At 43.9% G+C, this 144,179-nt stretch overlaps 4 protein-coding genes and 3 long non-coding RNA genes across 11 annotated transcripts in view; all 7 read right to left on the bottom strand.

Annotated features, from left to right (window-relative positions):
- LOC131397494 (zinc finger protein 17-like) overlaps window positions 1–10,928 on the bottom strand; it is an 11,214-nt gene extending 286 nt beyond the window's left edge. Inside the window, exons 1-5 of one of the 3 annotated variants that reach the window (XM_058530456.1) lie at window positions 10,704–10,928; window positions 8,562–8,603; window positions 8,297–8,437; window positions 6,527–6,653; window positions 1–5,085 (exon numbers count right to left, since the gene is read on the bottom strand). The exon at window positions 1–5,085 is cut by the window's left edge and continues 286 nt beyond it. In XM_058530456.1, the coding sequence (XP_058386439.1) occupies window positions 2,465–5,085; window positions 6,527–6,560 (2,655 nt within the window). In that variant the 5' untranslated portion in view covers window positions 6,561–6,653; window positions 8,297–8,437; window positions 8,562–8,603; window positions 10,704–10,928 and the 3' untranslated portion in view covers window positions 1–2,464. The remainder of the gene's footprint in view (window positions 5,086–6,526; window positions 6,654–8,296; window positions 8,438–8,561; window positions 8,604–10,703) is intronic. The other 2 variants (XM_058530457.1, XM_058530455.1) reach the window with 2 other exon arrangements.
- A 25,002-nt stretch (window positions 10,929–35,930) lies between these two features.
- Window positions 35,931–44,162, bottom strand: ZNF304 (zinc finger protein 304). 2 transcript variants are annotated; one of them, XM_058530459.1, is made up of 4 exons: window positions 43,767–44,162; window positions 41,691–41,817; window positions 39,741–39,827; window positions 39,174–39,307 (listed from the first exon to the last, which is right to left on the bottom strand). In XM_058530459.1, exons 1-4 carry the CDS (start codon window positions 43,797–43,799, stop codon window positions 39,255–39,257), a joined length of 300 nt encoding a protein of 99 aa, XP_058386442.1. In that variant the 5' UTR covers window positions 43,800–44,162; the 3' UTR covers window positions 39,174–39,254. The 2 variants fall into 2 exon arrangements, with proteins under 2 accessions (XP_058386441.1, XP_058386442.1); XM_058530458.1 differs by having other exon boundaries at window positions 35,931–39,827; window positions 43,767–44,161.
- Window positions 44,163–54,139: 9,977 nt separating this feature from the next.
- Window positions 54,140–100,475, bottom strand: LOC131397500 (uncharacterized). Its single transcript, XR_009216775.1, has 2 exons — window positions 96,900–100,475; window positions 54,140–56,235 (listed from the first exon to the last, which is right to left on the bottom strand). It is a non-coding gene; the product is annotated as an uncharacterized LOC131397500 (long non-coding RNA).
- LOC131397499 (uncharacterized) lies at window positions 62,778–78,214 on the bottom strand. 2 transcript variants are annotated; one of them, XR_009216774.1, is made up of 5 exons: window positions 78,007–78,214; window positions 77,042–77,160; window positions 75,632–75,673; window positions 65,618–65,733; window positions 62,778–64,959 (listed from the first exon to the last, which is right to left on the bottom strand). It is a non-coding gene; the product is annotated as an uncharacterized LOC131397499 (long non-coding RNA). The 2 variants fall into 2 exon arrangements; XR_009216773.1 differs by lacking the exon at window positions 77,042–77,160 and having other exon boundaries at window positions 78,007–78,210.
- LOC131397496 (zinc finger protein 304-like) lies at window positions 78,233–91,053 on the bottom strand. The gene is made up of 3 exons (XM_058530460.1): window positions 90,635–91,053; window positions 88,586–88,712; window positions 78,233–86,707 (listed from the first exon to the last, which is right to left on the bottom strand). The coding sequence occupies exons 1-3, from the start codon at window positions 90,665–90,667 to the stop codon at window positions 84,960–84,962; spliced, it is 1,908 nt and encodes a 635-aa protein (XP_058386443.1). The 5' UTR covers window positions 90,668–91,053; the 3' UTR covers window positions 78,233–84,959.
- Window positions 100,476–103,470: 2,995 nt separating the features above from the next.
- LOC131397493 (uncharacterized) lies at window positions 103,471–108,639 on the bottom strand. The gene is made up of 4 exons (XR_009216772.1): window positions 108,177–108,639; window positions 107,204–107,330; window positions 106,103–106,218; window positions 103,471–105,440 (listed from the first exon to the last, which is right to left on the bottom strand). It is a non-coding gene; the product is annotated as an uncharacterized LOC131397493 (long non-coding RNA).
- Window positions 108,640–124,023: 15,384 nt separating this feature from the next.
- The window catches only part of LOC131397489 (zinc finger protein 543-like), a 20,848-nt gene continuing 692 nt past the window's right edge, over window positions 124,024–144,179 (bottom strand). The window contains exons 2-4 of the mRNA XM_058530443.1: window positions 141,763–141,889; window positions 130,715–130,810; window positions 124,024–125,955 (exon numbers count right to left, since the gene is read on the bottom strand). Of these exons, the coding sequence (XP_058386426.1) occupies window positions 124,115–125,955; window positions 130,715–130,810; window positions 141,763–141,889 (2,064 nt within the window). The 3' untranslated portion in view covers window positions 124,024–124,114. The remainder of the gene's footprint in view (window positions 125,956–130,714; window positions 130,811–141,762; window positions 141,890–144,179) is intronic.

Genomic DNA, 144,179 nt, shown 5'->3' with positions numbered 1-144,179 from the left:
TCTCTTGTTGAGGACATGCTCATACTTTAGTTCATTTGTGGGGACTTTGACAACATATTCTGAAATACAAATCTAAATCTTGTTTGTCTAATACTGAGCAGATGTAGATATTTTAAATGTCTTCTCTCAATCCTGCAACTCTAAATTTTGTCATGAGTTTTATAAAACAGAAAGCATTAAATTTAGATGTACAATCAATTCTTCATCTAATATACATTGCACTGTGGAATTAAAAAACTACTACCACAGGGGCTGGCCCAGTGGCATAGTGGTTAAGTTCGCACACCCCACTTCGGTGGCCCAGGGTTCATGGGTCTGGATCCCGAGCATGGACCTACGCACTGCTTATCAAGCCACGCTGTGGCAGGTGTCCCACATATAGAGAAAGATGGGCACAGATGTTAGCCCAGGACCAATCTTCCTCAGCAAGAAGAGGATTGCGGCCCGCCCAGTGGCATAGTGGTTAAGTTCGTGCGCGCTGCTTTGGCAGCCCAGGGTTCGCAGGTTCAGATCCCAGGCACAGACCTAGGCACTGCTTATCAAGCCACGCTGTGGCAGGTGTCCCACACATAAAATGGAGGAAGATGGGCACGGATGTTAGCTCAGGGCAAATCTTCCTCAGCAAAAAGAGGAGGATTGGCAGCAGATGTTTGCTCAGGGCTAGTCTACCTCACCAAAAAAAAAAAAGGGGAGGACTGGCAAGAGATGTTAGGTCAGGGCTAATCTTCCTCAACAACAACAACACAATACTACCAGATACTAAAAACTGAGATTGGTTCCCAGATCTCTAACACTATTCTCTTTCCATTTACTATATCATACTCCCTGTTGACTTTTCTCAAATAAGCCAATTGGTTTGCGGATTTCCTGAGATGGTGATTGTGAAAGCCCTGAACACAAGACACATAACAGGTAGTCAATAAAATCTTCTGAATTTTCTCCTCTATTCCTTCTGTATCATATTATCAGTCCCTACTTTATTTTCTTTCTTTTATCTCCTCATCTTTCAATTCCTACTGTTTTTTTCATTCTTCTTTTTATCTAAAGAAAAAACAAAAACTAAAGACCACATTCCCAATGCCAGTGATTTCTTGGATATGACACCGAAAGCACATACAACAAAAGTAAAAATAGATAAATTGAACTATATCAAAAGAAAAATCTTCTGTACATGAAAGGATACAATCAACAGAGTGAAAAGGCAACCCACAAAACAACAAAATAATTGCAAATCATGTATCTGATAAGGGGATAATATCAGAACATACAAGGACTCCCAAAGGTAAGCAACAAAACCATTCAACTTAAAAATAGGCAAAGGGGGGCCGGCCCTGTGGCTTAGCAGTTAAGTGTGCGCGCTCCACTGCTGGCAGCCCGGGGTTTGGATCCCGGGCGCCCACCGACGCACCGCTTCTCTGGCCATGCTGAGGCCGCGTCCCACATACAGCAACTAGGAGGATGTGCAGCTATGACACACAACTATCTACTGGGGCTTTGGGGGAAGAAAAATAAATAAAATTATAAAAAAAAAAAATAGGCAAAGGATCTGAACAGGCATTTCTCCAAAGATGATACACAAATGGCCAACAAGTACATAGAAAGATACTCAACACCAGCAAACATGAGGAAAACGCAAATCTAAACCACAATGAGACACCATCATACACACATTAAGATAGCTAATACCAAAAAAAGACTAAAAAATTTTGGCAAGGATTTGGAGAAACTGGATCCCTGTGCACTGTTGGTGGGAATATAAAATGGTACAGCCACTATGGAAAACAGTTCCTCAAAAAACCTAAAAATTGAAGTAGCATATGAACCAGCAGTTCTGAAAGCAGAGCCTCAAAGAGATATTGCTAACAACAACAAACAAACACATAGAGACAGAGACTGGACTGGTGGTTACCAGAGGGGAAGAGGAGAGGGAGGAGGGGGAAAAGGATCATTAGGCACATGTGTGTGGTGATGGACTGTAATTAGTATTTGGGTGGTGAACACGAGAACATGATGTAATCCATGCAGAAATAGAAGTATAACGATGTATACCTGAAATTTATACAATGTTATAAACCAATGTTACTGCAATAAACAAAAAATTAAAAAAAAAAAGCAGCATCCATTCAAGGAAAAAAAAAAAAAGAGAGAGAGAGATTGCTACACTCATGCTTGTAATATTATGCACAGTAGCCAAACAGTGGAAGCAAACTCATAAGTCTTTTTCCAGGGTGAAGTCTCCAATGCTTAGGAGTGTGGAGCTGCACCTCAAGAACTTTCCACAATGGCTAAACTCCTAAGGTGTTTCTCCAGTGAACTCTTGATGTATATGGAGGTTTGAGCTGTCCCTAAAAAAGTATCCACGTTTGCAGCACCCATAAGGCCTTTCTCCAGCAAAACTCCTATCTTTAATGAGATTGGCATTGCCTCAAAGGAATTTCCCACATTCACTGCGCTCATAAGGCTTTTATCTACTGTGGATTTTCTGGTGCTCAATAAGTTTATATTTGAGGATGAAAGCTTTCCCACATTCACCACACACGTAAGGCCTTTCTCCAGTGTGAATTTTCCGATGTTTATTGAGGCTGGAGTTACAGCTATAGGATTTCCCACATTCACTGCACTCATAAGGCCTTTCTCCAGTGTGCATTCTCTGGTGATAAACAAGTTGAAGCTTTCTAAGAAAAGCCTTTCCACATACAGTGCAGTGATAAGGCCTTTCTCCAGAGTGGATTTTCTGATGCTCAACAAGCATACATTTGAAGAAGAAGGCCTTCCCACATTCACTGCACTTATAAGGCTTTTCTCCACTGTGAACTCTCCGATGTTTAATGAGGTAGGAGTTGCACGTAAAGAATATCCCACATTCCCTACACTCATAAGACTTTTCTGCAGTGTGGGTTTTCTGATGCCCAACAAGTGTAATATTGCTGTGGAAAGCTTTACCACATTCACTGCACTCATAAGGCCGTTCTCCAGTGTGGAGTGTCTGATGCTGAAGGAGTTGGAACTTTCTAATGAAGGTCTTCCCACATTCACTGCACGCGTAAGGCATTTCTCCAGTGTGAATTCTCCGATGTGTAATGAGATTGGATTTGTATGTAAAGACTTTCCCACATTCACTGCACCCATAAGGCCTTTCTCCAGTGTGAATTCTCTGATGGTTAATAAGACTGCAGTTGTCTGTAAAGACTTTTCCACATTCACTGCACTCATAAGGCATTTCTCCAGTGTGAATTCTCTGATGTTTAATGAGATTGGAATTGTATGTAAAGACTTTCCCACATTCATTACACTCATAACGCCTATCTCGAGTGTGAATTCTCTGATGTTTAATGAGACTAGAGTTGTCTGTAAATACTTTCCTGCACTCACTGCACTCATAAGGCATTTCTCCAGTGTGACTTCTTCGATGTTTAATGAGATTGGAGTTGTATGTAAAGAGTTTCCCGCATTCACTGCACTTAAAAGGCCTTTCTCCATTGTGAATTCTCTGATGTTTATTGAGACTGGAGTTGCACATAAAGACTTTCCCGCAGTCTCTGCACTCAGAAGGCCTTTCTTGAGCGTGAATTCTCTGATGTTTAAGGAGACTGGAGTTGTATGGAAACATTTTCCCACATTCACTGCACTCATAAGGTCTTTCTCCAGAGTGACTTCTCTGATGTTTAATGAGACTGGAGTTGCATGTAAAGACTTTCCCGCACTCTCTGCACTTATAAGACCTTCCTCTAGTGTGAATTCTCTGATGTTTAATGAGACTGGAGTTCTCTGTAATGACTTTCCCACATTCACCAGAATCATAAGGCCTTTCTCCAGTGTGAAGTCTCCGATGTTTAATGAGATTGGAGTTGTATGTAAAGAGTTTCCCGCATTCTCTGCACTCATAAGGCCTTTCTCTAGTGTGAATTCTCCGATGTTTAATAAGATTGGAGTTGTCTGTAAAAACTTTTCCGCATTCCCTGCACTCATAAGGCCTTTCTCCAGTATGAATTATCTGATGTTTAATGAGACTGGAATTGTATAGAAAGACTTTACCACATTCACTGCACTCATAAGGCCTTTCTCCAGTGTGAATTATCTGATGTTTAAGGAGACTGGAGTTGTATATAAAGACTTTCCCGCAATCTCTGCACTCATAAGGCCTTTCTCTGTGAATTCTCTGATGTTTAATGAGGTTGGAGTTGTATGTAAAGGCTTTCCCGCATTCTCTGCACTCGTAAGGCCTTTCTCCAGTATGAATTATCTGATGTTTAATGAGACTGGAGTTGTATATAAAGATTTTTCCACATTCACTGCACTCATAAGGCCTTTCTCCAGCGTGAATCATCTGATGTTTAATAAGACTGGAGTTGTATATAAAGACTTTTCCGCATTCTCTGCACTCATAAGGCCTTTCTCTAGTGTGAATTCTCTGATGTTTAATAAGTTTGGAGTTGTACCTAAATAATTTCCCACACTGCCTACACTTAAAACTGTTTTCTTTAGTGTGCTTTGTCTGATGTTTACTGAGGTCAGAGTTGTGCCTAAACAATGTCCCACTTTCACTGCACTCATAAGGTCCATCTCCAGTGTGGACTTTCTGGTGCTCCACAAGTATCTGTTTATGGCTGAAGGCTTTTCTACGCTGACTGAACTTGTAATCATTTTTTCCACTTTCAAAGGCCTCCTCGCAATCGGTCTCCCTGTGTGGGTTCCCCTCACTGTGAGGGGCCGGGGGCTGGAGAAGGACTGGGCTGGTTGGCAAGCACTTCCTACCTTCAGTGCATGTCGAGATCCTCTCTGTCATGGGAACTCCATGGTCTGTGACAAATGAAGAGTTCTCACTGTCCTTTATGGAAAGTTTATCTCTAATCTGCTTCTTTGGATACTGGTGCAGCCTTGTCCCATAAGTGTACAGCCCTTGATCGGGGTGTGTCCCATCATGCTCAGCCAGGTGCAAAATGTCTTTCAAGAGTGAGGCACATCTATCACGTGGCTGGGCCTTTTGGGTGGATGAACCTGGCTCTGGAGTCCTGACATGTGACAATCCCACAGAAAAACCTTGCTCAAAAGGTGCCTCTTCATCCTGAGCTCCATGCCAACAACCTGTAAGCAGAGAGATGCTAGTGAAGTGTAGGTTGACTTTGGTGGCAGAAGGCAGCCGCACTAATGAGTGTCAGACAATCCATGAATAAGTCCATGGGACTGGTGAATGACAATGAGGACTAAAGCCAGCAAGAGGAAGGCTTTCTGTGCAGAGCTGGGCCTGGGAAGCTCACATGAAGGCAAGGACACAAGGAAGGGGTACAGTGTGGGAGGAGAGACAGGGTCCCTAACTCACTCTTCTGCAAAGGGCTTTGAACAAGGCCATGGCTGCTGGTGACTGGTAAGCAGTGAGCAGATGTGTCCAGATCCAGAAACGTCTGACTGCGACACAGCAGTTCGTGCTCAAGGACTATTCAAGAATATGTACAGACCTCTCAACACGTTCAGTGTAGGTCAAATGTTGGAAAGCCCTGCAAAGGCAGCAGTGGAAGAGAATGGGTGAGAGGCAGAGGTCAGATAGCTGTGTGTTTCTTGGGGAGAGACACGGACAGAAGTCAGAGTAGAAATGACAATGGGGAAGAAAAGGTGGAAGTAAGATGTGGCCACCGCCCCTGGCGTCATGCAATGGTGGGCTCAGGACAGGCTCCCAGCATAATGTGAACTCAGCTCTGACCTCACATCCTTTCCCAGCTCCCATGCACCAGCCCAGGACCTTGTGAGTCTCTCCTGCCATTGTTCTCCTGCAAGTGCACCACCCTGTGAGGCACCAGGGAGTGGCCACCAGGCACCCAGAGTGACCCACCCCATGACATCCCACATTCTAAAGTTACAAAAACTTCAAGAGGGTCTTTAAAAACACAACGCCAAGGGGCTGGCCCGGTGGCGTAGCAGGGTTGGCAGCCCAGGGTTCGCAGGTTCAGATCCCAGGCACAGACCTACTCACTGCTTATCAAGCCATGCTGTAGCAGCGCCCCATATAAAGTAGAGGAAGATGGGCACAGATGTTAGCCCAGGGTCAATCTTCCTCAGCAACAAGAGGAGGACTGGCAACGGATGTTAGCTCAGGGCTAATCTTCCTCACCAAAAAAAAAAAAAAAAAAAAAGCCATGCTCCCCACAAGTAGTGACCACAGTGGTGCCTGAAATTACTTGCACAAGCAGGCCCCAAGAAATGTCAACAAGAGGGAGGGCAAAGGCCTGGGACACAGAGCTTCCGAGCATCAAGACAGAGTCACTCAACCGGGGACAAACTGGTGGGATCTCTCAGACAAACTTCAAGGTTACTGAGTCCTGAGCCCTGTCTTGCAAGCTCTTCAAAGCAGCAGGATGGGCGTTTGGGGACAGCGGGTACAGTGCACACAGTCCAGCTCCAGCACCAACAATCCACATGCCAGGAAACCAGGAAAGGTAGTGGTACCCATGGTCTCATGGGAGAGCTGCCCGTGGAAAAGGGGAAGAACAGAGCCCAGCCCAGGACACTGGGGTGAGCGTGAGGGCCTTACCTACGGAGGACAAATGTGTAACAATCTCCAGCATCACATGACGGTACAGGCGTCTCTGAGCCTCATCAAGGAGGTCCCACTCCTCTTGGGAGAAATAAACGGCGACGTCCTCAAAGACCACACAGCCCTGTCAAAATTGGGACAGTTCAGTCCACAAGCAGCTTCTTGTTCTGTGCTTGCTTGAATATATATTTATCTAATTGCCATCCATTAACTACAGAGCCAAGTGCCAGTCCTGAGGGCCTTCCATTCACTCTCCTCCTCATCCTCACCTACACATCACTCTTTGGACTGCACCTCTCTGTCTCTGACCTTGGCATTGCAACGCTTTCTGGCCACCCGGGACCACACCACAGACATCTCCATGGCCTATGAACGTGCAACACCACATGTGGAATCTACGTAGTGCACAGCAAATGCAACCTGTGACCTATTCTGCCCAAGAACACTAAAGTCCCCTAACACCTGGGACAGCCTCTAGGTCTGATTTGAAGGTCTCCCCATCTGGTCCTGCTTCTTGCTTTAATGCAGTCACCCAAACCTATGTGAGGACCTCATGATTCTTGGCCCTCTCCCACTTCTGCATTGGACACATTGTCCCATAAGCAGTCAGGACCTTCCTCTCTCCACCTGAACATCATTCAAAGCTCAGTTGCACTGACTCCCAACCACCATCATTACCCCAGGCCTAGTAAACTACTGGTGATCGCATTTCCCCTTAAATTAATCTACCAGCCTGAAACAATCCAGGTCCCACCAAGAGTTACCACAAAACACTGCTGAGTCATTAGACAGATAATAAGAGCCACACTGACCTTACTGCCGTCTTTCCTCCCGCAATGAAATGCCTCAGCATCCATCTCATGACCCTTCTCCTCTTGGAAGCCTTTCTTACTCTTCCGTCCTTCCTCTCACATGCACACCACCTCACAACCACTACACTTCCTCACCTAACTTTGTGACACCCACCAACACCATCCTGGTGCCCAATTGAGAGACCTAGTCCTGGCCTCCTCCACCTTCTTTGCTACCTAATGGCATCACATCATAGCCCAAATAGGACCCCTCACAAATCTGACCCACAGCTTCATTCCCGTTCATAGTGGCTACTATGTCATGGCTGTCTCCAATCTGAAGGCCTTCCCTGAACTCTAGACCTGTGTGTCCAACTGCCAACTGGACACCTCCACATCAGAGCCTGTGGAACATCTGTGATATGTCCAAAACCTGACTCCTCATATTCCTCCTAAAAATGCGTCCCACTGCTGACTTCAACCATCTTATGGATGGAACAGCCATCCTTACAAACAAGACCAAAAATCTTGGGGCCTGAGTCCCACGTCCTCTTTCATGTCACCTCCCAGGCTCCCTCACTCACATCATAAAATGAGGTCAGTTCTAGTTTCAAAACAGATCCAAACGCCAAACTCTCCTCCCACCTCCACAGCCACCACCCTTGTCCAGCACCCACCAACACTCATCTGCACTGTGGTAGTAGCTTCCTTTCAGATCTCCCTTCCTCCACCCTCACCCCGACATTCTCTCCTCCACTTGAGCCAGAGACAGTCTATTCAAATCTGGATCAGATCACATCACTTCTCTGCTCCAAACCGTCCCCTCACTCCCATCGTGCTGCACATTAGAGGCATAGAAGCTGAAGTTGTCATTCCAGGCCCGACCCCTGTGCACTCCTACCACCCCATGCCAGCTCTGTATTCCCAGAAGATACAACATACTTGCAGTTTCCGGAACATTCCGGCTCAGTCTCACCTTCAAACATTTGAACTGTCTGGATCCTGTGCCCAGGACTCCCTGTCACACATTGTCCCAACAGTTGTCAGAAATGGGAACAGCTCCATATAACCTGGGACTGAGTTCAGGACCCTTGGCCTGGTGAAATCACACTGTCTTCTGACCCAACAGTAGCAGAGAGAGAGGTGAAGCGTCTCAGACACCACCCTTCTCTATATCGGGATGTCAAAAACATTGGGGTGAGAAGTGAGGTGAGTGAAGGCCTGGGACACCCTCTACTCACCTGTGCAGGGTCCATAAGCATTTCTGCCACCGACGTGGGACCCTGTGGGTAGAGGAAGGCCATGAGAAATGGGTAACCATAGCAGGACCCTACAGGCTGAGCTGACTACCTCCCCTGCACTGTCCTGGTACAAAGCGATCTCAGGCTGATGGTCTAAGCTCAGCTCCTCAGACCTCAGTGCTGCTTCTTTTTTTTTTTTTTTGTGAGGAAGATCGGGCCTGAGCTAACATCTGCCAGTCCTCCTCTTTTTCCTGAGGAAGACTGGCCCTGGGCTAACATCCATGCCCATCTTCCTCTACTTTACATGGGACGCCGCCACAGCATGGCTTGACAAGCGGTGCATTGGTGCGCACCCAGAGTCCAAACCGGCGAACCCTGGCAGCCACAGTGAGTGCGCGCACTTAACGGCTTGCGCCACTGGGCTGGCCCCCTCAGTGCTGCTTCTTACCAGCTGTGCAACTCTGAACAAGGACTGAACCTCCCTGAGACTCAGTGCCCTCATCTAAAATGAAGATAAGAATGGTTTCCACCTCACAGGGCTGATATGGTATCAAACCTGCATGGCAGACACTACATATCACGGATTACTGTCCATAGGATTAACAGTTTTATATACGTTTTCAGTGCAAATGAAGTGGTAGGATTTTGAACTTTTGGATATTTTTCCCACCTTTTAAGATTTAAGAGCATATAATATATATATAAAACTTTCCACTGTTCGGAAGTACCTAGAAGTAAATTAAGTTCCTACCAATCATTAAGTGTTTGCTTAAGTTTAACTTAATAAATATGTTCATTTCTAATTACCTACCAATTATACATATTTAGAGAAATACTGCTTAGCTGGTACTTAAATCAATAACTGTTTCATACATTTTTAAGTTAATGAGCTGTAAGGAGGAGCTGAGCAGGCAGGTCAACCTACTATTCCTTTCAGCAACCGGCCTGCCTGCACCATAATCCTGAGGGGAGCCTGCAGAGAGGCCTTGACTGGACAGTGCGTCACTCTCCTGCTCTCAAGGCTGGAGGTGGTGAGGCTGCAGTGCCCTCATCTGGGACCCAAGCACTCCACCAGCCGGACTAACCTTTCCCTTTGTCCACAGGGAGTGGCCTCAGGGTTTGCTCAGCCTACAGGGTGGAGAATCTAAACCACCTCACACCTCAGTCTCCATCTCAGGCCAATTCCTTACCCGTCCAGAACTTCCTAGAGACACAGGACAGAACCCTCACAGGGAAGGTTGCCTCGTTTCTGGAGGACGCAGCAGGGATACCCATCTCCCAGTCCCTTGTCCTCCAAGTCTCAGCCCTCCTCTGCCTCAACACAGGGCCCATCAGAAATAACAGCCTTAAGACTCTCCCTTCTCAATCTGATCCCCAAGCCACGCCCTGGTCCAGTCCACACCCTCCTCCCTTTCACATCTCCAGCGCAGCCCTCTGCCCTGGTCTCCAAACCTCTATGTCCACCTACCCAAGTGATGTCTCCACCTTCTGACACCTCCCTCTTGAGACCTCTCAAAATCACCATGTCCAAAATAGAACTCCTAATCTCCTCTGTGAAGCCCGCTCCCCGTACTGACTTCCCCATGTCCGTTCTTTCAAATGCTCAGGCACAAATGAACTGGAGATGGTCCTCACTCCCTGCTTTTGCTCACTGCCGCACTGCATGCAGCAGGAAATCCCGTCGACCCTATCTTCGAGATCTCTCCAAACCCTCCTCACATCCCTCCTCCACTGCCACGGCGCGGGGCCAGCCCCTCCCATCCTTTCCTGCAGTCTGCTGCCCCGTCCTCCTCGCCGGGTCCTCCACCCTGGGTTTTCCCCTTTAAGCGCCTAACTCTGGGCACGTGCTCCCATTTTCCCCTCCCTCACAACCTTCCTCTGCAGGGGAGACTCCTCCTCACTCTCTGTTCCCTGGGGACAAGAAACCCCCAGGCGACCCCGAGGCTGCGACTCAGGAGCACCTGCAGGCCTCGGCCCAGGCCGCCCTGAGGGAATTCCCTCCAGCCCTCAGCACACCGGCTCAAACGGGAACCGCACACCCGCCGCCCCCTGTTCCGGACACAGAGGACGCGCCCCTCAATCCGGACTTGAGCGCTCGGAAGCGGGAGTGGGACCGGGGGAAGCCGGGGGCGCAGCACCCACCTCAGGAGAGTTCATCGGCGCGGCCTCCGCCACCGACCTGTGGGAAAGGTGGGGCCGGGAGCAAGGCCGCCGCGTCCCCACCCGGCTCTGTCGAGGCTCACAGCCACCTCTATGCAGCGGGGAGAACGTCTCTTCTGGTCTTTCCATTCACTTCGGCCCCTAATGGGAACTCAGGACGCCCTCAACCAGGGAACTGAGCTAGGACCACTAACATGGCCGACACCACTAGGAACCGCCGGAAGTCCCGCCTCCACGCGATGCGGGCACACGAAAACGTCCCTTTGCAAAGCTGTCATTGCCTCTCACAGTCGCCCCCGCACGCCGCACAGCTCTCTGGGTAATGTAGTTTCCATTCCGTTACCCGCGCTGCCTCTGAGTGTAGGTGGTTCCTGATTTCAGGGATAAAGGGCAAGCGACAAAGTGAGGGGCCCTGGAAATGGAGTTCTGAGGCTCCAACTTGGGAGGGACTGCGCGTGGTCTTAAAAGAGTCGTTCCAGCTTTCCTTGGCGTGCAGTCTAGGACTTCACAGAAATGTTTACAGGGCTGTTTGTTTTTTTGAGAGAGATAAAGTGAGTTTTACTTGAGCCAAAGTAAGGATTATAATCTGGGAAGGCCTTTTCCAGAAAGGATTAAAGCCTCCCAGAGAAGTATAGTTTTCAGTACAGTCGTACCTTTTGAGAACAAAGAACCTACTTTAAACACACTCAGGATACATATTAATCAAAGTTTCAAACGGGTATTTCTTTGCAAATTAGCAGATTGACATGACCCTGATGTCGAGAAACGGACTAATGTGGGCATTAGGGATCGGGCACAGGAGTGGAAGTATGCATCCTTATCTTAAGAGAGTGCATTCTTTAACGGTTAAAGCAGATGTACGATTGATAGGCCATAACTCAGGCTTCTTTGTTTAAGCCGAATAAGTTTTGAAACCACAGTTACCCCATATACCTCAATATGTGAAAATCTCTTGTCATTTTCCCCTTTGATCAATAATCTTTTGATAGAAAGCATTGATGATCAAAATATTGTCCCTTAGTGCCAGGGTGGTAGGGTGGTTGCTACCTGCCCTGGGTCGATCATGTCCCTCAGCACTAGGCTTTTATTTCATCCCAGTTATCCACATTGGGGGAAAATAGTCGGATCTAGTAGACAAGCATAGAGGTATATATTAACAGGGGAAGCATCTCATAGGTTATGTAAATTGTGAACTATTTTTAGATTATTGCACAAACATTGTATGTGTGCTTTAGCAAAGATGACACATTGTAAAATTCATCAGCATTCAGTTTGAATGACTGTACATGCACCACCTTGGGATGCAGTTAAAATATCTAAGACCATTCTGTTTTGAAAGACAGCCTTGCTCATTAAAGACATTTTGGTATTTAATAAGGCTATACTTGCTTGACTATCGTTAAGTGCCTGTTGAGTAAATTTAGTCAGGGCTTCTATAAGTGATGACATCATCTAGGCCCAAGGAAGGAACAAATACAGCCACTAGGTGGTCATACCAGTGGAACACTGAATGAGCCTATCTGGCCTTGAGGAGAGGAAGATTGGCAACAGATGTTAGCTCAGGGCAAATCCTTCCCTGCATCCAAGGGAAGCCCAGGGTGCTGTGTCCTAGTCATTTGGGTGGTAGTCAAGGCCAGAGGTTTGTTCCACATAACCACTGAGTTCCATTAGGAGCCACCCAATAAATGCCTGGCCTTCAAGACCAGTCTGTTCCAAACCAATCACTTTCTTTAAGTATGACAGTATTCTGAAAACCTTAAATGTAACAATTATAAAATGGGTATATGGTTTAAGCATTACAAGGGACAGACCTGTTATTTTAGACTGCATGAATTGCAGCACATTCCCAAAGGCTGCTCATAGAAAGGGACACAGCATATCGTAATGTTACTTGGCATCCCCTCGTAGCTGTCAGCTATCTTGTTGCTTGTCAAAGACGTGGACACTGACGTTTTGGAGTAGTTTTTTTTTTGCTTGAGGCAGATTCGCCCTGAGCTAACATCTGTTGCCAATCTTCTTGTTTTTTTTTTTTTTTTTGCTTGAGGAAGATTAGCCCTGAGCTAACATCTGTGCCAGTCTTCCTCTATTTTGTATCTGGGTCACTGCCACAGCATGGCTGATGAATGGTGTAGGTCCATGCCCAGGATCCAAACCCGTGAACCTGGGCCACTGAAGCAGAGCATGCCGAACTTAACTACTATGCCACGGAGCCAGCCACAGGAGTAGTTTTTATGAGCTTCAGTAGGTTCGGTCAGGGACAATAAGAAAAGCTCCCAGACAGGGCTATGATGGGGACCTTGAAGAAGGAATGTCAGGAGGCACTGAAGTCATTAGAAAGAGTGATGCTGTGCCTGTGGTCCCCCCAGAAAACAGCTTTCCCACCTGTATAGTTTGTGATGGTGTTCCAAGCAAGAAAATAACATTTGTATTCAGATAATACTTATTACTCCATATCTGAGATATATTCCATTTCTTTTAGGAATCTGAAACCTCTCTAAAAGAAGAGGGACTTATCACATGCCATCTTCTGCTGAGACAGTGGATGCCTTTCTGACAATTTGACCACGTGTGCAAAAGGGCATCTTATCCATGAGATAAAGGCTTGGGTATTCATGATCTCATCTGCTTGCTGGGAGGTGGGTTATCACTTCACCTGTAACTGCAGCAGCACTATCTGCACAGCAAGTTGAGATTGTCTCTGGAAAAAACATTTGTGAAATGGACATTACTGAATGTTATTAATAGTGATTTTATAGTTTTTCAAGGAAAGTGGCAGAAATGGTTCTAGAGAAACATATCTGTGACAAATGGGGAAAAAAGTTCAGATCTCAGTGCAGTTTGAACAAGAGGCACTGAGTCTGAGAAGTCAGAGATGAAGCTGAGGCTGTGGCTTGCTGAAACCTTGGCCGCACTCAGGGTTTGGTCTCAAAATGTGATTATTTTTAATATTTGAAGACATTGTTCGTTAACAGCTTGGAGGGAGAGGTAAAGACAATATTTAAAAAGAGTTGTCTCCCGGGCCGGCCCCGTGGCTTAGCGGTTAAGTGCACCGCTTCTCCGGCCATGCTGAGGCCGTGTCCCACATTCAGCAACTAGAAGGATGTGCAGCTATGACATACAACTATCTACTGGGGCTTTGGGGGAACGAAATAAAATTTAAAAAAAAATAAAAAGAGTTGTCAAAAAGGTAAAAATGAATAGGGAAGTTGTGCTGTTGTGTATTTACTGATCTACAAATGTTCAATGAGCACTTACAGGGTTTCAGATACAATAGTAGGGGCATGGCACACATCGGGAATAGGATTGCCAGCTGTTCTCTGTATACAGCACATGTCCTGTGTCCTGTATTGACATTTTCAGGACATCCTAAATATCCTGTATTTAGCTTTTTACAATACATTACACAAAGTCAGCAGTTACAGCTATTTTTCTCTCACTGTAATTGGCAATTAAATCACTTGGTGGCAACTTTAGCTTAAAAACATATCTCCATAAATAACCTTCCGGACAATGCCATGATCTCTCCTGCAGGTTTGGCTAAAGAAAAACAAGAGAAGAGTGGGAATTAATAAAGGGAAAACTTCATTTAAATTGGAGTCGGGGAGGCCAGAAGGGGGAGCCCTGGTGCACTACCACTGGAAGTCAATTACAGGAAGAATTGTCAATTACAGACCGCAACAGGAAGAAATGTACATTGCATCCCAGACAGAAATTGACTACCCCAGCAACTCAGCCAATGAAAAACCATCACCACAGTGAACTCCTGTTTTTCTCCAATGGACTTTTGTTCAAAACAACCTGTCCCAATTTCCTCCTTTTTCCCTATAAAATAACACTTCTCTGCTTTCATTGTTGGACTTGCCAATGGCTTTTGCTATAACTTGCTTGTCCCAATTGCAATTCTTTGCTGTTCATGAATAAACTCACTTTTCAAAATAACTGGCTGTTTTATTTTTTTAGGTTAATGGAGGACTAAGAATTAGGCGCTCATTTTTCATATTCAGCAAAGGAAAAGACTGTTCTGTGGCCAAATTCCAGTCATGAACAGAAACCAAGGTTTATTGGAGATAACTTCAGATGACCTCTGATAGTCAACCAGCCAACAACAGCCTCACCCCAGTAACAGCTTCTGATAAGTAGCAAATTACTGATAGTCACAAACTTCTAAAATTCAGCCAGTGTTCAGGCCCCAGTCCTGAAAGACAGCCAATCAGTGACAGCCCAGGCTCCTAGACAACAGCCCATCAGTAAGTGCCTCACTTCAGTAACCCTGCTTCTGAAAGTCAACTAGTCAACACTAGCAACCACAGTAACACACCTCGAAGTCCATCAATCCTTAAAACATGTCCGTTTCTGAAAGCCCACTAATTCTGGAATGCCAGACTTCCCAAAAGCTTAAATGAGAGCAACTCTGGCTTTTTTTTAGGAGATTGCCTGACAACTAGAACTCTCCCTTGCAGACAAATAGGAAGTTCACTTTTTTCTTTTTTGTAGCAGATACCAAGTTCAATTCACTGTTACTTCACAAGTTTGCAAAACTTTCAATGGGTCAACCTCTGTTTACATTTAGTTGAGTTTGGACTTGTGAGTGAGAGATGAACTGACACAGCCATGAGATTGAAAAGGCAACTTTTCTGTTCTTGCTGAAGTTGCTATTATCAATTTTTTGTATATACTGAATACAAAAATACCAAAATGCAAGTGTAAATTTTGCAATGAATTTCCTTAAGAGTGGATATTTATTAAATGTGGTAAAAATCCTCTTCAAGGTCTTCATGTGGTATGCAATTGTTCATTCAATATTGAAAATGATAGACAGATATAAATCAACATCACTAAACAGTTAAACATGAGAGATGTATGATTTCCTCAACTAGAATCAAAGCAAGTGAAAAAATAATTGTTTAAGATAAATTCAGTGTAAGAAGGTAAAATAATAATAGAAGTTGTAAGGAACTTCCACCCTGTATATCATCATCAGTCTTCTAGCTCAGACTACTGTTGAGCCTGTGTCTCATTCATCAATGTTCAATGGACAAAAGAACAAGATAAATGGGATGTGCCCACTGTAGAAGCTATGTTACATCTATTATAGTTATCACGGAAGTCCCACTGACATACGGAAGGCAGACCCCAGCCTTCCACCAGGTGTGGAACCCACAGATGTCCCTTGTGCCTTGCTGCTCAGGGCAAGTCAAGTCCATGAAGCCATGGCCAGATGGGAGGATCCTCTACAGGATTACAGCCTTCCTTATAATGAGGCTTTTGAAAATGCGAATAAAATTACCGCCAATTTAATAGAAACTATACCTCAAATGTTTCCCCCTCAGATAAATTGAAAAGCAATTCAAAGATGCACACACAAAAAAGATGAATCAGTCCTTGAATTTTACGATCGCTTTGAGAAAATATTCTCCCGCAATTCAGAAATACAAAAATTGTTGGCAGAAACTAGTAAATCATTTAATTCTATGTTTCTGGATGGACTAGCCAATCCAGTTTTCCATCCTGTTCAAGCAGCATTACCCTGATTGGGCTGCCGGGAGTTCCAATGCTCTGGCAGCTACAGCAAATCACCTAGCCAAGACTTTAGAGAAGGACAAAGAAAATCGAGCCACCAGGATCTTGGCATGCCAGGAAGAAACGGACAAATTGATCACCTTGCAATTGTCTCAGCTGAGCTACGCCCCTAGGCTCCCTTCAGATAAGACTTGTTTTTGCAAAAAGTCAAGACACTTCAAAAAGGATTGTTTAAAATACAAAAAATGGCTTCAGAATAATCCATGGTGGCAGAGGCCACCCACCCAAAGACCCATTGCCTCAACCTAGAATAGGGCCGCTCCAGGGAACAAAAACGGGTCTATCTCCCCCTGACAGCTGACCAATCTGGTGAAATCAATTTGACTGTAGAAAGGCAACGACTGATGGCTCTAATTGACACTGAGACACTTATTCTGTCCTCAACCCAAACCGATTTTCTAGACCCCTTCCCCAGAGTATGCAGATATTTAGCATGGTTGGGGAATCAAATCAGGTGCTTATAGCGCCTATGTCTCAACCCCTTTGTTTCCAGTTAGGCCCTTTCCAAGGGTGCCACCCTGTCTTGACAAGAGTACAGCCATGTTTGGCCATTCCATTAACCTACATCCACTAGCACACAAAGAAATATAAAGCTGCTTTCTGTGTGGTAGGAACTGGCCTTTCTTCCACAGAGATAGTTGCAATTTGTAAAAATTTCAAGGTCCTTTGTGCGTCGCAGCCCAGGACAGACTGGCCATCTGTGCTGGGCTGGGACGATAACCAGGGAAAACAATGCATGTACACAACTGCCAGGCTGGGATGATAGCCAGGAGGTTCAGTGCACGTATGCCACTGATAACCATATGTGCATGGGAACATTGAATGCTTGCTGTGTAAACTCTGTAACTGCTTATATAAACTGCTGGAAACTGAGGCCTGGTGAGAGTCTCACCTGTGGAAGGGACGCCTTGCCCAGGACATGTGGTTCCTGCCCAGCTGTGTCAATTGAAGGGACTCTCCCGGCAGTGGGGTGTGGATGTTGTGAGTAACCGCTCTGATGTGTTCTCTTTTCCGTCAACCTGCTGTTTCTCTTTCTGGTTGACTTGTGTCATTTCCCTTCAGTCGATCTGGTGTTTCCCTTTCCGATCTATCTGATGTTTTTCCCTCTTATTATATGACCTATTTAAATCTGCCGCTGTCTCAGCCCATCTGGTGTTTCCCTTTTCAATCGAGCTGGTGTGTTTCCCTCTTATTATTTGACCTATTCGGATCTGTTTGTGGACTATCGCCTTTACTATCCTCTATATAATAAAATATACCTTCGGTCCATTTGTTTAGAGTGGAAAGTTTCTTTTACATTTCTGATCGAATCCCCGAACCTCTCATAACACATCCTTTCTTATTAGTCCCTTCTTCCCTGGCTCATCTCCTAGGGCACAACTTCCTTCAGACCACTCAAGCCCATATCTCTTTTAACTGTAAAGGACGTCCCATCCTCCCCACTCTTAGATGAAACTTCTATGTCTTTGCTGCTTATACCCATTTGTCCCCTGACTGTACCTTCGACAAATAGTCTCCCAGCCTTCTCAGTCAACTTTGGGCTTCCTCTTCCACTTGATGTAGGCCATATAATCTCTGCTGCTCCTCTAACCATAAATCTAGATCCCTCCAAGCCTTTCCCAAACATCAAGCAATACCCTTTAAGTCCTGCTGCCAACCAAGGAATTAGACCTATTGTTCAGGATTTTATAGAAAGAGGGCTCATTGTACCCACCACCAGTCCCTGCAACACACCAATCCTACCTGTTAAAAAACAAAATGGTAGAGGATGGCATTTCGTTGAAGACCTACATGCTATTAATAACATTGTAATACCACAACAAACTGAAGGGGAGGAAGGCTATCCTCCACCCACTCTAGGTCCTTTCTGGCTGGGCTACACATTAAATTGATTCATGAGACTGAATAGCAGGAGAAAAATCAAACAAAGCTTTATAACATGTATACATGGGAGAAACTCAGAAAATAGAAACTGAGCAACTCATCATTCTGACAAAGTTGCTCGCTTAAGTCTTTTTCAGCTCAAGATAAGGAGGCTGTTGGGGTAGTGGTTTGGGATTTCAGAAGGGAAGAAGACAATTCACATGGAGATGGAAATGCAAATGTTTGTCAGGTGACTCTTTACAGGGCCACCTATAGAGAATGTGGCTGGAGAGACAGAATTTTTTGTAAGATGGGCTTGTTGGTGTCTTTCTTATTGCACCTCTTTTACATTACACTACAGCTATCATACGGTAGCAGCTCCTTCCTGGAACAGGCCTTCTATGTTAAATTCTTTAGGCAGTTTGGGAGGGAAAGGTCAAATGGCCTTCAGAGAAAATAATCAAGGTAAACATACATATTTTGAGGTGGCCAATTTTGAGTCCCTGATCCCCATACCTTGCTGTCTCATACTCCCTCCGATACTCTGTTCTGTTTGGCTATTGATCTCTGCAATGCATTTTTCAGTGTTCCTGTAGCTAAAGAAAGCCAATATCTGTTTGCCTTTACATGGGACAATCGCCAGTATATCTGGATTGTCCTTCCTCAGGAGTATACAGAGAGCCCCACCTACTTTTCTCAGGTCTTACATTTGGATCTCCAATCTCTTGTCTTCCCTGGGAGCTCTACTATCCTTCAATATATCGATGATCTTTTACTTCGCTCTAACTCGTAGTGATTTTTTACTTTGCTCTAACTCGTAGTCTTCCTCAGTCTCTGACACCCTGTACCTCTTACAGCAGCCAGCAGAAAAGGAGCATAAAGACTCCAAAGACAGGGCCAGCCTTGTGGCTTAGCGGTTAAGTGCACGCGCTCTGCTACTGGCGGCCTGGGTTCGGATCCTGGGCGTGCACCGACGCACCGCTTGTCCAGCCATGCTGAGGCCGCATCCCACATATGGCAACTAGCAGGATGTGCAACTATGACATACAACTATCTACTGGGGCTTTGGGTGAAAAAAAGGGGGAGGATTGACAATAGATGTCAGCTCAGAGCCGGTCTTCCTCAGCAAAAAGAGGAGGATTAGCATGGATGTTAGCTCAGGGCTGATCTTCCTCACACACACACACAAAAAGTGAAGTTCAAAACAAAATTAAAAAAAAAAAAAGACTCCAAAGACAAACTACAACTCTGTTACCCCACAGTCATATTCTTGGGACACAAGCTAGCCCCTGATGGACTTCAGATAGACCAGGCTCGTACCCAAAGGATATCTCATTTTCCTGTCCCCACAACCAAATGCCAGCTACATGGCTTTTGAAGTCTAATAGGCTACTGCAATACTTGGATCCCTAATTTCTCACTGATTGCTCAACCCCTCTATGGGCTCTTAATAAAGGAAACTCCTGAACCTTTGCCTTGGACCCCAGAGGCACAACAAGCCTTCGATAGTCTCAAACAACAGCTGATCTCACCCCCAACTCTTGGCCATCCCAGTTATCATTCTCCTCTTTCCCTCTTTGTCCATGAGACACAAGGAAATGCCTTGGGGGTGCTAGACCAACAACATGGAGGCCAGAATAGACCTGTTATTATAGCTCTCAGCTTGACTCAGTCGCAAGACAGCTATTACCCTGTCTTCGATCACTAGCTGCCTCTTCAGCCCTTATCTCTGCAACAGAAAAACTGGTTCTTGACTGCTCCTTGACTGTCTTTGTCCCACATGGGGTCAAAACACTCTGGGACTCTGACCATACGCAACATCTCTTGGTTAGCCAACTGGCCAACTTTGCACTGCAGTTCCTTTCTTCCCCTCACATTTCAGTAGCCCGATGTGGCCCTCTGAATCCGGCTACTTTTATGTCCCTGCCAGAGAGGGAGACAGAGGACCATGACTGCATTATTGTTACTGACTTATTCCTAACCCTCCGACCAGACCTACAGGAGAACACTCTCAAAAACCCTGATGACATCTGGTTCATGGATGGCTCTTACTTCCGAGGACCAAATGGAACAATCCAATGGACTGTGGTCTCCCTGGAGGAAGCTGTCGAATCTAGATCAATACCCCAAGTCTGCACAGTTCAACAGGCAGAACTGCACACTCTCATTTGGGCTTGCACTCTGGCCTCTGGTAAAACCCTAACTGTATTTACAGATAGTAATGCGGCATCCTCACAGTCCTCCCCAGTTCTTTGTGCTCACCTAACAAAAAAAGGAAAACTTAGTTCTTTAGACACTTTACCTGTAGCATAGCAGGCATGTCATCTAAGGAAAGGGGGAAATGGATCAAGCAAGGCTGCCAGATGGACCGTAGGGATAAATCTATTTTGCTGGGCCCCAACTCTAAACCAATCTCCCAGAAAGCATGCAGAGACCACTACTGGACTATGGGCACAATCTAACACACTAGAATACCGATAAAATTGTCTCTTGGGCCAGACTATTTTTAGAAACTTTCCCCTAAAATAGCACATAACATATATTAGAGGTGCACTAATGTATCTTCTATATCCCAGTACAATCCAGGAAAATCACACACAGCAGCAGGACACTTCCCCTTACTTCAAGGCCCTTTTGAAATCTGGCAGCTGGACTTGATCCAGCTCCACCCTTCTATGGGGTACAAATCCGTACTAGTTATGATTTGTATGTTCTCACATTGGACCGAGGCATTTCCCTGCTGCCAGGCAACAGCATGGGCAGTAGCAAAAATTCTATTGGAAAAAATTATTCCCAGCTGGGGGCTCCCCAAAGAATTGCATAGCAATCAGGGAACCCATTTCATGAGATTCATTGTTAGAGAAATATGTAAGATCTGGCCAATCTGCCAATATTTCCATTGCACCTATTACTCCTAGTCTTCTGGGTTAGTTGAAATGACCAACAGTATTATCAAAGCCCAATTGGCTAAACTCGCAACTGCCTTTGATCCAGCCTGGCTTTGGACCTTCCCCTGGTTCTTCTTAATCTCGGATCTACTCCCACAGGGAAATATCATTTGTCTCATTTTGAAATTATCATGGGATGACCTATGAGACTGATTGAGGGCTTATATTCACCCTCCCTCCTGAAAGGGGAGATGATAATACTATTGAAAGAACCTAATACAAAATATTACTGAAAGAGCTAAAGTAGTCAAAGATTCTTTTTACAAGATTCTGCGAGATGAAGATCTACAAAACTTGACCCAGGAGACTACTCTACTGGAAAAGGCATCAGCTTAAGGACTTATTATGGCTCTGGTGGAAAGGACCCTACCAGGTACTGTTGACTAATCCTTATGCTGTCAAAGTAGAAGGTGTTGACTCATGAATCCATGTTTCTCGTTTAAAAAGGGCACCAGTGAAACTGGGGGCCAACTTGCTTCAACTATACTCAGTTAGTTGTCTGTTTGCAAAAGTAATTAGATAATACATTACTAAAGCCCACCTCATACATAATATCTCTGACGCTTGGGTCACCATGGCAACAGATAGGGTGCTTAAGTTTTTCAGGAACTGAGAGTCCACTCCTTGTCCAGTTAAGGCTACTTGAGACCACCAACTCATCAACTGGGCCTGCACAGATGACCTATAAGTGACCCTTTGATGTCAAGGAGATGAAAACTCCACCCTCAGATCATGGTAATGCCACCATTTTGTGAACATGCATCCTATGAAGAGCCATGAAGCTTGACTACACTTGCACAGATCACCAATTACCTCACATCTCCCTGCCTCCAATCATCTATTTCTAATTCAGACCACCTCGCCCCCTTATCCCATAAATATCCCTAATCTCCATTTCTCAGGGAGGCAGATTTGAGATTGGTTCTCCCGCCTCTTCACTTGGCTGATTTGTGATTAAATCCTTTCTCTTCACAAACTCATCATCTTGGTGATTGGCATAATCGTGCAGTGGGCAAAATGAACCTGGTTTGGGAATAATTTGGCAAGCCAGCCAGGAGGAAAGTCCAGATGGACCCTTTTGCCTGCAGTTCATTGGCCCCTTACTGGTGTGGAGAGCTTGTGGATCTGTCCAGCAGCTGCCTGGGACTGCTTGTCCTAGGGACCATTCTGTGGTTTTTCCCTGGCTTGGTGCCACTGTGTCTGGCGTATAATTTCACCTTGCAATAGAGAAACAGTTTTTGGGTTTGGAAGACATCTTTTCAGTGAGTAACTTTGGTACAAATGATCAGATTCTTATTTCTTCTTCCTCTGGTTCAACTTCTGAAAAGGAAGCCTTGGTTTGGCTTTCATTGTGAGGGTCTTGGTTTCAGGGATGCCGATATTAAGGATGAATTAGGGGATCCGCTCACAGAAATTCTCTTGGCTTGGTTTGGTTTCAAGATCTGGTTCTAGCTGCAGCATATATATTTATGCTTTTGACTGGCCATGCATAAATTCTGAAACAATGGGAAACACTAATTCAATCCCAACCTGTAGCCCTCTAGGCTACATTCTCCAAAATTGGGTGACTTTTAGCTATGAGCCCACGAAAAAGGAAAAGATGATATTCTTTTATAATACTGCATGGCCACAATATTCTTTAGACTCCAGAGAAAATGGCCAGATGATGGATCATTCAGTGACTCTGGAAAATTTGGCTTGAGTACTCATTGGTTTATTGATCCTTCTCCTCCCAGAGATGGTCACTATTTTTCCTTGTCTCTATCTTTTGTGTCATTTGTCATAAAAAAGAAAAGCGATAGGGCAAGACACAGGCATCTCTATAAGCCTGTTGTCTGGGCCAGTCCCATAGAAATCTTTGCTGTGGGTTAATATGTGTATGAGGTGAAAGCTGTTGCTAATGGGCATCTTGGAAGCCAAAATGGCCACAATATTGGTGGGCATGGGTCGAGCAGTTAAGAGCCATTAGGGTGCTCACCACCTCAAGAAGACTCCCATGATAGGATAAGTTGGTCACGGAACAGGGTAAAATGACACAGGGCCCCCACCAACCTCAAGAAAATTTCTGTGCAAGAAGGTAATCTGTAAAACACACATAATCCCCAACCCCATGGCACCTCCTTCCCAGGTATTAGTTTGGCTCCGAGAGACTCAAGGCTTCACTAAAGCTGTTAATGTGCATATGAGGTTTTTTTTCTTTTGTCTTGTGGGTTTGGCTTTGTGACCTCTTTGGTCTCCATCATCCAGAGGATGCATGTACCAACGTGCATCATGATGGCCAGTCGAATAGACTGGGGTTCTGAAATATACTCTCTCTGTCCGGCTACGTCAGCTCTCAGGGGAGTTTGTCATAAGGGGTCGCAGTCCCTCAGGAGCCTTTGTCGTCTCAACCTTCTTTGTTTGTTAGTGCACTACTGCCTCTGCAACAAAGGCCTTGGCTTTCTTAAGACTATTTTGGGGAGTGAACTTTCTGGATCTTGTGAAGGCTGCTTCTTTTGCACTCTCTTTTGAGAATGATTCTTGTGTCCACGGTTAAGCCATAAAAGATTTATTGGTTTGAGTCACTATTAAGATGCTACTCATCAATGGCCAGACAATGGATCCTTAAATTGGAAAAATTTCTAAATTGTAAAAAATTTTTAGAGAGCTCTCATAATGACTAGTCTTAAGAACCTAATCAGATTTTGGGTCTCAGCTTCCTCTCATGGTCTTACAGATGCTAATGAAAGCTCCACCTCCCCCAGGGTAAATTGGTCTAGAGTTGAAAGATGCACTTGGAAACAGGGCCTTTATTAAACACTTTGTGCAGACTTTTTAAAGGTGTGATACATTGTCCTGAAGTTTTAGAATGTAAAAGTCTTTTGATTTACCTCTTAAGTTAAAAATATCCCTGAAATAAAGAAGCAATTGGAAAAATGTAGCTGAAAGGCTGGGTCAATCTCTTTTATCATTTAGACTGTAATCCAGTTCTTTGGGGAACTGGAAACAACCATCTTTGTCTTGCAAATCTCTACAGGGCCAGAGGTATGTCTCTAGAAAGCAGTTCAAAGTTCACTTGTCCATTTGCCAATCCCAAAGCCTCCTCTATTCTTCTCAAAATGCTCATAGATACTGGGACATTAGAAACTGATCAGGCAAATATGCTCCAGAAACTCTATGTTGGAGAAAACTTGAATGCTTTCTCTGTGCCTTTGCGATGTAGATGTTCTGCTCCCATCTTCTGTAGCACCTGAGAGCCATTCTTTGAAATGCAAATTTCAAAGAAAGAGAGAGAGAAAAAAAAACCTTAGCCATTTAAGCAGGTAAACTTAACCTGTCCAGCTGCCAAAACAGAATTTGGCTCTAACTCTTTTATAAACTAGTGAGTTTTGCATTGCTCCTCATTCATAGCAAAAATTTAACAGAAGCTATAAGGTATCTGTCTGTGTCTACCTGTGTGCTCATGTGTGTCTATGTGTATATGTTGCAAATGAGAGACATTTTTCTACCTCCAGATAGTATGGCCAAAATTAAGAGCTCTATTTAATTGGCTTAAAGTAAGCACTTATATAAATTATTCCTAAATGTAATAGAAACTAACCCAAATGTTTTTCAAGCTAACATGATATAAATTGATCTTTGGTAAATGAAAGCTTATTTAAATTTGTTGGTTTGATTGAAATAAGCATATCATCAGAGTCATAAACATCAGATATGATGTAGACATGCAGGCTTTATTAGTCAAATAAGCTCATGTTATCTCTGTTCCAAAATTTTTCAGCAAAAGTAATTACTTAAAATGATAAGCTAATTTTGTTTAATGTCTCATGAAGTTTTCGTGGGAGCAAATGATTTAGATGTGAGATAAGAGTTTATAGATAAACTTTTAGCAATAATTATATTTTATGGCGTGTGTATTTAAAATAACTTCCAAAATCTCCTTGGTAACTTGAAACCTTGAAATTTTGCTAGATTTGATTAAGTGAGGGAAAATTCATTTAATACCTAGATCACGTCTAAATAAGATAAAATATAAGACATCAATACTAAATATAGGTTTATCTACTTTTGACTTATTACAGAGAAACTAAAAGATGTTTGGAACTATTAGTAAATTATGTCATGTATTTTATTAAAAGATTGTACTATGAAGTAGCATGTTTCTAAAATTATAAAAAGTATTTGTAAATTTGCCATGTCACAGAATGCTAATGTAAAAGACAGTTTATAATTGCTTACTTCTTGGTTTTCACTAAAAATTAAGGTCTGTAAGGGTTAAGAATTCTAGTTAATATATGTGATTAAAGCTACTAAAAATTAATAAGGACAACATCTTTGTATTCAAGGAAAGTAAGACGTATGTCTTCAGTAAAAGAGGTATAAAGAATGGAAATTTTGTTTGTTTTCTTAAGAAAGATAAATTTGTCCTAAAGTACTAGAAGGGAAGAAAGAAGGCATGGGAAAAATTCTGAAGCTAAAATGAAGGTCATAGAAGGTTTGTGGAAGAGGAACCCTGAGGAAAGAGTTTTGTGCATGGTCAAGTTGGCTAAGATCAAAATGAATTTAATTAAATAGTAAGTTTTAATATAAAAAGGAAGCTAGTGCTGTTACCAAGCAAGGGTTCACTACCCAATGCACATAAAGAGCCAATTATTACAGCATCAGCCTTTGGGAAAAGTAGCTTTATTTGCAAGATCGATCTGCAAAGAGACAGGAGGCATATGTTCTCAGATCTGTCTTCCCAATCCATGGCTTGGGGAAACATGTGGTGATAGATTATTGAAGGTGAGGAGAAGTGAGATAATTGATGATCTACACAGGGGTAGTCAAGCTTCATGGCTCTTCATAGGACACATGTTCATAAAATGGTAGTGTTTGCATGATTGGAGGGTAGAGTTTTCAGCCCCCTGACATCAAACAGGTCACTTATCAGGCATTTGTGTAAACCCAGTTGTGGGTTGGTGGTCTCAACAGGCCTGAACTGGACAAGGGGGTCTCAGTTCCTGAAAAACCACTCTTAATTACTGTTGATAAGATGGGGTCAGTTAAACTGGTCCTAGAGGGCCTGTGGTTACAGTGCAAAAATTAGAATTTGGTTTTCTCTCTCTCTTAAAAGGATAATTTTCTTGGACTTTGAATCTGCTCTTGATAAAGAGATTATAAAAGGTTTTTCTTTACCTTTGAGTAAGTCTACCTAAAAGACAGAAATTCTATGTTTTGTCAAAATAATTTCATACTTTCTAAAAGGCTGAGGTCTCTATTAAAGAAACTAAGGTTTCTTTTTTTTTGTTTTTTGTTTTTTACTGTTTAACTCTCTAGGTTTGCCTTTAACACCTTCTGTTGTCACTTATGGACAACAAAGCATCGTTTCACAGTAACCTATGATCCTATTTGACCAAGTGTTTTAAAACTTTTTGATATTTTTGACAAACTTCCCCTGGGACTTCTCAAAGAATTTGTTCTCTCTTCCTATAAAGAGGAAGATATTGAAGTAATTAGGCTTATTTAGTATGTTAAATTACATGGGAAACGTCAAATAAATGATGATAAAACTTCTTAGGTTATATTGTGTTTTATATATATATCTATAATATTCTTAAAATTCCAATCTGTCCTGGTTATCAATCATAATTCTAGTTAGTATCATAAAGTGTTGTATGTCCCAGAAATAGCCAAGTTTCTTTGTGAATTGCCCTTTTCAAGTCTTTTGTCATTTACAGATAGTTATTGTTTTACTCTGATGCTTTTGCAAATGTTTCCTCTTCAGAGAGATTCATGGAAAGGACTCTGACACTTACCCTAGAATACAGGTTTCTGATAAACTTTCAGATCATAAAACTGAACTGGGTAAAAAATTACAAAACTCTTATGGAGAAACTGATGACTTCATGAAACTCCTAACAGAAGATCAACATCAATAGTTGATTATGTGGGACTGAATAAACTAATGAGGATGATTATATAATTTTTTATGACTTTTTGTTTGAGATATTGCTGATTATTAATGTTTTGTTTTTCCAGATTTAAGGAAACCTTTTCCTCTTTTCTCTTAAGCTAACTATGACTTATAGCAACTTGGTAAGTTATACCTCTGTAAGCAGAATTGAAACATTTATCTTTTTCTCTCTACCTGATCCCTCCAGAACTTGGAAACTCCTAGTCAGTGAATATTGTTATTTTCATGGCAATATACTTATTTGCATAAGTTCAATAAGAATCTGTTCTCCTTATAGCAGGACACAATTGGAAGCACTGGTTATATTGCCAAGGCTTTGACTGGAATGTCATATTTGAGAGAAACATGCATAGACTCAGAAATGACCAGAGCTTTGGGGAACAAGCATTGACTTTATGAAATAAAGCCACTTGGAAATTGCCCTGGTACCTTGGGGTTCCCAGAAACTTTACCAGGTGAGTAAAGAAGGTCACTTCCCTGGAGGTGCAAAGAACCTCAGGATGTTTTGGGGAACCTCAAGAGGAGAGGAATTCACCCAAATCTATAGGGAATGCAGGCACAGTCTGATGACAAGTCCTTGGCTTGGCCTGGGCTCGAGAGGCCTTTAAAGTTCAATCTGAGATTCATTATAAAAAGTTCCAGCAAAGCAGATTTAAAAGAGCCTGTACAATCAATTGCTATTCTTGCTGTCCTTATGTAAAGGACTGGGCCAAGTTTATTGAAACTAGATTTATTTTGCCAACAAATGAGTCTTAATTTGGCTATCTTTGTTAAAAATGAGGGTGATTTTAGAGAAATTATGTTTCAATAAAAACTTTAGTACACATTCATGGATATTAGATTCTAGTTCTGTTAATTGTGTTTGAGGTTTTTGTTTTCCATCTGTAAACTGGACTGGATCCTGAATTCTTCCAGTCTCCTGAAATATCTAGCTACAAATCTCCAAACTAACATTTTCAATCCTTTTCATTTGGAATCATTGAGAACTAAAACCACTCTTTTCCATTAAGCCCTGCAAACTGAAGCTGGACAAAGTGATATAAACGTAAGAGACAGTCATGCCTGTTGCTGTGTAAGCCACTCAAAAAGATAGGCAGTGACACCATCAGAGACGTTTCAAACTGCAAAAGATGCTTCAACCCTGATATCTAGAAATTTTGACTGGCCGTCCCCTGGGTTCAGAAACTGGTTTAGTATTTGCTCCAACAATTAACTTTGTTTTTATTTTGTTTTTCTAGAAATGCTTCTTATTAAATACATGGTTACTTTCTTATAGAATAATGGCCTAACTTTGGGAGACCCTTCCTGTTGATCCAGGAGACCCTGGGGGAACTCAAATTAAAGAACTAGACACTGTCAGATGTTCCTCTGCACCATCCTTGTCTTGGAGACTGGGTCATATTGAAATCCTGGAAGCACAAGCACCCAGAAGATCAACTTCATCCCCGCTGGACTGGGCCCTGTGAAGTGCTGCTGGTAACCCACTCCTCAACGAAGCTGAAAGGAATTAAGCCACGGATCCACCATACATACTCCAGACACTGAATTCTCTGAATGGACAAGAGAACCCTTGACAGACCTCAAGTTTCTGTTCAGAAGATGGTCTCCTAAAGATAAGTAATGAATGACTGCCAGGTTCTTACCTTACTTGTTGGACTATTTGTTTGTTTTTTCTTAATTTTCTACTTGCTTATGACTTATTGTGTACTACCCAAAGGGCTAAACCATTTCCTATTTAAACCTAATTAATAGATTCTATTATAGCTTCAGCAAGATAAAGATCACACATTGGACTATAAACATGATTGCCCTTTTCCTTTTCTGTTATAATTCCTTGTTGACTTGGACTCACCAAGCCTGGAAGGACAATTCAATGATTGGAATTTCTCAAATGTTGGCAAAAGCAGGTGATCTTTCTGGATGTTGGATATATCACCCCAAATCTTATTCAGCTTATGACCATGGGGACCCCTTGATAATTCCAGTTTATGATGTCACTGGACTTTCTCCCTTAGAAATTAAAAATATAACCTATAAACATGTCACATACAGAGTCCATTTGGGCCATCTAACCAATCAGACAACAAGCTACCTGGCTACAGCAAGTATTCCCAGAGGTGCCAGGTCTAGACTGGTTTTCAGAACTGTTCTCTTGGATTTCCCAAGGGATTAGATCTGTTCTTCAGGAACTATTAAAATTTGGGTTGTTGATACTTCTTATCGTGCTGGCCAGATATTTGATTATAAAATGTGATTTTACATGTTGTACTAAAACTGTTGAATGAGGTGAAAAATTCTAATAATGCAAAATGTCAACCCAAAACCAGGAACAAGGGAATATTTCCAAATGAGTGCTAAAGAATTTCATTCCTCAAGCCCTTGTTACGCCTACATCCCTTACCAGCAGGAAGTAGCCAGAGCAGTTGTTGCCCCAAATCCCTCAAGATTGAGGAATGAACCAAGACAAGGGGGAACTGAAACTGGGGACCAACTTGCTTTAACTATACTCAGTTAGTTGTCTGTTTGCAAAAGTAGTTAGATAATGCATTACTAAAGCCCACCCTATAGATAACACCTCTGATGTTTGGGTCACCATGGTAACAGGTGGGGTGCTTAAATTTTTCAGGAACTGAAAGTTGACTCCTTGCCCAGTTCAGGCTAGTTGAGACCACCAACTCATCAACTGGGCCTGCATGGATGAGTGATAAATGACCCTTTGATGTCAAGGAGACAAAAACTCCATCCTTAGGGCATGGTAACACTGCCATTTTGTGAACATGTGTCTTATGAAGAGCCATGAAGCTTGACTATGCTTGCACAGATCATCAATTACCTCACTTCTCCTCACCTCCAATCATCTATCTCCACTTCAGACCACCCTGCCCCCTTATCCCATAAATATTCCTAATCTCCATTTCTTGGGGAGGCATATTTGACGTTGTTTCTCCCACCTCGTCACTTGGCTACCTTGTGATTAAATCCTTTCTCTTTGCAAACTTGTCGTCTCCGTGATTGGCATAATCGTGCAGCAGGCAAAATGAACCTGGTTCAGTAACGGAGGGACTCCCACTCCAATGGGAATCAACTTCCTTACCTTACTCCAATGGGAATCCACTCCCTTATCTTACACCCGGCCTCAGCTTTCCCATGCCAAGACCCCTGCCACAGACCTGCCATCAGAGCAGAAGCAGACGACATCTGGAGACAGCTTACCCAAGATTCCAGACCAGGCCTGGAACCCCCTATCCTCGTGACCTCATATGAAAAACAGCTTAATCTGCTCACATGCTCTTCCTGTTGTTTTTCCTTTTGGCTATTGTTCTTATCTTCCTGTGCCCTCCTGGTACTTCCTTTCTTCATCGTTTTCCAAGATTGACTTGATGATGCTATTTGCCTAACTGTTGCTCTGTCATTCTAGATTATTTTAAAAACAATCCTGATATTGTAAACAGGCTACAATAGGATCCATCTTGAGTAGAGCAAAAGCTCCCCGAGACTGTTTGGGACCTATGGTATCTTCCTTGGTTTGAATTCCTTAATAATGGACCCCTCAATGGCCCCCCTTAAAGTGGCATACTTAACTACCCTTTTCACCTGCATATGCCCTGGTCTTCTGGCTCCTACCCTAACTCCCATACACCCTCCACATTTGTTTTTTGCCCATCCTTACCTTCCTACCATATAGAACATTGCTGTCAGGACCAATCTCTCCTCCTGTTGGATCTGTACACATTGAAATCATTCCCTAGAAGACCCCGACCTCCTAGGGGTGCCCCTGTGGTTCTCCACCTTGAATAAGGCCTCTGGCAAATATACTGGGTTTGATTATGCAGCTTACATGATCATACGAGAGTAGTTCAGGACCAAGGCCACATACGGAAGACAGATATGCTGACTGGAATCTGGCTGACCCTGCAGCTTCGCACCCTGAGATTTTAGGCCAAGTGCATACTTATAAAGCTTCCTTATGCTTTTGCAATGTACATGGCTATGGGCCACTCCTAGGTTTTCTCAACCATATCTTGCTTTGCAATAACACTACTGAATACAATGCCATAGAACATATCTTTAGTTTCTGTAAACAATCAGACCAATTATGAAGTCACCAAATCGGATTCAATTGTTACCCTTCTTTTGGGAAACTTGTTGGTGAATGCTTCTGGTGCCTGGATGCCTGAACTATTAACCTTTGCAGACCCAAATACTAATGAAAGCTGGGGAATAGACCAACATTCAGGAAACCACTGGTTGATGGTCAATTCAACCAGTCTCCTATAACCTTACTAATTCCACCACCGTATTGCATTCCCCAAACCTTCTCATCCTTCCATACAGAAATCTTCCCCCCTCTTTCTTTTTTTTTTTTTTTTGTGAGGAAGATCAGCCCTGAGCTAACATCCATGCTAATCCTCCTCTTTTTGCTGAGGAAGACCGCCTCTGAGCTAACATCTATTGCCAATCCTCCTCCTTTTTTTCCCCAAAGCCCCAGTGGATAGTTGTATGTCATAGTTGCACATCCTTCTAGTTGCTGTATGTGGGACGTGGCCTCAGCATGGCCGGAGAAGTGGTGCATCAGTGTGCGCCCGGGATCTGAACCCGGGCCGCCAGTGGCGGAGAGCACGCACTTAACCGCTAAGCCACGGGGCCGGCCCTCCCCTCTTTCAATCACTCCCATAAACCGAATGTCACAGGCCACTCCACCCACTTGGTGCTGATGATTATATACCCACCCACAAACCCCTCTGATAACTGACCTGGCAGTCTCGGGACCTTGCTATTCTTCCTGCTTCTGTCCAAATTAATACCGCCCACAGAAAGGTTTGGGCCCAGGGATCTACCTTGGCCATATCTCTGCAGGGATCAGGTTATTTATTTCTATGAAGCACTAACATTCACATGGTCCTTCCAAAGAGATGGAGAGGAAGCTCTACTGTCATCTCACTGCTCACTGAAGTATATAACTTAACCTCTCTTGGACTCTCAGCCCACATCCCTAATTTTGGGTCTTTTCTCTCTATGGCCCTAAGTGGACAGTGACAAAAGTGGAGAAAAAGAGACCTTCATTTTGGAATCTTGTCCACATCTAACCCTATCATAGATAGAAGTGGCCTAGAACACACCTTCTATACAGGATTCTTTTGGTTCATAGGCATCCTAGAATTGGAAAAATCAAGAAGAAACATTTCTGTTTTGGTTCAGCAATGTTGTAAAACCACAAGCTCTGCTATAACCCATCAGCAAGCAATGATAGACTCTAGCTGAAATAGTCCTCCGGAACTGTGGAGCTCCTAACACACTCACAGCTGAAGCCGGGGAAACTTGTGCCCCAGAAATACTTAAAAAGAACATAAAATAGTGGAAAAAACTAAACCATACACCTGGAATGGACTGGGAATGTTGGGAGACCTTTTAAACAATTTTTTTTATTTGTTTATTTTTCCCCCAAAGCCCCAGTAGATAGTTGTATGTCACAGTTGCACATCCTTCTAGTTGCTGTATGTGGGACACGGCCTCAGCATGGCCGGAGAAGCGGTGCATCGGTGCACGCCCGGGATCCGAACCCAGGCCGCCAGCAGCAGAGCCCGCGCACTTAACTGCTAAGCCATGGGGCCGGCCCGGGAGACCTTTTCAGTTGGCTTCCTGAGGGAATAGGCTCGTTCTTACAATCAGGCCTCCAATATCATGATCCTTATTATTCTGGGACTCAGCATTTGGTTCCTCTTTAAACTTATTTTTGCATGCTTTAAGCGGTGTCTGGATGCCACCTCACCAATGGCAACCTGCATGATGTTGGCTCACGTCACCATCTATGTTCAGCCCATGCCACCCTCTGGTGCCTTCTACGTGGGACTGGATGGAACCCAAGCAGCTGAGGGGGCACTTGGGAATCAAGGGAGTTGAATACTCCCCAAATTGATAAAAGGTGTCACAGTGGCGAACCTATGATCAAAAGGTTGAAATGATAAAAGAAAGAGATAAGAAGTAGACCAGAAATGACAAGATGGTTACCATGACCACTTTAGGCTGAACTATGGACAGAAATAGAAAATTGCATTTTAACCTTGACTGTTCCCAGATGGCCAGAGAACACTGCAAAAGTTTTTTTTCTTCCTGTGGTTAGGACATTTAGAAAGCCCCAGCATAAGATAAACTGTAACTGGAAAGGGCAATCAATCAGAAAATGGACTCTGCCTTGTATACTCTGCAATTTTTGCCTTTACAAACCCAGCCACTCAAAGACTGGGGCAGGCTCACTCACCAACTTAGAAGCTGAGGTGTAGATCCACAGTTTGCAAACCTTTCATAAAGCCTCTCTTTTCTTTAAAACTTTATCTTGCCTCATAAAGCTGCTCATTTCAGTTAACACTAGAAAAATATCTTCTTGCAACATTTGAGAGTACGAGGTGCTGATGTAACAGCAGCTGTTTCATGTCATTTTATCAATGGTATTAAACCTGAATTGGAGACCTAACTGTAAAACAGAAATTAGAATAATAAAATAGCCCCTTTACTTAACTAAAACACCTGACAGCACATTTTGAAGGGTTTTAGAATAAAAATAAGACCCACGATAAATTGAATCCCTGCAGATCAAACTGCTAAGGGAACTATTTCCCAACCAACCAACTATTGACAAGGACACTTGAACATACTGTAAATAGAAGGGACACTGGAAAAAAGATGGTCCCATCTTATGAAAGAAAAACCAAGACAAAGAAAATCCTTTGATTCAGATCAATGAGGGTGCTCTGAGGAAGGAAAAAGTGCCCAATAACCTGCCATATCCTTAAGCACTCCAGATGAATTAACAACAGATGGTCATCCTCATCAATCCCTGGTAGATACGGGTGCTACTCTTTCTACATTAAACACTGGACAGCTCTGTTCAAAATACTGTTCAGAGTAGAAAGTATTTCTACTAACTCACAGATTTTCTCCATTTCAAGCCCTTAATTGTATAACACTTGGGCCCTTGATGAAAAATTAAAAGCATTCCTCCCACTCTGTGATAATGGCCCTGCAGATTCAATAGAGAAAGACTTATTAAGCCACACACTGCAGAACATCCTAGGTGTGAAAAGAGAAATTACAAGTTAAATTTTAAAAACATAAATATTTTGCACTAGATGAAAATAAAAATGCTACATATAAAAATCAATGTGACACAGCTAAACTGAATGGTTAGAGGAAAATGTATAGCTTTAAACAGCTTATTACAAAAAAAGAAAGATGTCAATAACCTAAGTTTCCACGTTAAGAAACCAGGAAAATAAGACTAAACTAATCCCAAAACAAGGATAAGAAAGGAAATAATAAAGACTAGAACAAAATTCATTGAAATAAAAAACAGAAAAACATCAAAAAAAAATCAATGAAACAAAAAGGTGGTTCATTCAAAAAATCAACAAAATTGAAAAACTTTAGGTAGGCTGACAAAGAGAAGACAACAAATTAACAAAATCAGGAATGAAGACCCTACTGACCTTACAGACATTAAAAGCCTCATGATGGAATATTGTAAACAATCTTTATCCTCCCAAATGACACAATTTAGTTGAAATGGACAAATTCCTAGAAAGACACCAATTATCAAAACTGACATAAATAGAAAAATCTATACAGAACTATGCTAAGTAGCTTTTATTGAAAATCTTCCCACAGTAAAATTCCAGGCTCAGGTGGCTTCACTAAGGAATTCTAGCAAGCATTTAAAGAAGAAATATCATTAATCCTTCAAAAACTCTTCCAGAAAGTAAAGGAGGAAACTTCCCAACTTATTCTATGAGGTGAGAATTACTCTGATAGCAAAGTTAGACAGAGAAATCATAAGAAAAGAAATCAACAAACCCAGGATCCCTTATCAATATAGATCTAAAATACATTAACAAAGTATCAGAAAACTGATTTGGCAACATATACCAAGAATTATACATCCTGACCAAGTGGGACTTGTCCCAGGAAATGCAAGATTAATTTAACATCTGGTTATCAATTAACAGAATATACTTTATAAATAAAAGACAAAAAAAGCCACACCCACACAATGATTATCTCAAGAGATGGAAAAAATTGCAACAGAGTCTAGAAATAGATCCACAGAAGTACAGACAGCTGATCTTTGCAAAGGGAGCAAAGGCAATTCAATGGAGAAAGCGTAGTCTTTTCAACAAATAGTGCTGGAACCAGAGGACATTCTCATGTTTAAAAAAATGATCTAGATACAGATCTTACACCCTTCACAAATATTTGCTCAAAATGGATAACAGACCTAAATGCAAAACACAAAACTATAAAACACCTAGAAGACAACATAGGAGAAAATGTAGGTAACCTTGTTTTGGCAATGACTTTATACAACAATGACTTTAGATACAACACCAAAAACACAGTCCATGAAAGAAAAATTGGGTAATTTGGACTTGATAAAAATTAAAAACTTCTGCTCTGCAAAAGACACTGTTTAAGAATATGAAAAGATATTCATCATATGTCAAAGCAACAATGACATACCACTACACACATATTTGAATGGCTAAAATCCAAAACACTGATAGCACTAAATGCTGACGAGGATGTGGAGCAACAGGAACTCTCATACATTGCTAGTGGGAATGCAAAATGGTACAGCCACTTTGGAAGACAGTTCCTTACAAAACTAAACATACTTTTATTATATGATCCAGCAAATTATGCTCCTTGACTTGAACCCAAACGAGTTGAAAACTTATGTGCACATGAAAGCTACACATAAATGCATATCACAGGTTTATTCACAATTTCCAAAACTTGGAAGCAATCAAGATGTCCTTCAGTAGGCGAATGGATAAACAAACTGTGGTACACCAAGAAAATGGAATGCTATTCAGTGACAACTTGTACACATATCTTCACAGCAGCTTTATTTGTAACAGCCAAAAAACTGCAAAAAATCCAAACATCCATTAATAGCTAAATGGATAAAAAACAACTGTGGTATATCCATACAATGGACTACTACTCAACAATACAAATGAACAAACTCTTCATATATGCAACAAGATGGATTAACCTCAAAATAGTTATGGTTAGTGAAAAAGGGCAGAGTCCCCACTCCCCAGAAAGTATATACCATATGATTCTGTTTATATAAAATTCTAGAAAATGCTTGCTGTTAACTTGTGAATTGTTGGAAAGGGGGTGAGAAGGACTGGGAGGAAAGGATTTTATGGGGACACAGGAATCTTTTGGTTTTGTTGGATACAATCATTATCTTGATTGTGGTGATGGTTTCACAGGGATATACACATGCTGAAACACAACACATTTTACAATTTATATATGTGCAGTTTATTTCATGTCAAACAGCTCAATAAAGCTGTTAATAACTAAATGCTCCTCATAAAAATCCATATTTACTATCCCTCTTGGAAAGTCACAGCTGCCAACTATTTTGGCTCTACCATATCCCTCTCCCCACAATTTAGGAGAGTGAGCCCTACCTCAACGTCGGCAAAAACTGGAGAGCAATGAAGTCCATGTCCACTTGAGTCACGAAGAATGCTGGCTGGGTCAGAGAAGCCCTACCCTTGGATCTCTCTTCTGTCAGTGCTGGGGTTCCTGCCTGTGCAGTGATGGCCAGAATATCAACAGCCCATGGAGCTACAGGAATCCACAAACCTTTAGATTCTTTACTCTGACAGTGGCCTTGGCCACAGGAGATACAGATGTCTGAAGGTCCTGAGAATTACTGTACACACTCAAACCACACAGCCATAATCTCATGGACATTTGCAGATGCCTCCTTTAGAACAGATACATCTCCTCTCATTTGCCACAGCCATCCCCACTCCACTACCTCAGTGTTTCTGAACCAAGTATGATTCCCAACTTGCCGTGCAGGCCTTTCAGTCCATGGCACTTGCCCATGGGATTCTGGACATCAGGGACTGGCTCCTGTATGGTTCAGGAAACAGAAATCTCTCAAACGTGCAGGGGAATATGGGACATTCTCTAGGAACAAGGGACCCAATTCATGTTGCTTCCAGAAGCACGGGAGAGTTTCAGATCAACTACACCCATCTCAGAATGACCTCTGGGCTCACAGGAAATCCTGACTTTCAGGCCACATGAGGAGGCACACAAAGCTCTTCAGCCTTTTCCAGCAAGACTTGGACAACAATGCAAATTAGGCCAAACCAAACTGAGATCTGCTCTCTGCCATCCAGCTATCCCCTCTGGGGCACATCAAGTTGGTGTAGACAAAAAGAGTTCCTCCCCACATGTTGGTAGAAAGTAATTCTTTTCTCAACCCATTCCACACAGTGAACAGACCCCTCCCAAGAGTAAAGACTGCCACAACAAGCCTTTATCACTGTACAAACCAGAGCAGAGTAGAGCAGGCAGTTCCAAAGCTGAGTGAAAAGCATGTGAAAGCACAGCTCTCAGGTTTACAGTCAACAATGTCCAGAAAGAAGGGAAATCTGGTCTGGAAATCCCTGGCAGACTCCAGCTCAGATCCTTTTGGCCAGAGCAAGATCAGGTTCACTCAGAACCCAGCCATGGGGGCAGAAATGAGGCCTGTCAATGGGCTCCAAACACGATTCCTCCAGGGACTAGGAGAGAGGGCACAGGGGTCTGCCTTCCCTGAGCATATTGGACTGATTAACACACACTGTGCCATCCTGAAAGCTGAGGCAATGAGTTGGCTTCTGCCACAGGCACTGATAGAGATATAACACTGTCAAGAGCCCCAAACAGTTTAGGAAGTGCAACACACCTCAGGAAAGCTTCCCACCTATGTGGTACTTATTGGGAATCTCCCCAGGGTGGATTATGAATGTACAAGATTCACCTACTGGCTGATGGCTCCCTCACGAAGGGTACTCACAGAGCTCTTCTCTGGTGTGAGTCCTATTAGGTTGAACAAGGACACAGCACATTTTCTGTACTCATACAGCCTTTTGCTAGTGTGAACTTTCTGGTGCTAAACAAGTTTAAGAGCTAAAGGGCTGCCAAAACTGTTGCATTCATGAGGCCTTTCTCCAGTGTGAACTTTCTGGTGCCGAACAAGATGGGAGCTTCTGCTGTAGGCTTTCCCACATTCACTGCACACATATGGCTTTTCTCCAGTGTGAACTCTCTGGTGTAGAATGAGGCTAGAATTGCGGCTAAAGAATTTCCCACATTCACTGCACTCATAAGGTCTGGCTCCAGTGTGAACTTTCTTATGTTGAACAAGGTGGGAGCTACTAATGTAAGCTTTTCCACATTCACTGCACACATAAGGCCTTGCTCCAGTGTGAACTCTCTGGTGTAGAATGAGGCTGGAGTTGTGGCTAAAGCATTTCCCACATTCGCTGCATTCATAAGGCTTTGCTCCAGTGTGAATTCTCTGGTGTACAATCAGGTTGGAGCTATGGCTAAAGAATTTCCCACATTCACCACACTCATACGGCCTTTCCCCAGTGTGGATTTTCTGGTGCTGCACAAGTGTGTCTTTACGGCTGAAGGCCTTCCCACATTCGCTGCACTCATAAGGCCTTGCTCCAGTGTGTATTATCTGGTGCTGAACAAGTGTGTCTTTGCAGCTGAAAGCCTTCCCACATTTGCCGCACACATAAGACCTTGCTCCTGTGTGGACTCTCCGATGTTTAATAAGGCTGGAGTTATGGCTAAAGAATTTCCCACATTCAATGCATTCATAAGGCCTTGCACCAGTGTGAATTCTCCAGTGCTCAATAAGGTGGGAGCTTTGGCTAAAAAATTTCCCACATTCACTGCACTCGTAAGGTCTTTCTCCAGTATGAAATCTCTGGTGCTGAACAAGTGTGTCTTTACGGCTGAAAGCTTTTCCACATTCACTGCACTTATAAGGCCTTTCCCCGGTGTGAATTCTCTGGTGCTGAACAAGGTGGGAGCTTCTACTGTAGGCTTTTCCACATTCGCTGCAGTCATATGACCTTTCTCCAGTGTGAACTTTCTGGTGCTGAACAAGTGTGTCTTTCCGACTGAAGCCCTTCCCACATTCGCTGCATGTATAATGTCTTTTTCCAGTGTGAAATTTCTGGTGCATTTTTAGGTGGGACAGGTGAATGAAGGCCTTTCCACACTCCTTACACATATGTGATGTTTCTCCACTGTGAATTTTTCTGTGATGAGGAAGAGCTGATTTCTCCTTGGACATATTTCCACGTGGTAGGCATTTAAAGGGTATCACTTCAGTGTGAGTTATCTGGTTGTTGAGGAGAGTGAACGTGTTCTGGAAGGCTTTCCCATTGTCACTGCAATTGAAAAGCATCAGGTCATCATGGTCTCCCTGGTGTCGCCCGAGACTGGAGCTGTGTGGGAGAGACTCCATGAACCCAGTCCTTTTGTATGGACTCATCCCACTGTGAGTGGTCTGGTGCTGGAAGAGGCCAGAGTTGTCCGGCAAGTCCATCACTTCCTCCCAGCAAGTAAAGGGTCTCCCTAACACACGGACTGCACAGCTCTTCACAAATGAGGCCCCACCATCATCCTCTCTGAAGGGATTCTCCCTACTATATCGACTATGGTGCTGGTCAAAGTTTGGACTGAACAAGAATCCTCTCCCACATGGGCCACGTGCAAGCAGTTTCTGTGTGGGGTGTGATTCCTGGTGTTGAGGCAGGTGCAAAATGTCTTTCAAGAGTAGGTCACACATCTCCCACGGGTGGGCTTTCTCGATAAACAAACCTGATGTTGGAGTCCTGACCGGCAACACTGCTACAGAAACACTCTGCTCAGAAGGGGCCTCCTCACTGTCAGCTTCACACCAAGAACCTGAAAGCAAAGAAATGCTGGTGAGGAACATGTTAACTATGGTAGGAAGCAGCAGCCCCATCACATACGTTTGTGTGACACACCAGTGAGCAAGTCTATTGACTTGCTGGCAGGACGAGACAGCCAGGATTGGGGTGAGGAAGGACCCATGGTCAGTCCTGGCCTCTAAAGCTCCCAGTATGGAGGAACTCTAATGAGTTCTAAAGACACAACGATGGCGTAGGCTACAGGGAGTAGACGTGGGGTCTCCAATTAACTCCTCCACAAAAGGGTTTCAGCAGGGCCTTGGCTGCTGGTGTCAGGAGAGCTCTGTGCAGCAGGCTGTGTCCAGCCCCAGGAAAATCTGACTGCAAGTAAGTGACTGGTTTCTAAGAACTATTTAAAGATATGTGCACAACCTATGACACATTAAAGTGGCCAATGCTGCAGAGCACTGCAGAGGGAGCAGAGGAGAATGAGTGAGACCCAGAGGCCGGAGAAGTGGGGAAACAGCCAAGGGATGAAAGACAGCAGAGAAATGACAAGTGGGCAAAGTGCCAAGAATCGGGAAGGAAAGGTAGAAATGAGGTATTGCTACAGGCTTTGGCGAGAAAACACTGGTGAACTCAAAGCAGTCTGAAGGTAAGATCTGAACCCAGCCCCAACAGGACACTCTCTCCCAGTCTCCATGCAGCAGTGCCAGGCCCTCTCTGGGTCTCTCTCACTGTGGCTGGAGTCAGGTCACCCATCAGGCACCCAGGGCTTTCTGCCCCTCTCCAAGGGGAACGACATGGGATCTAGAATATGGAAATTGTAAAGGAAACACAGGGCAGATGAGTGGCCCAGGCAGACCCACCCCACAGAGAAGAAAACAAAAAGTTAATAAAAGAACCTGAAAGGAAGATTTGGCAGAACAGCCCTGTGACCTCCACAAGCAGTGACACGTCAGTACCTGCAATTCCTGGCCCAGTCAGCCCAGGAAATGCCAGCTGGAGGATGAGGGCAGAACTTGGGACACAGAGGTATTATGGATCTGGACAGTCATCTGGCCCAAACCATCTAGAGCCTGTTGAGCAGACTGAAAAAGCCCTGAACCCCTAACCTTGGGCAGCAAGTCTTGGGACTGCTCAGCAAGGGAGGGCTCACTGCACATGGCCCAGCCCTGGTACCCATAGCACCTACTCTGGGAACCAAAGAAGCGAGGGAGAAGAGTCACTGATCTGGCAGAAGAGAAAGAGCTGCCCCAAGGGAACAGGGGAATAACCAAGCCCCAAGGACACTGGAGTGGGCATGAGGGCCTATGGAAGGCAGCTTCTAAGATGGCCCCTGGAATGCCTCCCTCCCAGTATTCTTGCCCTTTCTGTAAACCTCTTCCCTTGATTGTAGGCTGCACTGACTGGCCCCTTTCCAAGGAAAAGAATATGTCAAAAGTGATGGGATGTCACTTTCGAGGTCAAGTTAGAAAAAGACTGGCTTCCACCCATCTCTCTTGCCCACTTGCTCAGAGAGAAGACAGCTGCCATGTTGTGAGGTACACTACAGAAAGGCCAACAGGACAAGAAACTGAAGGAGACCTTGGGCCAATAGCCAGAGAGGAACTAATACTCACAGTTAAACAAGTTGCAAGAAACTAAAGCTTGAAAACAACCACAAGAGTGAGTTTGTAAGTGGATTCTTCCCAAGACTGGCCTTCAGATGAGAACACAGCTCTCACTCAAAGATTAACTGAAACCTCAGGACATACCCTAGGCTAAAAGCACGCAGGTAAACTGTGACCAGATTCCTGATGCAGCGAAACTCAGATAATTAATCTTTATTGTTTGAAGCCCCTAAATGTTGGCGTAACTTGCTATCTAGCAAAAGATGACTAAAACAGAGACTTACCAAGTGAGGCCACAAGTGCGAAGTTCTCCAGCATCACATCACGGTACAGGAGTCTCTGAGCCTCCTCAAGGAGCTCCCACTCCTCCCGGGAGAAGTACACGAACACATCCTCAAAGGTCACACAGCCCTGCCACGATGGGGACAGTTGAGCCCACAGGCAAAAGGACTCTCCAGTGTGTCTGCTCACACACCCACTCCCAGATCCCTCCCCTCCCCAGTCTCCCAACTCAGAGGAGATACCAGGCTTGACACAACTAGTGCCTACTCTCTCCTCGTGTCCTTTTGATCACCGTGTGCAGCCGAAAGCAGAACCAGGCCGCTAGACAGACAGATACTATGTAAGCTATGGGTCTCGCATGAAGGGCACGAAACACTCTCCTGCCTGCCAGTTCTTTTGTCATCCAGACCACACCTCCCAGACACAACCTGAAGGTGGTCAGGTCACATTCCTCCCAACATGCACATCACTCTGTGAACCACATCTTCCTCATGTCTGGGACCCCCACTACCACTGACAACCTTCTGGTCCAGAGCATATGCACCTACAAGGCACCTCCCGCCATGCCGCTCTGCACATGGTGTCCAGGAAGTGCTCACATGATTATGACAGGCACCACTGCCCTTCAGGTGCCTAAGCAAGAGACCCAGTCCTCAGTCCCCAGTTTCCACTTTCTTGTTATCAATGGCATTGCCAACATGAACTGAAGATACTCCCTCCTAAACTTAACCCACAGCTCCACTCCATTCCACACATTGGCTGCCACCTTTTGAACTACAACCAGAAGCCCTCCCTGAACTAAAAACCCGTGTCCAGCTTGACGCCTCAATTAAGGGGTCCCTGGGACTTCTTAAACTAAACATAACTCCCGATAGAGCCACTGAAATCTACTCCTGCCACCACGGGCCCTATCTCAGTTGATGGCACTTCCATCATCCTACCCTCTAAAGCCAAAAATACCCCTGGGGTCATTCGTGACTCTTCCCTTTCTCTCATTCACACTTCACATCAGAAAATCCAGTGACTCTACTTAAAAAACAGACACAAAATCCACCAACTTCTCTCACTTCCACAGCCACCCCTCTGGGCCAGCCACCATCCACACTCATGTGGACTACTGCAGTAGGCTCCTCCCTCATGCCCGTACTCTGTACTCAACCAGAGAGCAGCCAGAGGGAGCCTGTTAGGATCTGAGTCAGATCACCTCTCTCTTCTGCTCCAAATCTTCCATGTCTTTCACCATCCCCAGAATAGAGGCCCAGCTCCTCAGCCTGCCATTCCTGCCTGACTCCTGGCCCTGTTCCCAACAGACATAATTAAGACCTGTGGTTCCTTGAGGACTCCCAACTCAATCTTACCTCCAAGCATTTGCACATGCTGCATCTGAGCCGAATATAACCTTCCAGTCCTCATCCTACTGGCTGTCAGAAGAAGGAATCTTTCCAATAACTCCTGGCCTAGATTCAGGATGCCGGGCTACAAGTGACCCACTGTGAGGGCCCCCACACTCCAATGCTGAGGGAGTGACAGGTGAAGAGTCACAGAAAATCACTGTGTCTCATCAGGAAATCTAGTCCCCCCTACTTTAAAAACATATACAAAATCCATACACTCACTTCTCTAACCTCCACAGCCACCACTCTGGTCCACCCACCATCAACACTCACCTGCACTATTGCAGTCTGCTCCATCATGGTCTCCCTGCCCCCTCCCATGTCCCCCAATCTTTCTTTCCACTCTGGAGGCAGACGGAGCCTATTAACACCTAACTCAGATCACCTCCCTTCTCTGTTCCAAACCTTCTCACCAGACAGAACAGAGACCCGCGGCTCCCGGGTCTCACTTCCAAGTATTTGGACCAGCCGGCTCCTGCGCCTTGGAAACCCTTTCACACCTCATCCCATCGCATCCCATCGATCCTGGGAATGGGAACCTCGCCATCTATCCGCCGGGAGTGACCGCACTCCACCGCCTTTATACTCAAGAGGAGGCAGCGATGAAGGCGAAGTGATGAAAGTCTGACAACACACCATCCCCTACACGCGAGTCGGTGAGGGCTGGAGGGACCCTCCACTCACCCGAGCCCGGTCCATCAGCGCCGCGGCCGCCATGGGATCCTGTGAGCAGAACGGGGCCGCGAGAAGCGGGCGAACGGGGCGGGCCCGGCGGCCTCAGCCGAAACACCCCACCTCCACTGGGCCGGGTGCCGTCGGGCTGACTGTCGCCTCCGAGCCCCAGCCTCCCCGTGTAAAAACCCGCGCAAGGCTCAGGAGGCCGCCTCCGGGGCCCCCGAGGACGGAGGGCGGGCGCGAATGCCTGGGAAAGAGCGTAGCCCCGGCGGACAGCTCCGCGCAGGGCCGCCCGTCCCACGACGGGGATCAAGGGTCGGAACAAACGCGCGGAGAGATGGCCCGTCCTTCTCCCCGTCGTGTGGGACGCCCACCCGGCCCAAGACTCTGAGCCGCCTCAGCCAGGCTGGACAGTCCTGGCACAGGCAAAGGACGTCACGACGGCGACGCCGGAAGTCCCGCGTCTGCCGCCCCGGCCAGCAGGAAACGCCCATCCACCGGGCTGTCATTGGCCTAACATGGACGCGCCGGGCACAGACTTCTGGGTAATGTAGTTTGTGCTCTGCAGTCGACCCCGCGGCGGTCAGGTTTCCGGTTCTCCATGACAACCGCGAAGGCGACATTGCGCGGAGGCCGGTAGGGGGAGAAAGATCCGGGAGAAATAGTGTCCCAAGTGTCAAAGTTCCTCTTAAAGGCGACGCGCCCAGATATCCGTGGTCACCTGGGAGAATGACACGTCCTCAGAGGTCTCCGGCAGGTGATCCATTGTTTAATCCTGGGAGAGCTGCTTCACCTCTCTGAGCTTTGGGGACTGAGATTTAAATTGAACAATGAATATACCTCGCTCGTGGGGGCCTTTGTGTAGTAACATTAAATGCTCCTCTAATTCGTTGATTCCCAAATTTGAGTCTCTGATTTACCACTACCAGCATCACCTGTGAACTTATTTAAATGCAAGTCCTCGGACCCAACCTACACGTTCTGCCACAGAAACCCTGGGATGGGGCCCTGGCTCAAGTTTGAGAATCGGCGCTCTCTTTCAAAGTCATGACCACCGTCCTCCCCAAAAGTGCAAGAACTAAAATGGGAAAATACAACCTACCTCATGGGAAGTGAGATGCAAAGTGCTTAACACAGGGCCTAGTGCTAAACACATACAAGCTATTATTTTTATTACTCTTGTCCCCACAAGGTTCTCACATATACTGCTATAGGAGGATGTCAGAGACCCTCTTTGCAGAATCGCTGCTGATATTTTTTAAAATATAAATTACAGTCACTCCCTGACTCAGCGAGTAGCCTCAAAGGTAAGGGTTAAAATTTTTGCATAAAGCACACCTGTATACCTTTAGGCTCATGCAAATTTTTTTTAAACATCACATGCAGGAGAGTTTCCTAAATTACAAGTAGATCTGTTGTCCAAGGCACACATTCTTACAGGCCATAAGATTCAAAAGGTAGGACTATTAAGACTAATTGCCCTTAGGCTTAAGTGGACCGTGGAGTTAACATGGTTTCATATCATGGTTTATTTCATAAGATGACATAGTAATAATTCTATGTAATTATTTACATATTAGTAATGTCTAATTCACAGGAACCAAGACTCAAAGGCCTCCTGCCTTCCCCCCTGGCTCTCAGGGCAGGCAGACCCAGGTACAAAGGTATGATCACGAGATGGCCCAGCCTGACACCCAGCGGCTCAAGGTCACCAGGTCTGGTTCTCCTCCTCCTCAAGACACCATCTTCCCATCATGTGAACTTGCAGCTCCCAAGGGAGCAATAATTACTGGGGAGGTGTGAACACTGGAACCACTGAGCCCCAAGGAGGTGACCCCAGGAAGAGGCACAAATGAGAACATAAAATAAAGAAGCATTTTCACAATCACTCCTGCCCATATTTCCTTGGCCAGAGTTTATTTGCATGATACCAAATTAAGTGTAAGGGAAGCTGGGACAAGCCTGGGAGTCCAGAAGGGGAAAATAGTATTGGTGAACACCTAGCCAGTTTCTAGCACAATCCATTGATATGACCACCAGATACCCATTTTATTATTCATCATCTACATTCTACCCTCTTACACCCTTGTTAATTTGACAACCAAAATCCTATCCATTCACTGACTGCATCTCAATGTTAGGATCTCTGGGTGACGTCTTCTGCAACTCAGGTCCTAATATTGATTCTCAAAGCACAGGAAGCAATATACATATATATATTCTTTACACACACACACAATGTCTCTACTCACACTCACATAACTAAAGTAAAAGTTATGTGTCAGGGACACAGTGGAAGGACACACTGAAACTCTTGAAGAAATAACTGCCAATAGGTTTCTACACATAACAAATGCATCTTTGAAGAAAGAGTGTAAATAAGACTATTTGAGACCCAAAATGAGAAATTTGATGGAAAAAAAATAACGGACACAAATAGCACTAACTTCTGTTGAAGGTTGGAGGAAAGTGATCCCGGGTGATTGGCCTGCAACGATAGAAGGCATTAGGATCTGTGAGAGGGGTGCGTTTGTGGATTAGTACAAGCACTCCTTATCTGTATAAAACATTAATATTTCCTTTTCGGAGACAGAAGGATGGAATTACCACATGCATATCCTCAATAGCACATAAACTGAGATGAGCAAATTAATGTTTAAATCTCATATATTTTCCAGAAGGAGAACAAAGATATTAATAACTTTATACAGTTGTTACCAGCACCGGTCAGATTGGTGTGGTGGGGTCCCAGGTTCTTGGTCCACAGACACAAAAGAATTTGAGTGGACACACAGCAGAAGTTTTCACAGAGGAAGATCTATTAGCACAGTGAAAGTACACCCCCAAAGGGAGGGGCGGGCAGGCTTGAGGGAGCAACTGCACCAAATTTGTGGTGGTCAGTGGTTTTGGTCTGGACCCCGGTTTGGGTCTGGGGGTGGGTGAGGGTCTTGGAATATGTGCCTATTGGGGCATTGTCTCTACCTTCACATCCTGAGGGGGAGATTTTTTCCTTACATAGGCATCTCCGGATGCCGTGCTGGTGATCCCCCATGGGGGGGTGGAGGGATGTCAAAACCACAATGCAAATGAGGGTATAATGAGGCTTGGGGCTACTCTAGGTCAGGGTTGGGGGGAGTGCTGCACATCCAAAGAGCTGCTGCCTGGCAATTAGGATGCTGCACCTGGTGGAGTAACCTTGCTCCCAGCTCAGATCTAGCTTCCTGCCTCTCTCACTCTAATGTGTTAAATAAGTGTGTTGCCATGTTCAGCCTAAACACTAATGAACAGAATCAGAGTATATACTCTACAAATATACAGAAGAAAAATTTGAAATGTAAAGAAATAATCAATAGAAAGTCTTTAAAAAGAGAGTGTACAGAACTAGTGAAGCAAAGAAAAGCACACCCTCACCCACAGGGGATGTATTGAAACCCAAATATATCAGCTATCTAATGAAATACATATGGAGTAAATGCTCACATTAGCAGTCAGTACTATTTTTTAATGAGGTAACATTGGATCAGTAATTTTTGACATTAAAAATATCCAACAATAGTATGGATACAAGAGACACATCTAAAATACAACATTATAGAAATATATCAAAAAGGTTTTGGAAAAGATACTTGTTACAATTATTTTAAAAATAACACATGAAAAGTGAAATATGTATTTACATCAGAAAAAAATAATTTTAAAAGAGAAAGCATCACCTAGAGGATATACTATTTTAGAGTTTGTATGTAATTTATAAGGATGGCTCAAATTACAGAAAGCAACAATTTCAAAATAAAAACAAGGATAAAGATACAAATCCATGAATATATCAGGCATTTTTACATCAGCCATCTCAGTAATTAGTAGAAACAGCCAATATCAAATTGTTAAAGCTCTAGTGGATTCACACACCAAGAATGATAAATCTGGCCTGACAGATACTACCCGTACAAATACAGAATGTTCATATCTAGTACAGACTGAATATTGACAGAACCGTCCATATACGTGACCATAAAAAGCATCTTCAATTTAACAGGATGAAATAAGACAAAGAATGCAATCAACAGAGATTAGTGGAAAATATAAAAAGATGTGTTTGGAAATTAGGTTACAAAATACTAAATAACCCATGCATCATGAAAGTAAAGATAATAAAAAATATAAATTATTTTTTTGCCAAATAATTACACCCCCTATTCTTTAGAGATGTGTTTAATAAAATTCTATAGAGACTTTAATAGGTTTAAATACATATATTATAAATTTAAAAAGCATGATAAATAGGAAGTGACACATTCATCTCAAAATTACTAAAAAGAAGAAGAAACAAAAACCCACTGAGAAAAGCACACTGATTCCATTCATATAAATTTCAAAATCAGGCAAAAATGTATCTACTATTAGTGATACATATATAAGGTGCCAAACTATGAATTACAAAAGAGAGAGTGAGTAAAACAAAATTCTGGTAAAGTATTCCTCTGAAGTGAAAATGGGATTTGCAATCTGTGAGGTTCATAAAGGAAGTCTCATCTTGCTACGCTCTTTGTGTTCTGCGGGGTACACATTGGTATTTTATTTATCTTTTATCTATATGTGTAATTTCAATAAGATAAATTGGACAAGTCTTAAGTGCACGGCTTGATGAATATGTGCCTGTCAACACTCATATAAACCCTGCTCATACAAAGTCACAAAACATTCCCAACAGCTCTGCACGAAGGTGACCATTATTCTGTCCTTTCTCCCTAAGGTTTTTAACTTTTCTACAGAACTCTACAGTAGGTACTGCTTTGTCCCTGACTCACATCCTTGTCACTCAATGTCTTTTTAGATGAGATTCATCCCCAGGGTTGCATGAAGCAGCAGTTTTCATTGCTTGTTTTCTTCCATTTTGTGACTATGTCATCATTTATTTAGGCGTGTTCCCATGGATGCCTATGTGGGTTGCTTCAAGTTCTTGGTTATTTCAATACGGTTGCTATAAACCTTCATGTTGTTAAAGGAAAATGACTGAGGTCAGAGATATCCAGGCAACTGCTAACCTGTTATGGGGTCGCTCCTGCAAAGGCTCATGGAAGTAGGCCAGAAGCCACTGAGGAAGTAAGACACCTGCACGAATACAGCTCTTGCAGACACTGTGCTTCCTGAACTGCTTGCAGACACTGTGCTTCCCAAACTGCTGACTGAATCCTGGAACAAAGCCACATCCTGGAGCAAAACAACTTATGCAGACTTGTGGGTTTTGCCTTCATAACCCCCTGCCTCTTCTGCCTCAGAAGGGTACATCTGAATTTTTCCTCAGATCTGTGTTCCCTGAATTGCAATTCTAAATAAAAGCATCTTTTTCTTTAAAATTTCATTTTGTCTCCTAAAGCTGCTCTTTTCAGTTAACATTTCTGGCTACGAGGATGGGATGTGATAAGGCCACCTGATCTCCTCCTGGGGGTCGACTGGACACTGCCTGCCAGCACAACCCAGAGCTCCTTGACTGCTCCTCTACAGCTCCAATGGCCTGGGGAGGCTCAAGGTAAGGCCCTCCCACATCCTCATCTCCTATGCTTGGTTGAGGTCTTGAGGCTCTTTGCAGAGGGGTTTCCCTCAAAATTCCAGGGAGGAGTTTGCTCCTCGGAGGAGTTTCCCTCAAGTTTCCAGGAAGCAGTTTTCCTCAGAGAATTCAGTTGCAACAGGTATTCACAGGGAGAGATTTCTCCATTCATAATAGGTGCCTCCGATTCAAAGGAGGCAACAAAAGGCTAACCCCCCACCACTACTCCCACGGCTTTTATGTGTAAACATTATGGGCCAAATACTTGCAAGTTTCTTACTATCTGGGTCCAAATTACTAGAGATGATCTAAAATGACATTAGCCACAATGGAGCTCCTTTGATATTCCCAAATTGGTTTATTTGCACACTCAATTGGAAAAGAGAAGATACAAAACCTCTCAGAAATAATGGAATGCATTCTTTGATTAACATACAAAACCTTCTAAAAGACACAATGACTTCAAAAACAGCTTTTAAAAGGATCCTTACAACAAAAAGAAAAGAATTTTCAATAAAAATCTTTGGCCATCTGAGCAGGTCCATCTGCCAGAGAACAATTTGGTTCCAACTATTCTTTTGAATTTTGTGCCTGAGACATGGCTAAAATTTTAAAGATCTCTGTTTGTGTCTATATGTGTATGTTTATGTATGTAAGTATATCTATATTTGTCTGCCTTTGGATGGTAAAATTTCTAAAGGAGCTCCATTTAATTGGCTTAAAGTAAGTGCTATATAAATTATTTCTAAATGTAGTAGAAACTAGCCCAGATGTCTTTCAAGTTAACATGACATAAAAATGATCTTTGGTAAATAAAAACTTGTTTAAATTTGCTGGTTTAGTAAAAACAGACATGTCTTCAAAGTTATCAATATTGAATATAATGCAAACATACAACTTTTTCTACCTGCGTTTACTGGGCAAATGGGCTCAGACTGTTTCTGTTGTGGAAGTTGTCAACAGGGAAAATAACTTGGGATGATGGTTAACTATTTAATGTCCAATCCAAACATAACTGTTAAAAAGAAATGTTTAAATAAATGTAATTAAGATAAGAGCTTATACTAAGTTAAATAATGGATATTGATTACATATCTAAATCATTTCTGGATAGGATGGCATACTAAGACATTGATTGCTAAACATGTTTGTTTAGTTTTGGCTTTCTAACTTATTTTACAAAGACAAACAATACTTGGGTCTGTCAATAGACATGTTTTGTGTCATATTAAAAAGTTTTCTGTAAAGAAAAATATACTTCTAAAAAATATAAAATGTGTTTATGGGCTTGCTAATCTACTACAGGATGCTAATATATGATAGACAGTTCACAACTGCTTGCTTCTTAGTTTTCATTGGATAGCCAAGATTACAAATAATTTTAAAAATGTATTGGAGGGGCCGGCCCAGTGGTGCAAGTGGTTAAGTGCGCACGCTCTGCCGCAGTGGCCCGGGGTTCGCTGGTGCGGATCCTGGGCACGCACCGACGCACCACTTGTCAAGACATGCTGTGGCGGCGTCCCATATAAAGCGGAGGAAGATAGGCATGGATGTTAGCCCAGGGCCAGTCTTCCTCAGCAAAAAGAGGAGGATTGGCAGATGTTAGCTCAGGGCCGATCTTCCTCACCAAAAAAAAAAAAAAGATAGGCAAAAAAATAAAAATGTATTGGAAAAAGAGCTAAAATGCAAAAAGAATCAAAGAAAAAAATGTCAGAACACTTAGAGTAATAAACATAAATTAACTCTATACAAACTGAGTGCGTTAATACTGAGAAAATGCAGGCGAAACAACACGAGCCCCTTTGAAAGATAAGAAACAATGAAACTCTCATGAGAGCTTTCTCCTACTATAGAAGGATTTAGTGTAACTTCTTATTTTTCAAACTATGGTCACAGACCATTGATAAATTATAAATAACATTTACTTAAATAAAAAATGTACATGACATCCATATTTATCAATATAGATAAATGGATAACATATATTTTCAATTTTATTTATAATACATAAGTAAATTTATTATAAAATCTGTGTATTTGAAAAATAATAATTTCATAAAATACAGAATAAAATACATGTATGGCATATACTGAAAATAAAAAATACATGTCAGTTTGTTAAATTTTTATTTCTGTTACTTACATGATTTTATATATATATATATATATGGTGGACCATAATATACAGTATATTTCTTGCTATGGAATGATCCAGCAAGTTTAAAGGCTACTGCTCTTATACCACAATAAAATGAACAACAGAAGGGTCTATACAGCCAGATAGAAAAACCAATACAAGGACAATCAGCCTTCCCATCCTGTACACACACAATGATAACTCCTCAAGTCCAAACTGTAATCACTCTCTGATAGGCTCAAACTCTGTTGCCTTGTCTTTTCAGATTTACAGCCAAGAAACAATCTTTGTTTAAAAGAACATCTCCCATTTCTTATAACTGCTTGCAGAGCCAAAACTTCTGGTGGTGGATTCCCAGATATTTACAGCTCTGCCATCAGTTTAAAAGTTGTTGTTCCATCTTTCAAATCTTTATTTTGCTTACTCAACCTAGAGAAACCCTCTTCGACAATAATGTGGGGATATTATTGCCTCTCCCTGTTCTATCATCCCTGGTTTGACAAAGCAAGGGCAGGATGAACATATAGACACAAGAGAATCTCATACTGTAATTTCCAAAAAGTGTGTAGTTTATTGTAACTATATTATATAAAAGGAGTTTATATTCTTTTAATATAATACATAGACAATTATGTTATCCTCTAAGAGTAAAATCTGTAATTATTCTGTAACAACTGCCTTGCATCATTTCCTTTCTAGATAAACTCTGTAAGTATTCAAATTGAGAAAATAACTGTATATAAAAAATAGACAATAGGGGCCGGCCCCGTGGCTTAGCGGTTAAGTGCATGCGCTCCGCTGCTGGCGGCCCGGGTTCGGATCCTGGGCGCACACCGACACACCGCTTCTCCGGCCATGCTGAGGCCACATCCCACATACAGCAACTAGAAGGATGTGCAACTACGACATACAACTATCTACTGGGGCTTTGGGGAAAAAGAAAGAAATAAATAAAATTATAAAAAAAAAAATAGACAATAGGATGTATGTTTTCAGTAAAGAAGGTATAAAAATAGAGATATTTCTGTTCATTTTGTTAAGAAAGATAAATTTGTCCTAAAGTACTAGGGGAAAAGAAAAGGAAAAAGACATGGGACAGATTCTGAATGTAAAAAGCAAGTGACAGGTTTGTGGAAGTAAAACCCTGAGGAAAGAGTCTTGTACACGGTCAAGCTGGCTAAGACTGAAATGAATTTAATTAAGTAAATAAATTTCAATATCAAAAATAAGCTGGTACGGGGCCGGCCCTGTGTCTTAGCAGTTAAGTGCGTGCACTCTGCTACTGGCAGCCCGGGTTCGGATCCCAGGCACGCACCCATGCACCACTTCTCCAGCCATGCTGAGGCCGCGTCCCACACACAGCAACTAGAAGGATGTGCAACTATGACATACAACTATCTACTGGGGCTTTGGGGAAAAAAAAAAGGAGGAGGATTGGCAATACATGTTAGCTCAGGGCTGATCTTCCTCACAAAATAAAAAAATAAATAAGCTGGTACAAAATTAGAATTTGGGTTTCTCTCTCTTAAAAAGGTAATTTTCTTAAACTTTTGCCTGCTCTTGATAAAGAGGTTATAAAAGGTTTTTCTTTACCTTTGAGTAAGTCTACCTGAAAGACAGAAATGTTATGTTTTGTCAATATAATTTCCTGTGTTCAAAAGCTGAGGTCTCTCTATTAAGCAAATGAAGTCTTTTTCAAATTTGTTTAATTCTCTTTGTTTGCCCTAACATCTTCCATTGTCACTTTGATTAAATGGATAACTACCAAGTGTTTTAAAAGATTTTGATATTTTTGACAAGCTTCCACCCCACCCCCCACCCCCACCCCCCAAATTTTCCAGATTTAAGGAAATCCTTTTCTCCTTTCTCTTAAGCTAACTATAACTTCTAGCAATTTGGTAAACTATACCTTTGTAAACAGAATTAAAACATTTATCTTTTTCTCCCTACCTGACCCCTCCAGAATTTGGAAACTCTTGATGAGTCAGTATTCTTGTTTTCATGGCAATATAGTTATTTGCATAAGTTCAATGAGAATCTGATCTCCTCATAGCAGGACACAATTGGAAACACTGGTTTTATTACCAAGGCTTTGACTGGAAAGTCATATTTGAGAGAAACATGCATAGTCTCAGATGACCAGACAGCTTTGAGGAAGAAAGATTGGCCCTTATGAAATAAAGCCACTTGGAAATATCAGCCTGGTACCTTGCTTACAGGGTTCTCAACAACTTTATTAGGCGAGTAAAGAAGGTCATTTACCTGGCAGATGCAAGTACCTCAGGATATTTTGGGGACCTCAAGAGGAGAGGAATTCACCCCAATCTGTAAGTATTACAGGCAGAGTTTAACGACAAGTCCTCAAGAGGCCTTTAAAGTTCAATCTGAGATTCCTTATAAAAAGTTCCAGCAAAGCAGATTTAAAAGAGCTCATATGATCAATTACTATTCTTGCTGTACTTATGCAAATAATTGGACCACGTTTATTAAAACTAAACTTATTTTACAAATTTGGGTATTTTGGGTAAAAAAATGAGGGTAATTATAGACAGAAAAACTGTTTCAGTAAAAGCTACAATAAATAATGGATTCTAGTTCTAGTAATTGTCTTTGAAGGTTTTTTTCTACCCATAAACTGGACTGGATCCTGAATTCTTCTAGTTTCCTCAAATATCTGGTACAAATCTCAAACTAATGTTTTCCATTTTTTCCATCCTTTTCATTTGAATTCACTGAAAACTGAGGCCACTCTTTTTTTTTCCCCCCTGAGGCCCTGCAAATTAAAATTGGATAACTTGGTATAAACTTAAGAGAGATCACCATAGTGGCCCATAGTTAGACATTCTTCACACCTGTTGCTATATAAGCCACACAAAAGGTTTACCTGGACAGCTGGTTACATCATCAGAGACACTTAAAACTACAAACAATGCTTCAACCCTGACATCTAGAAATCTTGACTGGCTGTCCCCTGGACTCAAGAATTAATTTATAATTTGCTCCAACCATTAACCTTTTCTATTTGTTTCATCAGATTTCACTTAAATTTCCAGGCTCTAAGCTTGATTGGCTAACCAGCCTCTCCTCCTGGATTCCTCAAGGATTGAGGTCCATTATGGAGGGGATTCTAAAATTTGGGCTGTCTTGCTCCTCCCTCTCCCCCACCTGATACCCAAGATATTTTTAAATAAACGTAGAACAATTTCATTCCTCTAACCCTGATCTTTGCCCTTTCACAGAAGGAAGTAGCTCAAGAGATCTTCCCCAAGATGGAAAAATGATCATAAAACAGTGGGATTAAAACTGAAAATGAAGGAGTTAAAAATTTCCCTGGATTAGGGGTGAAACCACGCCTCATACCCACAAGGTTGACATGGGGAACAAAGTAACCAAAGTTTCTGAGCTTATTTTACAGAACAACAGGAGGACCACTGATAAGAGAACAACTCGCTGACAGTTCCCCCCTCACCTGATTAAACATCATGCAGTGACATCTGGATGCCACCCCGCCACTGGCAACCCACATCATGCTGCTTCAAGCCACCACCCACATTCATCTGATGCCACCATTTGATGCCTCCTATGTGGGACTAGATGGAACCCAAGCAGCCAAAGACACACTTGAGCTGTGAGGGACCTAAATTCTTCTTAAATTGATCAAAGGTGCTGCACTGGTGGACCTATAATGAATGAGGGGAAATATTAAAGGAAAATGACTGAGGTCAGAGATAACCAGGTGGCTGCTAAGCTGTTGTGGGGTCACTCCAGCCAAGGCTCATGGAACTAGGTCAGAAGCCATTGAGAAAGTAAGATACCCACACGAACGCAGCTCTTGCAGACACTGTGCTTCCCAAACTGCTGACCGAATCCTGGAACAAAGCCACATCCCGGAGCAAAACAATTTATGCAGGCTTGTGGCTTTTGCCTTCATAACTCCATGCTTCTTCTGCCTCAGGAGAGCACATCTGAGTTTTTCTCTCAGATCTGTGTTCCTCTAATTGCAATTCTAAATAAAAGCCTCTTTTTCTTTAAAATTTCATTTTGCCTCATAAACTTGCTCTTTTTGGTCAACAATGTATATATATTTTGGAGGAAAAATGCCCTCATTTCTAATGGGTATACACTCAGAATTGGATTTGCTTGGTTATAATAATATAAATATGTTGGAATTTAGTACAAATCTTGACACATAAAAGAATTAAAGCAAAAATTAATGAAAGCATTCTGTGAGAATCAATTGGCTATGTGGAGCTGACAATAGAGACCATTGTATATATTATCATTTGCAAAGTGTGTGCTACACATCCTTTATATCAGTAAAATTTGTAGTGAATTTATGTAATCTATATGCACTTTTTTCTCAAGAGCAGATATTAACCATTTACCACCACATCCCTGTGAGTACAGATCTGATTAACTGCATTAGGGAATGTTTCCATGATTGTCCGTGTGTGTATGTGTGAGATCTTGTGTGTGTATCTCTCTCTGGATGGCCATATCTCTACATGTCTGACCATTTGTACATCCGTATCTGTCAGTGTGGCTGTATACATGTGTCTACCTTTGGGAATGTACATGTGCACCTCACTCTCAATGTCCCTGCCTCTACGTTGTCGTGTTCTCCTGTGTTGCCCCTTTGTCTTTCCAGGAGCTTTACTGTGGATGTCTCCATACTCTTCTGTACGTGTGCTCCAGTGTGTTCCTGTGTGTCTGCATGTACACGGTTGTGTCAATGGGTGCATCTGCCTGTCAGCACTGTTCTTGACATGTGTGAGACTTCTGTGCATAGGTGTCTGGGTGTCCTTCTATGTCTGTGTCTATCTGTCTTCATGGGTGTGTGCATCTCCAGGCAATACAAATATACCCTCTCTACTCTTGTGTCTGTGTCCTGATGGGTATCTGTGTGTGCATCTGCATAAGATTTTGTGTTCCACATGTGTCTGAGTGTGCACATCTGCTGGTACATTTTTGTATAGTCCTGTGTGTGCTGGTGATATAGAGTATCCTCCTGGCCTGTATGTGCCCCACGGCGTGTCTGGGTCCCCTGCCTGTATCCGTCTCTGGGTGCCCCTGATCATCATGACCACACTTGACCCAAGTCCTTTGCTCTGCACCAGTGCAGTCATCCCTAAGGAGATCTCTGAGTGCCACTCAGGTTCTATTGTGACCAGGGAACCAGGCAAAGAAAGGGTTACTAAGGACCTGGTCAAACTAATATGGTCTGTCAAAAAAACTGTGTGTTCTGTTTTTCAGAAGTTGATGTCCCTGTTTTGCAGATGTTGCTGCCTTGCAGGGAAACTTACATGCTTGCAGCAAGACTCCTGCAAAATGCTTCAGCTCCAAGTGTCCAAAAGTTACCTGAAACTCATTATGTAATGGCATGTTTACCTGCTATGCATGCGCCCTGGTTAAGCACAGTTGTAAAAATAAACCTGTTATCCCGTGCTCTCTTGTGTATAAAGTTTCCACCAGCACTGAGCTCAGAGAGACACTGCTTTTAGGAAATAGCTCAGGTGTTGTCCATTGCTTGTGCAAGGAATAAAGCTTTTCTTCTACTTCTGCCTTGGTTGTGCTTTTCGGCTCCACACTCACTAAGACACGAACCCACTGAGTGTGGTTACACTGCCAGCAGCTGGGCACTCCTGGAACAGGGTCGCTGCAGGGATATCTGTGCCCTCAGGGGAAAGAGGAGATCAGCAGTATCCTGAGGGCCAGGCCATGGGGTTCTCAGCAGCTGCTCTGGCACTCACCTCTAAGCTCTGGGATTCTCCTGTTGAATGTTAGTTCACAGAACACCAACCAAGGTCACTCTGTGACCATGCTAGAGTGAGACAAAGATACCCTATCAAAGACAACGACCACCCTATCATCACGTCAGAGTACAGACCAAAACAAGAACCCTGTGCAAATAACAGAAATGAGATAGCCCCCTCTCCTGGGTTAACATGAGTGATGGCTACGTCTTCTACCAGCTGCTACTTTAGGGCTGCTTCCTTCCCCTGCCTTGTAGATAACACACTTTGGGATTTTTTGATCATAGAATCAACGCTACTTCCTGACACCATCCAATTCAGACCAAACCTCCATTTCCTTCAACTTTTCTCTGAATCACCAAACACCAGCCCTAAAATCTTTTTACTGAGCGCCCTGTATTTCCCACAGTGTGCAGTACCCCACATGACACGCAGTGCACTGATAAGCCTCACTGTTCCACTATAGCTGTCAGGGGTGTTCCTGGTGCCAGAGGGCACTGGCACCACAGACCTGCAGACCTGAACGCTCCCCTGAACTTCAGACTTGCACATTTACCTGGATATCAATTTCCTCTTAGACGTCTGGTAGACCTCTCAAACCGATTGAGTACAAAACCTAATTCTCATCTCGCCCTGCCCTGCTCGATCTCAATGCCCACCTCTCTCCCCGCTATAGCCATAGTAGCCTTCCTCTGGTGCCTGCACCAGACCACACTCTCATCAGTCTCTGCTTCTTGACACACGCTGTTAACCTTTGCTGGAGATGTTCTTCTCCAACTCTGACCCTGCCTGGGGATCCTGCATCCTTCAGAGGGCTGCATGATATCACCTCTTGCTTCTGTCTGCTCTGTTTCTGTGCTTTAGTTCAAAGTCCATCTTTCTATTTTACACACGACACTGAACTTCAGTGATAAGTGACATGACCAAGGTTATGTTGTTACTAAGCAAGGGCTCATCTGCTCGCTGCAAGACAAAAGCCAATCCGTCAAGAAGCAAGGTGGTGGAGAGAAAGAACTTAAGAGATGAGCTAGCCAATTGGAAGGTGGCAGACTATTGTCGTAAAAAAAACATCTTAAAGGGGAACTAATTTGGAAATGATTTATATAAGGCAAACGGGGTTGAGGAGGGGGCTCAGGAGTGTCAGGTGATGGATGACCGCAGACCTTTGGGATCCTCTCCGCAAAGTTTTGGATCTGCTGAATGCAACATTCCTGAGGAACCTAAGAAAACATCAGTCACTTCCTTATCTGGCCCAGAAAAAACATTTTTGGGCAGAGAACATATATTTTCTGCTCATAAGTTATTCTTTCTACTGGTTACTTACGAGCTTGCCTACATGCAGTTCAAAGTGTTTTTCCAAAGCGTATTGTGAGAATCAGACAGGGAAGGGGGTCATGTGGTCTTGGGGGCTGAAGTTCTAAAAATCCTCTACGCAGGGGTGACTTTCATATTTCTTCATGGGTTGCATGTGCAAATTCAGGGGGGTTCTATGGGTTGCATGCAGCAGATTTTTCGTCCGTGACGTGTAAATCTTACAATCAGTCATTTTAGCTTCTCAATGTTCCTGTGAGATGCTTAGTCAGGTGGGGTGGCTGTGAGCAAGCTACTCTCTTTATCAGCGGTCCTCCTGCTGTTCTGTAAGGCAAGCTCAGAAACTTTGGTTACTTTCTTTCCCACGTTAATCTTGTGGATACAGGCACAGTTTCTCTCGAATCCAGGGAAATTTTAACTCCTTCATCTTCAGTTTCAATGTGGCTGGGGATGGCCCAGTGCACATAGGCTGGAATCCCAATCAATCCCAACCCCAAGCTCTTAGCTGCTAGGTCACTCTGCCCCCTCCACACCTGCCCTTCTACCCCCATATTTCAATCCTTCTACGTCTTGTACTAATGGGGTTCCCAGACACATTTCAAAGTTAACAGTTACTTTATTGAGCCTACTTCATTTAACGTGTTCTCCACGAGAGGAACTTAAGAGCAGGGCCCATATCTCAGTCACGCATGAGAGGTCTCAACTTCTCATGGTATGCCATGGGATGAAGGACGGGGTCTCTTCCCTCTTGCCCAAACAGCAGCAAGATCATAGCTAGCCCCTCTGATTGAACACAGAAGTGAAGAGCAGATGGTGAGAAATGGGAGATGCGGGAACAAACCTGAGTCTATCCTCTGGATGGCGTGTCAAAATGGCTTCAGGACAAATGCAGGCCCAGGTCTCTGAATGTGCTGTGTTATACTGACGAGCTCCCAGGCATGGAGAGAAACATCCTGTGCAGGAAACAGTTTCCTCCACCCTTACAGACCTAAGAGTTAAGCTACAGGTACAGCCACAACCACTGCACAGACAAGCCCTCCTGAGAGAGGACAGAGGAAGGAGGGGCCCTTGAGAGACAACTCTCTTTCCCGAATAGAAAAGTATACATAGTGTCATTAAAAAATTATAAGTATTGTGACTACTGACTCATTGAGAAGTGCACGCATGATAATGAAATGCGGTAAAGCACCAGTCCACAACAGCGATGCCAAACTACACCTGCACTCATTCACAAGGCTGAGGAGGGCTCAAAGGGAGGATCTGATGATTTTTATGCTAAAAATGCCCAATGTATATTTTAACGTGAGGTAACGATGATCATCCCATTTAGTTAAACATTTCGCCTCCAAGACAATCCCAAAGGAGATATTCCAAAGCACCTCAAATTTATCTATGTGGAAATAAGGCCATGGGAGTAAACATGAAACCCACATTGAGCTGCACCTCCACATCAACTTCATCTTCCTGGTGAGTCTCAATCACTTGTCTTTATAGCAACACTTGACATATTCTTATAAAAGTAAATAATGAGATTCCTTATCCACATTTGTTTTTTTGGAGTTCATCATGAATTTAACTTGAACGTGTGTTTTACTGTTTGTTTGAGCCATAATTCAACCCACAGAAGACTTCTGAGGTGGACTTGGAGAAGACTCTCAAGAGAAGACTTTAAAAAGTGAAAAACCCAGTCAGAGGAAAGAATTAGGACTCACCTGGGAAGGCCGTGCGGCTACCCAATCACCATCGTGCGTCAGATAAAATATAGGAAAAACAAACATGTAGTTTGGGATTAAGGAAAAGTGCGCACACTGGATGTTTAAAATGACAAACAGAAAAGGCTTGTTTTTTTTTTTTTTTTTAATTGACACCTTCTCTCACCATTCTTATCTAAAATAGTACTGGAAGTCTTAGCTCGAGCAATCATGCAAGACAAAGAAATAAAAGGCATCCAAATCAGAAAGAAAAAAGTAAAATTGTCATTATTTGCAGATATGATTTTATATATTCAAAATCCCAAAGACTAAACTAAAAAACTGTTGGATTTAATCAATGACTTCAGTAAAGCTGCAGGATATAAAATCAATATACACAAATCGGTTGCATTTCTATACACTAACAATGAAGCATTTGAAAAAGAAACAAAGAAAAGTATCCCATTCAAAATAGCATCAAAAACAATAAAAGACCTAGGAATAAATTTAACTAAGGAGGTGAAAGATCTCTACAATGAAAACTATAAGACTTTCTTGAAAGAAATTGAAGACAGAAGTAAATGGAAAGATATCCCGTGTTCGTGGATCAGAAGAATTAATATTGTTAAGATGTCCACACTGCCCAAAGCCATCTAGTGATTCAACACAATGCCTATCCCAATTCCAATGACATTTTTCACAGGAATAGAAAAAGTCCTAAAATTTGTATGGAACAACAGACCCCACATAGCCAAAGCTATCATGAGAAAGAGGAACAAAACCAGAGGCATCAAACTTCCTGATTTCAAACTATACTATAAAGCTATAGTAATGAAACCAGTATGGTACTGGCATAAAAACAGACACACAGACCAACGGAACAGAAGAGACAGCCCAGAATTAAACCCCCACATATATGGTCAACTAGTACTTCACAAGGAAGCCAATAACATCCAATGAGGAAAGGATAGTTTCTTCAACAAATGGTGTTGGGAAAACTGGATAATCCCATGCAGAACAATGAAATAGGCCCCTATCTTATACCACTCACAAAACTTAACTTGAAATGGATCAAAGACTTAAACACAACACTTGATACCATAAAACTCCTAGAAGAAAACTCAGGGAAGAAGCTCCACAACACTGGTCTTGGCAACAATTTTTTTGGATGTCACACCAAAAGCATAAACAACAAAAGAAAAAATCAACAACTGGGACTATATCAAACGGGAAAGCATCTGTAGAGCAAAGGAAACAACTAACAAAATAAAAAGGCAACCTAAGGAAGGGGAGAGAACATTTACAAACCACTATCAGATAACGGGTTAATATTCAAAATTTATAAAGAATTCACACAACTCAATAACAAAAAAATTTCAGTTAGAAAATGGGCAGAGGAACTAAATAAACATTTTCCCAAAGAAGACATACAGAAAGCCAACAGCGCATGAATAGATGCTCGATATCACTAATCATCAGGGAAATGCAAACCAAGACCACAATGAGATACCACCTCACACCTCTCAGAATGACTATCATCCAAAAGATAAGAGACAACAAGTGTTGGTGAGAATGTGAAGAAAAGAGAAAGAACACTTGTGCACTGTTTTTGGGAATGTAAACTGGTCCAGCAACTCTGGAGAACAGTATGAGGTCCCTCAAAAAGTTAAAAATATAACTATCATATGATCCAGCAATTCCACTTTTGAGTATATAGGCAAAGGAAATGAAAACCAGATATCGAAGATATGCACTCCTATGTTTACTGCACCATTATTCACAATAGCCAAGATATGGCAACAACCTAAGCGTCCACCAATGAATGAAGATATATATACATATATATATATATGTATGTGTATATATATATATACACACACACACACACATATACACTGGAATACTATTCAGCCATGAGAAAAAAAGAAACCCTGCCATTTGGGACATGGATGGACCTTGAGGACATTATGCTAAGTGAGATAAGTCAGACAGAGAAAGACAAATACTTTATGATTTCATTTCTGTGTGGAACCTTAAAAAAAAAAACCCAAAAACTGAACTTGAAAAAACAGAGTGGAATGGGGGTTACCAAAGGCTGGGGGATGCGGGAACGGGAGAGCTGTTGTTTAAGGGTACATACTTGTAAATAGTAAATAAATAAGTCCTGGAGACCTAATACACTGTACAGGAATTACAGACAACAAAACTGTATCACAAACATTAAATTTGTTCCCACCACCAGAAGAAATGATAATTTTGTGACACAACAGAGATGTTGGCTAATGCTACAGGGCAGTCATACTGCAATATAAACGTATCAAATCAAAATGCTAAAAACCTTAAACCTATACAGCGTTATATGTCAATTACATCTCAATTAAAAAAAATTGATTAAAAAAATAGAAATAAAATTGAACTCTTAAATGGGCTTAAGTGATGCAACAAAATGCACCCATTCATGTGCATGCTTATCTCCTTAGACATAAAGTACTGTAGGCAACAATATTTTTAGTATTTTAATTTCTTTCAAGTGCTTCATAAATCAGGGCTTCACATTTATTACAAAGACTTATGCTCCTGAATGGTTGAGACAATGTTTTATTAAAAAGAAGGATTTCAATAAATATTTGCAGAGCTGCTGTCAAGTGTCCAGCTCTCCTGACACAGGGTGGCAGAGAGTGTATATGAAGTCAGGTGGAGGGGACAAGGTCCTATACTGCTCCTCCCTGCCACCCAACAACAAAACCAACTGATAACAAACTGTCATGGGTTTGTCACGGACACCTAAAAGACGCCATGAACGCATTTCTTTTTCTGTTACATCTACTTCTTTTCTTCCTCCCCTTTATGCCTCTTTTCTTTACTATTCCTGTGATTGCTTTACAGTGCATACTAAGGGTAGAGCTATAGCTGAAGGTTTTGTAATTGCACAATAGCCACTGGTTCTCTCTCCTTTAGGAATTTTTGGATTAGAGTAAGCTCCTAGGCTGAGTCAATTTTCAATGTGACTCTTTAAATGACAATAAGTGATGCTTTGCCTCAGAAGATTTTCTCACAGCGATGACACTTATGGGGTTTCTCTTTGGTATAATTTCTCAGGTGCTGAGTAACACATTTCCTACGGCCAAAAGATTTTCCTCAGGCATTACATTCAAAGGTCTTTCTCCAGTATGAGTTCTCAGAAGTTGACTGACATAAACCCACTTGTAAAAGGCTTTCCCATGTCTCTTACATTCACTATAAAGTATAAGAGACTCCGAGTATGAAGTATGAAGACTCCGAGCACAAGTTAGGGATGAACCAAGGCTGAGGGCCTGTCCATTCACTATACTTGCAGGGTTTCTTCCCAGTATGACTCCTTGGGTGTTGAGGAGTTAGGGAAGAGCAGTCACAAAACACTCTCTGATATTCTTTACACTCAAAAGGTTTTCCCCAGTGAGGATCCTCCCATGACAGAAAAGAATGAAAGGGTGAATGAAGGCCTTTCCACATTCACTGCACTCAGGGCTTCTCTCCTGTGAGAATCCTCATGTGATGAGAGAAAAAAACAGCCATCACAAAAGGCTCACCCATGTGTTTTGCACGCCAAGACTTTCTCTAGAGTGGGAAATATTTTGGACAAAAGCAGAGCTGTCACAAGAGACTTTCCCACATTCTTTGCATTCACAAGGCTTCTCCCCAGTGTGAATCTGCTGGTGCTGGTGCTGCATGAGGTCTGACCTGCAGTTGAAGGCCTTCCCACCCAGGAAGCACTCACATGGCTTCACTGAGTGTAAATCCTCATGTGTTGACTGAGGTCCACCCATGTGACAAAGCTTTTCTCGTGTGCACTGCCATCACAGGGCTTCACGTCAGCATGGTCTGCTGATGTCGAACAACAGGCCAACGTTTGTTCGACCCTTTCCCGCATTCCTTCCACTTGTGGAGATCCTTCCCTGCATGGACCACAGAAGCTTTACCTGGTCCAGGTGAGTTCTGTTCATGAAAAGCATCTCCTGGAGCCTCGCTCCTGTGAAACTCTTGAGTGGGGATTATCATCTGTCCCCACACCACAGGGTTTAGAGCTCGTCCTCCTGGGGAGACTCTCCTTGGGGGAGTCTCTCGCCCTTTCTGCATCTGGCCCTCCTTGTTCGCCAGCTCATGCCAACCAGGAGTCCCTTGAGACTCCAAGGCAACTGACCCTGGAGCAAGGCTCCTTCTGACAAGGCTCCTTTTGACAAGAGGTGGAAGGTTTCATGGCCTCAGGTGGTACTTTCTTGCATAATGAATCCACTACACAAATGGGCCTGTTAGTCACGCCAGCACAGAAACGCCTCCCAACACTCAGGGCTCTGTGTGGCTTCTCCCCACTGTGAGGGGCCTGGTGCTGGACAAGTCCAGAGCTGACCAAGAAGTTCTTGGGACCCTCCGTGTGAATGAAGGCCTCTCACACATGAGATCTGCAGCTCTTCACCAACAAGGCCTGGCCCTTCTCCCTTCTGAGGAATTACTCTCAACTCTGCTGCTTCTGCATTCAGTCAAGGTTTACGTTCAACCAGAAGTATCTCCAAATGATTCACATGGTGGTGTATGGGTGCTACCCACATGGTGTTCCCTGTGGCTCAGCCAGATGCAAAAATGTCTCTCAAGACTGGGCTACACGTGTCACAGGGGTGAGCCATTTGGCTGGAAGGACCCCTCCTGGGAGTTCTCGTCTGTGACACGCTTACAGAAAAGCCCTGCTCACAAGGTGCATCCTCATCTTCCACTCCATGCCAAAAACCTGAAGGAAGATAAATGCTAGTGAAGTGCATGTTTAATTGGTGGCAAGGGGCATCCCATAACTAATGTGTGTCTGATACGACCAGGAATTAGTCCACGGGTTGTTGGCAGAACATGGGAGCTACAATCAGCATGAGCAGCACAGTACACACAGCTGCTGTGTACTGTGGGCCTCTAAAGGTCACAGAATGGAGACTTCACAGAGTAGAGGGGACAAGGACAGAGCACAGTTTAAGAAGGAGTGGCATGGTCTCCAAATCACCCCTCCACCAAGAGTTTCCCAGCAAAACCTTGGTTCCTTGTCATAGATGAGTGCTGTGCAGAAGGGTCTATCCAGGGCAGAAACACCTGAAACTTGCTTTTTGAACATAATAGTGATCAAAGAAAATTTAAGGAGATATGTGCATCTCATGACATGTTAAATGAAAGCAAATGCTGTAGAGTGGAGAACGCAGAGAAGAGATAAGTTGTGGGGACTAGCCGGGTGGGAGCTAACAAGGAACCCAGGTCAAAGTGAGCAAAGCATCAAAAATGGGGAAGGACAAGTAGGGTGACATTAGCCCCTGGGGTTGACCTCAAAACACCAGCAGACACAGCACAAGTTGCTGGTAGAATGTGAAGCCAGCCCCGATATGACTGTTGCCAAAGTTTCTACTCACCAGGCCTCCTCCAGGTCTTCTTTGCTGTGGCTGAGGTTGTGTCTACCTTCTCAGGCACCCTTGGCTCCCCTGTGGCTCCATTTGGGTAACTACATGAGACCTGGAAACTGCAAGCCCTACAGGGAAAGAAGAACTACTGAGTGGCCAGCAGTGACCCAGGGAGACCCTCTCCACAGAGAAGAAAATTAAATGTTGAAAAAGGAATCTTGGAGGAGTGTCTTACAGGAACAGCTCAGTGTTCTTCACAAGGAGTGACCATGTCATTGCTGGCAATTCCTGGAACCTTCAGGCACCAAGAAATGTCAATTAGAGGAAGGGGGCAGAACCTTCTCTGTATATTCAAGTGGCCACAACTCACATGGTCCCAAATTAAGTGTAAGGAAATCTGGGACATGCTGTCATCCCACGTGCCCAGAAAGAGAAAATGGGGTTGGTAAGCACCCAGCTAGTTTATAGGGCAATCTATCTGTTTGGTCACCACATATTTTACTGTTTCTCTTTATGCATTCTACACTGCCACCCTTTTATTATTCCAACAACACAAAATCCCATATAATCACTAAGCCCATCTCAATGTTACAATTCTAGGTGTGTTGTACTTTGCATCAGGGTCAAATACTGTCCCTTAACACCAGGAAACTATCAACACAAAATACATCATCTCTACTCACACACAATACATAGCGGGTCAGGGACATAGTGGAAGGACATACTGAAGATGCCAAACGAACCACCACCAACATAGACTTCTATACTCACCAAGAGTGTTTTTCAAGAAAGTGCATGAAATAAGACCATATTATAAAAGGCCAAAATGAGAAATGTAATACAAAAGTAACCCACACAAAAAAAATCCTAAATTTTTCATTTAAGGCCAAAAGAAAGTGATCCCAGGTGAAAGATCTACAGCAATAGAAGGAATGAAGATTGAAGAGAAGGATGCATCTGTGGATTAATACAGTTATTCACTACCTGCATAAAACATGAACAGCATCTCCTTGTTGAGTAGAACGAGAAAATTACCATGCAACCCTCAATAATACCCCTTTATCTTATGCAAGAGGAGAGTGAAGATATTAACTCTATACTCTGTTACATGAAAGACATGTTATTTTTAGCTTAAACTTTTTAAATAAAATAGGATATATACATTCCCAACTAAAAGTAAAGTTTAAAATGCAAATAATCTATACAAATTCTTAAAACAGAGTAAAAGAAACAGAAATGAAGCAAAAATAAAAAGATGCATTTTCACACTCATCACTAATCATCAGGGCAATGCAAATAAAAACCACAGTGAGATATCACCTCATACCTGTCTCACTGGCTATTACCAAAAAAGCAAAAGACAAGTCTTGGTAAGGATGTGAGAAACTGGAACCCATGCACACTCTTGGTAGGAATATCAAAATGGTGTAGCTGCTATGGAAATCAGTATAGAGGTTCCTCAAAAAACTAAAAATACAACTACCATAGGATCCAGTAATCCCACCTCTGCATATATATCCAACCTAACTGAAATCAGGACCCGGAAGAGATATTAACAGTTCCATGTTCACTGAAGCAATATTCACAATCGCGAAGATAAGGAAACAACCTAAAGGTCCATCAAAAGATGAATGGATGATGAAAACGTGATATATACATAAAGTAGATTATTATTCAGCCTTGAAAAACAAGGAAATTTTGCAATATGTGACAACATGGATGCATCTTGAAGATATTATGCTAAGTAAAATAAACCAGACACAGAAAGACAAGTACTATGGGATTCTACTTATGTGAGGAATCTAAAACAGTCAAATTCATAAAATCAAAGACTGGAATGGTGGTTATCAAGGGCTGAGAGGAGGAGGAAATGAGGCGTTATTAATCAACGACATTTCAGTTAAGTAACATGAATAAGCTCTGGGGACCTGCTGTACAACATTATATCTACAGGCAATAATAATGCACTGCAAACCTAATACTGGTTAGATCTCTGTTAAGTGTTCTTACAAAAAAGATAAATCAGTGGTTGCCAAAAGAAAGGAGAGTGGAAAAGGCTGGTACAGAGGTGGAACACAGGGGATTATTAATGCAGTGAAACTATCCTGTATCACACTGGAATAGTGGCAATACGACATTATACATGTGTCAAAACACACAGAATGAAGAACACAGAGAATGAACCCTAACGAAATCTGTGAACTTTAGTTAATAATCATCAGTTGTAAGAAATGTACTACACTAAAACAAGATGCCCTATCGGGAAACTTCGGATGTACTTTCTCCTGAATTTCTCTGTCAAGTTAAACCTGCTCAAAAAAGAAAGTTTAATTTAAAAAATGTTAATCATTCTCCTTCTATGACCCTGTCATTCTGTTCTCAGGCATTTAACAAAGAAAAATAAAACATGTATCACTGCAGCCCTAGACTCTCCTGTGAGGTATACATGATTGCTTCCACATCACCTCACACCTGCTTCCCAAAGTTTAGTAATTAGAAGGATTTACAATAACACACTTACATTTAATTTGCTTTTCTTTCTTTTTATTTTTTTTTAGTAATTTTATTTATTTATTTATTTTTCCACCAAATCCCCAGTATATAGTTGTATGTCATAGCTGCACATCCTTCTAGTTGCTGTATGTGGGACGCGGCCTCAGCGTGGCTGGACAACCGGTGCGTCGGTGTGCGCCCGGGATCCGAACCCGGGCCGCCAGCAGCGGAGCACGCGCACTTAACCGCTAAGCCACGGGGCCGGCCCTAATTTGCTTTTCTATTATACTCTTGAGTTTGAACATCCATTCATAGTCTTGATAGCCACCTGGTTTTCCTCTGTTGGGGACGATATCCTCATACTTGAGTTCATTTGCAGGGCCTTTGATAACGTATTCTGAAATGAGAATCTAAATCTTGTGCATCTAATACTGAGCATATGTAGCTATTTAAATGTCTTCTCTCAATCCTGCAACTCTAAATTCTGACTGTCATAAGTTTTATGGAACAGAAAATATTAAATTTAGATGTAATTAATCAATTCTTCATCTAATATATGTTGCATGATGGAATTAAAAAAAATACTATCAGGGATTAAAATGTGGGGTTTGTTCCCAGATCTCTAACACTATTCTCTTTCCATTTCCTATATCATACTCCCTGTTGACTTTTCTCAAATAAGCCAACTGGTTTGAGGATGTCCTGAGATGGTGCTTAAGAAAGCCCCTAACACAAGACATGTCACATAATAAGTAGTCAATAAAAATCAAATTTTCTTCTCTGTTCCTTCTGTATCATATTATCTGCCCTTGTTTTATTTTCTCTTTTTCTTCTATCTCCTCATCTTTCAACTCCTGCTGTTTTTTTATTCTCCTTTTTTTGTGTGTGAGGAAGATCAGCCCTGAGCTAACATCCATGCCAATCCTCCTCTTTTTGCTGAGGAAGACTGGCCCTGAGCTAACACCCATGCCCATCTTCCTCTACTTTATATGGGACACTGCCACAGCATGGCCTGACAAGCGGTGCATCGGTGCGCTCCCGGGATCCAAACCCGGGCCGCCAGCAGCGGAGCATGCGCACGCAACCACTATGCCACGGGGCCGGCCCCCCTCCTATCATTTTATCTAAAGGAAAAAAGAAAGAAAACTAAAGATCCCATTTTCAATGGCAATGATTTCTTGAATATGACAACAAAAGCACATACAGTAAAAGTAAAAATAGATAAACTGGACTATATCAAAAGAAAAAGCTTCTGTGTATTAAAGGATAAAATCAACAGAGTGAAAAGGCAACGCACAGAGTGACAAAATATTTGCAAATCATGTATCTGATAAGGGAACAGTATCAGAATATATGAAGACTCCTAAAGGTAAACAACAAAACAAATAATTTCAACTTAAAACTATACAAAGTATCTGAACAGGCATTTCTCTAAAGATGATACACAAACGGCCAACAAGCAAGTAGAAAAGATGCTCAACATCACCAACCATGAGGAAAACACAAATCAAAACAATAATAAGACACCACCATACACACATTAGAATACCTGATAAAAAAAACAAAAACTAAAAAGTTTTGGCAAAGATTTGGAGAAACTGGAACCCTGTGCACTGTTGGTGGGAATATAAAATGGTACAGCCACTATGGAAAACAGTCCCTCTAAAAAATTAAAAATTGAATTATCATCATGAACCAGCAATTCCATTTTGGGGGATATACTTATAAAGAATTGAAAGCAGGGTTTCAAAGAGATATTGCTACGCTCATGCTCGTAGCATTATGCACAAAAGCCAAACAGTGGTAGCCAACTCCTAAGTCCTTTTCCAGTGTGAAGTCCCAATGGCTAGGAGTGTGGAGTTGGATCTCAAGAACTTTCCAAAATGGCTAAACTCCTAAGGCCTTTCTCCACTGTGAACTCTCTGATGTATACTGAGGTTAGAGCTGTCCCTAAAAAACGGTCCATATTTGCAGCACCCGTAAGGGCATTCTCCTGCAAAATGCTTCTATCTTTAACAAGACTGGTATTGCAACTAATGAATTTCCCCATCACTGCACTCATAAGGTTCTTACCCAGTGTGGATTTTCCAGTGCTTAACAAGTTTATGTTTGAGGATGAAGGCTTTCCCACATTCACTACACATATAAGGCCTTTGTACAATATAAATTTTCCGATGTTTATTGAGGTTGGAGCTACATCTAAAGGATTTCCCACATTCACTGCACTCTTAAGGCCTTTCTCTACTCTGATGTTCAATCAGTATAGAACTGTACCTAAAGAATTTCCCACATTCACTGCAGTGATAAGGCCTTTCTCCACAGTGAACTCCCTGCTATTTAATGAGGTATGAATTGCATGTAAAGAATTTCCCACATTGGCTATACTCCTAAGACTTTCTTGCAGTTTGGATTTTCTGAGGCCCAGCAAGTGTACTTTTGCTGTTGAAGGCTTTATCACATTTTACTGCACTCATAAGGCTGTTCTCCAGCGTGCATTATCTGATTCTGAAGGAGCTGGGACTTTCTGATGAATGCCTTTCTCCACTGTGAATTCTCTGATGTTTACTGCAACTGGAGAAGTATCTAAAGAATATCCTGCATTCTCTGCACTTTTTTTGTTTGTTTGTTTTTTGTGAGGAAGATCAGCCCTGAGCTAACATCCATGCTAATCCTCCTCTTTTTGCTGAGGAAGACCGGCTCTGAGCTAACATCTACTGCCAATCCTCCTCCTTTTTGTTCCCCAAAGCCCCAGTAGATAGTTGTATACAATAGCTGCACATCCTTCTAGTTGCTGTATGTGGGACGCGGCCTCAGCATGGCCGGACAAGCGGTGCGTCGGTGCGCGCCCGGGATCCGAACCCGGGCCGCCAGCAGCGGAGCGCACGCACTTAACCGCTAAGCCACGGGGCCAGCCCTCTCTGTACTCTTAAGGCCTTTCTCCAGTATGATTTCTCTGACATTTATTAACACTGGAGAAGTCTGTAAAGACCTTCCCATATTCACTGCACTCATAAGGCCTTTCCCCAGTGTGAATTCTTCGATGTGTAGTGAGGTTTGAGATGCACCTGAAGAATTTCCCACATTCTCTGCACTGATAATGCCTTTCTCCACTGTGAATTCTCTGATGATTCATGAGAATGCAGTCGGATGTGAAGACTTTCCCACAGTCATAAGGCCATTTTCCAGTGTGGATTATCTGATGCTCAAGGAGCTAGTACTTTGTAATGGAAGTCTTCCCACACTTACTGCAGGCATAAGTCCTTTGTCCAGTGTGAAGTCTCCCATGTCTAATGAGACTGCAATGGTATAGATTTGCCTGCATTCAGTGCACTCATAAGACCTTTCTCCACTGTGAATTCTCTGACGTTTAATGAGACTGGAGTTGTGCCTAACTTCCCACACTGGCTGCACTTAAAAACCTTTTCTAGGGGCTGGCCCAGTGGTGGACCAGTTAAGTTCGCACGCTCCACTTCGGTGGCCTGGAGTTTACAGGTTTGGATCTCGGGTGCTGATCTGCGCTTAACAGGCAATGCTGTGGCAGGCATCCCATGTGTAAATTAGAGGAAGACGGGTAAGGATGCTAGCCCAGGGCCAATCTTCCTCAGCAAAAAGAGGCAGATTGGCAACAGATGTTAGCTCAGAGCTAATCTTCTTCACCAAAAAAACCCACAAACCAACCCTTTCTATACTGTGATTTCTCTGATGTTTAATCAGGTCAGAGTTGTGACTAAAAAATGTCCCACTTTCACTGCACTCATAAGGTCTATTTCCAGTGTGGACTTTCTGGTGCTCCTCAAGTATATGTCTGCAGCTGAAGGCTTTCCCACACTGAGTGCACTTGTAACCATTTTGTCCACTTTCAAAGGCCTCCTTGCACTCCCTGTCCCTATGTGGCTTTCCGTCACTCTGAGGGGCCTGGGGCTGGAGAAAGACTGGGCTGGCTGGGAAGCCCTCCTCACCTTCAGTGCATGTCAAGGTCCCCTCTGTCACATGAACTCCATGGTCCATGACAAAGGAAAGGTTCTCACTGTCCTTTATGTAAATTTTACCTCTACTCTGGTTCTTCGGATCCTGGTGCAGGATTGTCCCATAAGGGGATAGCCCTTGATGCAGGTGTGTTATGTTGTGCTGAGGCAGGCACAAAATGTCTTTCAAGAGTAGGCCACATGTATCACATGGCTGGGCCTTCTAGGTGAATGGACCTGGCTTTGAAGTCCTGACCTATGACAATCCCACAGAAACAGTTTGCTCAAAAGCTGTCTCTTCATCCTGGGCTCCACGCCAATGAAGACATACTGGTGAAGTGCATGCTGACTTTGGTGGCAGGAAGTAGGCCGGCTAATGACTGTCAGACAATCCACGAATGAGACCAATGAACTGGTGATTGACAACGAGGACTAGAACCAGTGAGAGGAAAGCTCTCTGTGCAGAGCTGGGCTTGAGAAGGTCACAGGAAGGGAAGGAGACAAGGAAGGGGCATAGTGCAGGGAAGAGAGGCAGGGTCCCTAACTCACTTTTCTGAAAATGGCTTTCAACAAGGCCACGGCTCCTGATGACTAGTGAGCAGTGGGTAGAAACGTGTATCCAGATACAGAAATATCTAATTGTGACAGAACAGCTGGTGCTCAAGGACTATTTAGGGACACGTACACACCTCTCAACACCTTCAGTGTAGGTCGAATGTTGGAAAGCCCTGCAAAGGAGCAGTGGAAGAGAATGGGTGAGAGATAGCTGTGTGTCTGTGGGGGAAGAGACAGGGCCAGAAGTAAGAGTAGAAATGACGATGAGGAAGAAAAGGTGGAATTAAGATGTGGCCACTGTGCCTGGCGTCATGCAATGGTGGGCTCAGGACATGTTCCCAGCAATGTGAACTCAGCTCTGACCTCACACCCTTTCCCAGCTCCCATGCACCAGCCAGGACCTTCTGAGCCTCTCCTGCCATTGTTCACCTGCAAGTGTACCACCCTAACAGGGACCAGGGAGTGGCCAACAGGCACCCAGAGCGACCCACCTCATGACATGCCACATTCTAAAATTACAAATTCAGAGGAGTGTCTTTAAAAAAACAACCCCAGGGTCCCACAAGTAGTTACCAGGTCATACCTGAAATTACTGGCACAAGCAGGCCCCAACAAATCTCAGCAAGAAGGAGGACAAAGGCCTAGGACACAGAGGTTCCAAGCATCAAGACAGAGTCACCCAACCAGGGACAAGCTGGTAGGACCTCTCAGACAAACTTCAAGATTTCTGACTCTCGAGCCCTGTCTTGCAAGCTCTTCAAAGCAGCAGGGATGGGGCGCTTGGGGAGACTGGGTACAGTGCACACAGTCCTGCCCTGGCACCAATAACAAACATGCTAGCAAGCCAGGAAAGGTAGTGGTACCCATGGTCTCATGTTCAGAAGAACAGAGGTGGACCCAGAAAAAGAGAAAAACGGAATCTAGCGCAGCACAGTAGGATGACTATGAGAGTTTTACCTATGGGGAACAAAAGTACAACAATCTCCAACATCACATGATGGCACAAGCATCTCTGAGCCTCATCAAGGAGGTCCCACTCCTGGGAGAAAGAAACGGCCACAACCTCAAAGACCACACAGCCCTGTCAAAATTGGGACAGTTCAGTCCATGGGCAGTTTCTTGTGCTGTGTTTTCTTGACTTTAGCTTTACGTAACTGCCATCCATTAACTACAGAGCCAAGTGCCAGGTCTTGAGGACCTTCCGTTCACTCTCCTCCTCACCTACACATCACTTTTTGGACTGCACCTTTCTCACGTCTCCAGCCTCTTCATTGTTGCAATGCTTTCTGACCAGCTAGGACCACACTACAGACATGTCCATGTCCTCTGAACATGCAACACTGCAAACGGAATCTAGGCAGTGCATGGCAAATGAAACGAGCATCCTCTTCTGCCCCAGTCCTGCCCCAGGACATCAAAGTCTCCTAACACCTGGGGCAGCCTCTAGCCCTGACTTGGTCTCCCCACCTGGTCCTGCTTCTTGTTTTAATGCAGTCACCCAAACCTATGTGAGGACCTCATGATTCTCGGCCCTCTCCCACTTCTGCATTGGACACATTGTCCCATAAGCAGTCAGCACCTTCCTCTCTCCACCTGAACATCATTCAAAGCCCAGTTGCACTGACTCCCAACCACCATCATTACCCCAGGCCTAGCAAACTTCTAGCTCATCCCATTTCCCCTCAAATTCAACTACCAGCCTGAATTAAACAATCCAGGCCCCACCAAGAGTTACCACAAAACAGTGGTGAGTCATTACAGAGACAATGAGACCCACGTTGACCTTACTACCATCTTTATTCCTGCAATGAGATGCCTCAGCATCCATCTCATCACCCTTCTACTCTTGAAAACCTTTCTTACTCCTCCATCCTCCCTCTTACAAGTACGCTACCTCACAACCACTGCATTTCCTCATCTGTCTTTGTAAGCCCACCACCACCAACCAGATGCCCAACTGAGAGACCTAGTCCTGGCTCCCTCCTTCACCTTCTTTGCTCCCTAATGGCATCACATCATAGCCCAAATAGGACCCCTCACAAATCTGACCCACAGCTTCATTCCAGTTCACAGTGGCTACTACGTCATGGCTGTCTCCAACCTGAATGCCTCCCCTATGTGTCTTACAGGCACCTCTGAGTCCAACTGCCAATGGGATACATCTACTTTAAAAGTCTCTGGAACATCTGTTATATGTCCAAAACCTGACTCCTCATATTCCTCCTAAAAATGCTTCCCACTTCTGAGTTCAACCATCTTATAGATGGAACGGCTATCCTTACAAACAAGACCAAAAATCTTGGGGCCTACCTGACTCCCCCCTTCTGTCCCACCTCCCAGACTCCCTCACTCACCACATCACAAACTGTGGCCAGTTCTAGTTTGAAAACAGATCCAAAGGCCAAAGTCTCCTCCCATCTCCACAGCCACCACTCTTACCCAGCCCGCATCAACACTCACCTGCATCGTGGTAGTAGCTTCCTTCCTGATCGCCCTTCCTTCACCCTCACCCTGACATTCTCTGCACCACTTGAGCCAGAGACAGTCTATTCAAATCTGGATCAGATCACATCACTTCTCTGCTCCAAACCGTCCCTCACGCCCATCACCCTGCACATTAGAGGCCCAGGACCTGAGGGTGTCATTCCACGCCTGATCCCTGTGCCCTCCCACCACCCCACACCAGCTCCGTATTCCCAGAAGATACAACACACTTGTAGTTTCCTGAACATTCCAGCTCAGTCTCACCTCCAAACATTTGAACGTTTTGGATCTTGTGCCCAGGACTCCCCGTCACATGCTAACCCAACAGTTGTCAGAAATGGGAACAGCTCCATATAACCTGGGACTGAGTTCAGGACCCTTAGCCTTGTGAAATCACACTCTCTTCTGACCCAACAGTGTGAGAAGAACAGATGAAGGGTCTCAGACACCACCATTCTCTATATCGGGATGTCAAAAACATTGAGGTGAGAAGTGAGGTGAGTGAAGGCCTGCGACACCCTCTACTCACCTGTGCAGGATCCATAAGCATTTCTGCCACCGACGTGGGACCCTGTGGGCAAAGGAAGGCCATGAGAAATAGGTAATAACCATAGTAGGACCCTACAGGCTGAGCTGACCACCTCCCCTGCCCTGGTACAAAGTAATCTTAGGCTGATGGTCTAAGCTCAGCTCCTCAGACCTCAGTGCTGCTACTTACCAGCTGTGTGACTCCGAACAAGGACTGAATCTCCCTGAGACTCAGTGCCCTCATCTGTAAAATGGGGTTAGGAACGGTTTCCACCTCATACGGCTGATATTGGTATCAAACTTCCATGATAGACACTACAGATCAGCAATTACTGTCCATAGGATTAACATTTTTGTATATATTGTCAGAGCAAATAAAGTAACAGGATTTCAAACTTCTGGGTATTTTTCCCACTTTTTATATATATATAAAACTTTCTACTGTAAGGAAATACCTACAAGTAAATTAAAGTTCCTACCAATCATTAAGTGTTTGCATAAGTTCACATTAACAGACATGTTCATTTCTAACTGCCTACCAATTGTACATATTTAGAGAAATACTGCTTAGCTGGTACTTAAATCAATAACTGTTTCATACATTTTTAAGTTAATGAGCTGTAAGGAGGAGCTGAGCAGGCAGGTCAACCTACTATTCCTTTCAGCAACTGGCCTGCCTGTACCATAATCCTGAGGGGAGCCTGCAGAGAGGCCTTGACTAGACAGTGGGTCACTCTCCTGCTCTCAAGGCTGGAGATGGTGAGGCTGCAGTGCCCTCATCTGGGACCCAACCACTCCACCAGCCAGGATAACCTTTCCCTTTGTCCACAGGGAGTGGCCTCAGGGTTTGCCCAGCCTACAGAGTGAAGAATCTAGACCACCTCACACCTCAGTCTCCATCTCAGGCCAATTCCTTACCCATCTAGACCTTTCTTCCTAGAGACACAGGCCACAACCCTCACAGGGAAGGTTGCTTCGTTTCTGGAGGAAGCAGCAGGGATGCCCACCTCCCAGTCCCTTGTCCTCCAAGTCTCAGCCCTCCTCTGCTCAACACAGGGCCAACCAGAAATAACAGCCTTGGGCCGGCCCCGTGGCTTAGCGGTTAAGTACGCGCGCTCCACTGCTGGCGGCCCAGGGTTCGCATCCCAGGCGCACACCGACGCACTGCTTCTCCGGCCATGCTGAGGCCGCGTCCCACATACAGCAACTAGAAGGATGTGCAACTACGACATACAACTATCTACTGGGACTTTGAGAGAAAAATAAATAAATAAATAAAATTAAAAAAAAAAAAAAGAAATAGCCTTAAGACTCTCCCTCATCAACCTGGTCCCCAAGCCACGCCCTGGTCCAGTCCACACCCTCCAGCCTTTCACATCTCCAGCCCAGACCTCTGCCCTGGTCTCCAAACCTTTATGTTGGGCAAGCCCGGAGGCACCAGCAGTTAAGTGCATGCCCTCTGCTTCGGCAGCCCAGGGTTTGCAGGTTCGGATCCCTGGCACGCACCGACGCACCGCTTGTCAAGCCATGCTGTGGCAACGTCCCATATAAAATACAGGAAGATAAGCAGAGATGTTAGCCCAAGGCCAGTCTTCCTCAGCAAAAAAAAAAAAAAAAAAAAGAGAAGGATTGGCATCAGATATTAGCTCAGGGCTGATCTTCCTCACACACACACAAAAAAACAAAAACAAACCTTTACATCCACCTACCCAAATAATGTCTCCATCTTCTGACGTCTCCATCTTGAGACCTCTCAGAATCACCACTTCCAAAATACATAATCTTGTCTGTGAAGCCCGCTCCCTGCACTGACTTCCCCATCTCCGTTCTTTCAAATGTTCAGGCACAAATGAACTAGGGATGGTCTTCACTCCCTGCTTTTGCTCACTGCCGCACGGCATGCAGCAGGAAATCCCGCTGACCCCATTTTCGAGATCTACCCAAACCTCCTCACATCCCTCCTCTACTGCCACGGCGCTGGGCCAGCCCCTCCCATCCTTCTCCTGCAGTCTGCTGCCCCGTCCTCCTCGCCGAGTCCTCCTCCCTGGTTTTCCCCTTTAAGCAGGCGCTCTGGGCTCGTGATCCCATTCTCCCCTCCCTCACAACCTTCCTCTGCAGAGGAGACTCCTCCTCACTCTCTGTTCCCTGGGGACGAGACACCCCCAGGCGACCCCCGAGGCTACGACTCAGGAGAACCTGCAGGCCTCGGCCCAGGCCACCCTGAGGGAACTCCCTCCAGCCCTCAGCACACCGGCTCAAACGGGGACGGCACACCCGCCGCCCCTGTTCCGGACACAGAGGACGCGCCCCTCAATCCGGGCTTTAGCGCTCGGAGGCGGGAGTCGGGCCGGGGGAGGCCGGGGACGCAGCACCCACCTCAGGCGAGTTCATCGGCGCGGCCTCCGCCACCGACCTGTGGTAAAAGCGGGGCCGGGAGCAAGGCCGCCGCGTCCTCAGCCGGCTCTGTTGGGGCTCACAGCCGCCTCTGTGCAGCGGGGACAACATCTTGAACTTTCCCTTGACTTCGGCCCCTAGTCAGAACTCAAAACGGTCTGAACAAGGTAACAGACCGGAGAACGACTGAAATGGCCGACACCCCCAAGGAAATCGCCGGAAGTCCCGCCCCCACGCGATGTGGGAGCACGAAAACGTCTCTCTGCGAAGCCCTCATTGGCTCTGTCGGTCGTCGCCGCACGCCGCACAACTTTCTGGGTAATGTAGTTTCCCCACCTTTACCCGCGCCGTCTCAGAATGCAGGTGGTTCCCGGCTTTGGGGATAAAAGCTGAGGGACACGTGAAGTGCTCCAGGTAATGGAGTTCCGAGGCTCCAACCTGGGAAAGACTGTGCTGGGTCTTACAGGAGTCGTTCCAGATTTCCTTGGGGCGCAGTCTAGGACGTCAGAGAAATGTCTACAGACCTCTTTTTAGACTCCGTCAATTGCAGCACATTCCCAACGGCTGCTCATTGAAAGGGACACAGCATACCGTAATGTTATTCGGCGTCCCCTCATAGCTGTCAGCTATCTTGTTGCTTGTCAAAGACATGGACACTGACGCTCTGGAGTAGTTTTTATGCGCTTCAGTAGGGTCGGTCAGGGACAGTAAGAAAAATTCCCAGACAGGGCTATGATGGGGAACTTGGAGGAGGAATGTCAGGAGGCACTGAGGTCATTAGAGTGACGCTGTGCCTGTGGTTTCCAGAGAAAACAGCTTTCCTGCCTGGATAGTCAGTGATGGTGTTCCAAGCGACAGAACATCTGTATTCAGATAATATTTATTACTCCATATCTGAGATAAAAGAAGAGGGACTTATGACATGTCATCTTCTGCCGGGACAGGGGATGCCTTTCTGACAATTTGACCATGTGTGCAAAGAGGGCATCTTATCCCAGTCCTGCAAGACAGCCACTCAGTGACAGCCTGGCCTCCTAGACAACAGCCCATCAGCAGGTGCCTCACTTCAGTAACCCTGCTTCTGAAAGTCAACTAGTCAACACTAGCAACCACAGTAACACACCTCGAAGTCCATCAATCCTTAAACACGCCCATTTCTGAAAGCCCACCAATTCTGGAATGCCAGACTTCCCAAAAGCTTAAATGACAGCAGCTCTGCCTTTTTTGAGGAGACTGACTGACAACTAGAACTCTCCCTTGCAGACAAACAGGAAGTTCACTTTTTTCTTTTTTGTATCAGATACCATTCAATTTATTGTTAGTTCACAAGTTTGCAAACCTTTTAACAGGTCAACCTCTATTTACACTTAGTCATGAGTTTGGACTTGTGAGTGAGAGACGAACTGACACAAACATAAGATTGAAAAGGCAACTCTTCTATTCTTGCTGAAGTTGCTATTATCTACTTTTTGTGTATACAGAAACCAAAATGCAAGTGTAAATTTTACGATGAATTTCCTTAAGAGTGGATCTTTTTTAAAGGTGGTGAAAATCCTCTTCAAGGTCTTTGTGTGGTATGCAATTTTCAGTCAATCACAGCTATAAATCAACATTACTAACAGTTAAGCATGAGACTGATTTCCTCAACTAGTATCAAAGCAAGTGAAAAAATAATTGTTTAAGAGAAATTCAGTGTGCAAAGTTGAAATAATAACAGAAGTTGTAAGGCACTTCTACATTGTATATCATCAGTCCTCCAGCTCACACTACTGTTGAGCCTGTCTATGTCTCATTCGTCAATGTTCAATGGACAAAGGAAGAAGATAAATTAAATGTGCCCACTTTAGAAGCTATGTTACATCTATTATAGTTATCATGAAAGTCCCAGTGAGATATGGACTGCACTGCCTGTCACTGCAGACCCCAGCCTTCCACCAGGTGTGGCACCCACAGATGTCCCTTGTGCCTTGCTGCTCAGGACAAGTTGAATCTGCAAAGACGACGTGTCAGCACCAGGTCTAAACTCTGCTCTCTTTGTGTTGAGTTCCTTGGCTTTTGGTTCTCAGTTTGATACCTGGGTTTTGTTATTAGTTTCCACTTGTTTGGGATCCTTGGTGGATCAGGGCATTCCTTTTTATACCTTTTCGCTGTCCTTTAAGTTACTGATTTTTTTTTCTGTGCTGTCTAAAAGTGTTGGTTGTCATAAGAAGCTGAATCCTAAGGTAAAATACAGGCATTGCCCTATAAGCCTATTGTGCAAGCCAGCCTCACAGACCAGTGGGTTTGCAGTTCTTACTATACTAGCCACTACGTAGACAAACTTTGCTGTGGGTCACCAATAAACCAAATGAGGTCTCCTTCCCTCTTAACTTCTGTATTGAGAGCTGGGCTATAATCTAGAGGGAGAATTCCCTCTGGTTTTCGCAATCCAGGGGCACAGATTGTGGGTATGTGGTTGTGAGGTGGCCAACTGTCAGCTGGGGGCCTGAGGTCCACAAGCCTTACATTCGTACCGACCATCACCTGCCCTCATGGGTGGTCTAAGTCTAAATCCTCTCCTCTTCCATGAAAAACTTCTGCATTTTCCATGTATTCCTGTTATAATCCTAATTCTTGTGCCTATCTTTCTAAATAACATAACTGCACCAAGGATGATTTAGGCCTTCAATGGCCACTCTGGGGGGACATTTGACTTGAACAAGTGTTAATTTGAAAGTCACCTTTGAAAATAAGGAAATAAGAATTCTGAGGCCAAATGGGCAGTATTTTTATATTAGTATGCAGAGGGCTCCAAATCAAATTCTGAATCAAAAACTGCATCACTAACAGATTCTTTGACCGAAACTAAGGAGCAATGCAACAAATTTCAGCAACAACAAAGGAGCCTCATTCCCCTAGTAAATCCTCCCTCTCCTTGTCCTCCAGTTGCCTCCCCATACCTAGCTCTCTCTTCCCCCTTATCCTTCTGATCTCTCTCCTTCAGCACCTCCTCCCTCTACTCTTTCCCTTGCCCAGACCCCCTACCTTTTCCCAACAACTCTCTTAAAGCCCCAAATGCCAGTTACCTCTAAAGATTCACTCCTCCCATGAGTCAGGCAAGCAGGAAACTACAGGATTTAAACCTTTGACCTGAGCTGAAATAAGAGGTATAACTAAAGACTCCCTTCAACCCAAAAAAGACCAGCAAATTTTCATAAAAGAATTTAGAATTCTAGGGCCGGCCCCATGACATAGTGGTTAAGTGTGTGTGCTCTGCTGCTGGCAGCCCGGGTTCGGATCCCAGGCATGCACCGATGCACCATTTGTCAGGCCATGTTGTGGCAGTGTCCCACACAAAGAGGAGGAAGATGGGCACGGATGTTAGCCCAGGGCCAGTCTTCCTCAGCAAAAAGAGGAGGATTGGCATGGTTGTTAGCTCAGGGCTGATCTCCCTCACAAAAAAAAAAAAAAAAAAAGAATTTAGAATTCTTTAGGGTGCATATTACCCCAGGCCACCTGACTCATACAATTTGTATATATGTTGGTTGGAACCTCAGACGCTAATCGTGAATGGCTAAACCTGACTGGACTGACCCAGAGAGGGACCAACGTCTAAAATAAACGTGCGAGTCATAAAAAAGGCCAGAAAAGTACATCCTAGTCTCCTACAAACCATACTTGAAGTATTTACAACAAAAATTGATTGTACAGTAATTTGATCATTGAAACAAAAAAATTTAAAAAGATGAAACCACAGGAGATTTTCAGAATACACTAGAAAAATGCCTTCTTGCAACATTTGGGAGTTACAGAGGTGCTGATGTGACAGCAGCTGTTTCATGTCATTTTATCAATGGTGTTAAGCCTGAATTGGAGAAGAAATTCAAAAACAGAAATCAGAATAATAAATAGCCCTTTTAGTTTAACTACAACACCTGACAGTACATTTTGAAAGGGCTTTAGAATAAAAATGAGACAGGACCAAAAGTAAATTTGTGTCCCTGCAGATCAAACAGCTAAGTGACCCACTTCCCAACAGATCACCTATTGACAAGGACACTTAAATATACTGTAAACAGAAGGGACATTGGAAAAAAGATGGTCCCATCTTATGAAAGAAAACCAAGACAAAGAAAATCCCTCGATTCAGATCAATGAGGGTGCTCTAAGGAAGGAAAAAGTGCCCAATAACCTGCCATATCCTTAAGCACACAAGAAGAATTAACAACAGACGGTCATTCTCATCAATCCCTGGTAGAAATGGGTGCTACTCTTTCTACATTAAACACCTGACAGCTCTGCTCAAAATATTCTTCAGAGTGGAAGGTATTTCTACTAACTCACAGATTTTCTCCATTTCAAGCCCTTAATTGTAACACTTGGGCCCTTTACTGAAAAATTAAAAGCATTCCTCCCACCCTGGGATAATGGCCCTGCAGATTCAATAGAGAAAGACTTATTAAGCCACACACTGCCGAATATCCTAGGTGTCAAAGGAGAAATTACGAGTTAAAATTTAAAAACATATTATTTTGAATTAGATGAATGTAAAAATGCTACACATAAAAATTAATGTGACAGCTAAATTAAATGATTAGAGGGAAATGTATAGCTTTAAACAGCTTATTACAAAAAAGAAAGATGTCAATAACGTAAGCTTTCATGTTAAGAAACCAGGAAAATAAAACCAAACTAATCCCAAAGCAAGACAAGAAAGGAAATAAAGATTAGAACAAAACTCAGTGAAACAGAAAAGAGAGAAACACTAGAAAAGAAAAATCAATCAAACAAAAAGTTGGTTCTTTCAAGAACTCAACAAAATTGACAAACCTTTAGGTAGGCTGACAAAGAAAAGAAGACAACAAATTAACAAAATCAGGAATGAAGACACTACTGACCCCATGAGCATCATGAGGGAATATTATAAACAATCTTTATCTGCCCAAATGAGACAATTTAGTTGAAATGGACAAATTCCTAGAAAGACACCAATTATCAAAACTGACATAAGTAGAAAAATTTATACAGAAATATACTAAGTAACTTTTATTGAAAATCTTCCCAGGGCCGGCCCGGTGGCGCAAGCAGTTAAGTGCACACGCTGTCCTGCAATGGCCCGGGGTTCACCGGTTCGGATCCCAGGCGTGCAGCGATGCACTGCTTGGCAAGCCATGCTGTGGCGGCGTCCCATATAAAGTAGAGGAAGATGGGCACGGATGTTAGCTCAGGGCCAGTCTTCCTCAGCAAAAAAAGAGGAGGATTGGCAGATGTTAGCACAGGGCTGATCTCCTCACAAAAAAAAAAAAAGAAAATCTTCCCACAAGAAAATTCCAGGCTCAGGTGGTTTCACTAAGGAATTCTAGCAAACACTTAAAAAAGAGATATCATTAATCCTTCACAAACTCTTCCAGAAATTAAAGGAGGAGGAAATTTCCCAACTTATTCTATGAGGTCAGAATTACTCCGATAACAAAGTTGGACAGAAATATGACAAGAAAAGAAATCAACAAACCCATTACCTTTCATCAATATAGATGTAAAATACATTAACAAAGTATCAGAAAACTGATTCCGCAACATATACAAAGAATTACACATCCTGACCAACTGGGATCTGTCCCAGGAAATGCAACGTTAGTTTAACATCTAAGTATCAATTAATGGAATATACCATATAAATAAAATAAAAGACAAAAAAAACCACACCCACAACGATTATCTCAAGAGATGGAAAAAATTGGAACAGAGTCTAGAAATAGATCCACAGAAATACAGACAGTTCATCTTTGAAAAGGGACGAAAGGCAATTCAATGGAGAAAGAACAGTCTTCAAAAAATGGTGCTAGAACTACTAGACATCCTCATGTTTAAAAAAATGATCTAGGGGCCAGCCCAGTGACGTAGTAGTTAAGTCTGGTGTGCTCTGGTTCGGCTGCCTGGAGTTCAAGGGTTTGGATCCTGGGCAAAGACCTACACAACTCATCAAGCCATGCTGTGGTGGCATCCCACATACAAAATAGAGGAAGATTGCCGGATGTTAGCTCAGGGCAAATCTTCCTCACCAAAAGAAGATCTAAATACAGATCTTACACCTTTCACAAAAATTTTCTCAAAAGGGATAACAGACCCAACTGCAAAACAAAATTATAACACCTAGAAGATAACATAGGAGAAAATGTAAGTGACCTGGGGTTTGGCAAATAGGCCAAACCAGACTGAGATCTGTTCTCTGCCAGCCGGCTGACCCCTCTGTGGCACACAAAGTTGGTGCTGACAAAAGGAATTCCTCCCTTCATGTTGGCAGCACCCAATTCTTTTCTCAACCCATTCCACACAGTGAACAGACCCCTCCCAACAGTAAAGACTGCCGCAACACACATTTATCGCTGCACAAACCACAGCAGCATAGGGCAGGCAGTTCCAAAGCTGGGTGACTTGGAAGCACAGCTCTCATGTTTACATGTTTATGGTCAACATTGTCCATAAAGAAGGGAAATCTTGTCTGGAAATCCCTGGAAGACTCCAGTTCAGATCCTTTTGGCCAGAACTAGATTAGATTCACTCAGAACCCAGTTATAGGGGAGAAAATGAGGCCTGTCAATGGGCTCCAAACACTCAAGATTCCTCCAGGGAACAGGAGAGAGGGCACAGGGGTCTGCCTTCCCTGAGCATACTGGACTGATGCCACAGGCACTGGTAGAGATATAACTCTGTCAAGAGCCCCGGACAGTTTAGGAAGTGCAACGCACCTCAGGAAAGCTTCCCACCTACGTGGCACTTATTGGAATCTCCCCAGGATGAATGTATAAATGTACAAGGTTCACCTACTGGCTGATGGCTCCCTCACGAAGGGTAGTCACAGACCTTTTCTCTGGTGTGAGTCCTATTAGGTTGAACAAGGAGATAGCACATTTTCTGCATTCATAAGGCCTTTTGCTAGTGTGAACTTTATGGTTCTAAACAAGTTTAAGAGATGCAGCTAAAGGGTCACCAAAACTGTTGCATTCACGATTCCTTTCTCCAGTGTGAACTTTCTGGTGCCGAACAAGATGGGAGTTTCTGCTGTAGGCTTTCCCACATTCACTGCACAAGTAAGGCTTTTCTCCAGTGTGAACCCTCCGGTGTAGAATGAGGCTAGAGTTGCGGCTAAAGAATTTCCCACATTCACTGCACTCATAAGTTCTGGCTCCAGTGTGAACTTTCTTGTGTTTTACAAAGTGGGAGCTACTAATGTAGGCTTTCCCACATTCACTGCACACATATGGCTTTTCTCCAGTGTGAACCTTTTGGTGTAGAATGAGGCTAGAGTTGCAGCTAAAGATTTTCCCACATTCACTGCACTCATAAGGTCTGGCTCCAGTGTGAACTTTCCTGTGTTGAACAAGGTGGGAGCTACTAATGTAAGCTTTTCCACATTCACTGCACACGTAAGGCCTTGCTCCAGTGTGAACTCTCTGGTGTAGAATGAGGCTGGAGTTGTGGCTAAAGCATTTCCCACATTCGCTGCATTCATAAGGCTTTGCTCCAGTGTGAATTCTCTGGTGTACACTAAGGTTGGAGCTATGGCTAAAGAATTTCCCACATTCATCACACTCATAAGGCCTTTCCCCAGTGTGGATTTTCTGGTGCTGCACAAGTGTGTCTTTACGGCTGAAGGCCTTCCCACATTCGCTGCACTCATAAGGCCTTGCTCCAGTGTGTATTATCTGGTGGTGAACAAGTGTGTCTTTACGGCTGAAAGCTTTTCCACATTCACTGCACTTATAACGTCTTTCCCCAGTGTGAATTCTCTGGTGCTGAACAAGGTGGGAGATTTGGCTAAAGAATTTGCCACATTCGGTGCACTTGTAAGGCCTTTCTCCAGTATGAAATCTCTGGTGCTGAACAAGTGTGTCTTTACGCCTGAAGGCTTTCCCACATTCATTGCATGTATAATGTCTTTTTCCAGTGTGAAATTTCTGGTGCATTTTTAGGCGGCACAGGTGAATGAAGGCCTTTCCACACTCCTTACACACATGTGATGTTTCTCCACTGTGAATTTTTCTGTGATGAGGAAGAGCTGATTTCTCCCTGGACATATTTCCACGTGGTAGGCATCCTAAGGGTCTCACTTCAGTATGAGCTATCTGGTTGTCAAGGAGAGTGAAGGGATTCTGAAAGGCTTTCCCACCGTCACTGCAATTGAAAAGCATCAGTTCGTCATGGTCTCCCAGGCGTTGCCCGAGACTGGAGCTGTGTGGGAGACACTCCGTGAACTCAGTCCTTTTGTATGGACTCATCCCACTGTGAGTGGTCTGGTGCTGGAAGAGGCCAGAGTTGTCAGGCAAGTCCATCACTTCCTCCCAGCAAGTAAAGGGTCTCCCTAACACATGGACTGCACAGCTCTTCACAAATGAGGCCCCACTATCATCCCCTCTGACGGGATTCGCTCCCCTATATCGACTCTGGTGCTGGTCAAAGTTTGGACTGAACAAGAATCCTCTCCCACAGGAGCCACGTGTGTACAGTTTCCGTGTGAAGTGTTGAGGCACACTTCCCTGGTGTTGAGGCAGGTGCAAAATGTCTTTCAAGAGTAGGTCACACATCTCCCACGGGTGGGCTTTCTCGATAAACGAACCTGATGCTGGAGTCCTGACCGGCAACACTCCTACAGAAACCCTCTGATCAGAAGAGGCCTCCTCACTGTTGGCTTCACACCAACAACCTGAAAGCAAAGAAATGCTGGTGAGGAACATGTTAACTATGGTAGGAAGCAGCAGCCCCATCACATACGTGTGTGTGACACACCAGTGAACGAGTCTATTGACTTGCTGGCAGGATGAGAGAGCCAGGATTGGGGTGAGGAAGGACCCATGGTCAGTCCTGGCCTCTAAAGCTCCCAGTATGGAGGAACTCTAATGAGTTCTAAAGACACAACGATGGCGTAGGCTACAGGGAGTAGACGTGGGGTCTCCAATTCACTCCTCCACAAAAGGGTTTCAGCAGGGCCTTGGCTGCTGGTGTCAGGTGAGCTCTGTGCAGCAGGCTGTGTCCAGCCCCAGGAAAATCTGACTGCAAGTAAGTGACTGGTTCCTAAGAACTATTTAAAGATATGTGCACAACCTATGACACATTAAAGTGGCCAATGCTGCAGAGCACTGCAGAGGGAGCAGAGGAGAATGAGTGAGACCCAGAGGCCAGAGAAGTGGGGAAACATCCAAGGGATGAAAGACAGCAGAGAAATGACAAGTGGGCAAAGTGCCAAGAATGGGGAAGGAAAGGTAGAAATGAGGTATTGCTACAGGCCTTGGTGAGAAAACACTGGTGAACTCAAAGCAGTCTGAAGGTAAGATCTGAACCCAGCCCTAACAGGACACTCTCTCCCAGTCCCCATTCGGCAGTGCCAGGCTCTCTCTGGGTCGCTCTCACTGTGGCTGGAGTCAGGTCACCCATCAGGCACCCAGGGCTTTCTGCCCCTCTCCAAGGGGAATGACACGGGATCTAGAATATGGAAGTTGTAAAGGAAACACAGGGCAGATGAGTGGCCCAGGCAGACCCACCCCACAGAGAAGAAAACAAAAAGTTAATAAAAGAACCTGAAAGGAAGATTTGGCAGAACAGCCCTGTGACCTCCACAAGCACTGACACGTCAGTACCTGCAATTCCTGGCCCAGTCAGCCCAGGAAATGCCAGCTAGAGGATGAGGGCAGAACCTGGGACACAGAGGTACCATGGATCTGGATAGTCACCTGGCCCAAGCCATCTAGACTCTGTTGAGCAGACTGAAAAAGCCCTGAACCCCTAACCCGTTCCTGCAAGGCTTTGGGCAGCAAGTTTTGGGACTGCTCAGCAAGTGAGGGGACACTGCACACGGCCCAGCCCCGGTATCCATAGCACCTACTCTGGGAACCAAAGAAGTGAGGGAGAAGAGTCACTGATCTGGCAGAAGAGAAAGAGCTGCCCCAAGGGAACAGGGGAATAACCAAGCCCCAAGGACACTGGAGTGGGCATGAGGGCCTATGGAAGGCAAGCTTCTAAGATGGCCCCTGGAATGCCTCCCTCCCAGTATTCTTGTCCTTTCTGTAAACCTCTTCCCTTGATTGTAGGCTGCACTGACTGGCCCCTTTCCAAGGAAAAGAATATGTCAAAAGTGATGGGATGTCACCTTCGAGGTCAGGTTAGAAAAAGATTGGCTTTCATCCATCTCTCTTGCCCACTTGCTCAGAGAGAAGGCAGCTGCCATGTTGTGAGGTACACTACAGAAAGGCCAAGAGGACAAGGAACTGAAAGAGACCTTGGGCCAATAGCCAAAGAGGAACTAATACTCACATTTAAACAAGTTGCAAGAACCTAAGCTTGAAAACAACCACAAGAGTGAGTTTGTAAGTGGATTCTTCCCAAAACTGGCCTTCAGATGAGAACACAGCTCTCACTCACAGCTTAACTGAAACCTCAGGAGATACCCTAGGCCAAAAGCACGCAGGTAAACTGTGACCAGATTCCTGATGCAGCGAAACTGAGATAATTAATCTTTATTGTTTGAAGCCACTAAATGTTGGTGTAATTTGCTATGTAGCAGTAGATGACTAAAACAGAGACTTACCCAGTGAGGCCACAAGTGCGAAGTTCTCCAGCATCACATCACGGTACAGGAGTCTCTGAGCCTCCTCAAGGAGCTCCCACTCCTCCCGGGAGAAGTACACGAACACATCCTCAAAGGTCACACAGCCCTGCCACGATGGGGACAGTTGAGCCCACAGGCAAAAGGATTCTCCAGTGTGTCTGCTCACACACCCACTCCCAGATCCCTCTCCTCCCCAGTCTCCCAACTCAGAGGAGATACCAGGCTTGACACCACTAGTGCCTACTCTCTCATGTCCCTTTGATCACTGTGTGCAGCCGAAAGCAGAACCTGTAAGCTACGGGTCTCGCATGAAGGGCACGAAACACTCTCATACCTGCCATTTCTCTTGTCATCCAGACCACACCTCCCAGACACAACCTGAAGGCGGTCAGGTCACACTCCTCCCAACATGCACATCACTCTGTGAATCACATCTTCTTCACGTCTGGGACCCCCACTACCACTGACAACCTTCTGTTCCAGAGCATATGCACCTACAAGGCACCTCCCACCATGCCACTCTGCACATGGTGTCCAGGAAGTGCTCACATGATTATGACAGGCACCACTGCCCTTCAGGTGCCTAAGCAAGAGACCCAGTCCTCAGTCTCCAGTTTCCACTTTCTTGTTATTAACGGCATTGCCACAATGAACTGAAGATACTCCCTCCTAAACTTAACCCACAGCTCCACTCCATTCCACACATTGGCTGCCACCTTTTGAACTTCAACCAGAAGCCCTCCCTGAACTAAAAACCCGTGTCCAGCTTGACGCCTCAATTAAGGGGTCCCTGGGACTTCTTAAACTAAACATAACTCCCGATAGAGCCACTGAAATCTACTCCTGCCACCACGGGCCCTATCTCAGTTGATGGCACTTCCATCATCCTACCCTCTAAAGCCAAAAATATCCCTGGGGTCATTCGTGACTCTTCCCTTTCTCTCATTCACACTTCACATCAGAAAATCCAGTGACTCTACTTAAAAAACAGACACAAAATCCACCAACTTCTCTCACTTCCACAGCCACCCCTCTGGGCCAGCCACCATCCACACTCATGTGGACTACTGCAGTAGGCTCCTCCCTCATGCCCGTACTCTGTACTCAACCAGAGAGCAGCCAGAGGGAGCCTGTTAGGATCTGAGTCAGATCACCTCTCTCTTCTGCTCCAAATCTTCCATGTCTTTCACCATCCCCAGAATAGAGGCCCAGCTCCTCAGCCTGCCATTCCTGCCTGACTCCTGGCCCTGTTCCCAACAGACATAATTAAGACCTGTGGTTCCTTGAGGACTCCCAACTCAATCTTACCTCCAAGCATTTGCACATGCTGCATCTGAGCCGAATATAACCTTCCAGTCCTCATCCTACTGGCTGTCAGAAGAAGGAATCTTTCCAATAACTCCTGGCCTAGATTCAGGATGCCGGGCTACAAGTGACCCACTGTGAGGGCCCCCACACTCCCATGCTGAGGGAGTGACAGGTGAAGAGTCACAGAAAATCACTGTGTCTCATCAGGAAATCTAGTCCCCCCTACTTTAAAAACATATACAAAATCCATACACTCACTTCTCTAACCTCCACAGCCACCACTCTGGTCCACCCACCATCAACACTCACCTGCACTATTGCAGTCTGCTCCATCATGGTCTCCCTGCCCCCTCCCATGTCCCCCAATCTTTCTTTCCACTCTGGAGGCAGACGGAGCCTATTAACACCTAACTCAGATCACCTCCCTTCTCTGTTCCAAACCTTCTCACCAGACAGAACAGAGACCCGCGGCTCCCGGGTCTCACTTCCAAGTATTTGGACCAGCCGGCTCCTGCGCCTTGGAAACCCTTTCACACCTCATCCCATCGCATCCCATCGATCCTGGGAATGGGAACCTCGCCATCTATCCGCCGGGAGTGACCGCACTCCACCGCCTTTATACTCAAGAGGAGGCAGCGATGAAGGCGAAGTGATGAAAGTCTGACAACACACCATCCCCTACACGCGAGTCGGTGAGGGCTGGAGGGACCCTCCACTCACCCGAGCCCGGTCCATCAGCGCCGCGGCCGCCATGGGATCCTGTGAGCAGAACGGGGCCGCGAGAAGCGGGCGAACGGGGCGGGCCCGGCGGCCTCAGCCGAAACACCCCACCTCCACTGGGCCGGGTGCCGTCGGGCTGACTGTCGCCTCCGAGCCCCAGCCTCCCCGTGTAAAAACCCGCGCAAGGCTCAGGAGGCCGCCTCCGGGGCCCCCGAGGACGGAGGGCGGGCGCGAATGCCTGGGAAAGAGCGTAGCCCCGGCGGACAGCTCCGCGCAGGGCCGCCCGTCCCACGACGGGGATCAAGGGTCGGAACAAACGCGCGGAGAGATGGCCCGTCCTTCTCCCCGTCGTGTGGGACGCCCACCCGGCCCAAGACTCGGAGCCGCCTCAGCCAGGCTGGACAGTCCTGGCACAGGCAAAGGACGTCACGACGGCGACGCCGGAAGTCCCGCGTCTGCCGCCCCGGCCAGCAGGAAACGCCCATCCACCGGGCTGTCATTGGCCTAACATGGACGCGCCGGGCACAGACTTCTGGGTAATGTAGTTTGTGCTCTGCAGTCCACCCCGCGGCGGTCAGGTTTCCGGTTCTCCATGACAACCGCGAAGGCGACACTGCGCGGAGGCCTGTAGGGGGAGAAGGATCCGGGAGAAATAGTGTCCTAAGTACCAAAGTTCCCCTTAAAGGCGACGTGCTCAGATATCTGTGGTCACCTGGGAGAATGACACGTCCTCAGAGGTCTCCGGCAGGTGATCCATTGTTTAATCCTGGGAGAGCTGCTTCACCTCTCTGAGCTTTGGGGACTGAGATTTAAATTGAACAATGAATATACCTCGCTCGTGGGGGCCTTTTTGTAGTAACATTAAATGCTCCTCTAATTCGTTGATTCCCAAATTTGGGTCCCTGATTTGGCAGTATCAACATCACCTGTGAACTTATTTAAATGCAAGTCCTCGGAGCCACCCTACACTTTCTGCCACAGAAACGCTGGGACGGGGCCCTGGCTCAAGTTTGAGAATCGGCGCTCTCTTTCAAAGTCATGACCACCCTCCTCCCCAAAAGTGCAAGAACTAAAATGGGAAAATACTACAACCTATCTCATGCGAAGTGAGATGCAAAGTGCTTAACACAAGGCCTAATGCTAAACACTTACAAGCTATTGTTTTTATTATTCTCGTCCCCACAAGGTTCTCACATATACTGCTATAGGAGGATGTCAGAGACCCTCTTTGCAGAATCGCTGATGATATATATATACAGTTTTTGTTTTTTTTTTCCGGTGAGGGAGAGTTGCCCTAAGCTAACATCTGTTGCCAATCTTCTGTTTTTGCTTGACGGAGATTAGCACGGAGCTAACATCTACGCCAATCTTCACCTATTTTTTGTATGTGGATCTCCATCGCAGCATGGCTGTTGAGTGGTGTATGTCTGCTCCTGGGATCGGAACCATGAACCTGGGCCACTGAAGTGGAGCGTGACAAACTTAACCACTACGCAACAGGGCTGGCACAATATTTTTTTAAAACATAAACTAAAGTCACTCCCTGACTCAGTGCGTAGCATCATAGGTAATGGTTAATATTTTTGCATAAAGCACACCTGTATACCTTTAGGCTTATTTAAATTTCTTTTAAACATCACATGCAGGAGAGTTTCCTAAATTACAGTTAAGTCTGTTGTCCAAGGGACACATTCTTACAGGCCATATGATTCAAAAGATAGGACTATTAAGACTAATTGCCCTTAGGTTTAAGTGGCCGGTGGAGTTAACATGGTCTCATATCATGGTTTATTTCATAAGATGACATAGTAATAATTCTATGTAATTATTTACATATTAGTAATGTCTAATTCACAAGAACAAAGACTCAACGCCTCCTGCCTTCCCCCCTGGCTCTCAGGGCAGGCAGACCCAGGTACAAAGGTATGATTACGAGATGGCCCAGCCTGATACCCAGTAGCTCAAGGTCACCAGGTCTGGTCCTCCTCCTCCTCAAGACACCATCATCTCATCATGTGAAGTTGCAGCTCCCAAGGGAGCAATAATTCCTGGGGAGTTGTGAAAACTGGAACCACTGAGGCCCAAGGAGGCGACCCCAGGAAGGAGCACAAATGAGAAAATACAATGAAAAAACAATTTCACAGTCACTCCTGCCTGTATTTCCTTGGCCAAAATTCATTTGCATGGTACCAAATTAAATGTAAGGGAACCTGGGTCATGCCTGCCCTCTTGGGTATCCAGAAGGAGAAAATAGTATTGGTGAACACCTAGCCAGTTTCTAGCACAATCCATCGATATGATCACCAGATGCCCATTTTATTATTCACCATCTACGTTCTACACTCTTACACCCTTGTTAATTTGACAACCAAAATCCTATCCATTCACTGACTGCATCTCAATGTTAGGATCTCTGGGTGATGTCTTCTGCAACTCAGGTCCTAATATTCTTTCTCAAAGCCCAGGAGGCAATATACATATATATTTTTTTACACACACACACACACACACACACAGTATCTCCACTCACACTCAATATCAAGTTATGTGTCAGGGATGCAGTAGAAAGACATACTGAAACTCTTGAAGAAATAACTACCAACAAATGTCATACACAAGAAATGCATCTTTGAAGAGTGTAAAATAAGACTATTTGAGACCAAAAATGAGAAATTTTTTTTTCAAATTTTTATTTATTTATTTTTCCCCCAAAGCCCCAGTAGATAGTTGTACGTCATAGCTGCACATCCTTCTAGTTGCTGTATGTGGGACATGGCCTCAGCGTGGCTGGAGAAGCAGTGCGTCGGTGCGCGCCCGGATCTGAACCCAGGCCGCCAGTAGCGGAGCGCACGCACTTAACCGCTAAGCCACGGGGCCGGCCCCAAAAATGAGAAATTTGATGGAAAAAAATAACCAACACAAATAGCACTTTAATGATTCTGTTGAAGGTTGGAGGAAAGTGATCCCAGGTGAATGGTCTGCAACCATAGAAGGAATTAGGATCTGTGAGAGGGGTGCGTTTGTGGATTAGTACAAGCACTCCTTATCTGTATAAAACATTAATATTTCCTTTTTGGAGACAGAATGAGGGAATTACCACATGCATATCCTCAATAGCACATAAACTGAGATGAGCAAATTAATGTTTAAATCTCATATATTTTCCAGCAGTAGAGCAAAGATACTAATAACTTTATGCTTTAATGTGTAAATAAGTGTGGTGTCATGTTTGGCTTACACACTAATGAACGGAGTTAGAGTATATACTCTACAAATTTAAAGAAGGAAAATTTGAAATGTAAAGAAATAATCGATAGAAAGTCTTTAAAAAGGGAGTGTACAGAACTAGTGAAGCAAAGAAAAGCAAACACCCACCCACAGAGGATGTACTGAAACCCAAATATATCAGCTACCTCATGAAATGAGTATGGAGTAAATGCTCACATTAGCAGTGAGTAATATTTTCAGATGAGGTAACATTGGATCAGTAATTTTTGATACATTAAAAATATCCAACAATAGTATGGATACAAGAGACACGTCTTCGGGCTGGCCCCGTGGCTTAGCGGTTAAGTGCGTGCACTCAGCTACTGGCGGCCTAGGTTCGGATCCCGGGCGCGCACCGATGTATCGCTTGTCTGACCATGCTGAGGTGGCGTCCCACATACAGCAACTAGAAGGATGTGCAACTATGACATACAACTATCTACTGGGGCTTTGGTGAGAAAGAGGGAAAAAAAGGAGGAGGATTGGCAATAGATGTTAGCTCAGGGCCGGTCTTCCTCAGCAAAAAGAGGAGGATTGGCATGGATGATAGCTCAGGGGTGATCTTCCTCACACACACACACAAAAAAACAACAAAAGACATGTCTAAAATATAACATTACAGAAATATATCCAACAGGTTTTGGAAAAGATACTTGTTAGAATTATTTTGAAAATAATATGTGAAAATGTGAAATATGTATTTACATCAGAAAAAAACTTTTAAAGAGAAAGCATCAGCAAGAAGATATACTATTCTAAAATGTGTGTGTAATTTATAACACTGACTCAAATTACATAAACCAAGAATTTCAAAATAAGAAGGATAAGGATATAAATTCGTGAATATATCAGGCATTTTTACATCCGTCATCTCAGTAATTAGTAGCAACAGCCAATATCAAATTGTTAAACTTCTAATGGATTCACAAAGAATGATAAATCTGACCTGACAGATACATATCATACAATACAGAATGTTCATATCTAGTACAAACTGAATATTGATAGAACTGTCCATATATGTGACGATAAAGAGCATCTTCAATTTAATAGAATGAAATAAGACAAAGAATGCAATCAAGACATCAAGCAACAACAGAGCTTAGTGGAAACTATAAAAAGATGTGTTTGGAAATCAAGTTACAAAATACTATCTAACCCACACATCACGAAAGTAAAGACAAAAAATGTAAATTTTTTTTTTTTTGCCAAATAATGACACACCCATAGATTCTTTTTTTTTTTTTTGCTGAGGAAGATTCACCCTGAGCTTACATCTGTTGCCAATCTTCCTCTTTTTTGGCTGAGGAAGAGTCACCCTGAGTTGACATCTGTTACCAATCACCCTCTATTTTGTATGTGAGCTGCCGCCACAGCATGGGCACTGACAGATAAGCAGGGTAGGTCTGTGCCAGGGAACCGAACCCAGGCTGCTGAAGCGGAGCACGTCAAACTTAACCTCTAGGCCACCAGGACTGGCTCCCCATATATTCTTTAGAGATGTGTTTAATGAAATTCCATAGAGACGTTAATAGATTTAAATACATATATTATAAATTTAAAAAGCATGATAATTAGCAAGTGACACATTCATCTCAAAATTACTAAAAAAAAGGAAAAAAACACACCACAGTACAGAAAAGCACACTGATTCCATTCATATAAATTTTAAAATCAGGCAAAAAATGTATCTATTATTAATGATACATATATAAGGTATCGAACTATGAATTAAGAAAAGAGAATGAGGAAAACAAAGTTATGGATAGAGGATTCCACTGAAGTATAAAATGGGTTTTGCAATCTGTGAGGTTCATAAAGGAAGTCTCATCTTGCTACGCTCTTTGTGTTCTGTGGGGTGCACGTTGGTATTTTATTTATCTTTTTTCTATATGTGTAATTTCAATAAGATAAATTGGACAAGCCTTAAGTGCACGGCTTGATGAATATGTGCCTGTCAACACTCATATAAACCCTGCTCATACAAAGTCACAAAACATTCCCAACAGCTCTGCACGAAGGTGACCATTATTCTGTCCTTTCTCCCTAAGGTTTTTAACTTTTCTACAGAACTCTACAGTAGGTACTGCTTTGTCCCTGACTCACATCCCTGTCACTCGTCTTTTTCTATGAGATTCATCCCCAGGGTTGCATGAAGCAGCAGTTTTCATTGCTTGTTTTCTTCCATTTTGTGACCATTTCATCATTTATTTAGGCGTGTTCCCACGGATGCCTATGTGGGTTGCTTCAAGTTCTTGGTTATTTCAATACAGTTGCTATAAACCTTCATGGATATGTATTTGGAGGAAAAATGCCCTTATTTCTAATGAGTATACACTCAGAATTGGATTTGCTTGGTTATAATAATATAAATATGTTGGAATTTAGTACAAATCTTGACACATAAAAGAGTTAAAGCAAAAATTAATGCAAGCATTCTGTGAGAATCAATTGGCTATGTGGAGCTGACAATAGAGATCATTGTATATATTATCATTTGTAAAGTGTGTGCTACACATCCTTTATATCAGTAAAATTTGTAGTGAACTTACGTAATCTATATGCACTTTTCCCTCAAGAGCAGACATTAACCATTTATCACCACATCCCTGTGGGTACAGATCTGATTACCTGCATTGGGGAATGTTTCCGTGATCGTCCGTGTATGTGTGAGATCTTGTGTGCGTGTCTCTCTCTGGATGGCCATATCTCTACATGTCTGACCATTTGTACATCTGTATCTGTCAGTGTGGCTGTATACATGTGTCTACCTTGGGGAATGTACATGTGCTCCTCACTCTCAATGTCCCTGCCTCTGCATTGTCCTGGTGTTCTCCTGTGTTGCCCCTTCGTCTGTCCAGGAGCTTTACTGTGGATGTCTCCATACTCTTCTGCACGTGTGCTCTAGGGCGTGCCTGTGTGTCTGCATGTACACGGTTGTGTCAATGGGTGCATCTGCCTGTGGCCCACATGTGTCCCTATGAGCACTGTTCTTGACATGGGTGAGACTTCTGTGCATAGGTGTCTGGGTGTCCTTCTATGTCTGTGTCCATCTGTCTTCATGGTTATATGTGTCTCCAGGTGATATAAAGAGACCCTCTCTATGCTTGTGTCTGTGTCCTGATGAGTATCTGCATGTGCGTCTTCATAGGGTTTTGTGTTCTACGTGTGTGTGTGTGAGTGTGAACATCTGCTGGTACATTTTTGTGTAGTCCTGTGTGTGGTGGTGTTGTAGAGTCTCCTCCTGGCCTGTATATGTCCCATGGCATGTCTGGGGGTGCCCCTGACCAACATGCCCGCATGGGACCCAGGTCCCTTGCTGTGTCCCAGCCCAGTCACCCCTGACTAAGGGGATCTCTGAATGCCACTCAGCCTCTGCCAGCAGCTGGGCACTCCTGGAACAGGGTCACTTTCTGGGATATCTGTGCTCTCAGCTTGTCCCCACTCAGAATTCACCTCCTGGGGCCGGCCCTGAGGCGTAGCAGTTAAGTGCATGCGGTCCACTACTGGTGGCCCGGGTTCGGATCCCAGGCATGCACCGAGGCACCGCTTGTCAGGCCATGCTGAGGCCGCATCCCACATACAGCAACTAGAAGGATGTGCAACTATGACATAACTATCTACTGGGGCTTTGGGGAGAAAAAGGGGGGAAAAAAAGGAGGAGGATTGGCAATAGATGTTAGCTCAGGGCCAGTCTTCCTCAGCAAAAAAAGAGGAGGATTGGCATGGATGATAGCTCAGGGCTGATCTTCCTCACAAAAAAAAAAAAAATGAGTTAACCTCTTCTTGGAGGCTTCTCTTTCCAGCCCCTCATGTGGGACACCACAGTCCCCAGGCCTTGGCCTCAGATCTCCCCACACTGAACTTTCACTTTCTCAAATGTCCCAGGATCGCTGACACACCCACACCTTTGCACAGGATGTTCCCTCTGCCTGGAGCTCCTTGTGTGGACTACTGTCTATTTGTGTTACAGGTTTAAATTATATACCAGGGGAGGGGTTATGATTGTAAGGGGAAAGAGGAGCTCAGGGCATCCTGGGGGCCAGGCCATGGGGTTCTCAGCAGCTGCTCTGGTGCTCACCTCTAAGCTCTGGGATTCTCCTATTGAATGTTAGTTCACAGAACACCAACCTCAGTCGAGGTCACTCTGTGACCATTCTAGAATGAGACAGAAAAGACCACCCAATCATCACATCAGAGCACAGAACAAAACAAGAACTTGGTCAAACAAGAGAAATGACGAGATAGCCCCCTCTCTGGGGTAACGTGAGTGAGGGCTACGTCTTCTACCAGCTGCTGCATTAGGCCTGCTTCCTTCACGTGCCTTGTAGATAACACATTTCGGGATTTCTGATCACAGAATCAACCCTACTGCCTGACACCATCCAATTCAGACCAAAGCTGCAATTCCTTTAAACCTTTCTCCAAAACACTGAACACCGGTACAGAGTCCTAACATCCTCTTACTGAGCGCCCTGCATTTCTCATGGTGTGCGGTACCCCACATGGTACGCAGTGCATTGATAAGCCTTGCTGTTCCACTACCGCTGTCAGGGGTGTTCCTGGTGCCAAAGGGCACTGGCACCACAGACCTGCAGACCTGAACTCTCCCCTGAACTCCAGAGTTGCTCATCCACCTGGATATCAATTTCCTCTTAGACGTCTGGTAGACCTTTCAAACCGAATGAGCACAAAACCTAATTCTCATCTCGCCCTGCCCTGCTCGATCTCACTGCCCACCTCTCTCCCCGCTATAGCCATAGTAGCATTCCTCTGGTGCCTGCACCAGACCACACTCTCGTCAGTCTCTGCTTCTTGACACACGCTGTTACCTTTGCTGGAGATGTTCTTCTCCAACTCTGACCCTGCCTGGGGATCCTGCATCCTTCAGAGGGCTGCATGATATCACCTCTTGCTTCTGTCTGCTCTGCTTTCTCTGCTTTAGTTCAATGTCCATCTTCCCATTTTACACACAAGGACACTGAACTCCAGGGAGAAGTGACGTGACCATGGTCATGTGGCTGCAGATGGCCCAGTGCACATGGGCTGGAATCCCAATCAATCCCAACTCCAAGCTCTTAGCCACTAGGTCACTCTGCCCCCTCCACACCTGCCCTTCCATCCCCACATTTTGATCTTTCTATTGTTTGTGCTTGTGAGTTCCCCAGACACATGGCTGTCAAAGCGACAGTTACTTTATTGCACATGCTTCATTTAATGTGTTCTCCACATGAGAGGAGCTCAAGGGCAGGGAGCTCAAGAGCCCACATTTCAGTCACCCACGTGTCTCAATTTCCCATGGTGTGCCATGGGATGAAGGACAGGGTCTCATCCCTCTTGCCCAAACAGCAGCAAGGTCATAGCTGGCCCCTCTGATTGAACACAGAAGTGAAGAGCAGATGGTGAGAAATGGGAGATGTGGGAACAAAGACCAGTCTATCATCTGGATGGCATGTCACAACAGCTAGGGACAAATGCACACCCAAGTATCAATGTGCTGCGTTATACTGACGAGCTCCCAAGCGTGGAGAGAAATGTCCTCTGCAGGAGAGGGTTTTTACGACCCTTACAGACCTAGGAGCTTGCTTACAGGTACCGCCACAACCACTGCACAAACAAGCCCTCCTGAGAGAGGACAGAGGAAGGAGGGGCCCTTGAGAGGCAACTCTCTTTCCCGAATAGAAAAGTACCTGTGCTGTCATTAAAAAATTATGAGTATTGTGACTACTGACTCATTGAGAAGTGCACGCATGATAATGAAATGTGGTAAAGCACCAGTCCACAACAGCGATGCCAAACTACACCTGCACTCATTTACAAGGCTGAGGAGGGCTCAAAGGGAGGATCTGATGATTTTTATGCTAAAAATGCCCAATGTATATTGTAACGTGAGGTAACAATGATCATCCCATGTAGTTCGACATTTCGCCTCCAAGACAATCCCAAAGGAGATATTCCAAAGCGCCTCATGTTTATTTATTTGGAAATAAGGCCATGGGGGTAAACATGAAAACCACATGGAGCTACACCTCCACATCATCTTCTCCTCCTGGTGAGTCTCAATCACTTGTCTTTATAGCAACACTTGACATATTCTCATAAGAGTGAACCATGAGATTCCTTATCCACATTTGTTTTTTTGGAGTTCATCATGAATTTAACTTGAATGTGTGTTTTACTGTTTGTATGAGCCCTAATTCAACCCATAGAAGACTTCTGAGGTGGACTTGGAGAAGACTCTCAAGAGAAGACCAGGAAAAGTGAAAAATCCAGTCAGAGGAAAGAATTAGGACTCATCTGGGAAGACTGTGTAGCTACATGATCACCATTGTGTCTCAGAGAAAATATAGGAAGAACAAATATGTTGTTCGGGATTAAGGAAAAGTGAGCATGCTGGATGTTTAAAATGACACAAAGGGCCAGCCCAGTGGCACAAGCGGTTGAGTGCACGTGCTCTGCTGCGGTGGCCTGGGGTTCGCCGGTTTGGATCCCAGGCGTGCACTGACGCACCACTTGGCAAGCCACGCTGTGGCAGCGTCCCATATAAAGTGGAGGAAGATGGGCACGGATGTTAGCCCAGGGCTAGTCTTCCCCAGCAAAACAAAAAAAAAAAAGAGGAGTATTGGCAGATGTTAGCACAGGGCTGATCTTCCTCACAAAAAATAAATAAATAAATAAAATGACACAAAGAAAGGACTTGGTTATTTCTTTCTAATTGAAGTGTTCTCACACCACTCTTATCTGACATAGTACTGGAAGTCCTAGCTAGAGCAATCATGCAAGACAAAGAAATAAAAGGCATCTAAATTGGAAAGAAAAAATTGTCATTATTTTCAGATATGATCTGATATACTGAAAATCCCAAAGACTAAACTAAAGAAACTCTTGGATCTAATCAATGGCTTCAGTAAAGTTAAAGGATATAAAATCAATACACACAAATGTTGCATTTCTATACAGTAACAATGACACATCTGAAAAAGAAACAAAGAAAACTATCCCATTCAAAATAGCATCAAAAACAATAAAAGACCTAGGAATAAATTTAACCAAAGTGAAAGATCTGTACAATGAAAACTGTAAGACTTTGTTGAAAGAAATCGAAGACACAAACAAATGGAAAGATATCCCATGTTCACGGATTGGAAGAACTAATAGCGTAAATATGTCCACACTGCCCAAGGCCATCTAGAGATTCAACAAAATCCCTATCAAAATTCCAACGGCGTTTTTCACAGGAATGAAGAAAACAGTCCTAAAATTTGTGTGGAACAACAAAAGACTCCCCACAGCCAAAGCAATCATGAGAAAGAACAAAACTAGAGGCATCACACTTCCTGATTTCAAACTGTACTACAAAGCTATAGTGATGCAACCAGTATGGTACTGGCACAAAAACAGACACATAGACCAAGGAACAGAAGAGAGAGCCCAGAATTAAACCCCCACATCCCCGGTCAACTAATATTTGACAAGGGAGCCAAGAACATCCAATGGGGAGAGGATAGTGTCTTCAACAAGTGGTGCTGGGAAAATTGGATAACCCCATGCAGAACGAAATAGGCCCCTAGCTTGTACCACTCACAAAAATTAACTTGAAATGGATCAAAGACTTAAACATAAGACCTGATACCATAAAACTCGTAGAATAAAACTCAGGGAAGAAGCTCCATAACACTGGTCTTGGCAACGATTTTTTGGATAGGACACCAAAAGCACAAACAACAAAAGAAAAAATCAACAAGTGGGACTACATCAAATGAAAAAGCTTCTGCACAGCAAAAGAAACAATTAACAAAATAAAAAGGCAACTTATGGAAGGGGAGAGAATATTTGCAAACCATGTATCAGATAAGGGGTTAATATCCAAAATTTATAAAGAACTTGTACAACTTTATAAAAAAATCCAATTAAAAAATGGGCAGAGGAACTAAATAGACATTTTTCCAAAGATGTACCCATGGCCAACATGTACATGAAAAGGTGCTTGATACCACTAATCATCAGGGTAATACAAATCAAAACCACAATGAGCTATCACCTCACATCTGTCAGAACTGCTATCATCAAAAAGACAAGAGATAACAAGTGTTGGTGAGGATCTGGAGAAAAAAGAATGTGAAGAAAAGAGAACGTGTAGAAATGTGCACTGTTGGTCAGAATGTAAACTGGTCTAGCCACTTTGGAGAACAGTATGAAGGTTCTTCAAAAAGTAAAAACATAACTATCATATGATCCAGAAATCCTACTTTTGTGTAGATATCCAAAGGAAATGAAAACAGGATTTCGAAGATATATGCACTCTCGTGTTTATTATAGCATTATTCACAACAGCCAAAATATGGAAACAACCTAAGTGTCCATCAAAGAATGAATGGATAAAGGAGATGTGATACACACACACACTCAATGGAATACTATTCAGCCACGAGAAAAAAGGAAATCCCATCATTTGCGACAACATGGATGGACCTTAAGGACATTATGCTAACTTAGATAAGTCAGACAGAGAAAGACAAATACTGTATGATCTCATTTGTATGTGGAATCTAAAAAGAAAACAAAAAACTGACTCGAAAAAACAGAGAGTGGAACAAGGGTTACCAAAGGCTGGGTGGTGGGGGAATGGGAGAGGGGTTGTATAAGGATACATACTTGCAACTAGTAAATAAGTCCTGGAGATCTAATACATAGTACAGGAATTACAGACAACAAAACTGTATTACAAACATTAAACTTGCTAAGAGACTAGATCTTAATTGTTCCCATCACTAGAAGAAATGAAAACTCTGTGACACAATAGAGGTATTGGCTAATGCTACAATGGCAGTCATACTGCAATATAAATGCATCAAATCAATCTTGTAAACCTTACACCTACACAATGTTATATATCAATTATATCTCAATTAAAAAAACAGAATAAATAAAAAAATAAAAATTGAAGCCTTAAACAGTCTTAATGGTGCAGTAAAATGTACCCATTCTTGTGTGTCCTTATCTCCTTACATATAAAATAATTTTAGGCAACAATATTTTTAGTATTCTAATTTCTTTTAAGTGCTTCATACATCGGGGCTTCACATGTATCACAAAGACTTAAGCTCCTCAATGGCCAAGACAATGTTTTATTACAAAGAAGGATTTCAATAAATATTTGCAGAGCTGCTGTCAAGTGTCCAGCTCTCCTGACACAGGGTGGCAGAGAGTGTATATGAAGTCAGGTAGAGGGGACAAGGGCCTATACTGCTCCTCCCCTGCCACCCAACAACAAAAACAATAGATAACAAACTGTCATGGGTTTGTCAGGGACACCTGAAAGACGCCATGAATGCATTTCTTTTTCTGTTACATCTACTTCTTTTCTTCCTCCCCACTTATGCCTCTTTGCTTTACTATTCCTGTGATTGCTTTACAATGCATACTAAGGGTAGAGCTTAGCTGAAGGTTTTGTAATTGCACAATAGCCACTGGTTCTCTCTCCTGTATGAATTTTTGGATGTAGAGTAAGGTCCTAGGCTGAGTCAATTTCCAGGATGACTTTAGATGACAATAAGTGATGATTTGCGATGACACTTATGGGGTTTCTCTTTGGTATAATTTCTCAGGTGCCTAGTAAGACATTTCCTACGGCCAAAAGATTTTCCTCAGGAGTTACATTCAAAAGGTCTTTCCCCAGTATGAGTTCTCGGATGTTGACTGACATAAACCCACTTGCAAAAGGCTTTCTCATGTAGCCTACATTCACTACAAAGTGTAAGAGACTCCGAGTATGAAGTATGAAGACTCCGAGGCCGAGTGAGGGATGAACGAAGGCTGAGGGCCTGCCCATTCACTATATTTGCAGGGTTTCTTCCCAGTGTGACTCCTCGGGTGTTGAGGAGTTAGGGAAGAGCAGTCACAAATGCTCTCTGATATTCTTTACACTCAGAAGGTTCTTCTCCAGTGTGGATCCTACTATGCCGGAAAAAAATGAAAAGGTGGGGGCAGATCTGGTGGTGTAGTGGTCAAGTTCCTGCTCTCCATTTCTGGCAGCCCAGGGTTCACAGGTTCGGATCCTGGGCGCAGACCTATGCACTGCTTACCAAGGCATGTTATGGCAGGCATCCCACATAAAGTAGAGGAAGATGTGCACAGATGTTAGCTCGGGGCCAGTCTTCCTCAGCAAAAAAGAGGAGGATTAGCAAGAGGTGTTAGCTCTGAGCTACCATTCCTCACCAAAAAAAAAAAAAAAATGAAAGGGTGAATGAAAGCCTTTCCACATTTGCTGCACTCAGGGCTTCTCTCCTGTGAGAACCCTCATGTGATGAGTGAAAAAAACAGCTGTCAAAAAAGGTTCACCCATGTGTTTTGCATGCAAAGAGACTTTCTCTAGAGTGGGAAATATTATTTTGGACAAAAGCAGAGCTGTCACAAGAGACTTTCCCACATTCTTTGCATTCACAAGGCTTCTCCCCAGTGTGAATCTGCTGGTGCTGGTGCTGCATGAGGTCTGACCTGCAGTTGAAGGCCTTCCCACCCAGGAAGCACTCACATGGCTTCGACAAGTGTAAATCCTCATGTGTTGACTGAGGTCCACCCATGTGACAAAGCCTTTCTCGTGTGCACTGCCATCACAGGGCTTCACGTCAGCATGGTCTGCTGATGTCGAACAACAGGCCAACGTTTGTTCGACCCTTTCCCGCATTCCTTCCACTTGTGGAGATCCTTCCCTGCATGGACCACAGAAGCTTTACCTGGTCCAGGTGAGTTCTGTTCATGAAAAGCATCTCCTGGAGCCTCGCTCCTGTGAAACTCTCGAGTGGGGATTATCATCTGTCCCCACACCACAGAGTTCAGAGCTCGTCCTCCTGGGGAGACTCTCCTTGGGGGAGTCTCTCGCCCTTCCTGCATTTGGCCCTCCTTGTTCACCAGCTCATCCCAACCAGGAGTCCCTTGAGACTCCAAGGCAACTGACCCTGGAGCAAGGCTCCTTCTGACAAGGCTCCTTCTGACAAGAGGTGGAAGGTTTCATGGCCTCAGGTGGTACTTTCTTGCATAATGAATCCACTACACAAATGGGCCTGTTAGTCACGCCAGCACAGAAACGCCTCCCAACACTCAGGGCTCTGTGTGGCTTCTCCCCACTGTGAGGAGCCTGGTGCTGGACAAGTCCAGAGCTGACCAAGAAGTTCTTGGGATCCTCCCTGTGAGTGAAGGCCTCTCACACGTGGGATCTGCAGCTCTTCACCAATGAGGCCTGGCCCTTCTCCCTTCTGAGGAATTACTCTCAACTCTGCTGCTTATGCATCTGGTCAAGGTTTACACTGAACCAGAAGTGGTTCCAAATGCTTCACATGGTGGTGTATGGGTGCTGCCCACATGGCGTTCCCTGGTGTTCAGCCAGGTACAAAAATGTCTCTCAAGACTGGGCTACACGTGTCACAGGGGTGAGCCATTTGGCTGGAAGGACCCCTCCTGGGAGTTCTCATCTGTGACACGCCTACAGAAAAGCCCTGCTCACAAGGTGCATCCTCATCTTCCACTCCATGCCAAAAACCTGAAGGAAGATAAATGCCAGTAAAGTGCATGTTTAATTGCTGGGAAGTGGCATCCCATAACCAATGTGTGTCTGCTATGACCAGGAATTAGTCCGTGGGTTGTTGGCAGAACACGGGAGCCAGAATCAGCATGAGGAAGAGCTGCTGTGTACTGTGGGCCTCTAAAGGTCACAGAATGGAGGAGACAGAGCAGATGGGACAAGGACAGAGTACAGCATAAGGAGAGGCATGGTCTCCAAGTCACTCCTCCGCCAAGAGTTTCCCAGCAAGGCCTTGGTTCCTTGTCACAGGTGAGTGCTGTGCAAAAGAGTCTGTCCAGGGCCAGAAAAACCTGGCTGGAATGGAAAACTTAGTGTTCATGGAAAATTTAATGACACATGCATGTCTTGTGACACATTAAATGAAAGCCAATGCTAGAGGGTGCTGCATGGAGGGCCCAGAGAAGAACAGCTAAGCTGTGGAGAGTAGAAGAGTGGAGGACTAACAGGCACCTGAGGTCAGAGTAGAAATGACAAGTGAGCAAGGCATTAAAAATAGAGAAGGACAAGTAGGATGACATTAGCCCCTGGGGTTGGCCCCAAAACACTAGTAGACAGCGCTCAGGTTGCTGGTGTCACGTGAAGCCATCCCCAATGTCACCTTTCCCACAGCTTCCACTTACCAGGCCTCCTCCAGGTCTTCTTTGCTGTGGCTGAGCCTGTGTCTACCTTCTCAGCCACCCTGGGCTCCCCTCTGGTCCCATGTGGGTAACTACATGAGATCTGGAAACCGCAAGTCCTACGAGGAAAGAAGAGCTGCTGAGTGGCCAGCAGTGACCCAGGGAGACTCTCTCCACAGAGAAGAAAATAAAATATTAAAAAAAGAATCTTGAAGAGGGTCTTGCAGGAACAGCTCAGTGTTCTCCACAAGAAGTGACCACGTCAGTGCTGGCAATTCCTGGAACCTTCAGGCACCAGGAAATGCCAATTAGAGGAAGGGGGCAGAACCTGGGCAGAGTGGCCAGGCCAGCTGGGATCTGTTAGGCAGCCTCCTGACCCCCAAATCCTTCATTTCAAAGCTTTGGGGCATAGAGGTTGGGGTTGCTCTGGGAGAGGAGGAGGTGATGCACACTCCCCAGCCCTGGTACCCAAAGCACCTACTCCAGGGAACCAAAAAGGAGCTGTGTCATCACAGAACTGTGAGACAGAGAGAGCTGCCCCTTGGGAAAAAGGAGAAGAACAAAACCCAGCCCAGGAAACTAGGAATCATACCTACCCCCTGGGATCCATGCCCTTGTTAAGTCCCTCCAGCTGCGTGTGGGCTGGACCTCAAAGCTCTTCTAGTGAATAGAATATGGCAAAAATGATGGGGTGCCACTTCTGAGAAGACCTTCTAAAAATACCAGCTTCTCTCTTGGATGCTGTCTCTTGCTCATGATCATGGAAATCAGCCCCCTTGTTGTGAACTGCTTATGGAGAAGACAACATGGCAAGCAACTGAGGGAGGGCTCTGGCCAACAGCCAGCAAGGAAATCCAACAGCCTCCTGCTCATGTGCATGTCCTTGAAAGGAGAGTCACCTCCAGCTGAGCCTTCAGATGAGATAGCAGCCCTGGACATCTTGACAACAAGGTCATGAGAGACTTTTGGCTAGAGGTACCCAAGTAGGATATGCCTGATTCCTGACCCACAGAAACTGTGAGATAATAAACATTTGTCTTTTCAACTCACTAAGTTTTGGAGTAATTTGCCACGTAGCAATAGATGACTAATACAGAGACTTACCCAGTGAGGACACAAGCGCAAAGTTCTCCAGCATCACATCACGGTACAGGAGTCGCTGAGCCTCCTCAAGGAGCTCCCACTCCTCCCGGGAGAAGTACACGAACACATCCTCGAAGGTCACACAGCCCTACCGCGATGGGGACAGTTGAGCCCACAGGCAGCATCTCTCCACACAGGTCAAGCTTCTCACATACCCACTCCCTGGTCCCTTTCACCCCCCAGCCTCCCGACTCACAGGAGATACCAGACTGGGCACCACTTGTGCCTGCTCTCACTTCATGTGTCTCTGATCACCGTGTCCAGCCCACAGCAGAACCAGGCAGGTGTCAGATACTACGTAAGCTCTGGGCCAGGCATGAGGGCACCACCCACTCCTGCCAGCCAGTTCTCCTCCTGTCATCCAGACCATGCCTCCCAGACACAACTGAACTTGGGCTCAGCCTTCTCTAAGTCCCCAGTACTAGGGCCTTAAGGTTAGTTGACACTCCTCCCTGGTCTCCCTGCCCTCCCTGCCTCCTTCACTTCCAGTCTCCACTCTGCACGCAGAGGGAAGCTGCTGAATGAAATCTGTGTTAAATCACTTCCCTCCTCGGCTCCAAACTTGCATAAGGGATGCCTAGCTCTTCGGGCTGCCATGCAGGCCTGACTTCCGCCCCGCTGCTCTCTGTTCCCATAGGACACAATGGAGACCCTGGCCACTCCCAACTCAGTCTCACCCCCAAGTATTTGCACATGCCTGTTCCGGTGACTGGGACACCCTTCTGAACGTTATTCCATTGGCTGCCCGTAACGGGAACCCATCCATATAATCCTTGGCCTGGACTCTGGACCCTGGATGACTCCCTCCAGGGACTGCACGACCAAGAACCCGGAGAAGGAAAGGTAGAGTCCCAGGGCACCACCATCAGCTGTAACGAGGAGCGGTGACCATGAGGGTGTGAGAGGGCTTTGCCCTGGGTGACCCTCTGCTCACCTGCGCCGGATTCATCGGTGCTGCCGCCTCTGCCACCGCCACGGGACCCAGAGGGCTGAGCGGGGCCCTGAGAGGCAGGCGACCAGGGCGCGTCCCGAGGGCTCAGCCTGGGCGGGGTCGCCTCCGGCTGCGTGTCGCGCTCGGAGCTCCGCTATAAAACGGTACTGAATGCTCACAGGCCGCCGCCTCCAGGGCCGGAGCGCGGGCGCGGAGGCCCCGGAGAACGCGCGGTCCCGGCGGCGCCCGGCAGACACGAGGCGCGAGGGGGCTTGTCCCACAGCCGGGGGCACAGTCCCAGGGAGAAGGAGTGGGGGCCGGGGCGTCACGGCTCCCACTAGGCGCGGAGGTGGCCCGGGCCACGTCACTCTCCCTCCCCGCTCGGCCGCACAGAAGCGGCCCCCACGCGGCGCCCAGTCCACGTGGTCGCGGGCCAGCCAGCCACCGCTCACGGAAGGATGTCCTCGTTCAGCGAGGCCGGAAGTCCCGTCCCGACGCCGCAGGAAACGCCCCTCCCGGGCCGTCATTGGCCACTCGCTCGGCCGGAAGCGCGGAGCATCCCTCCTGGGTAATGTAGTTTAGCCCGCCTGTGCCCACGCGCCTGTGCCTCTTCCCTTCTCCACGGCAACGGCCGAGCGGCTCCGTTAGAACAGACTGGGAAATGACGCTCCTCCAGGCTTCGGAGCACAGGGGCGGGGCTTCGCTTCTCGTAAAGAAAAGTGCCTGCATTTCCGTGGGCGTGGGGGCAAGGCCCCGCCCCCAGGAAGCGTGCATCCGCCGGACCTGGGAACCTGTTAGAAATACTCTCTCTGCCCACTCAGACCTAGCGAATCAGAAACTGCGGACGGGGCTCAGCACTCTGCTTTAAGGAATCCTCCTGCGGCTCACTCAAGTTTGAGAACCACGGCTCTACTGTGACTAGAATGGGAAATACTAAGTCCCTCATGGGAATTCACATGAAAAGTGCCTATCATATAGTTAGTGCTCAAGAAATAAGAGCTATTATTATCACTGTCATTAGCATTAACGTCACAATGCCTTCAGTACACTGCTGTGGGAGGCTAAGTCGTGGATGCCTCTTTGCAGGATCCTTGGCATTATATGACTCCTGGGCCGACCCCGTGGCTTAGCGGCTCGCTCCACTGCTGGCTGCCCCGGTTCAGATACCCCCGGCCGCGCACTGACGCACAGCTTCTCCGGCCACGCTGAGGCTGCGTCCCACATACAGCAACTAGAAGAACGTGCAGCTATGATATACAACTATCTACTGGGGCTTTGGGGGAAAAAATAAATAAATAAAATTAAATTAAAAAAAAAATTGACTCCTGAGGCCAGCCAAAATGACTCCTGAGGCCGGCCTGGTGGCGCCAGCGGTTAAGTGCCCGCGGTCCGCTGTGGCAGCCCAGGGTTTGCTGCTTCGGATCCCGGGTGCGCACTGACCCGCTGCTTGTCAGGCCATGCTGTGTCGGCCTCCCATATAAAGTGGAGGAAGATCGACACGGATGTTAGCCCAGGGCCAGTTTTCCTCAGCACAAAAAGAGGAGGATTGGCGGATGTTAGCACAGGCCTGGTCTCCTCACAAAAAAAAAAAAAAAAAAAAAAAAATACGACTCCTTGTATTATTTAAATGTTTTACATAAAAGCACCAATTTGTATGCACATTTGGCTTATTCAGTTATTTCTTAAACAGGGCAGCAGGAGGTTTTCTTTTTATTTTATTTTTGTGTGTGTGAGGACTACCCCTGAGCTAACATCCGATGCCAATGCTCCTTTTGTGCCGAGGAAGATTGGCCCTGGGCTAACATCCCTGCCCATCTTCCTCTACTTTTATATGGGACGCAGCCACACCATGGCTTAACAAGTGGTGCGTGGGTGGAGCCCGGGATCCCAACCTGGGAACCCGGGCCGCTGCAGCGAGCGCGAACACTTAACCGCTGTGGTACCCTCCGCCACCAGGCCGGCCCCCACAGCAGGAGGTTTTCTTAAACTACAGGTAGGCATCTTGCCCAAGAAATGCATTATTACAGGCCACACGATTCAGATCTTGGGAACATAAGGACTAACTGCCCTCAGGCCTGATTGGAGAGTAGAGACGACATGATTTAAAGTTTGTGACATAAGATGACATCATCTAGTTCACATTAACCGGGACCTCTCTCTCCTCCTCCTGTCCTCCCTTTCTGACCCTCAGGGCAGAGAGACCCACGTACAAATATATGATCATGAGATGGCCCAGCTTGAAGCTCAGAGGCTTCAGGTCATCAGGTCCCATTCTCATCAAAACACCATCACCATCAGCCCATCACCTGAACATGCAGCCCCCAGGGAGCACTAAATCATGGGGAGGTGTGAAATCTAGAACCACTGGGGCCATCCCCAAAATGGTGCACAAATGCACTAACAAGACACAATTTCACAATCACGTCTGTGTATATTCAGTTGGCCACAACTCACATAGTCCCAAACTTTAAGTGTAAGGCAAGCTGGGACATGCTGTCATCTCAGGTGCCCAGAAAGAGAAAATGGGATTGGTAAGCATCCAGCCATTTTATGTCACCATCTATCAGTTTGGTCACTATATATTTTATTGTTTCTCCTATGCATTCTACACTGCCACTCTTTTATTATTCCAACAACACAAAACCCCATCTAATCACTGAGCCCATCTCACTGTTACAATTCTGGGATGTATTGTCCTTTGCATTAGGTTCAAACACTGTTCCTTAACACCAGGAAACTCAACACAAAATACATCATCTCTACTCACACACAATATATAGTGGGTCAGGGACATAGCAGAAGGACATACTAAAGGTGCCGGAGAAATAACTGACAACATAGATTTCTATACTCAACAAGAGCATTTTTCAAGAAAGAGCATGAAAGACGACTATACAAGGCCCAAAAAGGAGAAATGTACTAGAAAACTAAACCACACACAATGAATCCTAAAGTTTTCATTTAAGACCAGAGGAAAGTGATCCCAGGTGACCGGTCTGCAGCGACAGAAGGAATGAAGATCCAAGAGAAGGATGCATCTGTGGATTAATAGTTATTCATTACCTGTATAAAACAGGAACAGCATCTCCTTGTTGAGCAGAACAAGAGAATTACCACGCAATCCTCAATAATACCCCTTATCTTGTGCAAGAGGAGAGTGAAGGTATTAATTCTATATTTTGTTATGTGAAAGACATGTTATTTTTAGCTTAAACATCAATAAAATAGAAGTATATACATTCCCAACTAAAAGCAAAGTTTAGAATGTAAATAATCTATATAAATCTTTAAGAGAAAGTACAAGAAACAGAACTGAAGCAAAAATAAGCACAAAATAGGAAGAAGCATTTTAACCCAAATATACCAGCTATCACACTAAATGAGCATGGAGTAAAAGTTTGAATTAGTCATCAGAAGGTTTTGGTGAGTTGAAAAATATCCAGCAATATTCAGTTTGTAAGTCTCATTTCTAAGATACAGTGTTATAGAAATAGATGAAATAAAAGTTTGGAAAATATATACCTTATAATTATTAAATAAAAACACACAAAAATGTGTATTTGTATCTGAAAAACAGATATAAGGAAGGAAACATCAGCAGGAAGACATACTTTAAAATTTGTATACAATTTTTAACGTCATTTCAAATTATATAAAACAATTTTATTATAAGAATAAAGAGTTAAATCTATAAACAAACTGGGGTATTTTAATATGTTATCTCAGTAATTGATTTTTAAAAGGCAGGAATAACATTGCTAAGGTTCTATTAGATTCACACAGCAAGATGCACAAATCTGGCCTGACAGATACATATACAAGTGTTTGATGCAGGATGTTTGCTTTTTAGCACAAACGGACTATGTATAAAACTGACAATACATGGGACCATAAAAATATCTCTTTAACTTGCATAGAATGAAATAAAACAGAGGATAGAGATCAGTAACAGAAGATACCTAAAAAATGTAAAGATGTGCTTGGAAATTAAATTACAAAGTACTAAACGACCAATGCATGAGAGAAGCAAAGATAATCAAACCCAGAGAATATGTTCTTTGAGAATGATGACAGCCCCAGTGCCGATTTGATAGGCCTTTATAGCGAGTCTAATGGACAGTATTCCGACAGGTTAGGAGACACAGATGGGGTCTGCCCTTAAGAGTATGGGCTTGGAGGGCTTGCCAGGTGGCGCAGTGGTTAAGTTCGAGCGTTCTGCTTCGGTGGCCTGGGGTTCGCAGGTTCAGATCACAGGCGTGGACCTACTCACTGCTCATCAAACCATCCTGAGGCGGCATCCCATGTAGAAGAGCAATAACTCTACAACTATGATATACAACTATGTACTAGGGCTTTGGGGAGGGGAAAAAAAAGAAAAAGAGAAGGATTGACAACACATGTTAGCGCAGGGCCAATTTTCCTCAAAAAAAAGAGAAAGAAAGAAAGAAAGAAAGAAAAAAAAAGAGGGGGCCAGCCCAGTGGTGCAAGCCATTAAGTGCGCGCGCTCCCCTGTGGCGGCCCGGGGTTCACCGGTTTGGAACCCCGGGCGTGCACCGACGCACTGCTTGGCAAGCTATGCTGTGGTGGCCTCCCATATGAAGTGGAGGAAGATGGGCACGGATGTTAGCCCAGGGCCAGTCTTCCTCAGCAAAAAAAGAGGAGGATTGGCAGATGTTAGCACAGGGCTGATCTCCTCACAAAAAAAAAAAAAAAAAAAGAGTATGGGCTTGGGCTCATCACCTGACTTCTCTGCACCTCCATTTTTTCATCATTACAGTGAGGGCATCTCTATGGTCCTTTAAAGTGCTCAAGCTCTATTATTCAAAGCATAATTCTGTTGTTTTAAAATTATTAAAGGACATTCAACTTGAAGCTTTGCTTTTCAACCTCCCCAAAATAATGACATCTCTACATACTCTCATGAGATGCAATTAATAAATTCCATTAAAAGGAATATTAGTAAAAGGAATACCATTTAACATACATATTTTAAGTAAAGGATGATAGACAGGTATACATTCATCTCAAAAAATCTTTAAAAATAACGGGATAATATATCCAGGTAATACAAAAAAGCAACTGTAAAGCATTATTCCATTCACATTTCAAAATTAGACAAAAATATAACACCTACTCTTCGTGATACACACTTAAGGTGTCAAACTTTTTCTACTTGCAGAAAAGTAAGAGTGGAGGATGGACTCTGCACTCTGGAGGCTCACAAAGGGCACACAAAGACATCTATGTCCATTTTTTAATGGGGGTGCACTAGTATTAATTTATTAATCTTTTTTTTCTTTTTTCTTACATGTATAATTCAATGAGGTTAAGTGGACAAATCTTAAGAGTGGGGCTTGAAGACTACTTAAACGTGTTTTCCAAGTAACCTCTAGCCGTGCAGAGAGAATGTTCCCAATAGCTTCACAGTCACATTACCTGCCTCCCCTCAGTGGATACTGCACAAATGTGACCAATATTGTGTCCTTTATCACCATGTAGTAGGTTTTCCAGGTTAAGAACTTATCTGTAGAATTCTACAGTATTTACTACTTTGTGTCTAACATACACTGCCACTCAAAGTACTTTTTTCTATGAAATTAATCCATTTTGTTGCATGAAAGCAGCAGTTTTAATCTCTGTGTTCTTCCATTTAATGACTGTTTCACAGTTTATGTAAGTATCTTATAGACGACTATCCTTTGAATTATTTCCAGTTCTTGATTATTACAAAATTGTTATAAACCTTTGTGTGTATGTATTTTGGTGTAACAAAATACATTTCATTTCTAATGGGTATGCCCCCGAAGTGAGGTGCTTGGTTATAAAATACAGTATGTTGAAAAATAATATAAAATCCTTACCTCAGACCATATATAAACACTAACTCACAATGGGTCTTAGACCACCACATAAGAACTAAAACCGTAAAATGCCTAGAAGAAAGCATAAGTCAAAGCTTTGCAATCTCGGGTTGGACAATCTCTAATTAGTTAGATAGTATACAAAAAGAACACATAAAAGAAAAAATAAATTTTGGATTACATCAGGATTAAAAACATCTACTCTTCAAAAGACAGCTAAGAAAATAAAAAGACAAGCCAATGACTGAGAAAAACTATTTTGCAAAATAGATGTCTGATAAAGAATTAGCATCCAGAATATTAAAAAAGAAGAAAATAAAATCTTACAATTCAATGTTAAGAAACAAACAAAGGATTTGGATAAATAACTAAAGATATATGATTAACAAACATATGAAAAGATGCTCAGTATCATCAGTCCTTCCAGCAATGCCATTTAAAACTACAGTAAGATAACTACATACCTGCTAGCATTGCTAACATTAAAAACACTAACAATATCAAGTGCCGATGAGGATGCAGAACAACTGGAACTCCCCTGCATTGTAGGGGAGAATGCCAATTGGTCCTGCCATTTTGGAAAACAATTTGGCAGTTTTCTCTATAGGTAAACATGCACATACCACACGACACAGCAGTTCTCCTCCTAAATATTTACACAAGCTAAAATGTCTCCATCTAAATACCTGTTGTGAATATTCATGGCAGTTTTATTCAGAATAGCCAAAAACTTGGACAAGTTGTCCATAAACTGGTTAATGGATGAAGAAATTGTAGCATATCCAGAAAACAAAATAGTACTTGGCTAGAAATGGAAGAAACAAGGAACAACAAGAATGAATCTCGAAATCATTATGCCAAGTGAAAATATCAGGGAAAAAAGGCCATATATTGAATGATTCCATTCACTTGACATTCTAAAAGAAGGAAAAATGTAGAGAAAGAAAATAAATCAGTAGTCCCTAAGGCTAGAGTCTGGGAGAGGAGTTTGCATGATGGAACACTTGGGGTGATGGAAACATTTCACATCTCGGTGGTGGTAGTGGTCACAAAATTGCATATGTATTTGTCAAAATTCATCAAAATATACCCTTAAAAGAGAGATTACTATTGAATCCAAATCATACTTCAATACATCTGGATGCAAATTATACTTCAATACACAAGCAACGTTTAACTAAAGATAACTCAGTGATGCACCTCAGATACTCCCCTACACTTGTCCAAAAGAACAAGGGAGGAAATGGCAAGAAAATATGCAAGAAAGCAATAAAAGCTTTGAATTCCTTTTACACTAGGTGAAAATGTTGGGAGGCAGACTGAGGGAAGATAACCACACACATCTGGCGTATCATTTTATAGGCTGAAAATATGAATATCGCAAGGGAAAAGCTGTAGACAGCCACAGTGGCGGGCAGCACAGAGCTCCTGGGTAAATGCACCCTGGGGTTACCATGATTTAGGAAGACCAACACAGAAAATTTCATCTCAAGTTCCTTTAATCAGTGAAGAGCAGTGGAGTTCCAGAAATAGTGAAGACAAGGCCAGAAAATACTGAGCTGGATCCTCCACGGACTTCCGTTTACTTTACAAGCATCTAGGTTTTTACCTGTGCAGAGAAGAGCTGCTTGAAGAAAATGGATCAGAAGACATGAGGATGAGGGCAGGTATTTGGTCTCTTTCTTTTGGTGGCATAACTGAGTATGTTCAAGTTGTAAACATAAAATTGGAACCCTGAGAGGAGGCCCAAATGATGCTGAACTCAATGAATGTATGTAGGAATTAGGGGGTGGAGAGGCTTGTGGGGTGGTGGAGATAGCAGTTCAGTTCTCTCCAGACTTCCCCAACAGCCTGAATCAGGTCAGAAAATGTGGGGCTTATGACTAATCTAGGTTTAGGGCCTTGTATGGCAAGGCCCATAGAATGAGGCAAAAAAGGGGAGAACTTTCGGAAAAGGAGTATTAAGTAATAATCCACAGGGGCTGGCCCAGTGGTGTAGTGGTTAAGTTCACACACTCCACTTGGGCGGCCCAGGGTTCGCAGGTTCAGATCCCAGGTGCAGACCTACGCACCACTTATCAAGCCATGCTGTGGCAAGCGTCCCATATAAAGTAGAGGAAGATGGGCATGGATGTTAGCCCAGGGCCAATCTTCCTCAGCAAAAAGAGGAGGATTGGCAACAGTTAGCTCAGGGCTAATCTTCCTCACACACACAAAAAAAACACAATAATCCACAGAAGCGATAGTGGGAAGAAAGTGAAAATCAGAAGGAGCTGATTAATGGGAAGAAAACGTGACAACAGAATTTTTTACTTTTGATATTTTATGACAAAAAACTGTGAGATGATTCCTGGGGTACGGGGAGTTTACCTGAGAAGTCACCTCAGGATGAACAGGAGTGGGGTGGGTGGTGAGATAGGGCGGAGAAGGCAGTACAATTTCCATCAGGGAGCAGGTTGATGCCAAGGGCAAAGATGGCTCCACCCTGCTAGGGGCCCTTTGACAAGACTTGGGGGAAAGTGGGTTGTGTGGAGCAGGATCTCAACAGCGTTGGCCACAGAACCTCCCATGCAAGACCTCAATCCATTTGTGTCTACACAGTGATTGCATCTTCAGGGTGATGGCCAACCACAATGCTGGTGGATCGAGTAGTCACTACACTCTGTTATAATGGTGTCTGGACAGGCCCCGTTGGCAGGGAATACCACATCCAGAAATAGTATCAATCCCAGTAAGGATGAACCAGTGACCCCTCCAGGAGGGAACAGATCTGATGTAAACAATCTAACACCAAGTGGCAGTTTGGTCTCCTATAGAGATTGTACTGTATCACGATCTTAGTGTTCATCTTTGTAACTGGCAGGTTAGACATTCAGAAAGGGAAGCAGCTATTTCAGTTGTGGCAAGTGGAATGCCATGTTGTTTGTTGGGCCCATTCAAAACCTCCGTTCCTGCCACCATAGCTACTGTATCTATATCCCTCGAGTGCACAGACTGGGAAGGCTGAGGACTGAGCCTAGCTAATCTCAACTCCTCTGCTCCCCTCCCCTCCTCCTCTGCAATGGGTGTCTTCTTGCAGGCACGGATGTGGGACATAAATATCCATTCACTTTGCACTCCCTCCAGGAACCTCATGCCCCTGTTCCATACAAACTTGTCACTGATCTGCCAATCTTGACTCTTCAGTGCTTCTGAACAACCAGACAAGCCATTTGCCACAAAGTACACATATATCCTTACTTGAGGCCGCTTCTCCCAATACAAGTGACGCCCAATCGTACTGGCCCAAGATCTAGCCATGGAGAGGATTTCTCCACACCAATGTCCTTTAGGGCCACTCTAGGTGGGATGTGATGTATCATCAGTTCATTTGCAGCTTACCCCCAACTATTAAGGTGATCCATCCATCTGTGAACAAGGCCTGGGTTTTTCCTATTCAACCAGCCAACCAAAAGTATAATGTAAGAATCTGACTCTACTTTTGATGTTTGATCATTTCTAGCTTTCAATCCTCCCTCTTCCTTCTGCCCCACATTTGGGCAACCATAATACAGAAGCCCACACGCTACTTCCCTTTTCATGGGTGGGAGAGCTAAACTCTCACCCTCACCTAGTAGCAAGGCAGAAGGAGGTGGTCCAAGGCAGCATTCCTCTTTCACTTCCAGGGTAGTGTCATGAAGGCCCAGCGAGGGAGCTCATCTTCCAACCCCACCCAGAAGTAATGAGGGGAGTTGGTACTCCACTCCTTGCTCTCTTCCCCAAAGACAGGTCAATAGAAATTACTCAATCCGAACAGACATAAAACAGGAAAAATTAAAAAACAAAACAAAGCAGAGCCTCAGGGACCTGGGGGGCAATTAAAAAAAAAAAAGAGAGAGAGATATCTAATATTCATGTTATTGAAGTCCCAGAAAGAAAGGAGAAAGAGGGTGGGTCTAAAAATAATACTGGAAGAAATAAAGGCTGAAATTTTCCCCAAATTGGCAACAGGTAAACATCTATAGATTGAAAAACCTCAACAAATCCCAAACAGGATAAATAAAAAAATTCTACACCAGCATAATCAAATTTCTGACAAAGACAAACATTTTAAAAGCAGCTAGAGAGAACAGACATACTACCTGTAGGGGAACAGTGGTTTTAATGGCAGATTTCTCACCTGAAACCTGGAGGCCTGGAGGAAGTGGCATAACATTTTTCAAGTACTACAAGAAAAGAACTGTCAACCATGAACAGTATATTGCACAAAAATTTCCTTCAGGAATGAAGAAATGAAGACATTCTCAGATGAAAGAAAACAAAGAACATTTGTCACCAACAGACCAATCCTAAAAGAATGGCTACAAGAAGTTTTCCAAACAAGAAGGAAACGCTAGCAGAAGGCGCCTTTAAACTTCAGGATGGAAGACTAATGAAAAGGGTAGGAAATAGAGGTAAATAGACCACCCTTCTTCTCACAAGCTTTTAAAAATGTTTGACAGTTGAAACAAAAACTATAACATCATTCAATATGGGGCTTAACATATGAAGAGTAAACTCCCAAGACAACCATATTAAAAGAATAGCGAGTGTAAAGGGACCTAACAGAAGTAAGGTTTCTACACTTCACTCAAATTGCTAAGATGTTGATGACAGTAGACTGTGATAAGTTACACATGCACATTTTAATACCTAGAGTAACAACTAAGAAAAACAAAACAAAAAAACATACAAAGATATATACCCCCCAAAACACCATACATGAATCAAAACTGAATTCTAAAAAATGTCCAAGTACCTAAAAGAAGGTAAAGAACCCCCCTGCCCCCCACCACACACACACACACAAACTAAATGAGAAAAAGAGGAACAAGAAACAGAGAAAAAAATTTAAAAAATCAAAGAAAAATGGCATATTTAGTCCCAATATGTCAATAACTACTTTAAATATAAATGGTCTAATATACCAATTAAAAGACAGAGATTGTCAAAGGTGGGGGTGGTGGAAGCAGGACACTTCTATATGCTATCCATGAAAAATTTACCTCAAATATGACAATATAGGTAGGTTGAAAATAAAAGAGAAATTTACCTCAAACATGACAATATAGGTAGGTTGAAAATAAAAGAGATGGACAAAGATAAACCATGCAAACATTAATAAAAATGCAGCAGTGGCTATATTAATATCAGATAAAGTATACTTTAGAGCCAAGAAAATTAACAGGGACAAAGAGGGATGTTAGTTACATAATGATAAAGAAATATATAATGACCAAGAAAATACAGCAATCATAAATGTGTATGCAACAAACAAGAAAACTGTCAAATACACAAAGCAAAAGGTAATAGAACTGAAAGGAGAAATAGACAATTCCACAAATTATAGTTGGAAATTTCAACATTCCTCTTTCAGTGATTGACAGCAACACTAGACACAAAATCAGCAGTGATAGAGAAAATCTGAATAACACCATTAACCAACAGAATCTCACAGACATTTATAGAACACTCCACCCAACAAAAGCAGAATATACATCCTTTTCAAGCACCCATGGAACAGTCAACAAGAATGCTGTTTATAGTCATTTGTTTGTGGCTCATAAAACAAACCTCAACAAATGTAAACGTTTTGAAATCACACAGAGCATGTACTCAGACCACATGTGAAACTAGAAATAAATAACAAGGACAACAGGAAATATTCCAAACACTTGGAAACCAAAGAGCACACTTTCAAATAATCCATGGGTCACAGAGGAAGGCTCAAATTGAATCAAGAAATATTTAAACTGAATGAAAGTATAATTAAAATGAGTATTAAAAGTATATGAAAATTTGTGGGATGGAGCTCAAACAGTGCTAAGAGGGAAATTTATAGAACTGAATGCTTACATTAAAATAGAAAAAAAAAGTCTCAAATTAATAATCTAAGCTACCATGCCACACAGAGCAAAATAAAACCAAAGCAAGTAGAAGAAAGGAAATAATACAGATCAGAGAAGAAATTGAAAACACAAAAACAGGGGCCAGCCCTGTGGCCTGGTGGTTAAGTTCAGCACGCTCCGCTTTAGCGGCCTGGGCTCGGTTCCTGGGTGCAGACCTACACACTCATCAGCGGCGATGCTGTTGCAGCAATCCACATACAAAATAGAGAAAGATTGGCACAGATGTTAGCTCAGGACAAATGTTCCTTAGTAAAAAAAAAAAAAAAATAGAGAAAATCAATAATATAAAAAGCCTGTTCTTTGAAATAATCAATAAAATTGATAAACATCTGAGAAGATTAACACAGATAAAAAGAGAGTGGACATACATTTCTAATATCAGACATAAAACAGGAGATATAACCCCAGATGCTCCTGTCATGAAAAGAATAACAAGGAAATACTTCCAACAAGTCCACAAATTCAATTAGAAAACTAGATGAAATGGAACCATTCCTCCAGAAGGGCAATCTATCAAAACCCACCCAATATGAAACAGATACTCTGAATAGCCTTATATTGATTAAATTATATAAATATGTAATAGGCATCCAAAACAGAAATCTCCAGGCCCAAATGGTTTCACTGGAGATTTCTACCAAACATTTAAAGAAGAAATAACACCAATCCTACAAAATCTCATCCAGGAAACAAAAAAAAAAAGGAGGAAGAACACTTCCTAGTTTATTCTGGGAGGCCAGTATTACTCAGACACCAGTATCAGTAAAAAAAAATTAAACTATAGATCAATACGCTCATGATTTTAGACATAAAAATTCCTCAACAAAATATTGGCAAACGATGGGGCCAGCCCTGTGGCCTAGCGGTTAAGTGCAGGCGCTCCACCACTGGCGGCCTGGGGTTCGGATCCCGGGCACGCACCGATGCACCGCTTGTCCAGCCATGCTGAGGCCGCGTCCCACATACAGCAACTAGAGGGTGTGCAACTATGACATACAACTATCTGCTGGGGCTTTGGGGAGAAAAAGGGAAAAAAAACAAAACAAAAAAGAGGAGGATTGGCAATAGATGTTAGCTCAGGGCCAGTCTTCCTCAGCAAAAAGAGGAGGATTGGCATGGATGTTAGCTCAGGGCTGATCTTCCTCACACACACAAAAAACGTTAAAAAAAAAAAAATACTGGCAAATGAAATAGTACAACACATACATATAAAGAATTCTATTTCATGACCTGGTCGGGTTTATTGCAGGGATCCAAGGCTGGTTCAACATTCAAAAATCAGTCAAGGCAATTCATCATATCAACAGGTACAGAAATCACATCAATTGAAGGAGAAAAAACATTTGAAAAATTCAACACCCATTCATAATGAAAGCTCTTAGCAAATTAGGAGGGAAACTTTCCAAACTAGATAAAAAACATCTATATAAAAACCCACAGCTATTATCATATTTAATGGTCAACACTGAATGCTTTCTCCCTAACATTAAGAACACAGCAAGTGTGTCCTCTTAACATTTCTATTCAACGTTGTACTGGAAGTTCTAGCTAGTACAATAAAGACAGGAAAAGGAAATAAAAGGGACACAAATTAGGAAGAAGAAATAAGATGTTTGCTATTTGCTGATAATGTTATTATGAAAAAAATCCTGAGGAATCTACAAAAAAACTGCTAGAATAAGTGAGTTCAGCAAGGTCCTAAGATACAAGGTCAACATACAAAAATTAATTATACTTCTCTTATAACAGTAATGACCAAGTGCAAACTGAAATTAAAAATTCAATACCACATAAAACGACTCTAAAAAAAGGTACCTAAGACAAAAACCTAACAAAATATGTTCAGAATCTATAAGCTGAAAATTATAAAACACTAGTGAAATAAATCAAAGAGGATCTAAACAAGTGGAGAGACGTACTTCGTTCATGGACTGGAAGACTGAACATAATGAAGATGCCAAATCTCCAAAATGATCCATGGATTAATGTAACTTCTATCAAAATCCCAGCAAGATGTTTTGTAAATATAGACAAGCACATGATAAAATTTATATGGAAAGCCAATGAAAAAACTGATATGGAAAGCTAAATCAGTTTTTAAAAAAGATAAAGAAGGAGGAATCATTTTACCCAATTTTAAGACAGTGATAGCTACAGTATTCAAGATAGCGTGATATTGGTAGAGGTTTAGAAACACAGATCAAGGGGATAATATAGAGAAACAGACCAACATGAATATGCCCGACTGATTTTTGACTAAGGAGTAAACGCAATTCAATGGAGGTGAGACAGTCTTTTCAACAACTGTGCTGGAACAACCAAAGATCCTTAGGCAAAAACAAAAGCAAGAAACTCAACCTAAACCCCTCATGACAATACAAAACTTAACTCAATGTGCATTAGAGATTTAAATGTAAAAGGTAAAACTATAAAACTTTTAGGAGAAAATATTCCAGACCTAGAGCTTGCTGAAGACTTCTCAGACATGAGAAGGCATGACATGACAAGGATGAAGAGGTGCTGATACAATAACGCTATGGATTAATACAACAAAAATGGCCTGGCCTACAATACAGAACTACATGTGTGGTCATTTGCAAGGCCCTGAGGAGGGTTCAAAGTGAATACAGGATTAGTTTTACATCGTTCTGTAGAGTATATTTCTTAATGTGAGGGAATACTATCACATGTAGCTCAAAAAAATGCCAAAGGAGGAATTCCAAAATACCCTGATAAAAGGTACTAGTCATTAGTCATTAAACCAGGACTAAGCCCATGGTGACAACTGTGCAGCTCACACGTATCTGCCTACATATATGCCCACTTTATCTGTTAACATTCTAGCCACTCTACTTGACAGTAAATCTTCACACAATCTTTTATAAGATTAAAAATGATCTGTGTTTGTATTTCTGAGTTTATCGTTATCCTTCAGCTTAATTTAGTTACGTGTTTTGTGCTGGCTCTAATTCCACCCCTAGAAAACTGTTGGAGAAGCCTCTTTAAGGAAGATTGAAGAAGCTCAGAAACCATAGTGAGGGGAGAGTTAGGATTCATCTGGGAAGGCTGCACAGCTACACTGTCATCCTCACCCCACAGAAACATAAAGAAAAAGAATAAACAAGTAGATCAAGTATGAATGTTAGGTAGTTAAAGACACACGAAGAGGGGCCGGCTTGGTGGTGCAAGCAGTTAAGTGCATGCGCTCTGCTGCGGCGGCCCGGGGTTTGCCGGTTTGGAAACCGGGCGCGCACCGACGCACCACTTGTCAAGCCATGCTGTGGCGAGGTCCCATATAAAGTGGAGGAAGATGGGCGTGGATGTTAGCCCAGGGCCAGTCTTCCTCAGCAAAAAGAGGAGGACCGGCATGGATGTTAGCTCACGGCCGATTTTCCTCACAAAAAGAAAAAAAAAGAAAAAAAACAAAAAAAAATAGACATACGAAGAAACAGGTTTTTGAAAAAATCAGTCTTAAGTGTGCAGTAAAATGGGTCCATTCATACATACATCTTTCTCTCCTTAAATATGTTACTTCATAACTCAAGCCTTCATATTTCTCATGAGGACTTAGGCTACTCAAGGGTACAGACAATGCTGTAGGACAAAGGCTTTCAAAAAATGTTTCCAGACCTGCCCTCAACTGGCTGACTATCCTGACAATGGACAGCCGTGAATGTCTATACAAGACAAATGAAGGGGACAAGGCCCTGTCTCTGAAGCAACACTTCCCTCTCCCCGAATCAACTAAGGGATGACAAATTGCCATAGGCTTGTCACAGAAGCCTAAGAGAAGCTGTGCTTGCATTTCTTTCTATTTTCTCTCCTATGTCTCCTCCTTCTTTGTTTAAATATCCCTGAGATAACACTGCAGTGTAAACTAAGGAGAAAGATGTGCCTGAAGGTTTTACTAAGGGCACAGTAAAGATTGGATTACTCTCCTGGATGAATTCTCAGATGTAGACTAAGGTTCTAGGTTAGGTGCATTTCTAACATGACTCTTGAGATGACAACCGATATCCTGCAACAGAAGGTTTTCAGGGAAGAAAACAGGGGTTTCTTTTTGGTATGCATGATCCGATTCTGAGTAAGATGTTTCCTCTGGCAAAAGATTTTCCTCAGTGGTTACATTGAAAAAGTCTTTCCCCAGTAGTTCTTAGAGGCTGACCGAGGATTGCCCACTTGTGAAGTGTCTTTCCACTTCTGTTACACTGACAGGGTTTCTCCCAGAATGAACCCTCTGATGCTGCGTGAGGGATGAGCTGCGACTGAAGGCCTTTCCACACTCACTGCACTCATAGGGCTTCTCTCCAGTGTGGATGACAGAGTGTCGAATGAGGCTTGTGCTCCAGCAGAAGGTCTTCCCGCATTCCACGCATTCATAAGGCTTCTCTCCACTATGAATCCGCTGGTGCCTTGTGAGGCCTGACCTGCGGTTGAAAGCCTTCCCACACTCCATGCACTCAAAGGGCTTCTCTCCAGCATGGATGCTGATGTGTCGAATGAGGTCTTTCCTAGTGCTAAAGCCTTTCCCACATTCTTTGCACTCAAAAGGTTTTTCTCCAATGTGGGCCCTTTTATGCAAGATAAAAGTGTAGCAGTAGGTGAAGGCCTTTCCACATTCGGTGCACACATAAGGCTTCTCTCCAGTGTGGATAATGGCGTGTCGAATGAGGTTTGCCCTCTGGCAAAAGGCCTTGCCACACTCAATGCATTCATAGGGCTTCTCTCCACTGTGAATCCGCTGGTGTCTTGTGAGGTATGACCTGCGGTTGAAGGCCTTCCCACACTCCATGCACTCATAGGGCTTCTCTTCAGTGTGGATGCTGAAGTGTCGAATGAGGTCTGACCGATTGCTAAAGGCTTTCCCACATTCTTTGCACTCATAGGGTTTTTCCCCAGTGTGGACCCTTTTATGCAAGATAAAAGTGGAGCAGTGGGTGAAGGCCTTTCCACATTCAGTGCACTCATAGGGTTTCTCCCCAGTGTGACTCCGCTGGTGCTGCTTGAGGTGTGACCTGCGGTAGAAGGCCTTCCCACATTCGAGGCACTTATATGGCTTCTCTCCAGTGTGGATGACGTAGTGTTGAATGAGGTCTGTGCTGTCGCAAAAGGCCTTCCCACATTCACTGCATTCAAAGGGTCTCACTCCACTATGGATCTGCTGGTGCCACGTGAGGTGTGACCTCCGGTTGAAGGCCTTCCCACACTCCATGCACTCAAAGGGCTTCTCCCCTGTGTGGATGATGTAGTGTCGAAGGAAACCTGTCTTATCTCGAAAGGCTTTCCCACATTCTTTGCACACAAAGGGTTTTTCACCAGTGTGGCTTCTGTTATGCAACACTAAATTGGAGCGATGAGTGAAGGCCTTTCCACATTCGCTGCACTTATAAGGCTTCTCTCCAGTGTGAATCCGCTGGTGCCTCGTGAGGTGTGACCTGCGGTTGAAGGCCTTCCCACACTCCATGCACTCATAGGGCCTCTCCCCAGTGTGGATCATTTGGTGCTGGAGAAGGTGTGTGCTCTTGCTAAAAGTTTTCCCACACTCTGTGCACTCATAGGGCTTCACTCCAGTATGAATCTGCTCATGTCGAACAAGGAAGCAGTTCTTGTTAAACACTTTCCCACATTCCTCGCACTTATAGGGATGTTTCCTTTCACGAATCAAACGATCTTTCACTGGTCCACGTGAGTCACGTTCGTAGAGAATATCTCCTGGAGAGACTCGCTCCTGTGCAATCCTTGAGTGTAGACCATCATCTGTCCCTAAACCATCATGTTCAGGGCTCCTTTTCCCAGGGAGGATCTCCCCCTGGGGGTCTATCCCTGGTCTGGAGTGGCTTTCCTGAATTTCCGATGGCCCATCCTGATCCTTGCCTTGCCCCACCTGGGAGTCCCCTGGGGCTTGCTGAGTCAGGCATTCCTGGGGTGAGACTTCCTGAAACAAGGCCAGGTGAGAAGGAATAGTCTCTGTGGTCTCAGGTTCTGTGCTGTCACCTGAAGGGAATACAATATAGAAAAGGGCTTAGTAGTGATGGCAACACAGACGAAATGAAATCACAACTTCACTGAGAACAAGAAGATGAAAATGTGGCTCTGCACCTGCTGTGTCCTCAAATCTCTGGAACCCAGGTTTGCAATTTCTTTCTTTTTGGGCCTTAGACTCTTGGAACCTTTAGAGGAGAAATCCAGAGGGAGAGGACGGAAGGGGGACATGAGTGTCTGGAGACGAGGGGCAGGTAGACAGAGTAATGATGACACTGCATGTGGTGAGTTTGCTCAAAGCAAGAACATCTCAAGGTGCTAAAAGAGGCCAGTGAAGGGGCACCTAATGCAACCTAGATGGGAGACAGGAAGAGGTCAGGGAGGCTCCCAGACAGGGTTATGAGCTGAGTCCCACTGGAGAGGTAGAAGTTGCTGCACAGAGAAAGTGGGAAGGCCATCTCAGCCTTAGGAAATAGAACAAACAAAGGCACAGTCTCCCAAGAATCAGGGAACTGCAGTGTATCAGGATGGGGCTGGTGAGAGTGGAGCCTCCAAGAGGCGATTAGTGTCCTTCCAAGAAGACACCAAGAGAGCTTGCTTCTTCCCTCTGCCACATGACGACAGAATGAGACTGCCATCTGCACAGCAGGAAGCAGGCCCTCACCAGACACCAGATCTGCCAGGACCTTGATCTTGGACTTCCAGCCTCTAGAACTGTGAGAAATAAATGTCTGTTTCTTTAAGCCGCCCAGTCTGTGGCATTCTTCTTATAGCAGCCCAGACTGACTAAGACAGCAGGGTATAAGTAATGTTCTCATTCTTGAGTTTGGTGATGTTTAGTGTATTATTTTCAAAAAGAAATGAATGAATAAATAAATAATGTAATTAATATATCAATTAATCAAGGTCATTCAAAAATCAGTGATAACAATGTATCACAAACCAAGGTTTATGATTAATTGAAATCTGTACCTGAGTCCACTAAACAAAAGTTGGAGGTCACATGAGTATTATGGTTAAGATCATGGTCTCTGACCACAAAAATCCTAGGCCCACGTTCCAGAAGAACTCAATATTAGCTTTGCAGCACCTGGCAACGTACTCAAATTCCATAAGCCTTCATCTTCTCTTCTAAAAAATAAAGCTAAAAAGAGAGCCAGAGTAGGAATGTTGTGAGGATGAGGTAAAACATCGCATATACCACATTCAGGATGGTGCCAGATACCAAGTGAAAAATCAACACACGTTAGCTTTAATTTTTTGTTATAGGTTAGTCAAATAATATTCATCTGGGACCTAACCAGGAAGCATGTAAAACGAAGGTGTAAGAATGTGTGGATTAACCTTGGAGAGTATTTAAGAGTAAGAAGAACATGAGATGCCAGATGAGCCAACATTAAAGTGGTGACCAGAGTAAGAAGAGAACAAAGGCCCAGTGAGAACAGGGGCAGAGAACCCAGAGGGCCAATCGCTCAAACACGACACCATCCGAAAAGTCTGCGCCACGTCATGAGCTTACACGGCACGGAGGTCAGGAGTGTCAGCTCTGGAGCCAGAACACCTCTGCTCAAACTGTGCCTGAACTATCAGCTGACACTGGACAAACGACTTGGCCGATCCTGTCTCAATTTCCTCATCTGAAAAACTGAGACTCTCAGTTCCTGCCTCACAGGCTGTCGGGAGAGTTAAATGAGAAAATGCCTGTACAGCGCTTGGCACAGTGCTGGACACTGCAGGAGCGTTCAGTACACTGTGGGCCATGACGCATTATTATTACGGCCGCTGCTGTATTTTAAAATGGGGAGCAAAGCAGCGATGTATAAATAATGAACATTTCAGTGCTGTGGTGCAGAGGAACCCCCTCGAAGGCCTGGAATGTGAAAGGGTGCAGTCACTCTGCAGCACTGTTTGGCAGTTTCTACTAAAGCTGAACACATTCCTACTCCATGACCTGACCTGTACACATACCAGAATATATTCCTCCCAGGAACCAGTGCTTACACACACCAAAAAACATAACAAGCAGAATTAGGCTGAAAACAACAGGAATGCCCATCAAGAGGGGAACAGATAAATGAGTGCAGTTTTTCACACAATGAGATGTTACACTGTACCGAGAGTGAACAAACACCAACCGTACGCAACCACTTGAGAAGAACCTCAGAGACATAATGATGGTCAAAAGAAGACAGATATGACAGACAGGATACTGTGGGGTTCAACAGTCAAATCCAATCTATGCTGATATTCTAAATAGGGCTTACCTAGCAGAAGGAGCTATCGAGAGCAGAAGACCCTGATGACGTGTTGGAAATATTCTACATGTTGACCTAGGTGGTGGTTACATGGGTTTATACATATACAAAAATTCATCCGGCTGACCACTTAAGATTTTTCTGCAACACAGCATATGAGTTACACCTCCTTCTAAAAGTAAAAGAAAATAATAGTAAATGGAAGGGATGGAACGCAAGTGTAGATATCTCTTGCAAGAGTGAGACAACTTCTCCAAGAAGATCGATTGTACAGGGAAAGTACAGTCAATGCCAGTGTGAAGTCATTACAGAGACATAAGCGTTTTTTATTTACTTTCCTCAAGTGTGAGGCAAGTGCATATTTATGTTGGGTAGAGAATGGATCAAGTTACAGAAGAGGCAGAAAAGAAGTGAAAAAGCAAGTTCCCTAAAAAGGTGTGATCTAGATTCTGGTGTAGGAATTGGCCATGGTTCAGGGCAGGGTCTCCTCTGGGAAGGTAAGAAGCTAAGCTACACATGACAAAATGAGATGAATGTGTTAAGGGCTGAGGAATTAGCAACACAAGGACGTAGACTCTGTTTTCACCGTGAAAATATGTGGAGACATCAGTGGCTGGGGGAGGGGTGAAGGTTTGGAACCAGGTCTGAGTGGCTGAGGGAGCTGGTGTGGGAGACAGAGCAGACCAAAGGCACACAGGAGATGTGGAGAGACCAGCTCTGAGTGTGCTGGCATCACCCAGGTAGAAGATGAAAACCTGGACAGAGACTGGGGATGGGTCTCATGTGGGTGGTGGAAGTGATGGAGTCAAGACACTTCCATGTAGGATGGACAGGAGCTGGATTTGTCTGGATGCAGGGGTTGGTGGAGATGGACGTGTGGAGGAGCTGTCTGAGGTTGCATCTAGCCTTCTAACCAGCAGGAGAGGTGGGAGGAGCGGGCAAGATCATTACCTCCCTCTCAGGCATGTTGAGCGAAAGGTCCCTTTTCCACATTCATAGGAGATGTGGGATTGAGGACCAGAGTGAAGGTTTGGAACAGACTCTGAGGGGCTACAGAGCAGATGGACAAAGACATTCACGGGCTGGTTGAGCAGCCCAAGGGACCAATAGAGGGGAGAGAGCATGACTCTGCAGTGGTAGCAATCAACACACATGATGGTTTCAGTGCCCTCAGCAGCCCAGATGTGGGGCAGAGAAGGTCAAATGTCACCTTGAGGTTTTACCAATCAGGAGGGACAGGAAGAGAGGGAACAAGGGAGGGCTTCTGAGATTCTGACTGACGCTCAGAGGAGGGGTGGATGGAGAAGGTGGAACAGGGTGGAATGCACAGTGTAGCTGGAAAGGCCTTGTTTCCTTCAAGTTCAGAAGGAAATGTGAGATATTCTCACTACTCAATAGGACTAATAGCATGATGTGAATAATACTAATAGCTTACTTTTGCTGAGCCACTCACTATGGGTCAGGCCCAGTGCGAAGCAGATTCACGCATAATCGATTACATTCTCAAACAACACAGAATGACACACAGGCTATTATCACTAGCATTTTCTGGAACAGACTGCGAGTAGCAGACCACACTCACCCAACCCTTTGCTCCTCTCCTTGGACACACAGCTCAGCCTCATTTCCCAGCCCCAGGCACCCAAGTGAGGCCAGATGTCTTGTCAGTGGAATGTGAGGGGAAATAATGTGTGTGGGAGTGAGTGTGACATCTTCTCTTCTCTCCTTTCCCCTCTATCAGCTGGAGGGTGCCAGGACAACCGTAAAGTCTCATGTTGACGACAGAAGGTATCTGGGTCCCTGGATAACTGTATGGTTCACAGCTCCCTGCTGACCCACATGTACAGTCGTTGGTGTGAGAAACATACTTTTCAGGGCCGGCCCAGTGGCGCAAGCGGTTAAGTGCGTGCGATCCGCTGCAGCGGCCCAGGGTTTGCCGCTTCGGATCCCGGGCGCGCACCGATGCACTGCCTGTTAAGCCATGCTGTGGCGGCGTCCCATGTAAAGTAGAGGAAGATGGGCACAGATGTTAGCCCAGGGCCAGTGTTCTTCAGCAAAAAAAAGAGGAGGATTGGCATCGGATGTTAGCTCAGGGCTGGTCTTCCTCACAAAAAAAAAAAAACAAAAACATACTTTTCATACACTGACCCAACGAGATTTTGGAACAGCCTGTTAGACCAGCTAGGTTTACCTTGGCTGATCTTATGCACAAAGGCATACTGTGCAAACTCCTCAGGGCCACAAGGCTGCTGTGTGTCACAGACAGTTTTTTTCCGAGCCCAGGCAACTGGAGCCGAGAGCCTGAACCTACCTACATGCCCCACACCTCCCCAGGAACAGGAAAGAGTGTGATGGGGTGGGGAAGGGGAGGCAAAGGGACCCCAGCTTAAATGGCTCCATGGATCCCAAGCCTTCAGAGAGGCCATAATAAGAAAGTCCCCACCAATTCCAGAGCCATGGTCACCCTGCTGTCTGTAAGCTGCTGTGACCCCCACTGGCCAGCTGCTGGCACCCACCTGGGCAGGAGCTTGGGGAGAGGCCTCTCTTCAACGTCCGTAACTCGGGGCTGTGTTCCAACGGGTAGATCAGTTCTGGTTTGGGCAAAGGACAGCCTGTTCACGCAGAAAGAAAGACAACATGGGGATTCTGGTGAGAAGAAAGAAACCTCTCGCTCTAAATTGGGACTTCAGGATTTGGAGGAGACCTGGGAATGGAGCTGCTCCTATACATGCAAACAAAATGTTGGGACCTGGAAACCAACTGCAAAAACCCCTCACTGGGCCCCAGAGACTGAAGACATCACTGCTGGCTGTGGAGACAGACAGCACCAGTTCCCTTGGATCTCCATCCTTTGGAATCCCAAAACTGCTCAAACATGTTTCCTGAAGACGCTTTCTTTTTCTTCTTTTTTTTGTGAGGAAGATCAGTCCTGTGCTAACATTTGTCAATCCTCCTCTTTTTTTTTTTTTTTTTTTTGCTGAGGAAGACCGGCCCTGGGCTAACATCCATGCCCATCTTCCTCCACTTTATATGGGATGCCGCCACAGCATGGCTTGCCAAGCGGTGCATCAGTGCACGCCTGGGATCTGAACTGGTGAACCCCAGGCCACTGCAGTGGATTGCGTGCGCTTAACCGCTTGCGCCACTGGGCCAGCCCCTGAAGACGCTTTCTAATGAATCCAAGTCAGGGGCCTCCACCTCCCTGCACCTCCACAACACCTGGGTGCCTGGCAGCCACCACAGACCAATTCAAACACAATCTTTGGGGTGAGGCCCAGGCATCAGTTGATTTTAAACACACCCCAGGTGATAGTAGCCCACCTGGTCGGTTAAAAAGCCCTGGTCTCTACCATCTCACAAATGGCATCCCTGATTATTGGTAGTCTGAGGTAGGCAGGTGACCTATGCCAGCCACTCTGAGTAAAGAGAAAGTTTTACTCCAGGAAGGGCTGAATGAGGCGCCTGCAGCTCCTGTCGTCCTGAAGCATCTTGTGACTTCTGTGAGGGAACTAGCCTGAGCATCAGGATCAAGGAGAGGAAGCAAAGAAACAGATAACCGGGTTGGTACCCACCAACCTGTGAGCCAGCACCACCTCTGAACTCCTTATTAGGTGAGATAATCAATTTCCTTCAGGGAGAAGACTGTTTGAGCTGGTCTGTCAGGTAGCCAAACACATATTGACAAATGTAGGGGTAAAGACTCTGTACAGAAGTCAGTGGCAGAGGTACCAGGACCCCCAGAAATCTCATCAGTCATCACTAAGCAAACGTTCACTGATGTCTACCACAGGGCAATGGAAAGGTAAATGAGACCTCCCTTCAGCTCTGTGAGGAGTCATGCTCCCACAACCTCAGGACCTTTCCACATGTTGGCCCTTCTACCTGGGATGCTGTTCTCTCCCCATCTTGCTCTGTCTAGCTAACTCTAACTCTTTGGCTCTAAGCTCAAACATCACTTCCTGAGAAGGCTTCGCTGAACTGTGGCTCCTGAGTTCAGGTGCTTCATCAATCGGCCATGTTGCCAGGGAATTCTTAATCCTAATAATAAGCCAAAAACTAATATTTAGGGGACTTCCCAGGTTCGGTTCTGCATGTAGGAGCTTGGAAGTCACCACTCCATCCTAACAACAAATAAAAAGCTGATCAGACTGAAAAATCAACTTTTCAGTGCCAGGATAGGAAACCTGAACTGTAATTAGTGAATTGCTAGAGGCTGAGTGTGAGAGTAAAAACCTTCCAGGGGGACACCGTCATGGGGGGGCCCTCACAATATTATGAGATTTACCTCCAGGAGCTAGACCAGGTTCATACAGTAAATACAAAAGAAAAATCCCCCTGGGCTTCTGGCAGGGGAAGAAAACAGAACCAACTCTGAAACACACCAGAGCACTCTGTTCTTAACAAGGCCTGCCTTCAGGAGAAGCTAGTTAACCAGAGCCTAAACTGCTGGGGTTTTATCAGAGCCTAACTGACCTGGGGAAGGAAAATAACCCACTCCAGTCAACTCTAGCCATCCTGTCCTACCTAAGTCAGGGAGAAAAATACTGAGAAACTAGTGAGGTTTACAGTCTCAGGGAAATACACAGTCTCAGGGAAAGACTGAGCCCTAATCCTAGGACTACAGAATGCTTCCCCATCTCCCCATACCTCACCATGACATTATTAAAGGTCTATTTACAGCAGTTCCTTTCACCCAGTACATCATGTCCAGCTATCAAGAAAAAATTACAAGCCATACTAAAAGGCAAAAAACACAATTTGAAGAGACGGAACAACCTTCAGAACCAGACATGGCAGGGATGTTGCAAATATCAGACCGGGAATTTAAAACAACTATGATTAATATGCTTGGCGCTCTAATAGATGAAGCACACAGCATGCAAGAACAGAGGGGCAATGTGAGCAGAGAGATGGAAATCCTAACTAAGAACCAAAAAGAAACACGACAGATCAAAAACACTGAAGAATGTCTTTGATGGGCTTATTTGTAGACTGCACACAGCTGAAGAAAGATATCTCTGAGCTTGAGGATGTTATCAATAGAACCCTCCAAAAAAGAAAAGCAAAGAGAACAAAGACTGAAAAAAACAGAACAGCATATCCAAGGACTGCAGGACAACCACAAAAGGTATAATATACAAGTCATAAAAATAACAGAAGGAGAAACAAGAGAGAACAAAACAGAAAAAATACTTGAAACAATGATGACTGAGAATTTCCCCCAAATTAATGTCAGACACCAAACCACAGATGCAGGAAGTGGAGAGAACACCAAGCAGGATAAATGCCAAAAAAAACCCCAAACAACAACAACAAAAATACACCTAGGTATATCATTTTAAAACTACAGAAAGACTAAGATAAAGAAAAAAAACCCCAAAAGAAGCCAGAGTGAAAAAAACACCTTACCTACAGAGGAACAAAGACAAGAATTATATCTGATTTCTCCTCAGAAATCATACAAGCAAGAAGAGAGTGGAAAGAAATATTTAAGTTGTTCAGAGAAAAATCCCAGCAATCTTAAATTCTATACCCTGTGAAATTATCCTTCAAAAGTGAAGGAGAAATAAAGAATTTCTCAGAGAAACAAAAATTGAAGGAATCTGTTGGCAGCAGACCTGCCTTGCAAGAAATGTTAAAAGAAGTTCTTTAGAGAGAAATAAAATGATGTATATCAGAAACTTGGGTCTACATAAAGAAAGGAGGAATATTGAAGAAGAAATAAGAGAAGATAAAATAACTTTTACTTGTTTTAACTGATCTAGCAGATAATAGTATGTTCAAAATAATAGCAACAATGTTATTTGACTATGTATGCTTATGTGTATCTTGTGTGTGTGTGTGTGTGTGTACATGCTTAAGTATGCTTATATACAAGTGAAATGAATGACAGCAATGACACAAAGAACAGCAGGGAGGAATGAGGATTATTTTGTTATAAGGTCTCACACTACCTGTGTAGTGGTATATAGTGTTATTTGAAAGTGGACTTAGATTAGTTGTAAATGTATATTGCAAACTCTAGAGCAACAACTAAAGAAAGTAAGAAAAAAAACCTATAATCCATACACTAAGAAAGAAATATGAAATACTCAACTGAAACCACAAACGGCAGAAAAAGAATAGAAGACAAAAACAGGAACAAAGAAGGACAACAAATAGAAAACAGTAATAAATATGTAGACATTAATCCAACTATATCAATAATCACTTGGAATATCAATGGTCTAAATGCTCCAATTACAAGACAGAGATTGTCAGAGTGGATCAAAAAACAAGACCCAATTACATGTTGTCTATAAGAAACTTACTGGAAATATAAAGACACATACAGATTAAAAGTAAATGGCTGGAGGGGCCGGCCCGGTGGCGCAAGCGGTTGGGTGCGCGCGCTCCGCTGCGGCGGCCCGGGGTTCGCTGGTTCGGATCCTGGGCGCGCACCGACGCACTGCTTTGGCAAGCCATGCTGTGGCGGCGTCCCATATAAAGTGGAGGAGGATGGGCACGGATGTTAGCCCAGGGCCGTCTTCCTCAGCAAAAAAAGAGGAGGATTGGTGGATGTTAGCACAGGGCTGATCTCCTCACAAAAAAAAAAAAAAAAAAAAAAAAAAAAAGTAAATGGCTGGAGAAAAATATCCCATGCTAATACTAGTCAAAAGAGAGCAGGAGTAGCTATATTAATTTCAGACAGACCAGACTTCAAAGCAAGCAAAATTATCAGGGATAAAAAATGGCATTACAGCATGATAAAGGGGACAATGTGCCAAGAAGACATAAAAATCTTTAATGTGCCTGTGCCTAACAACACAGCATCAAACTAGATGAGGCAAAAACTGATAGAACGACAAGGAGAAATAAATGAATCCACTATCACAGTTGAAGACGGCACTACCCCTCTATCAGAAATGGACAGATACAACAGGCAGAAAATCAGTAATGACATAACTGAACTCAATCACACCATCAATTAACTGGATATAACTGACATTTACAGACTACTTCATCCAACAACAGAATACACATTCTCAAGTGCACCTGGAACATTTACCCTATTCTGGGCCATAAAACACACCTTAATAAATTTTAAAAAGAATAGAAATCATATACTGTCTCCTCTCAGACTACAAAATAATAAACTAGAAATCAATAACTGAAAGATAACTGGAAAATCCCCAAATACGTGGAGATTAAATAACAGACTTCTAAATAACACAGGGGTCTAGGAAGCAATCTCAAGAGAGTAAAAAATAAAAAAGGATTCTGAACTAAATGAAAATGAAAATACAACTTATCAAAATTTGTGGGATGCAGTGAAAGCAGTACTTATAGAGAAATTTATAGCATGGAATGCATATTTTTAAAAGGAAGAAAGATCTAAAGTCAATTATATAAACTTCCACCTTAGGAAATTAGAAAAAGAAGAGCAAATTAAATCAAAAGTAAACAGTACGAAGAAATAAGAATTAGAGCAGAAATCAATGAAATTGAAAAAAAGGAAATCAACAGAGAAAAACAACGAAACCAAAATCTGGTTCTCTGAAAAGATCTAAAATTGATAAGCTTCTAGCCAGGCTAACTAAAAAAAAAAGAAAGAACACAAACCACTAATATCAGACATGAAAGAGGGGACACCACTACAGATCCCATGGACATTAAAAGGATATTAAGGGAATACGATTAACTACTCTATGCTCACAAATTTGATAACCAAGATGAAGTGGACTTCAAAGATACAATCTGCTAAAAGTCATACAAAAAGAAACAATCTGAATAGGCCTATATTTATTAAGAAAATTGAATCAATAATTAATAACCTTCTAAAACAGAAAGCACTAGGCCCAAATGGGTTCACTAGTGAATTCTACCAAACACTGAAGGAAGAAATTATACCAATTCCCTAAAATCTCTTCCAGAGATAGAAGCAGAGGAGATATTTCCTACCTCAATCTGTGAGGTCAGCATTATCCTAATACCAAAACCAGCCAAAAACATTACAAGAAAACTACACACAATAGCTCTCATGAACACAGATAAAAAAAATCCTCCACAAAATATTAGCAAATCAAACCAACAACGTATAAAAATAGTATACACCACAACCAAGTGGCATTTATCCCAGCTATACAAACGTGGTTCAACGTTCGAAAATCAATTAACGTCACATTAATAGGCTAAAGAAGAAAAATCAATCATATCAATAGATGCAGAAAAGCATTTGATAACATCCAACATCCATTCATTAAAAAAAAAGAACTCTCAGCAAACTAGGAAAAGAGAAGAACTTCCTCAACTTGATAAAGAACGTCTACAAAAAACCCTACAGCTAACATCCTCTTTAAAGGTGAGAAACTTCAAGCTTTCACACTAAGATCAGGAATAAGGCAAGGATGACCTCTCTCACCATTGTTTTTCAACATCATACTGGAAGTACTAGCTAATACAATAAAAAAAGAAAATGAAATAAAAGGTATACAGATTGCGAAGGAAGAAATTAAACTGTCTTTATCAGCAGATGACAAAAATCCAAAATCCAATATGTAAAAAATCCAAGTCAACAAAAGACTTCTGGAACTAATAAGCAATTAGAGTATGGATACAGGATTATTGCAAGGTTGCAGGATACAAGGTTAATGTACAAAAGTCTATTTCTTTCCTATATACCAGCAATGAACAAATAGAATTTAAAATTAAAAATGCATTAGCATTTACATTAGCACTCCCCCAAAATGAAACACTTAGGCATAAATCTAACAAAACATGTACAAGATCTATATGAAAAAACTACAGGGCCGGCCCCGTGACTTAGTGGTTAAGTGCGCACGCTCTGCTACTGGCAGCCCGGGTTCGGATCCCGGGCGTGCACCGACGCACCACTTCTCCGGCCATGCTGAAGCAGTGTCCCACATACAGCAACTAGAAGGATGTGCAACTATGACATACAACTATCTACTGGGGCTTTGGGGAAATAAAAAAAAGGAGGAGGACTGGCAATAGATGTTAGCTCAGAGCCGGTCTTTCTCAGCAAAAAGAGGAGGATTAGCATGGATGTTAGCTCAGAGCTGATCTTCCTCACAAAAAAAAAAAAAAGGAAAAAACTACAAAACTCTGATAAACAAAATCAAAGAACAAAATAAATGGAGAGCTATTTCATGTTCATGGATAGGAAGACTCAATATTGTCAAGCTGTCAGTTCTTCTCCATTTGATCTACAGATTCAACGCAATCCCAGTCAAAATCCCAGCAAGTCATTTTGCAGATGTCAACAAACTGATACTCAAGTTTATATGGAGAGGCCAAAGACCCAGAAGAGCCAACACAATACTGAAGAGGAAGAAAGTGGGAGGACTGACACTACCCAACCTTAACACTTAGGATAAAGCTATAGTCATCGAGACAGTGTGATACTGGTGAAAGATAGATCAATAGAACAGAACTGAGAGCCCAGAAATAGACCAACATAAATTTAGTCAACTCATCTTTGACAAATACACAAAGGCTATACAATGGAGCAAAGATAGTCTTTTCAAGAAATGGTGCTGGAACAACTGGACATCCACATGTGAAAAAAGAATCTAGATGCAGATCTTATACCCTTCACAAAAATTAACTCAAAACGGATCATAGACCTAAATATAAAACATAAAACCATAAAACTCCTAGAAGATATTATAGGAGAGAAGCTAGATGACCATGGGTATGGTGATGACTTTTTAGGTAAAACACCAAAGGCATGATCCATGAAAGAAATAGTTAAAAACTTCTGCTCTGCCAAAGACAGTACCAAGAGAATGAGAAGCCACACACTGGGAGAAAATATTTGCAAAACACACATCTGATAAAGGACAGTTATCCAAAATATACGAAGAACTCTTAAAACCAGACAATAAGAAAGCAAAAAGAACTTGATTAAAAAATGAGCCAAAGACCTTAACAGACACCTCATCAAAGACAATATACAGATGGCAAATAAGCATAGGAAAAGATGCAGAATACGTCATCAGGCAAAAGCAATTAAAACAACAAGATAGGGCCAGCCCTGTGGCTTAGTGGTTAAGTGCATGCACTCTGCTACTGGTGGCCTGGGTTCGGATCCCGGGCGCACACCGACACACTGCTTCTCTGGCCATGCTGAGGCCGCATCCCACATACGGCAACTAGAAGGATGTACATCTATGACATACACTATCTACTGGGGCTTTGGGGGCAAAAGAAGAGGAGGATTGGCAATAGATGTTAGCTCAGAGCCAGTCTTCCTCAGCAAAAAGAGGAGGATTAGCATGGATGTTAGCTCGGGGCTGATCTTCCTCACACACACACACACAAAAAACACGATACTACCACACACCTATTAGAATGGCCAAAACCTGGAGCACTGACAACAAACACTGGTGAGGATGAGGAGCAGCAGGAACTCTCATTCATTGCTGGTGGGAATGCAAAATGATATAGCCATTTTGGAAGACAGTTTGTTGGGTTCTTACAAAACTAAACATACCTTCACCACAAGATCCAGCCATCACACTCATTAGTATTTACCCAAACATGCCAAAAACTTATGTTCACATAAAAATCTGTACATGGATGTTTATAGCAGCTTTATTCATAATTGCCAAAACTTGGAACCAAACAAGATGTTCTTCAGATAAACTGGATAAACTATGATACATCCAAACAATGGAATATTATTCAGCAGTAAAAAGAAATGAGTTATCAAGCCATGAAATGACATGGAGGAACCTTCAATGCATATTACTAAGTGAAAGAAGTCAATCTGAAAAGGCTACATACTATATGATTCCTACTATATGACATGTCGGAAAACACAAATGGAAACAGTAAAAAGATCAGCGGTAGCCAGGGGTTGGCAGGGGATGGGAAGAATAGGCAGAACAAAGAGGATTTTTAGGGCAGCTAAAATATTCTGTATGACACTATAATGATGGGTACATGTCATTATACATCTGTCCAAATCCACAGAATATACAACACCAAGAGCAAACTCTAATGTAAACTACGGACTTTGGGTGATGATGATGTGTCAGTGTAGGTTCATTAACTGTAACAAATGTACCACTCTGGGGGGAAATGTTGATAATGGGGAGAGTCTATGCACATGTAAGGGTAGGGGCTATATGGGAAATCTCTGTACCTTCCTCTCAATTTTGTTGTGAACCCAAAACTGCTCTAAAAAAATAGTCTTAAAAAGGAAAACCCCAGGGCCAGCCCCGTGGCATAATGGTTAAGTTCAGCACGCTCTGCTTCAGCGGCCCAGGTTTATAGGTTTAGATCCCGGGCGCAGACATACACCACTTGCTGGCCATGCTGCGGTAGCATCCCACATACAAAATAGAGGAAGATTGCCACAGATGTCAGCTCAGGGAGAATCTTCCTCACCAAAAAAACAAAAAAACCCAAGAACTAACATTTATATCCCAGGGACTGAGACAAGCTATTTAAATGCATTATGTTTTGTTTTGTGTGTGTGTGAGGAAGATTGGCCCTGAGCTAACATCTGTGCCCATCTTCCTCTATTTTGTATGTGGGATGCTGCCACAGCATGGCTTGATGAGTGGTGTGTATGTCTGCGCCCGGGATCCAAACCCACCAACCCCAAGCTGCCAAAGCAGAGCTCATGAACCCAACCACTACGCCACCAGGCTGGCCCCATGCATTACGTTTTTTAAAAAATTTAATTAAATTTATGCACTAATTTAGAAAAGAAATGACATATTTAAAATATCAAGTCTTTTCATTCAGGAGCAAGGTATGTGTCTTCATTGATCTAAGTCTTTTTTAGGCCTGAAGCAAAGCATTATATTGTGCTTCCTGTGGGCCCTGCATGAAAAATTCTATTTCAGGATTTCCTTACATCACCCATATGAAGGACATACTGTGATTAGCACCATTTTATAGATGAAGAAACCAAGAGTCAGGCAGATAAAGTGATTTGCTGAAACCATGGAAATGATGAACGGCTGAGCCAAGATGGAAACCAGGGTCTAGTCATCTCTGGAATCTGGCCTATTTAACTACAAAGCTACATAACATTGTTCCAGAAAATGCCAAGTCCAAGTGTGAGGATGATGACCATGCCAACATGAAGGATGATGATATTATTAACAGTACTGACAGCAGCAGGAGTCACAATTGCTAAACCTGCATATAGCAAGGCATCACCAGGCATTGTTCTGAGCCATTTACCCGCACAAGCGCCCTGGGAAATAGCTACTATATTACCTCATTTTACCTATGAGATAACTGAGGCAGAGAGGGGTTCAGTAACTTGCTCAGGAACACACAGCTCACAAGCAGCAGAGCGGGGACTGGACACCGGAGGTCTGGCACCAGACCCTGGTCTCCCAAGCGCTAAACGAAGGAGGAACAGCAACACTCCTGTGTGGAGCCGGCAGCCTCAGACCAAGTGAGCTGTGGTGGTGAGAGGGAGACGTGAGCGGAATGATTCAATCCTCAGGAAACAGGGGCCAGAGGGAGGGGCAGACTTGATGACAACAGACTTCAGCATTTCATGCACCACTAAAAGTAAAAAATTGGGAATCCCACACATGGATTTGGTCAAATAGAGACATCTGCATAAACATCAAATATCATCTATTCTAACCAACATTTTACAAAACAAAGAACTTCTACTACCAAAAAAAACGCAGAAGAGAGCTTTTCACAATGAAGACGTGTCTTTTATTTTTTTTTTTTAAATGAGGATTTTTCTTTTTTTTTTTTTAATTTTATTTATTTATTTATTTTTCCCCCAAAGCCCCAGTAGATAGCTGTATGTCATAGTTGCACATTCTTCTAGTTGCTGTATGTGGGACGCGGCCTCAGCATGGCCAGAGAGGCAGTGCGTCAGTGCGCGCCCAGGATCCGAACCCGGGCCGCCAGCATCAGAGCGCACGCACTTAACAGCCAAGCCACGGGGCCAGCCCAAAGACGTGTCTTTTAAATTGAATGGATTAAGTTTTATGAGATCCACTGCAACGGCCCCATTTTCCTTACCTGCCAAGGACGACATGCTGGGAGACTTAAATGAGTGGAGCATGAACAGAGAAACAATATACATAGACAGAAAGAAGTAGAGACAAGGACTGTGTGGGCCTCAGAAAGCAAGAACTAGGTGACCATATCTTTCTGCAAAATAAGTGTGGCAGAAAAAGCCACTGTGAAAAGACAGTGACATGGGCAGACCCAGAGAGAGAGGCCAGGACAAGAGACCCAGAAGCCAGGGCACAATCGCGCTTCTCTAAGTTCCTACACCAGTCCCTTGAGGAGCCCCACTGGAATTCTTGCTTTTGGCTTCTGAGAGACACCCTCATTTCCTCCCCACATCCCTCTCCTTTGGCTGCGACCAAAGGCAAACTATATTTCTGCCCAACCCTCTCTGAGATATAAGGAGACCAGGCAGAAAGAGGTGAGTCTAGAAAACAACTGAAGTTGTGGGGAGGAGGGTAGGTGGGCTACAGAGGCCTTCTTGACCAGCCAAGCCTGGAGCCAGAGGGTGGAATGAAGGAGGTGACAGGTCCTCCACATGGCACAGTTGGGGAGGCCTTACCCAGAGAGACCAGGAGCCTGCAGGTCTCCAGCGTCACCTCCTGGTACAGGGTCCTCTGGATGGGCTCCAACTGCCCCCACTCCTCCTGGGTAAAAGTCACGGCCACATCCTCAAAGGTCACAGACACCTGGAAAGTCAAACAGAGGCAGCAGTGTTGGTCTTGGGGCTGCTGAATGGGATCACAGACCGTCTCTCTCGACGGTGAAGGTGCAATGAGGCCAAACACCTCCCGAGGGCTGAGCTCTGCACTGGGCTCCAGGAGACGGACACTGCTTTGCACTGATTACAGCAGTACAGGGGACAGAGGCCTCCCATGTGGGAGCCAGTGGAGAATGGCACAGGGTCAGGACCATCCTGTGTGGACTGAGGCACAGAATGGTGAGGAATCTAAGATGTCAGAGAAATGGGAAAGAGTAATAATGATAATGAAAACAATACCAATAATAATTACAGCAACATTACCCGGGACTCATTGGTCCTCATTGGTCCTCATTGTGTGCCTGCCTGGTGCTGAAGGCTTCACATGTTGTGTCAGAAATGAATGCAAGTCCCTAGCGCTTTAGTCATACTCCTGATGTTTGAATCCAAAATCTTAAAATCAACACTTGCCTGCTGTGTGAACTTGGGGACTTCATTTCTCTGAACCTCGATTTCTGGATCAATACAATAATTCTCACTCAGCAATAACAGTTACGAGAACTAAAGAAACAATACTTGTAAAAGAAACACTGGGGTGACTGGTCACAGCCCTAGGTCAACACCATCATTATCTTCATGCCAGTCAGGGACGTGAAGTCCAGGGAGCTCTACCAGTTCACCCAAAGTTGACATGTGTTATGAGCAGAGACAGGATTTGAACTCAGGTCCCTCTCGTCTAGAGCCTAACTGCATAACCCTGACACTCCTCCATTAAAAGTAAAACCATAGTTAACGAAGATGTGAAGCATTTCAAATAAATTTCACAGTTACATTCATTTCAGCCACCACTGAAAATATTTCTGTGGATATTGGCAGAGGAGTGGGTTCATTATCACCCACCTCACAGGACAGTCACCTGAGTTGGTGGCACCTGCTTGGGAGGTGGCAGGGCCTGGAGCAGCTCCTGTTGCCGTCTGCGCCTTGGAGACTCCCAGGGAGAACCCACAATGAGCCATCACTTCTTTTCCTACCTGAGTCCTGACAGCATGTATCCGTGAGGACAGAATACTTCAGGACCAGAAAACAAGAGTAGCCGAGGACAATGCAGGCGGGGCCATGAGAATAACGGCCTCCGACTGGCCATGATGTCTGTTCTGGCTGAGCAGGATGGAACATTCAGCAAATGACCACACAGTCTGGCCCTCCCAGGACATGTCTCAGCAGATGGGGGGGTGGAGTGGGGTGGGGGAAGGACTATGGCAACCCCACAGGTCCTCAGGGAACTCCTTAAACAGCCAATACATCTTTTTTTTTTCCACACACTTCCACCTGCTAAAATGCCATGTCGCCCACTGGTGCCCAAGACCACTGACTGGAAGGAAGCCCACTTGGCTTGCATAGTTTACTTTAGGTGTCACCTGCAGGCCTCCCTATCCACTGTTCGGACAGAAGAGGGTAAAAATACAGGCTGTGGTGGTGAACTACTGGTTGTTAGTTTCTGCTACTTAAGAGCTGCAGTGGGGGCCGCCTCATGGCATAGCGGTTAAGTGCCCGTGCTCCGCTGCTGGCGGCCCAGGTTCCGATTGGGGCGCTCACCCAACGCACCACTTGTCAAGCCATGCTGTGGCGGCGGCCCACATAAAGTGGAGGAAGATGTGCATGGATGTTAGCCCGGGGCCAGTCTTCCTCAGCAAAAAGAGGAGGATTGGTATAGATGTTAGCTCAGGGCTGATCTTCCTCACAAAAAATAAAAAATAATAAAATAAAATTAAATTAAGTACTTAAAAAAAAAAAAGAGCTGCAGTGAACTTGGGCAGGTAACTGAACCTCTCTAAGCCTCGAGTTGTACTTTTGCAAAACAGTGATAACAACAGAACTTAACTCTGAGGAGTTGAGGATTAAATGAAGTGATATATTATGCCTGCCTGCCTGTCAGCCCACAGTAAGGACTCAAATGAAGGCCAGCTATTATGGTTCTTTTGTTGTTTTCTCTTTGCTCCCACAACATCCCGGACAAATCCCACCAGGCACACTTATTTAATTTTGCCAGGCTCCCTACACAAGAATGCCAGAGCATGACAAGCCGGGAGGGGGTCCTTTTAGCCTGAACTGCTAGGAGAATCCTCTCCACATAGGCGACGTCTGAGCAGAGGCCAGCAGGATGTGAGAGGGAGGCCCTGCAAAGACACAGGGACAGTGTCGCAGGCAAAAGCCAACGCAAAGGCAGAAGGGTATGAGAGAGAACCGAGCATGGCCAGGTGGGTGCGTCGGAAGAACCG

Source organism: Diceros bicornis, chromosome 34 (assembly GCF_020826845.1).
Source record: "Diceros bicornis minor isolate mBicDic1 chromosome 34, mDicBic1.mat.cur, whole genome shotgun sequence".
NCBI lineage: Eukaryota > Metazoa > Chordata > Mammalia > Perissodactyla > Rhinocerotidae > Diceros > Diceros bicornis.
This window is presented reverse-complemented; position numbering and strand designations above follow the sequence as displayed.

Coding starts and splice junctions, on each gene's coding strand:
- ZNF304 (XM_058530458.1), bottom strand. CDS start 43,799: ATGGCGGCCGCGGCGCTGATGGACCGGGCTCGG. Junction 41,818..43,766: donor CGCTGATGGACCGGGCTCGG/GTGAGTGGAGGG, acceptor CCATCGTGGCAG/GGCTGTGTGACCTTTGAGGA. Junction 39,828..41,690: donor CGCACTTGTGGCCTCACTTG/GTAAGTCTCTGT, acceptor CTTTGCTTTCAG/GTTCTTGGTGTGAAGCTGAC.
- LOC131397496 (XM_058530460.1), bottom strand. CDS start 90,667: ATGGCGGCCGCGGCGCTGATGGACCGGGCTCGG. Junction 88,713..90,634: donor CGCTGATGGACCGGGCTCGG/GTGAGTGGAGGG, acceptor CCATCGTGGCAG/GGCTGTGTGACCTTTGAGGA. Junction 86,708..88,585: donor CGCACTTGTGGCCTCACTGG/GTAAGTCTCTGT, acceptor CTTTGCTTTCAG/GTTGTTGGTGTGAAGCCAAC.